The 142,087-nt window shown below is 34.2% G+C and overlaps 12 protein-coding genes and 1 pseudogene across 25 annotated transcripts in view; 9 read left to right on the top strand and 4 right to left on the bottom strand.

The window, feature by feature from the left end:
• LOC132175877 (DNAse I-like superfamily protein) overlaps positions 1-9,892 on the bottom strand; it is a 17,653-nt gene extending 7,761 nt beyond the window's left edge. Inside the window, exons 1-7 of the mRNA XM_059587958.2 lie at positions 9,755-9,892; positions 8,528-8,625; positions 5,618-5,658; positions 4,092-4,141; positions 2,067-2,136; positions 1,758-1,879; positions 951-1,084 (exon numbers count right to left, since the gene is read on the bottom strand). Coding sequence (XP_059443941.2) covers positions 951-1,084; positions 1,758-1,879; positions 2,067-2,136; positions 4,092-4,141; positions 5,618-5,658; positions 8,528-8,625; positions 9,755-9,810 — 571 coding nt within the window. The 5' untranslated portion in view covers positions 9,811-9,892. The remainder of the gene's footprint in view (positions 1-950; positions 1,085-1,757; positions 1,880-2,066; positions 2,137-4,091; positions 4,142-5,617; positions 5,659-8,527; positions 8,626-9,754) is intronic.
• Positions 9,893-21,077: 11,185 nt separating this feature from the next.
• On the top strand, positions 21,078-31,081 carry LOC132173905 (pectin acetylesterase 8). 2 transcript variants are annotated; one of them, XM_059585574.2, is made up of 13 exons: positions 21,078-21,312; positions 22,438-22,559; positions 22,707-22,789; positions 23,680-23,809; positions 23,920-23,999; positions 24,118-24,204; positions 24,281-24,405; positions 24,505-24,565; positions 24,870-24,923; positions 25,008-25,085; positions 25,923-26,028; positions 26,654-26,799; positions 26,955-27,352. In XM_059585574.2, the coding sequence occupies exons 2-13, from the start codon at positions 22,439-22,441 to the stop codon at positions 27,081-27,083; spliced, it is 1,200 nt and encodes a 399-aa protein (XP_059441557.2). In that variant the 5' UTR covers positions 21,078-21,312; position 22,438; the 3' UTR covers positions 27,084-27,352. The 2 variants fall into 2 exon arrangements, with proteins under 2 accessions (XP_059441557.2, XP_088370302.1); XM_088514176.1 differs by lacking the exons at positions 21,078-21,312; positions 25,923-26,028; positions 26,654-26,799; positions 26,955-27,352 and adding exons at positions 22,009-22,190; positions 29,823-29,928; positions 30,556-30,701; positions 30,857-31,081.
• Positions 31,082-32,817: 1,736 nt separating this feature from the next.
• LOC148587039 (protein FAR1-RELATED SEQUENCE 5-like) lies at positions 32,818-34,512 on the top strand (annotated as a pseudogene).
• A 7,483-nt stretch (positions 34,513-41,995) lies between these two features.
• LOC132175210 (pectin acetylesterase 8-like) lies at positions 41,996-47,371 on the top strand. Its single transcript, XM_059587081.2, has 12 exons — positions 41,996-42,116; positions 42,266-42,348; positions 43,256-43,385; positions 43,496-43,575; positions 43,694-43,780; positions 43,857-43,981; positions 44,081-44,141; positions 45,114-45,167; positions 45,252-45,329; positions 46,018-46,123; positions 46,751-46,896; positions 47,049-47,371. Exons 1-12 carry the CDS (start codon positions 41,996-41,998, stop codon positions 47,175-47,177), a joined length of 1,200 nt encoding a protein of 399 aa, XP_059443064.2. The 3' UTR covers positions 47,178-47,371.
• A 1,740-nt stretch (positions 47,372-49,111) lies between these two features.
• Positions 49,112-61,383, top strand: LOC132175494 (pectin acetylesterase 8). 2 transcript variants are annotated; one of them, XM_059587459.2, is made up of 18 exons: positions 49,112-49,197; positions 50,120-50,241; positions 50,402-50,484; positions 50,880-51,009; positions 51,119-51,198; positions 51,273-51,359; positions 51,436-51,560; positions 51,660-51,720; positions 52,050-52,103; positions 52,188-52,265; positions 52,917-53,022; positions 53,728-53,873; positions 54,030-54,069; positions 57,540-57,608; positions 57,721-57,790; positions 59,895-60,004; positions 60,774-60,888; positions 61,030-61,383. In XM_059587459.2, the coding sequence occupies exons 2-18, from the start codon at positions 50,121-50,123 to the stop codon at positions 61,112-61,114; spliced, it is 1,560 nt and encodes a 519-aa protein (XP_059443442.2). In that variant the 5' UTR covers positions 49,112-49,197; position 50,120; the 3' UTR covers positions 61,115-61,383. The 2 variants fall into 2 exon arrangements, with proteins under 2 accessions (XP_059443442.2, XP_088371162.1); XM_088515036.1 differs by lacking the exons at positions 49,112-49,197; positions 50,120-50,241; positions 50,402-50,484; ... (8 more) ...; positions 53,728-53,873; positions 54,030-54,069 and adding an exon at positions 56,873-57,009 and having other exon boundaries at positions 57,529-57,608; positions 61,030-61,355.
• Positions 61,384-67,378: 5,995 nt separating this feature from the next.
• LOC132174919 (RING/U-box superfamily protein) lies at positions 67,379-74,009 on the top strand. Of its 2 annotated transcripts, none has more exons than XM_059586672.2 (6): positions 67,379-67,904; positions 68,365-69,432; positions 69,787-69,981; positions 70,089-70,222; positions 72,431-72,541; positions 73,616-74,009. In XM_059586672.2, exons 1-6 carry the CDS (start codon positions 67,737-67,739, stop codon positions 73,674-73,676), a joined length of 1,737 nt encoding a protein of 578 aa, XP_059442655.2. In that variant the 5' UTR covers positions 67,379-67,736; the 3' UTR covers positions 73,677-74,009. The 2 variants fall into 2 exon arrangements, with proteins under 2 accessions (XP_059442655.2, XP_059442654.2); XM_059586671.2 differs by having other exon boundaries at positions 67,380-67,904; positions 70,068-70,222.
• A 2,773-nt stretch (positions 74,010-76,782) lies between these two features.
• Positions 76,783-79,212, top strand: LOC132174061 (pectinesterase 2-like). The gene is made up of 3 exons (XM_088514461.1): positions 76,783-77,200; positions 77,389-77,826; positions 78,518-79,212. Exons 1-3 carry the CDS (start codon positions 76,783-76,785, stop codon positions 79,210-79,212), a joined length of 1,551 nt encoding a protein of 516 aa, XP_088370587.1.
• A 4,256-nt stretch (positions 79,213-83,468) lies between these two features.
• LOC132174063 (pectinesterase 2-like) lies at positions 83,469-85,429 on the top strand. The gene is made up of 3 exons (XM_088514460.1): positions 83,469-83,886; positions 84,111-84,548; positions 84,735-85,429. Exons 1-3 carry the CDS (start codon positions 83,469-83,471, stop codon positions 85,427-85,429), a joined length of 1,551 nt encoding a protein of 516 aa, XP_088370586.1.
• A 1,843-nt stretch (positions 85,430-87,272) lies between these two features.
• Positions 87,273-99,266, top strand: BMY2 (beta-amylase 2). Its single transcript, XM_059586321.2, has 10 exons — positions 87,273-87,825; positions 88,900-89,124; positions 90,336-90,416; positions 90,621-90,824; positions 92,454-92,648; positions 92,930-93,094; positions 93,766-94,026; positions 97,326-97,538; positions 97,756-97,975; positions 98,762-99,266. The coding sequence occupies exons 1-10, from the start codon at positions 87,394-87,396 to the stop codon at positions 98,788-98,790; spliced, it is 2,025 nt and encodes a 674-aa protein (XP_059442304.2). The 5' UTR covers positions 87,273-87,393; the 3' UTR covers positions 98,791-99,266.
• A 394-nt stretch (positions 99,267-99,660) lies between these two features.
• LOC132174954 (RNA-binding (RRM/RBD/RNP motifs) family protein) lies at positions 99,661-108,053 on the bottom strand. Of its 4 annotated transcripts, none has more exons than XM_059586723.2 (8): positions 107,898-108,053; positions 106,835-107,157; positions 106,183-106,284; positions 105,950-106,036; positions 104,575-104,700; positions 104,081-104,368; positions 103,163-103,223; positions 99,661-100,083 (listed from the first exon to the last, which is right to left on the bottom strand). In XM_059586723.2, the coding sequence occupies exons 2-8, from the start codon at positions 107,135-107,137 to the stop codon at positions 100,079-100,081; spliced, it is 972 nt and encodes a 323-aa protein (XP_059442706.1). In that variant the 5' UTR covers positions 107,138-107,157; positions 107,898-108,053; the 3' UTR covers positions 99,661-100,078. The 4 variants fall into 4 exon arrangements, with proteins under 4 accessions (XP_059442706.1, XP_059442704.1, XP_059442705.1 ...); XM_059586721.2 differs by having other exon boundaries at positions 99,663-100,083; positions 103,158-103,223; XM_059586722.2 differs by having other exon boundaries at positions 99,663-100,083; positions 103,158-103,223; positions 107,947-108,053.
• Positions 108,054-116,955: 8,902 nt separating this feature from the next.
• Positions 116,956-120,122, top strand: LOC148587038 (uncharacterized). 2 transcript variants are annotated; one of them, XM_088514959.1, is made up of 3 exons: positions 117,283-117,307; positions 118,105-118,392; positions 118,537-120,122. In XM_088514959.1, the coding sequence occupies exons 1-3, from the start codon at positions 117,283-117,285 to the stop codon at positions 120,120-120,122; spliced, it is 1,899 nt and encodes a 632-aa protein (XP_088371085.1). The 2 variants fall into 2 exon arrangements, with proteins under 2 accessions (XP_088371084.1, XP_088371085.1); XM_088514958.1 differs by having other exon boundaries at positions 116,956-117,307; positions 118,105-120,122.
• A 154-nt stretch (positions 120,123-120,276) lies between these two features.
• Positions 120,277-126,675, bottom strand: LOC148587037 (rop guanine nucleotide exchange factor 14-like). The gene is made up of 7 exons (XM_088514213.1): positions 126,592-126,675; positions 123,341-123,730; positions 122,388-122,542; positions 122,228-122,302; positions 121,865-122,134; positions 121,183-121,530; positions 120,277-120,772 (listed from the first exon to the last, which is right to left on the bottom strand). Exons 1-7 carry the CDS (start codon positions 126,665-126,667, stop codon positions 120,395-120,397), a joined length of 1,692 nt encoding a protein of 563 aa, XP_088370339.1. The 5' UTR covers positions 126,668-126,675; the 3' UTR covers positions 120,277-120,394.
• On the bottom strand, positions 126,619-134,403 carry LOC132174067 (alkylated DNA repair protein ALKBH8 homolog). 7 transcript variants are annotated; one of them, XM_088514208.1, is made up of 7 exons: positions 133,223-134,403; positions 132,571-132,672; positions 132,299-132,385; positions 130,749-130,874; positions 130,260-130,547; positions 129,431-129,496; positions 126,619-126,707 (listed from the first exon to the last, which is right to left on the bottom strand). In XM_088514208.1, the coding sequence occupies exons 1-7, from the start codon at positions 133,523-133,525 to the stop codon at positions 126,669-126,671; spliced, it is 1,011 nt and encodes a 336-aa protein (XP_088370334.1). In that variant the 5' UTR covers positions 133,526-134,403; the 3' UTR covers positions 126,619-126,668. The 7 variants fall into 7 exon arrangements, with proteins under 7 accessions (XP_088370334.1, XP_088370335.1, XP_088370336.1 ...); XM_088514209.1 differs by having other exon boundaries at positions 126,621-126,707; positions 129,436-129,496; XM_088514210.1 differs by having other exon boundaries at positions 126,628-126,703.
• Between the last annotated feature and the right edge of the window lie 7,684 nt (positions 134,404-142,087).

Here is a 142,087-nt window from a genome sequence, read left to right as displayed (position 1 = left end):
TCCACATAAGATAAAAGACTACTCATTCCAGATCAAGCTACTCTTGTGCTGCCCAAACGTACATTTCCAGCAAAAGCACAAGTGGCAACCAACTCCCCACTTGATTACCCATGCAACGTTAATTCACTAATGTAATTTTTTTTTTTTTTTGGATGAATTCACTAATGTAATTTTCGTTTTAAATGAGATCATCCAACATTAAGATTCTAGACTAAGCATTTGTCCAAAAAAAAAAAAAAACCCTCCATGGGACTCTACTGTGCCATATACAAGATGGAAACTCTACATGACCAGATCCTCTCCCTCATTTATTTTTGTAAGTAATTGACAAATATCATTAAAAGCGTAAATGCACCCCTAGGTACACCGGACATTTGACTTCCCATTTTGATTAGGCTTGCAAAACAGCCAATCAGCCTCTTCACCCTTTGGGATATTAAAGTACAACGGGCCCCAAGGAGGGTACTGATTCTAATCCCCAGTCTTGGAATGCACAAACAAACCTAGGATTCTAAGATTGTTTCCCTCCATCTTTCAGTGACTCCAAATAGGAGCATCCTTATTCTGTGATATTTACAATAAATCAGAAACAATATCTTCTCACACAACTTCTGCAAACCACACATGATTTCAAGATTTGTTTGGCATTTGAGCTCATTTCCCTAGAGCTTCTTGTAGCTTCCTGTTAAGTTTGCATATAGTTTATGTATGGTTTGAACTAAAGCGTTGAAAGTACCACACGTTTTCTTTCGTATACAAGCCTTTTAAAATTTATATATAGTTTGAACTAAAGAAAATAGTATAATGCCTATTATTGCTCTATGATATTGATCATTGAACTTTTTTTAGGAAAAAAAAAAAACCATCAAAAAACAGAAACAGTTCTTACAATACCACAAAATAGTAACAAAAAGAAAAGAAACATATGTAACAGGACGAAAACAAATTACCATTTTTTGGTTCAGCTCCTTTGTTTCCATTGGTATGCACACTGTCATGTTTGTCATCAACTAAAAGTTGTCCATCTTGAATTGAATTTACAAGATCATTATATTCTATTTTCTCCTCTAAAACCAACTCTGCACTGAATCAACAGCACAAATATAGTTTAAGAAGATTTACAATTACGATAAATTGATACTAGTATTATGAGGAGATGATAAGTCATAAATGTTTGGTACGTCAAAGCAAAGTTGTGGTATCATATCATTGTTGGATTGAGGTCCCAGGTCATTTGGCCAAGAAAATGTTGAACTTGCTAGCAGAAATCACCTTTGTTATGTGCAGGGTTTTCCAAGACAGTGTATATAATTTCAAATGAGTTCAAAGTATCAAACAAATTTAAGAATCTTCTTTAACTCCCAGATGACGGTTGAAGCTTCTTTGTTCAAAGAGTAGATCCCTTGTCACTAATATCAAGTGACGGACATAAGGCATTGGGTAATTTTTAGGAAGCTTCCTAATCAATTTATTATTATTGATTCAGGTTGAAGGCAGCAAAAGGACAAAAGAAAGCGAAAAAAAGAGACTGCATAAAAGACATGATAAATGTGATAAATGGTCAGGGAAGAAATGTAGCAAATCATTTGCAGGGGTTACAGCATCCTTCAGTTCGTTAAAGTCAATTATAATACCAGTGGATCATTCTTGTTAAAAAAATTCATATATATGACTCTTTGAAGCATGAGTTTGGTGCATAAATCCAAAATCACTGCTGCTCATCCATTTTAAATCAGGAAAGAGGAAGTTTAATATACCTGTCTTGCTTATAAAAAATTCCACATCCATCACGCTTCTGCCCATTTCTCTGGACATAAATACTAGAATATCCATGACTCTCCATATTTCCTTTGTAAAAGCTATCATACTCATCAACTTCCTGATAAGATTGATTGTATATAAATCAAAACAATTAGATATATGTATTTATATGATCACTGATGATAAATATTAAGGAAACTCAACTTACAAGCTAGCAAGTATCAACCAAAACTTGTAGATTTTTCTCATTATATGTGAAGACATCAAACACTCGGAGAAAAGGGAAACAACAACTAATACAAAACCTGTAGACAAAGAAAATCAGCCCCAAGGTTCTTGAGAATAGATAAAATTGCCTGCGAACGAGCTTTCCACCTGTAATGAGCACAGAATACATATATAAACTTATTTATTTACTACCATGTCAAAAATTCTACAGCAGCTGAAAAATCAACATCTACAAGAAAGCGAAAAAAAGTAGGCTTCTAATTATTGAACTTTCAAACATTCCATGCCTCTTCTTGTGATATTGGCCACCAGCTGACCTTCCCATCATTGAAATGTCAAAATGGAAAGGTAACATTAAAATGGTATACTTAAAAGTAAGATGCAAATCCATGAACTGTCTGAGAATAATCACATCTGCTTCTTAACACAACAAACCAACAACTTAATGACATCTAAAACAATTAAAAGTAGAAAAATCCCTTAAACATTTGCGTTTTCAAAAACTTATCACATCAGAAACAAAAGAGTAGAACACTGTACTTCATGTTAGACTTATAGAGTACTGTTAAGAATCAAATAAAGAAAAGAAAGCTAAAAAGGAAATAAGACAGTTGTGTTTTATACCATGAGCAGAACCATAAGATGAAAACGTACCACTAAAATAATCATTATGTACAACTTCTAAAGGCTTCAAAAGGCTTCTGAAGTAGAGACAGACAGGTGTAGAAAAAGTTCCAAAATATAGTAAAAAAACCACTAAAGAACAGAAGAAAAGAGAAGGAGAAAGTAGGCCAAAGTAAAATGATGGTGACTAGAAATATGATCAGACTTCATGACAAAGAGCATGTTTAATTTGGCTAGGTTGCACACGAGTTGCTAAGAAATCAGAAAAACATAGCCTGAGACAACATGGAGATTAAAAGGACATAAAATTGAAAGGTATTTTGGGACATATTCTAGGAGGCAATTTATTTTTCAGAGGACGGGAAGAGTAAAGAGAATAGAGTTTTAAGGAGGAAGAATGATAATCACAACGTTGCAGAGGTCTTCCTCGACAGAGTAATAAACGCCTAACTTATCAATGTAAGGTTTGTCATTCTAGATCTCAGCCATCATTGCAGGCAGAAAAATTTTTAATTCCTTCAACGACAAAGGTTTTAGTTAAAACAACTGCTAGTTGATATCGTACCAGTTTTAGAAAAATTGAGCTTCAGTAAGTACCATTTCTATTAGCTTAGGAAAAAAATAAGAAACAAAAAGCGAAATGTAGATCTTTCGTTAAAATTTAATGGTAGGCTAGAAATTCTCAATTTAAACATTAGCAGTTATATCTGATATGATTTTATTGTAGTTTTTTTTTTTTTTTAGTTTTATGGGAATAATTTACATAAGTCAAGGCTATAGCCATCTTGATTTAGAATGTATATAATCTCTCTTGTATATGGTGGCACAATATGACAATAACAATAAAAAGAGTGGTCTTTAAACAATAAATTTGAATTTCTCCTATAGTCTGGCTGGGAATCATGCACTCTAACCCTCAACTTAGCACAGCCTACAGAATCTAAATGCGAAAGACTTTCCACAACACATGGATATTGCGAGAAACACACTTCTTAAAAATTGGGAATGTTGGCAGAAAACAAAGTGAATATTCTCTGGGTTGTATTAAATGATTGACCATAAAAGGCAGTCAGATTCAAATCAATCTGTACTTTACCAAATTGTATGAAAATACTCAACATTTATGCAATGGGAACAAGGTGAGGCAATTTAAGGGGCAAAATAACATGCCAGTAGCCATATCTAAAGTACAGACTTACCACATTCCCATGTGCAACAAATGCATTTTTGTTATGTATGTTCATATATAAACAAACACAGCTCTTCGTATTTTACAAATGCATATATGCCACTGATCATTTTCTTCCACTTTCATTGTCAGCTATGCATACGATGACATTCAAAGGCAATGACAATTATAATTTATACCATACCTGATTGGATGCAACCACAAAGAATTGAAATTATGAACAAGAATAAAAGAAAACATTGACCCAACTTATGTAGGAAAGAAGAAAGATTGAACTTACAGAATTTACCTGAGACAGGGAGATGGAGAGTGTGGAAACAGAGAACTCTTCACATAAGCCTACAATAAATAGGGAGAAAATATAAATCTAGTGCTCCTAGAGTACTAAGAGTGATATTGTACGGCGTGGTACCAATCAGTGCTAACAATGAAGATTCTCGTTAAAAAAATCAGCACACTGGAGAATAGTTTACATTTGAAGTTACTCTACATCAGAACCTCTACTGTAACATAACCCCTACAAACTTTCTAGCACAGGATTCATTAGGGTCACATATCACCTTCTTACTTTTCCAGTAAGTTGTTGATGTGCTACATTTATTTTAATATTATTATTGCATTGGAGGCATATATGTATTTTTGTATGATTAAACACTAACAAAAATAAAACGTTAGCTGAATAGGAACCCTTATTCTGGGTCCTCTCCTTTGGACAGCCTCTCTCTCTTCCTCTCTTCTTCATCTCTTCTTTGTTTTTTTCTTTTTTTTACCTATATTCTTCAAGTTGGTATCAGAGAAAGGTCCTAAGTGAGTTCAAACCTTAACTCCACAATTTGTCCCTCATTTCAATTAAAATAATCCATGTGTTGGGTTTTACTTATTGAGGGGAGTTTAAACCCACACATGATGGGGGATAAATTGAATAATAAATTAAATAATTGAACTCATTAATTCTTATCCGTTTAAGGTTTTGGGACAATAGGTATTTTTTTTTAATGATGAGGAACCCCTCGTGTACCCACCCCTGTCAGGTAAACTTTGGACCCGTGTAAAGTGACTCCTCCACACGGATCGAGTAATTCTTCGGCTTCGCCGGTGGGCTGGCCCCAAAGAAATGTTTGCACCCAAAGGGATTCCAACCTTAGACCTGATGGAATACCACCAAGACCAATGCCCATACCACTTGAGCCAACCACTTGAGGCAATTTAAAATGGATGGAAAAGTGATCTCATGTTCTTCCTAAAAAGCCCATTTTTTTCTTACAAACCAAAATTTAAAAATAAATCAAATAACAAAAAGAAAAAAAACTAAGGGCCACCCCCACAATTTGTAGGGGTGGTTCGGCCACCCCAAAAGCAAAACTTGTGGAGGTAGTTAGACCACTCCCCAAAAGCAAAAATGAAGGTGGCCGAATCACCCCCACAGACTATGGGGATGGTTCGGCCAAGGGTATTTTGGGAAGAATTTTGTCAAAGCAGTCATGTGCAACACAAGTAACCACTTTTCCATCCATTTTAACATTTGACGCTAACAGATGGACTTTTTGTCAAACGATGGTAGTTTGACGTATCTAAGTGTTTGGAGGCGCAAATAAAAAAAAAAAAAAAAAGGTGGCATTTCGGGGGGCTTAAGTATATTTTCCCTGAATTAATATGGTATTATACTGTTAAATACATCCACAAGGAGTCTATTTATATATTGACAAGATTCTATATACTAATGATGACCTAATTGAGACCATGAGTAAACCTTGCGAATGCAATGAAAGAAGAAAGATAGTATAAGAAAGTGCATTGGATAATTGGTTTTCATACCTGAGCCAAAATATTATATGAGACCAAACGGAATCTTATGCCTGTAATATAACATTCGGGACGTCATGCTACAATTGTGAATAAAATCTTTTTTTATAAGTAATTGAGATATTATTAAAAGCCTAAGGTACCCCTATGGACACAAGAAATATACAAAAGAAGCCACCTAGCTGGAAGAGGCAAAAAGAACAAGAAAATCAAAATAGCTAATCAATAAAAGAGAAACAAAAGCAGTTGACCAAAGATACAATGTGTTGCAAATAAAGACTTAATCTCTTCTAAAGTCCTCTCGCGGCCTTCAAAATTTCTATCATTACTTTCCCTCCAAAGACACCACAAAAGGCACAAAAGCATCACGTTTCACACAACAGCACTTCGAGTGCTACCAGCAGTCCACCAACAAGCATACAAATCAACTACTCGTCTAGGCATAACCCCACCCCTAAAAATATAAAACAAAAAGTAGAGGATATATTACACTTTAATTTCCCAAGCTATCACCCCATTCTCAAATATGCCACCAAACTTTAACAGTTTAACTCAATAGAACTCAGATCCTTATTAGAAATTTCAGCTCTAAGTTACACCCTCCATCTGAAATAGTCTATTAAAATAGAGGAAAATGCATGTAAAAAGATAAAAACACCCTTAATGTTAAAGGGTGCATTTGATTGAAATTGGCATAACTGATACAAAAAGGTAAATTTTGAATCTATATGAGAAAAAAGATTTAAAAAAATCCACCACTCTCTCTCTCTCTCTCTCTCTCTCTCCATAGCACCCTCAATTCAAGGGCAGGAGACAAAGTGGAATAAGATGTTTTCAAGGCAGGAGTGTTGGAGGACATGGAGAGTGGCAATCGTTGAGCCATAGAGGTAGGCGGTGTTTACCACATCAACCACTAATCCTAGCCCCTCGCTGAACCTCACTACACTTCAACCCAACCACTCCCCACAAACCCAATGACTATACCGAAGTTCATGATTTTCAATCTTAATTTTGTTAAATTAAAAATTCACCCTATGAGATGGTTATGACTCAGATCTAGAAGGGACAACTGAACTAACTTGCCCATTTGAGTTGGAAATCCACTGCTGAACTCTTTGAGTTGGAAATCCACTATTGAACTCTTTGTGGCTCAAATTCATGTAGGGCAGTTATGTGAAGTTCCCTATACATCCTGAAATTGACTTGCTCAATTTGTTAATGGACAGGGCAAGATACTCAAGGTTCATCAAGGACCCATGCTCTGAAGGTATACCACCTAGAAGTTGATTGTTTACCGAACGTAAGCTTCACCAAAGAAATCAGCCTTCCAAATTCCTTGGGGATCTCCCCAACTAAGTGATTTGAAGAAAGATCAAGAACATGTAATTGAGTTGAGTTTCCAATCTTAGGTGGGATGCTACCAATAATATTATTCCCCCCCAGATGTCTAGACTTGTTAGTCGTGAACTCCTTCCCTAGTTACATAAGAGTTCACCATAAAAGCAATTCTTTATGATGTTTATGCAATCCAAGTCCGGATTTTATATATATATATATATAAAAGTAATCGAAATATCATTAAAAGTGCAAAGCGCTACTTAAGTACACAGAAGGTATACAAGAGAAACGTTTATCTAGAAGGAGAAAAAAGAACAAGAAAATCGTTAAAACTAATCACCAAAAGGGGCTAAATACGCAGCTGTCCAAGTATAAAGAGTATAAAAAATTAAAAGTTCAAAAAAAAAAAAAAAAAAAAAAAAAACTTAAGCTCCTCCAACGTCCTTTCTCAGTCCTCAAAATTTCAATCGTTTCTTTCCCTCCAAGTCTGGATATTTCCCAAACACTTTGAATATATTCAGTCAATTAGTTATCGTCCAGATGAATTCGAAATACACTTTTGCAGTTTCTCAAGCTTTGAGGAACCAGACCCATTAGGTGATCACTATTTACAGTAAGGTTTGAAGCAGTGCTGCCTTGACACATAATTGTGGAGAATAACCAGTAAATTGGTTTAAACTTCAATTGCTCGAAAACACAAGCAGCTTCGTTACACTGCCATACTTACAGAACAAGCTGATGAGCTTCGAGTGGAATAAGTGCACACTTTAGAGGCCATTCTTGATACTGAGAGGCAGGATTTGTTGGAGTTCTTTCATGGAAGTGCAAAGCTCAAGGAGCACAGCTGCAGGATGCTTCTGGACATAAGGAGTGCAGTTTCTTTGTGATTGTGTGAAAGACAGGAGGCAAAGAAAAAGGGCTTGTTATAGAGGGAAAAGTTTGGAATTTGATGCATAGTTGGATTTTGTTACTACATTGTTGCTATAAATTTGAGAATTAAGGGGCGGGCCATACATCAACCAAAGTTTATCTTCCCTCCTTGGCGAGTCCATCTGGTCAACACCTCAGGCAGCAAAGGCAAATTGACCACCATCTTTTCCGGCGAAATCCTTGGCTTAGTTTTACCATCAGGGGCATTTTTATCTTTCACATTTTTTCTGTCAGACTTAACACTGTTTTGGAAGGAGGGGGCCACTAAGAACAGAAAATTTGAATTACGGTCTTGAGTTATATTAAGTTAAAGTTTGGTGGCATATTTGAGAATTGGGTGGTAGTTTGATGGGTAAAGTGTCATCAACCCAAAAAATAAAAGTACACATTCACTTTCCTTTGTGCTTCAGATCGACAAACATAACAACCATATTAATGTCAAAAAAATAAATATTATTTAGACTCTTCAACATCAAAATGTTTTAAAGAAGATAATTGATATTTACTTAACTAAACTCTTAGATATGGACCAAGAATTTTAGGGAGCAACCACAATCAGTGACCAAAAATAAGGACAGAAAACCTGAAATGCTCCAAACATAGGATATTAAATAAATGTGAAAGTTAAATAAGGGCAGAAAAATATAGTTATACCATCAGGTCTACTTCTTGAATAAATATCACTTCCTTCCACAGAAATGAATTCCCGACATATTGGTGATGGTTTTGTGCTCATTTTGCTCAAGACTATTCTGCAACAGATTTAAACACAAATATCTCAATCTTAAAGGATATCCATGATTTCAGACCTTTAGAAGTTCAAGTATAATAGCTGGCATCATGTACCACTTATTGTGAATTAATTTAGTAAAAATAAATTGGTCAACCTTGTTTTATTTGAACAATATTTCTGCAATGGTGAAAAGAACTTAGAACCAAACAGCCAGTACTGCAAGTCTTAGTTTCCACCTCTAATCATATGCTTCCATAGAGCATAAGTGCAATATTTATAATGCATTGGTATTATTATTTCAGAACCCATTAACCATTAAGGAAGCATCATACATATCCATTGGCAGAAGCAAACAGTGAAGTCTGTAAAATAAATCATCTTTAGTTTTTAACAATAGATAATTACTGAAGCTAAACTTCATCAGTTAAACCAAAATTGAGATACCAAAATCTCCAAATTCTAGAATATACAACAATTTGAATAGAAAATAGTTCATTTTATTACATGACTCTGAAATCCACCATGCCATTTGCTTGACCAATCGATGAATCCGGAACCGTTCAAAGATACATAAAACTTAATGAATCATAAACAACAGAAAAATATCCTTCTCTACTTGAATTGAAAAACTGATAATTTTTCTCAGTTGAACTTCTTAGTTATCAGAAAAATGCTCATAAATTCAATTCAATTTCCTTTCTTTTCCTTTACAAGACTCTAACTTACAAAAAAAAAAAAAAAACACTTAATTAACGTTCATGAAAGCATTGTGGTTATGGGGAATTCATTTTTCAGTCGAACAAAGTGAAAACACCATAGTTAGATACGTTTCAATTGGCGATGCCATCAGTGAAGTTTGCACCACAAATTATACATTTTTTTCTACCAAAGATATCCGATTTTTATTGCAACTACGAAAGCAGCATTCACCGTTTTCAAAAACAATTTCCTTCCCCAATTCCCACTCAAAAATAAATCACTAAAAACTGAATCGAAACCCAACTCATTTCAGAAATCGCCTTACTTTTTTCTATTGGTTAACAATCTAAAAAAAAAGGAATTTGATGGCCAAAAAAAAAAACAGATATCTATAATAATGAGAAGAAGAATAGCAGTAACGCAGAAGTGTTTGAAGAATGGCGGCGTACCTTGTAAAGGAGGGAACAAGGGGTAGGCGGGGAAGCGCATACAAGGCCTTTACCATTGATTCAAACCACCGACTCTTAACACTCTTTTGACTCTGCTCTACAAATACGCAAGTTTTTTTATATTTCGATGAGCCAAAATGGTATCTGACCAGAATGACCCTTGCCTAGCGGTAGCGGGTTCCTTTTAGGACAAAGTTTTTATTCAAAATAATTTAGAGGAATTTCCTTTTTTAACTTAAAAATTTCCTCCAATTCTGAAGAAAATTTCTTCGACCCAATTTCGATGAAAATTTTTTACTTCTTTTTATTTTAAATGATAAGCTATGATTTTAAACATTAGACTACGATTTAATTATACTTGTTTAAAAAAATACATTTTTAAAATGCACGTTTTAAAATTTCTTGAATCTAAATAGGCCTAATTCACTGACTACCTCATCTTATGGAACAGAAATTTCTTCCAAATTAGTTTAGATGAAATTTCTTTCAACCTAGTTCAATAAGTGACAAGTTATCATCTCTCGCATTTTTAAAAAAATATTTTTAAGAGTCATTTATTGCCATTATACTAAACCTATGAACCTAAACATTAATTTTTGAGAAGATAAGTGTTAGAGAGCTAAATAAATGAACCCAGAAAATTTTTCAAACTGACATGACAAGGGTTTTTAAATTAAAAAAAATGCAATTTTCTCTCCCTTATCTGTCACTTACTGTCTGTCATGTCAGTTTAAAAAATTTTATGGATTCATTTGTTTGGCTCCCTAGCTCTGAGAAATCCAAAGATGTTGAATGACACTTGTTACTTATTGAAATAAGTTGGAGAAAATTTTCTCCAAATTGATTTAGAGGAAATTTGTGTCCCATCCTATGCTACTCACCCAGATCTTAGGCCTTGTTTGTTAAACCCCCTCACACTTCCCCACATTCCACCACACTATTCACCATTTTTTCAAAAAAAAACATTCTTACTTTTATATCAAATCATTCACTTTTTATATTATATCATTTACTTTTTATTATTTTTCAAATAAAAAAAATTACTACAAAACAGATTTTTTTACATTTTAATACCATTTTTTCATTTTTCCATATCAATCATTATTTTTTTTCTTTTTTTTTTTTATCCATAAACAGTGCGGTGTGGTGGAGTGGGGTGTTGTTTAACAAACACCCCCTTATACCTTCCACTTCCACAGCTTGTGGGTTAGTAAGTAGGTCCAAACGGCATGGCATTGAGCATGGGCTTTTAGACTGAGCGGTCCAATGGACCCAACCAAGCCTTTTCATTTCATGGCAATCCAATTTAGACGATATGGCATGGGCCGGATGAGCTGTATGCAAGCCTTTGGGTCAAATCTCGAAAAAAAAAAAAACAAAAAACAAAAAAAACTTTACAATAATCGCTTGATAAATCTCTTGTAGATGCCCTAAAATATAAAATATATATATATATATATATATATATATATATATTTTATGTGTATAGAGAGACTGTTACTCTTGACCCTAATATTCGCATATTGACCAAATAAAGTCTAATGGGTCAACTTCACTTATATTTAAGGTGAGAGTAAAATGCTTTCTCATGTGTCCACACAAATTGATTTATTCCATTGTGGACCTAAAACTAAACAAATAACTATTCTAATTCACCCAAAATGAATAATTTAGCGATGGAGCCAACTTTGAATTTGAGGGATCTAAGGTCAAACAAATTTTGGGGAGGGACCAATTGGCAAAAAAATACTTTAAATTATTATTTTTTTACGTTAAATTTTTATTTTTTCTTGTAATTTGTGGGGACCAGGGCCACTTCCGGTCTCCCATAAATCCGTCTTAGCAGAATAAATGAAGTTGACCTTAATTTTTATGGTTCAATCGAATTTGAAAAAACGCATGCGGTTTTCGCTATCTAGTTTTTTCATCTACGATTTCCAACAAATATATAATACTACGATCACGCCCAGGTAAAATAAGTACAATTATTCTCCCACCCTGGCGGCCAGCCTTTTTAAATGGATCCTTCAAAAAGTCCAACGATCACGATGAATTTGGTCTTTTATGTATATATTCTTAGCACCCGACGCAAAGGTCTTTTTCTTCCTTTCATGGCCTTGAAATTTTTTTCGTCTTTGGAGATGCAATTATTTTATTGCAATTGTCCCGGCAATGGGTCACGTTGGCTTTGATGTTAACGTTGATTTTATTCATGGATTGGTTTCGAATCGGTAGGTGGTTTTAATTATTGCTTACTAATAATTCAACAAAAGATAAGATAACCATGTATCTATGGCTCACCAATTCTCTAATTTTTTGTAAGATTTTTTTGGTTTCTTATTTGCTAAGGAAAGTACTTTCGAGGGTATAACATATCCTCTCTTTTTTTTTTTTTCTTCTTTTTTTTTTCTATTTAAAAATGTAAGCGGTAGAAATTAAATTTGATTATTTTATTTGGACGTGATCATAGTAGCATTTACATACTGGGAGGTACACAATATGCACAAGAAAAGCTTAAATGGTAAGAACCGCAAGCGCTACCTCAAGTTAAACTGAGTCATAGCTTGACACAATAGAAACATACTTGAATTGTGTTAAAAAGTATTTTTATTACATAAAAAATAAAAATTAAATTAAATTAAAAAAATTTTAAAAAAAAAAAAAGTAATGACAAACAAAAACTTTGATTGGTCTAGTAAAAAAACTCAAATTTTTTTTTCTACTTTTTTATTATTAAAACAAAAATCAAAACACACTTTTGAAAAAAAATTTATTTTAAAACTTTTGCCGACCATAAATCATGGACAAAGATGCTTTTCGTTTCATTGAAATGGAATGGATACTTGGATAATATTTATTTTAGAATAGAAATTTCCTCCAAACCAGTATAAAGGAAATATCTTTTAACCTATTTAAAATAATGTTAAGTGTCTATAAATATTTAAAAGACATATTAAATTTAATCTAAGTTAGTAAACTGCTATTAATAACGTTAAGAATTTAATGTGTCATTTAAATATTTATAGACACTTGACACTATTTTAAATTAATTGAAAAATATTTTTTGTAGACTGATTTAAAGAAAATTTGTGCTCTTTATTTTACAATGTTGTAATCGGTGTATATAATTTTATATTATTTATAAATTTAAAAAAGTAAATTAATATTAACATTATATATATTATTAAATGTATTAATTTTAAATTTGAGCCATATAAACTACAAATCAGTCTGTACTTAATATTTGTCTATATTTAAATATTTAAAAATCTAATTTCATAAATGCACATTCATTAAAGTTGATGTAAAAGAAGAAAAAGACAGAATCTAAGTAAATGCACATTCAATTGGGAGGTTATACAACATTGAATAGACAAATTATAAAAAGACAAGTAAAAATGAGAGAGGTTACACAACACATGGAAAGATTCGAGCTGTCATGGCAGCTTTTCCCATTTCCCATCATCCATCTGTCTTAGACTAGTTATGGGCATCTACTGATAAAGAGAATCTGATATCCAATTCATTATTCATAGACTGTGACAATTCTTGACAGTTTGGATTCACCAATTGATTTATAATTAGTTTTAGTTGAATTTTGTTCAGCCCTAGTACAAATAATAATTATAAATAAGTAGAATAAAAGAGTTGAAGTCAAAAGGATCTGAAAAGAAAAAAAAAAAAAAAAAAAAAAAAAAAGACATGTACCTACGAGGCCACAAAGGCACAAACCCATGTAAGGGAGCTTTTCATTTTGAATTTGGCGAAGGTATTGTAAAATAATAATAATAATAATAAAAGGAATGTTTTTTTATTATGAAGGTTTATATTTAATTTAATTTTATTTTTTTTATAAAAAGAATTAAATTTGAACCATTGCAAAAACTAAAAATAAATAAATAAAAATTATACTTTACTTTCCTAAAGTTTTACCCGATTTGCAATTTAACCTCTAATATTTAAAAATTTGAAATGTACTCCAACGAAGTATCAAAATTTTGCAATGTAGCTACCCTATTAACCATTTTCATCCAATTTGACAAAAAATTGTGCACGTGCATTTTTTTGTCTAAAATTTTCAAAATCGCCTCATGTGTTTTAAGAAATTTCAAAAATGCTCTTCAATTAACCAAAATTTTTTTTTAAAAAAAAAAAAGAAAAAGAAAAAAGGAAAGGTTGTGTTGGCTATAGCCACCCCTATTGGCTGGCCACCCCATGGGTCGTGGGGGTGGTAAGCCATCCCCAATCCGATTAGATGAGAGTGGTTTCGACCACCCCCATTTTGGTCCGTTGGGATGGCCGACATTCCGGCTAGCCAAATGTGTAGCCGTTCCCAATTTTTTTTTTAAATATATATATAAAGGCAATTAAGTATTTTTCATCATTTCCATAATAGAAAACAAAAATTATTAATGGATGGGTTAAATTGTAAATTCTTGATACTTTATTGGATACAATGTAAATTTTTAAACATTTCATGTCAAATTACAAATTATGTGAAACTTTAAGGCAATAAAGTGTAATGCTTTTTTTTTTTTAAAAAAAAAAAAATCTCTTTTTTAAAACAGTTAAACTAAATACAGTCTTTGTCAAACAAGAAGTTGACAAGATGAGGTCCTGTTCCCTTGTCAACTTCTCCGAAGAAGATACAAATATCATTTTTTTTATTTTTTATTTTAAAAGAGAAAGGAGGTGCTCTTATTCAAGCTGTCGGTGGTTCATTCCCTTTCTGTCTTTTTGACTTTTTGTTCTCTTAAATATAATTAATAACATTTTATCCTAACACGTCTCTTAGGAATTCAAGGCTGATCATATGTATCCATAAAAAATAAAAAGGAAAAATCATACGTGCATTTCTCATACATTTTAAATTCGACTTAACAATTAATAAATATATGACATTTACAAAACATGTACAAACACCTTATCCATATCTGACAAAAATCTCAATAATATTATCTACATTAATTATAAAAGCTTACTGGATACATTAATTCGCTATTTAGGTTCGAAAAGAACCCAAGCATGATTCTCTCTGAATATATATATATATATATATATATATATATATATATAGGAAATGCTAGACATCTTAAGACTTTCTTGCCAAAAGTTAGTTTTCAAATGATGTGTGATCATCTCATGAATTGGTGACACACTTCCCAAAATAATAAATCTCATAAAATTGTGACACATCATTTAAGAACTAACTTTTATGAGAAAAATTTGGGATGTGTAGCATTCTCTTTATATATTACTACTATTACTAAAAATGGGCTTTTACTGACGCAAATTGTTTTGTTGTTCAAAATAAGTGTCGATACATATGGCATTTTCCAATGCTTTTATGAACGCCAGTAATCTCATAATTAGCGTTGAGCATTCCCAATGGATGAGGCAAATAGTACTTTTATCTAAAATGACTAATCAAATTTGTAAAAAAACCACACATTGGATTAGAAGAAAAAAAAATGCAAAATAGATATTTGATTTGATTAAGAGTATTAGCAGCAGCTTCCCAACCGTTTTCTCTCAATTTAGGGAATAAAACTACTTTTTGATTCCCTATAAAAAAACACTTCACAATAGATTCCCTTATTTTTTCCTATATGAATTACATACTATTTTTTTTTTTTTCATTGCAACCAATAAGAGAGGAGAGATGAGAGAGAATTATTGGGACATGTGAAAGAGATGAGAGATAATCAATTTTTTATAATTTAATAATGCATTGTGCATCTACAGTGTTTCTCAATGCATTGGGAAACACTGTAGATGTCATTTGATAATTTTGATGTTGGTTATATTTAGGGCTTCTGATGTGTGTGGTTTTTTGTGTTTTTTTTTTTAATATTTTTCCTAAACATATGGAAGAGAATTGGCTATAGGGAGTCTGCTACTAATGCTCTAATAATAATAATAAAAAATAATAATAAAAAAAAAGCTACATGTAGCAGTACTTTTCAAGGGCGCCATTTTATTTTTTGTTGTTTTTCTCACATGTTTTTTATTTTTCCTAAAACTTTTCCCGCTTTTCAATGGATCATTATGAGAATATTCTTTCACAATTTTTAATAAAAATATATTTTATAAATATGATTGACATTACTATGAGATTATGGTTTTCATTTTTAACGTTGGCAAATACGACATTTGAAAAATATAATTATTATAAAATACAACTGTTTCAAAAATATTATAGTTACAAAAATGATTATTTGAAAAATAATAATCATTGAAAAATTATTGTGTTAAACGAATTACTATTGAAAAAATAAAGAGTGAAATACAAATTTTAGAAAAGAAATAAAGATAGTATCAATAAAGAGTAAAAAAAAATATATATTTAAATGATATAGATAAAAATATAGCTAATCGGATGTAGGAGTCCAAAACTTACCCTATAGACTAAGCAAACCTCAAAATGGAAGCATACTTCTCTAGCACTACATGCACCGTTTACTTTTATAGCTGCATAACTGATTCTTTGTGTGTTTCTTATTGGGGATTCTCTTATGGTGCACAATACTTTTATGGGATAATTTTATTCTTTTTTTGGATGAATTGGCAATAAGGGTTACAATATTATTTAAAATGAAAAAAAAATTCTAACACTCCAATCTACCATTATAGGCAAGTCTGCTCTTAAATAGTTTTAGATGTTACATCATCACTTATTCCAAAAATTTATGCTTATAAAAAAATATGAGATTAATTATTTGATTTATATTCTACCACTCATAATCACGTGTCAAAACAAACTTTTTCTTAATATGAGATTAATTATTTGATTTATATTCTAACATTCATAATCACATGTCAAAAAAAACTTTTTCTTAACATGTGAGGCCCAACACTTAAAATATTCAATTAATATTGGGGTAAATTGTGGAGTATAAGGCCAAATGCCACCATCTTCCATGATAATTTTATGTGAATATATTTGTTGTAATCTTTTCACTCTTTTGTGACACAAGTACATCTCAGCATCTGGTTTGAGCATTTTCTTTTTCTTTTCTTTTCTTTTTTTCCTTACAAAAAAATTATTATTTTTGGGTTGGGGTGGGGGACTGAATTTGACATATTTTGATAATGTTGTCATGTTCTTTCTTTTCACTAAATATAGGCAAAGTGGTTGACACGATTGCATTGTCATGGCATGCCTAGAAGTAGTCAATAATTTTTTGGAACAGGATTCATGGCAATGCTGCCAAAATTGCCCATCAATTTTTTTCTCAAATCCTTACCATTCAACGGTCACTAATTGGTCACATGCCCCACTAAAGATAACTAATAACATATTATTTAAAAAATATATATAAAAGAAAATATTAAAATTAAAAATTAAAAAAATTGGGCTGGGGTGGCCGGCCAACCCAACTGAGCCATGGGGTGGGCTTCCGCCACCCCCAAGGGCTGGTTAAGGGTGGTCGAAGCCACCCCCATGTCCCTAGGGGGTGGTTCGGTCACCCCCAACCGGCTCCTGGGGGTGGCGGAAACCCCCATGGCTCAGTTGGGGTGGACGGCCACCTCGATTTTTTTAATTTTTAATTTTAATATTTTGTTTTATATTTTCTTTTTAAAAAATAAATAATATTTTATAATTCATCTTTATTAGGATACGTGACGAATTGGTGACTGCTAGATGACATTGGATGGCCAGGTATTAAATGACATTGGATAGTTAGGTTTTGAGAAAAAACTAATGAACAATTTTGGCAGTATTGCGGTGCATCCTGGTCCTACTTTTTTTGGTTTGATCCCTTTTACAGAATTTGATAGGAAAGGTCAATTGATAATTTGATGTTTGATAAGTCTCTTTTCAGAAATAGTTTCATTGTAGGGTTCTATTGGTTTAGTGGTGGTCTTTTCTTCTATCATGTTGTGAATAGCATTTATGAAGTTTGGAGAACTATAACACATAATCCATAGAAAATGTTACAGTATAAAATTAGAATGATTTATTTACACTTTATCATTTACATTTTGAGAATAACTTCAATCATTTAATAGGAAGCAAACGCAATTCAACTTGGAATACTAAAAAAAAAATATAATCTTCTTTACACCAAATAATTTATCTTTTATATTGACAAAATATATTATAGACAGAATATTCATTGACAAAACCACCGACTAAATCATCGGAATCATCGTCTTGGTTTATTTTAATGACTTCGATTTTGATAGCTGGTAGGTGGGTGGTGGATTATAATAAATAGAAAAATCTACGAAATTAATTTGAGATAAAGATACAATATTTCATTTTCATTGTATTTAATATTCTTACTTAATATGTTAAATTTAGATTTAAGGCTGTAAAATACACTACATCTAAATAGAATTGACTCACTTAAATTATTGTGATTGTATAGGATATCAGACAAACCGTATTAAATACATTATGATGGGACAGGTAACAATCATGACAACAACAAAACCAAGAGTGAGTTAAGCTTCTCTTTGATAAATCACCAAAAAGTTAAAAAGTTTCTTTACCTCAAATCCCATTCTCGCAACCCCCAACCCTAACTCTTAACACATTTAAGAATAAAAAATAAAAATAAAAAAACTTATTATCTATGGGATGGTTAAATTTTTTAAAATAAATTGTTTTGTATAAGAAAAATCACATTGTTGTATAAATTTTTCATATAATTTTTATCCAGTCCAACGGGTCGGATATTGGGTTTTTTAAACATCTCTAATCTATCTATAGACTATAGTTGTGCAACATTGCCCAAAAAATTGGACCGTCGTTTTGTGACTTAAAACTAATTAATGTTATTTTTCGTACTAAAAACTGTATGAAATTTTAAGGAGAAATTCAATTCATGATCAGATAGGCATTATGCCTAATAAAACAAAAATTACTGTTAAAATCAATTTTCGAACATGTAAAATTAGAAAGAAAAATAAATAAATAAATAAATAAATGTATGAATTCCCGATCTTTTGAGGAGTAAATCTAAGCCGTTAAACAATTAAAGCTGATTGGATGACAGCTTAGAAGCAACCCAAGTGGAACTGCACCTAACAAGTGGTTGGTGTGCATATATGCTGACAACTTTACTGGCCCACACTCACACTCATCACCGTCAATCACGTGGTCCAGTTCGTAGGTGGACTACCGTCACCAATCGCACTTGGGGGAGTCGCCATCTGCCACGTAGTCAACATCAGCCGGGGACCCAACAAACCCATCGCCTTCACACATCCCATGCAGTGACAATTTGTGCTGTATATTGGTTTGGTTTGGCTCAATTTGTCACTTGTTAAGTTTGAATACCGTGAAAACATCAGTATAAGATTATATATAAAAATTATAATTTTACTCATTAATCCTAATCATCTTAACTAGAAAAAGTGATTGAATTTAATTAAGTTTTGTGTTAATTATTTATTATTTAAATTATATGTGTATATTGCATAAATATAATATTTATTAATGTGGATCGAGTGAATTTATCAATTATATATGTACCTTATTCTCTAATTATTTGTTTAGTCCCTCTATTCAATAAATTTGTTCATTCCACAAATGTTCATCTTAGCATGTCAGCAAACCTAATTAAAATTTGGATTGATTGCCCTTTTTCCCCTCCTCGCTTCAATTGTTAAAAAAGTTATCAAAATAATAACATGGTGGCTATCATTTTTTGGGGTAATGGGGAAGACGTTTTCGTTTGACGGATAAAATTAAAGAGTAATGCTATACATATTATTACTCGCTCATTTATATTCTTATACATCATTTAGTGGCATCCAGTCTCACCATTGGATTTTTGATAAATTATTATTGAATTTTGATTCAATAGTAAGAATGAGAGCCACCTAAAAGTGTGTGAGAGTGAGAGTAAAACAATTGACGTGTGTGTATAGCATTGCTCAAACTTGAATACTTGCATTGCTTTCAGCTAAGTACTAGTATATTATAAAATATTTAATAGAATAAGGTAAAATAAGAGGTAAATGACAAAAATAAGGTTTCATTGTCTCTACTATAATACCATGTTAGATTACCAGTTGTCTTAAAAACTTAAGTTAATAGAAAATTATTGTTTTAATCATTTAACCAATATTCTAACATTTTCACTAATAATTTTAGGAGTATACCCATTAATGTCTAAAGCTATACAAAAAAATACATGTGGCATACTTCTCAATTTCATTTAAAACTGGTAGTATATATTTAATGGTTAAGATTTAAAGTTGAAACATTTAACGACGTACATGATGTCAATGTTAACATGTTTTTTAAAAAGTTTAAATAATATGACACTGTACATCATTCCATGCACAAACTTTAAAATCATAACCATCAAATAAATACAATGCTTTTTATTTTATTTTATTCAATACAAGAAAGTGGATTCTATCCATTCCATTTAAAATTGAGAAGATCTTATTTCATATTATATATGCTAAAAGCTAGGGATGTACATGTGCAAATAGTTATTAGCTACAACTAGCCACCAAGGGCTACCAACCGATCTTTGTAATTTGTATGTTTGTATTTTTTGGATTAACCCAATAATTGTTGTTTGTATTTTCTTTACTATTTTTAAGTTAGAATGTAGAATTAAGGTATAGATTTTATCTAAAAAGTAAAGTAGGCTAAAAACACTAAAAGCAGGCTTGAAATGTCAATTACCTGATATATAGGTAGCATTTAATAACTACAATAACCACACGAGTAACTATTAAGGGTTTATTTGGGTGTGCGTTTGAGTGGTTTAAAAGTGTGTGTTAACGTTCAAAAAATTTGTTTAAAGAAAAAAAAAAAAAATACATGTTTGGTTAACAAAATTGAAAGTGTTTTTAAGGATAAAAAAAAGCATAAAGAAAAAAAGAAAAAAAAAAAGACCAAAATGTACTTTTGACAAAAACTTCATTTTTAAGTTTTTGTAAAAAATAAAAATAAAATTTTTTTTTTTTTTTTGAACTTAAAAGCTTTATTTCTCAAACATGCTCAAGTCCTGACAAACACTAATGAATTTAATGGAAGAGTGTATGATAAGGTAGTGTAAGGGACCTAAGCGTTTAGGAGAACAAATTTGTCTAAATTTTTTTTTCATAAGAATATAAATACAATATTACCATCATAAATGTACTAAATGGATCTCCTTCAAACCTAAGCTCAAAATACCTGTCACTCGTTTATGTAAGAACGCGTAAAACGATAAGATTCCTGTTGATGTCTCTCACGTTACGGATTGCATGCTATTTGGGTCGGGTCTACCCACAAACCCGCTACATACCCACGAAAATAAACTAATCTTTTTGGGGTGATTTGTGCGAAGCGAATGTGTGTCGGCCCTTTGGCTCTCTGTAAATAGTTTGAGCGCTTTCGTGTGCGTGCCAGTGCTTATATTATATAAAGCACTTTCTCCTTGAAGAAGCCACCGCCCATTCTTTCCCTTCATAGGCTTCATTGTTTGAATTGGTTTTTGCATTCTTTTGGGAGCTCTAGAGAGCAGAGCAATGCTCTGAACTGGGTTCCTCTCACATTCTTTTAAAACAAGCTGGTTAAGATTTCCTCCCGTTTTCTAGTTCAGGTACTGGGTGCGGTTCTCATAATAAATTACTATTTTTTTGATCGTTGGGTTCTTAAATTTGGATTCTTTTTCTGTTTCTAAGTTGATATCAGAAGTATGGTCTTTCAATATGGTATTTTGGATTTTTTTTTTTTTTTTTTTTTTTGGATGGTAAATGAAGTTGCTAATCTGCATTTTGTGGTTATGTATGTGTATAATGGGGAAATGCTGGATGTTGTATTAATTTATCTTCAGATGTATGGGATAATGGGAATGTTTATTTTGGATATTTCCACTGAAGGAAGCAACAGTACTGGTGTTGTTTGTAAGCATTATTGAAGTTGTTGTTCAAGATGCATTTGGTCTTTTTTCTTTTTATCAGAGAAACTTATCAAGTGGCTTTAGCTGATTGAAGTTATTGATTTCTGAATTATAATTATGAAATATGATACATCGCTAATTGCAAATATTAGGCTGCAGCATGCAATTGGTTTTCTATCCTTGGTTTGAATTGCATGTGTTATTGTTAGAGATAACAATGGCATGCTATCTTCTACTTTCCCTTTTTCTTTTTTTCTTTTTTCTTTTTTTTTGTACATATAATTTGTTTATTAGATTTTTTTTCTGTCTTTTTATTTATTTTTTATTTTATTTTTTATTGATATAAGTGTGGGAAAAGGTGAAGAAAACCCTCTCTGCTCATTGATCTGGGAGAGTTTCAGTCCTTCATCCCAAACTCATCTATCCCAACTTTGCTATATTTTGTCGGTGCACTATGATATAACTAGCATCTAGAAGGAAAGTTTGAATATAAAATACAAAACGCTAGATTTGGTTAGTTGAGGTAAATTGTAAACCTTTTTGTTAGATTTGATGAAATTGGATTTTGCTTTTGTCAGGTAACTCAAGTAAGAATATTACACTAATCTATTTCATTTTTGAAGAGTTGAAGATGATTGATCTATGGTTAGTCATATTATAGGATCCTCGTTATTTCAAACTAGGAGGGGGTGGCTCATGAAGCTTAGCTACTTGTTTATCAGTTTTCTTCAATATCTTTTGTCTTTTGATATGTTTTCCTCTGTTTTATCTCAATTTTGTTCAATATTTTTTGTCTTTTGTATCACTAAAATTTTATACTTGCAGAATGGCCAGTGCAATATTAATCCAATCGTTAAATCTTCTATTATGTACACTGCTATTGCTCAAAACAGAAGGCTTTAACGTAGGAATTACTTATGTCCAGAATGCGGTAGCAAAAGGAGCTGGTGAGAAACTTCTTCCAGAAAAAAAAAAAAAAAAAGATTAAAATAGAGCCTTTCATATTTTCCTTTCAGATTTCAGTTCTTCCCATAAATAATAAACTCTATCAAATATTTGTTTCATTGTGTTCTGAAATTTGACGTATTCTGCAGTTTGTTTGGATGGAAGTCCGCCAGCTTACCACTGGGATAAGGGAGTTGGTGCAGGAATTAACAATTGGTTGGTTCATATAGAGGTTTGTCCTTTTGTCAAACCCTATTTAGCTATTTCTTGTTGGGTGGTTTTGGCCTATCTCAACCTTCAAAGCTAGCTCAAGAGGTGATACTTTTCCTCACACTTATAAACTGACTACCTGCCCCTTCTACAACCTATGTGGGATAACCCCAACAATTTCCCCCTCACGTATCGGGCCCTGGGTCGGAACAACGACAACCCGTTTCTCCCATGAACTGTTGGGCCGAGACTTGTTGGTAAACCTGGGCTTTGATACCAGTGTTGGGTGGTCTTGGGTCTTTTTCAACCTCAAAAGCTAGCTCAACCCCAACAATCTCCCCTCACACATCGGGCCCTGTGTTGGAGCAACGATAATTCGTTTCTCTTGTGAACTGTTGGGCCGAGACTTGTTGGTAAATTTAGGCTTTGATACCAGTGTTGAGTGGTCTTGGGTCTCTCTCAACCCCAAAAGCTAGCTCAAGAGGTGAGACTTTCCCTCACACTTATAAAGTGACTACCAGCTCCTTCCATAACCGATGTGGGATAACCCCAACATTTCCTTACTAACTAAAGAACAAATGGCATAATGCTTGGACAGATTGCCAAAAGAAAGAAGAAAACAAGATAAATGCTGATACTGAAGCAACTTTTCTAATGCCAAATTGTAAATTTCATTCCATTTCTCCTATTCTTATTATGAATAAAGGGAGTAGAGAAAGCTCACCATTGAATTTTGATAAAATATTTTGTGATTTGAATCTTACAAATTTCTAGCTCTCAAAGGCTTTAATAGTTTTGGTTAGTTAAACACTTGCATTCTTAGAAAATGGATAAAATTTTAATGCTCTAAGATCTATCTATTTATCTATATATTTCTTCTGTCACCGTCTGATCTTTAGCTCTGGTCCATAGGGAGGTGGATGGTGCAACAATGTTACCACTTGCCTTTCTCGCAAGAACACTCGCTTGGGTTCATCTAAGCTAATGGACACGGAGATTGCCTTCTCTGGCATTTTGAGTAAATACCAAAAGTTTAATCCTGGTATGACTTGATAGTTATTAATTTAGTTATCTTTTTCCAGCATGTATCATCCCCCATGCTCCCGAGCTTCACCTTTTAACGATATTAATAGAATCTCTTTTAATATCCAGATTTCTACAACTGGAACAGAATCAAGGTTAGGTACTGTGATGGGGCATCATTTACAGGCGATGTGGAAGCAGTAAATCCAGTAAGTTATTTGAATTTCTCTCAGAATTTCAAGTTTTAGTTTTTCGGCAGAACCTGGCTCCATTGTATTCTTTGTTTATTGTTTTGGTTGGTTTTTAATTAGATTATAATTTGATCAGGCTACTAATCTTCACTTCAGAGGAGCAAGGGTTTGGCTTGCTGTCATTGATGATCTATTATCAAAAGGAATGAGAAGTGCTGAAAATGTATATCCTATAATCATTTGTCAGCTTTAATGCTCTGCTACCCGTTCCTCTAACTTGTTAAGACTTTTGCCTACAGGCTATTCTCTCTGGTTGTTCGGCTGGTGGATTGACTTCTATTTTGCATTGTGATAGCTTCCGAGCTCTCGTACCTATTGGTGCTAAGGTTAAATGCCTGTCAGATGCTGGTTACTTTATTAACTCGTAAGCTCATATACCCTCCCTTCTATCTCTACTTTATATTCTAAACTCTATGAAAAGTTGCACATTCATGTAATTTGACTCTGAAACATTGCATAACAGGAGGGATGTTTCTGGAGCACAACACATTGAAGGAATCTATAGTGAAGTGGTTGCAACACATGTATTGATGCTCTCACTTCTATGTTGCAATTTTTTGATTTGAGCTTTGAATAGGAAATTTACCTTTCAGTTCTTTCTAAAATTGCTACTTATATTAAAAAAAAAGGTTCTTTTAACAGTTGCTCAATTATTCAAGTGTTTCCCTTTTTTATATGTCTAGCTAGAAAATGTTACCTATTCTTACTTTATGTCTCTCTTTCAACAAAAGGAGAGCTTCCTTTAATTTTTTTTTTGTTCAAGCTTTTGTCCAATCCAAAAAGCAATACCTGATTCTTAAATGTAAATCTCTCTCTCTCTCTCTGTAGAATTCAGCAAAGAATTTGCCTCTATCTTGCACTTCAAAACTAAGACCGGGGTTGGTAAGTGCGTCTATTCTAGTATTATAGTTTCACATCTCACCATTTCTTCTTCAATGTCACTAATACTTTTCAACTATATTGCAGTGTTTCTTTCCCCAATACGTTGCACCGCAAATCCGAACACCGATTTTTTTGGTAAATGCAGCCTATGATTCATGGCAGGTAATCTCATTCTAATCATGATAAAGATAACTATTTATAGAAAGAAAAAAAATTGATTTCATGTGTTGCACATGCCCTTCTTCCCCTGGTTCTAGTTTCTTGCTAGAAATTTTTTGAAATGAAATTGATACACGTGATAGATCCATTGCCTTGGTGATGAACTTAAGGAGTACACTGAAAATTAGAAAACCTGCCACATTAGCTCGTTATAGGATGTATGAACATCTTCTAGACTTAGTGTCTCACTTATTATTGGATTATGTACAATAAGGCCAGTCCATTTCTCATCCTCCAATATTTAAAAGTGGGGATGATATTGGTGTGACTGTCCATTTTAGAGGGTGTAGACTTCTGGAGCAACATTGCTGATATAATTTAAACTTTAAGGAAGCCAATTTCTATGCCATCTGAGCCGAGGCTTGGAGCCTATAGTAATTTATCCTCTTTCGCTAGAAATGTTTATCTTTGTTGTGCATTGTGATTTTGATCTGGTTAGACCTTTAGTGGTGGAGAATTTTTGCATCATGATGTCAACTTTGCGTTCTGTTATGGAATGGGGCCAAGGCAGGTAGTTTAATGTTGCCAGATCTAATTGTTTAAAATTTGGAAGAGTATATTTCTTTTTTAACATCTTAAAAACAGGATCAACTGAGCTATGAAGATGGGTTGCCTACCTCAATTGCCTGATTTGAATGTGTTTTAGCATTATCTGTCACCTTAAATACTGATGATATATAGTAACACATATTATAAATGATTTTGTTTATGGTTTTTAGTATTCATTTAGAGTAATTCACTTTCATTCTTCTAATACCTGAACTCATTATTTTCTTCCAGATAAAAAACATTTTGGCACCTGGTGTTGCTGATCCCCATGGCCACTGGCATAGCTGCAAACTTGATATAAACAACTGCTCGCCCGGTCAAATCGAAACCATGCAAGGTGAATACCAGTAGCCTCTTTTCTATCCTTAAGCAACTCTTCAAGGAGGCAAGCATAGTATCCCTCAGGAATATATAGTACCGTTTCTTAATAACATTTTTATAGCTTTTAAGGTCTTGTGAAACAATCTCTAAACCCTCAATCTAAGGAATTCAATTCTTCTTTTCTGGTTAGTGTAGGGAATCTAGTCATCATCTGAGAATTTGGTCAAATTATAAGCAAGAAAAATAGCCGAATTGGATTTAAGCTTATTTAGGCACCGACTCAGAATAGCCTTTCTACATGGTAAGGTACAGCATTGACAAGACAAACCAGCTTCCGGAAATTTTTACTTATTCTCTTGATGTTCATTTCCAGATTTTAGGGCTGCAATTCTTGAGTGCATTGAATAGCAGAATTTTTTTTTTTTTTTAATATCCTTTGAGAACAGTATCTCGTCTTAATCACATTTTATCAGCAAGAAGAATATCCGAACTGGGTTTCTTTCTGGCTGGTCCTGTCTGCCATTTATACAAAAGCTTTCAGGGAGCAACCTAGAATAGCATTTCTTCATCATAACGTAGAGCATTGATGATAAGAATTGGGTTCCAAAAATTTTACTTGTTATCTTCATGTTTGTTTTCAGATTTCAGGCTGCAATTCTTAAGTGCAGTGAATGGACTAGGCGCCTCTTCATCTAGAGGATTATTCATAGACTCTTGCTATGCCCACTGCCAAACCGAAACGCAGGAGACATGGTTAAGGACTGATTCTCCATTGCTGGGTAGAACAGTAAGATGCAGCACCTTTCTCTTCTCGATCTGTTCTTCATTTCTTTTTTGTCATTTACATTTTTCATAATCTTCTTAATTTGTTTCGCTGTTCTTCCCTTGTCGACGATCTGCAGAAACTAATTCCATTTTTATGTGAAAAAAACTATTCTGCAGACAATTGCAAAGGCAGTTGGAGACTGGTTTTATGATCGGAGTTCCTTCCAAAAGATAGATTGCCCTTACCCTTGCAACCCGACTTGCCATAACCGTGTTTTCGATCCACAAGAACACCCAGAAATATAGATTTATTATGTCAAGATATATGTTTTTATGAATGATAGTTATATGTAAAATGAGCTTAAATAAGTAAAAAGAAAAAAAAAAAAATGATGATCGATCAAGTCTTTGAAATAAGCAAAGGCTCCACTTCACCAAACTTGTGTGCTGGGAGTCTTCCATCATTGTTTATGTATTAACTTATTACTCTCAATCTAATGCTGGGAGTCTTCCATCATTGTTTATGTATTAACTTATTACTCTCAATCTAATAGAGGCATTCGCTGTTGATCTTACTCTGAGCATCTATATGGTCAACACAATGTTTTTGGATGATCTTTATATTATCTGAATGTTAATTTCTTAGCATTCTCTTCGTTATTTATTTATTAAAAAAAAAAAAAAAACGAGTACATAGTAAACAAAATGCTAAGAGATTGACACTTAAAAATGTTATATACTATATTTTTATTCCTAGTCTTGATAAGAATCCTAATTAAATTAGGGGTTTCATTAAGAGTCCTTATATAACTATGATTAGGAGTCAAATCATATTAGGATTTGACGACAAAAAACTAATTATCTATGAGATGGTTAAAATTTTGAAAAGAAATTGTTTTGTAGTAGAAAAATCACATTGTCGTATAAATTTTTCATATAATTTTTATGTGGTCCAACGGGTCTGATCTTGGGTTGTTTTTTTAACAGTTCTAATCTATAGACTATAGTTGTTCAACATTGCCCAAAAAGTTGGACCCTGTTTCGTGACTCGAAAGCTAACTAATGTTATTTTTCCCACTAAAAAGTGTATGAATTTTCCTAGGAGAAGTTTAATCAGGTGAAAGATTACGTCTTCTATTTCTATTGAGTTAAAAAAAAAAAAAAATAGTCTATGAATTCCCATCTTTTGAGAAGTAAATCTAAGCCGTTAAACAATTAAAGCTGATTGGGTGACAGCTTAGAAGCAACCCAGGTGAAACTGCACCTAACAAGTGGCTGGCGTGCATATATGCTGACAACTTTATTGGGCCCCACTCACACTCATCACCGTCAATCACGTGGTCCGACCGTCAGCAATCCCACTTCCGGGACCGGCGAGTCACCATCTGCCACGTAGTCAACCTCAGGCGGGGACCCAACAAATCCATCGCCTTCACACTCACCATGCAGATGCAGTGACAATTTGTGTTGTATAGGTCAAATTAAAATTTTGCGTTCAATTTATATTGAATTTATGGGTTATATCAAAAATTATAAATTTTTATGTTACTTGTCAAGTTCGGATGGTGTTGAAATATAAATATAAGACTATATATTAAAACCATAATTTAATGCATTTAATTAAATAAGTTAAAAGATGGAGCCAACTTTGAGAGGCTAAGCCCCTATCTAGCCTTTCTCTAATATTGCCACAACCCTGATGATGATTGCTCCAAGTAAAATGATTACCCTTAGAACCTAAATCAACCAGGGCATTTGAATGGACGAAATCAGCAAAGTCGTTATGAGAAGAGGACACGTACAAATGATTTACCCCCACTTTTCTTAGATTGGGAGAGGATGGAGTTAAAATCACCCAACAACAGCCACGGAAGGGGACGCTCTCACGGTGATAACTGCCATTAATAACCCCTTGGTGTTTAAAGATTGGAAGTTTTCTAGTGTTGTGGAGGATATTTCTCTTATTTTTTCTTCATTTTAAAGTTGTAAGGCTTTGAAAGTGTTTCGTTGTGCCAATTTTATGGCACATTGGTTTGCTAAGTGGGCCACTTCTAATCTTGTGTTTTGAAAACATTCTCATAGGATCTCCCATTCTTTCTTTTCATTCGGATCAAGAGTGGGAATGATCCTCCCTTGTAGCATTTTCCTGCATTTGATTAGAAATAAAAAAAATAAAAATTAAATAAGTTAGATTTCACAACTTTAATCCGATAATTTCATGTTAAATTCATATTGAATTCACAAATCATGCAAAAAATTACTGGCTATAACCAACGATGAATGCTATCTCTTCGTCTCTCAAGATTATAAGAGCATCTTATAATCATAATTTTAGCAAAGATATATAGATGTGTGAGACTAAATTGGTCAATGAAGATTAAAAGCTAGTTTTAAACCTTTCTTTTCCAACGTTTTTGCTGAATTTGATCATTAATCCTAATCATCTTAACTAGAAAATGTGATTGAATTTAATTAAGTTTTGTGTTAATTATTTATTATTTAAATTATACGTGTATATTCCATAAATATAATTAAGAAAAAAAATATAATTTAGCTTCCCAAACTATCAACCATTTTCATTTTAGCCCCATAATGTTCAAAAGGTGATAAAGTAGCCTCCCAAATTACTAAACAGTTGCAATTTGGCCACTCCATTAGTCATTACGTACAGTTGCAATTTATCCTCTTTCGCTAGAATCGTTTGTCTTTGTTGTGCATTGTGATTTTGATCTGGTTAGACCTTTAGTGGTGGAGAATTTTTGCATCATGATGTCAACTTTGCGTTCTGTTATGGAATGGGGCCAGATCTAATTGTTTAAAATTTGGAAGAGTATATTTCCTTTTTAACATCTTCAAAACAGGATCAACTGAGCTATGAAGATGGGTTGCCTACCTTCAATTGCCTGATTTGAATGTGTTTTAGCATTTAAATACTGATGATAAATATTAATACATATTATAAATGAATTTTTTATGGTTTTTAGTATTCATTTAGAGTAATTCACTTTCATTCTTCTAATACCTGAACTCATTATTTTCTTCCAGATAAATAACATTTTGGCACCAGGTGTTGCTGATCCCCATGGCCACTGGCATAGCTGCAAACTTGATATAAACAACTGCTCGCCCGGTCAAATCAAAACCATACAAGGTGAATACCAGTAGCCTCTTTTCTATCCTTAAGCAACTCTTCTTGGAGACAAGCATAGTATCCCTCAGGAATATATTATATATAGTACTGTTTCTTATTAACATTTTTATAGTTTTTAAGGTCTTGTGAAACAATCTCTAAACCCTCAATCTAAGGAATTCAATTCTTCTTTTTTGGTTAGTGTAAGGAATCTAGTCATCATCTGAGAATTTGGTCAAATTATAAGCAAGAAAAATAGCCGAATTGGATTTAAGCTTATAGGCACCGACTCAGAATAGCATTTCTACATGGTAAGGTACAGCATTGACAAAACAAACCAGCTTCCGGAAATTTTTACTTATTCTCTTGATGTTCATTTCCAGATTTCAGGGCTGCAATTCTTGAGTGCATTGAATACCAGATTTTTTTTTTTTTAATATCCTTTGAGAACAGTATCTCGTCTTAATCACATTTTATCAGCAAGAAGAATATCCGAACTGGGTTTCTTTCTGGCTGGTCCTGTCTGCCATTTATACAAAAGCTTTCAGGGAGCAACCTAGAATAGCATTTCTGCATCATAAGGTAGAGCATTGATGATAAGAATTGGGTTCCAAAAATTTTACTTGTTATCTTCATGTTTGTTTTCAGATTTCAGGCTGCAATTCTTAAGTGCAGTGAATGGACTAGGCGCCTCTTCATCTAGAGGATTATTCATAGACTCTTGCTATGCCCACTGCCAAACCGAAACGCAGGAGACATGGTTAAGGACTGATTCTCCATTGCTGGGTAGAACAGTAAGATGCAGCACCTTTCTCTTCTCCATCTGTTCTTCATTTCTTTTTTGTCATTTACATTTTTCATAATCTTCTTAATTTGTTTCGCTGTTCTTCCCTTGTCGACGATCTGCAGAAACTAATTCCATTTTTATGTGAAAAAAACTATTCTGCAGACAATTGCAAAGGCAGTTGGAGACTGGTTTTATGATCGGAGTTCCTTCCAAAAGATAGATTGCCCTTACCCTTGCAACCCGACTTGCCATAACCGTGTTTTCGATCCACAAGAACACCCAGAAATATAGATTTATTATGTCAAGATATATATTTTTATGAATGATAGTTATATCTAAAATGAGCTTAAATAAGTAAAAAGAAAAAAAAAAAAATGATGATTGATCAAGTCTTTGAAATAAGCAAAGGCTCTACTTCACCAAGCTTGTGTGCTGGGAGTCTTCCATCATTGTTTATGTATTAACTTATTACTCTCAATCGAATAAAGCCATTCGCTGTTGATCTTACTCTCAGACGATGTTTTAGGATGATATTTATATTATCTGAATGTTAATTTCTTAGCATTCTCTTCTTTATTTTGTTTTGTTTTTTTGTTATTTTGTTATTTTTTTATTTTTAAATCCAAGTACATAGACAAAAATGTTAAGAGATTGACACTTAAGAATGCTATATATTACATTTTTATTCTTAGTCCAAATAAGAAACCTAATTAAATTAGGGGTTCTATTCAGAGTTGTACTATGGAATCCTAATCCCATTAGGAGTCCTTATCTAACTAGGATTAGGAGTCAAATCATATTAGGATTTGACGACAAATCACCTGCGAAAAAAAAAAAAAAAAAGAAGAAAAATACTAAGTGCTCTCTTAGTGTTCTCCATTGTGTCATCCTAGTCCTAGTGGCCTAGCTTGAGGCTAGTGGGGTGATATATGTGAGAAATGCTAGAGATTTAGACATTTTTCCCGAATGTAGTTTTCAAAATGATGTGGAGCCACGTGGTTGGTGCCACGTCTGTTAAATTCAAACAAGTCCAAAAAAAAAAGAAAAAAAAGATGGCCCACAGAGACTATTGCCTTTCGGTTTGGCAATGGAGAAATGGTGCATATTGTGTCAGGAATGATGGGGACAGAGACTATTGATGCGTAAGATGACAAAAATTCAATAAATTTTTTTTTCCCTCCGACGTTCCCACCAAAGAGCACCTCCCTCCCTCCATAACATTCTTGTGACCCACCAGCCACTCCACCACCGGACACCATCACATGCAATCCATCGTCTTTAAAGGTAAATTTTTTTTTTTTTTTTTTTAGAGATATTTTAGGAGTTGTTGATGACATCCGGTTGTTTGATTGCTTTCTTACTAGGACTCTCCTACAAAAATTTAGACATTTTTTTGTATTTGACTTACTTGATTTTGTTTTAATGATAATATTATATCTCTCTTTTTTTGTTTGTTGTTGTTGTTGTTTTTTTTTTTTTTTTTTTTAATCATATATTGAATGGAAGTGTTTTTTTTTTTTTGGTTAATCTTGGATTTTTGAATGGAAGAACAGTTATTTAGCTTTCTTGTATAGGGCAATCGTTTCAATGTATAATTTTTTTTTTTTTTGGCGGTAGCGTGGAAGATGATCCCTCTTTGTCTTATGTGGTGTATATGGAACGAAAGAAATGTTAGATGTTTTGAGAATTCCACTAGAACTGTAGAGAAACTTATTCATCTTTTCTTCTTTACTCTTTACTCTTGGACGGCCGCTTAGCTTACTCCTTTAGTGATTAGTTTTTCTAACTTCCTCTTTCATTTCTCTCCCTCTTAGGCCATCTCTTTTTATACTTTCCGTGTATATAGGTTACGCCCCTCTGCGCTTTTGCTTTATATCATTATTACTTATAATTTTTATTTTTTATTTTTTATTTTTTTATTATTATTTTTTTTAATGTTGATTGTGGATTGACTGGATTGAAAAATGTTAAAGGGTTAACAACCTTGGTGCTTAGAACTAATGAACATTGTTTGACTTTTGTTTCTTTGATAGAGAGGTTCTTTTAGCACAAAAGTTAAAGAGTTAATTTCTCTCCATCAAGTTAGGATCTCCTTTACTTTGACATTGATACCGAGTTCAATAATGAATGTGAGCAACAATGAAGCTCTTGACCGTCCTCTTGGCCCTCAAATTGGTTAGTTAAAAAAACAATTTGCTTGTATTGTATGATTTGTTAAACTTATGTTAATTGTTTCCTTTTAACTTTATTTAGATATAACCATTCTTGAAAATCAAATAGTTGAAGAACCAACCATTGGTATGATGTTTGATTCTGAAGAAGATATTTTTTCATATTATAAGTAATATGCCAAGCAAGTAGGTTTTGGTGTGACAAAAAAGATCTCGTAGACTTGGAGATGATGGGAATGTAAGATACTTCACCATTGCATGTCTTCATGAAGGCAAGTCAAAAAGTAAAGCATCTAATATCGTTAGGCCAAAACCAATGGAGAGAATGGGGTGCAAGGCAAAGATCAATGCAAAAGTAAGTATAGATGGAAGATTTACATTGTCTAGTGTCGTGCTTGAACACACTAATGTAGTAAGCCCAAGCAAGACAAAATATTTTAAATGCCATAAGAGGTTAAATTCTCGTGTGAAAAGAAAGCTTGAGCAACTAGATGATGTTGGAGTCCGTCAGAGTAAAAATTACAAAGCTCTTGCTATTGAAGCGGGTGGGTATGAGAATCTTCCATTTGGAGAGAAAGATTGTCGAAATTACATTAACAAAGTAAGGAATGAGTTACTTTGAGAAGGAGATGCCGAAGCATTGTGTAACTATTTAATGAGAATGCAACAAAAAAATGACCGCTTCTTCTATGTCATAGACCTTGATGAAGAAAGTCGTTTGAAAAATGTGTTTTGAGCAGATGCACGAAGTAGGGCAGCATATGAATCTTTTGGAGATGCCATAACATTTGACACTACATACTTGACTAATAAATACAAGATGCCGTTTGCACCTTTTGTTGGAGTGAATCACCATGGTTAATCCATACTTTTTGGGTGTGGGTTACTATCAAATGAGAATACCGATAATTTTGTGTGGTTGTTTGAAACATTGTTGAAATGCATGTCAGACCGAGCTCCAAATGCAATTATAACTGATCAAAATAGAGCTATGCAAGTTGCAATTAGGAGAGCATTTCCAAGAGCTAAACATAGATTTTGTTTATGGCATATAATGAGCAAAGTTCCGCATGAGCTTGGATATATGGTGAGCAGCATCAATGGGTACCGGGATATGTGAAAGGTACATTTTGGGCCGGAATGTCCACTACACAACGAAGTGAGAGTATAAAGGCCTTTTTTGATGGTTATGTGGGGCCAAAGACTCCGTTGAAGAAATTTGTTGGAGATTATGACAATGCTTTGATGAGAATGGTGGAGAACGAGCGTCTATCTGATTTTGGTTCGTACAATAAAATGTTTCCACTGATAACTCTTCGTTCTATTGAGCATCAACTTCAAGCTATTTACACAAATGAAAAGTTCAAAGAAGTTCAAGAGGAGTTTAGGGTATTCATGATGTGTTTGCCATCCTTACTAAAATGCGAAGGTGCGATTTCTAAATATGAAGTTATTGATTGTGTAAGAGTTAATGGTGACTTCACAAAAGAAGTAAAATATTGTGTTTACTTTAATGACACTGAATGTGAGGCAAAATGCACTTGTAGATTGTTTGAATTCAGAGGAATCATGTGTAGACATGCCCTTATTGTTCTTACCTTGGTGAAAGATGTGAAAGACTTGCCATCCAAATATATTCTTGACTGACGGAGGAAGGACTTGAAACAAAAATATACTTTCGTTAAAAGTAGTTCTGACGATTTGAGTGGCAATCCTAAAGCACAAAAATATGATGATTATGCAATGATTTTTCTGAAGTAGCATCTCTCGCGTCATATTACAATGAAACCTATATGACAATGAAGGCTTGTGTACGTAAGTTAAAGGAGGAATTGCTTTGTAATGGGTTAAGGAGTGTAAACAGTTTGAGTAGTGCACCTTCTCTTCACATTCTGGGTGGATATTCGATTTGTAATGAAGCAACTGATGGGAGGCATAAAAAACGTAATAAGTTGCGGAGTCCTATAATTACAAAAAGTAAAGGAAAGCCCTCGTCAACACGAAAGCAATCCATTGTATGATGTATTCAATAGCCAAAAATCTGATTTCTAGCAATTTTTTTTTTTGGATGACACTATAAACAAATAGACAAATATTAATAGTTTCATTGCAAATGACAGACTTTTTAACCAACTTTACAAAAACAATGATCAAAATATGAATGCATAGTGTCAAAACTTCAAGGTCTTCATGTGACGTCTCACATCACCTGGGTATGGAGATGGGGATGTGCTTAAATGTATACTATACCCTTAATGACAACAACGCGTTTTAAAGCCATGATAGTCATGATCCCATTAGAACTTCGCAGTTAAGCGTGCTTTTGCTGGAGTAGTACTAGGATGGGTGACCTTCTGAGAAGTCTGGTTCGAGAGGAGCCAAAAACGGACAATATTGTGTGTCATTGGGGTGAGATGTTACATATGGTATCAGAGCCATTGCCCAGCCTGAGATGGGGGGAGTGTGCACAAGCCCATGAAGGTCGCTAGCGGGCGCTCGCTGAGGCGGACGCCAAGAATGGGCTAATCCCATGAGGGTCGCCAGCGAGGACACTGGGTCCTAAGAAGGGGTGATTGTGACGTCCCACATCGCCTGGGTATGGAGATGGGGATGTGCTTAAATGTATTCTACACCCTTAATGACAACAACACGTTTTAAAGCTGTGATGGTCATGATCCCATCAGAACTCCGCAGTTAAGCGTGCTTTTGCTGGAGTAGTACCAGGATGGGTGACCTCCTGGGAAGTCTGGTTCGAGGGGAGCCAAAAGCAGACAATGTTGTGTGTTATTGGGGTGGGATGTTACACTTCAATCCTTCCACGACTGCAACCTCCCAAGTACCAATAGACTACTGCAAAACCAGCTTTTTAATCGGACATACTCCAACTTTATCCATTACTTCAAGCTTTCTTTCCACACAAGCATTTATCCAACCAATTGGAGAGCCAAAATGAAGGTCAAGAGCTTCATCATTGTTCATATTCACCATTGGTCCTACTTCACAAATTACAATAGATCCTGACAAATATACCAAGAAAAAATATCAAGATTGGTAATTTTTTTTAAAATGTATGCCCAATAACATTGCAGATACAATTAATTAGCATACACAAACAAAAAACTAATTAACATCAAGCATCTCATTTGTTTTTTCAATTATTCTTAGTCGTCCAAACAACAACCCACTTTACACAGATAAATCTCACAAAACAATCAACATTCAAAAGAGAACTGCCACAACCTGTAACACCCACAAGGGCCACAACCCCATTTGGTTTGGATTCCAAAAACAGGAAAAACTGCCCAAAATTTCTCAAAACAGGAAAGCTGTAGAAAAAAAAAAACTAACAAACCCAAACCACCATCTGTAGAAAAAAAAACTAGAAACCCAAAAGCAAAAAATATACAAGCAAATCCTCAAACAAAGCAGCTACACATGTAAAACTACCACAAATCTAAAAGCCCAACGGAGCAAACAATAGCCAAACAGAAAGTCGAAAAACATAAATTTTCTCCCAGTTGGAATCAAAATTAAAAAACGAAAAGAACAGAGAAAATTCTCATACCCATTCTGTCGGTGGGAGTTTTGGTGGTACGCCAAAACGAAAAGAATAGAGAAAATTACTTCTTTTGGTGGCCTGGCTCGTCGGTGGTGGTACGCCTCGGGTCGTCGGTCAGCGGTGGAGGTGTGTTGAAAGGAGGGATTTGACCAAAACCCATTCTTCGCCGGTGGCCAGAACGCTTTCTCGGGTGTGAGAAAGAGACAGGAGTGACAGAGGGAGAGCAAGGCCCGTTCTTCTTCGCCGTGGCCAGAACCCTTGGGCCGGAGTGAGAGATACGGTAAGCAGCAGAGGTGGCCGTTGGTTGTAGTGAGAGAGATGGTGAACGAGGGATGGAGAGCGGGAGAGGGTTTCTTGTGATTTTTGATTTAGAGAGATAGAGAGGGAGAGAGAACGAGTTTCTGATAGAGGTCCAGAGGGAGAAAGAGCAAGAGGGAGAAAAGGGAGAGGGAGAGAGGGTGGGGAACATCTGCCAACAGAGGAGAGAGAGATGGCTTTGCTTTTTTTGTTCATTTTGAAATGAGTGTGCTGCAAGTAGGGCTGGCAAAACGGGTTCGCGGGTCGACCCGTTTACGACCTGCGGGTACCCGTGACCCGTTTAAGCTATACCCAAACACGACCCATTTAATAAACGGGTTGGACCCTCCAACATGACACGACACGGGAGTTTTCACAGGTCACCCGACACGACCTGTGAGACCCGTTTAAAATAATGGGTCGTGCCTGGTCGACACGACCCGACACGACCCGTTTACCATGTCTTCTTTATTTGGTTCCTTTCTACAAAAAGAAATCCTTTTCTTGAGGGGAAGTGTATCTGCCTTAGCCGAAGAATTGTCTGCTTCTTCATCAAGCACCCTGGCAATATGGAAGGGACGCATAGGGCAGCTTCTTTACTAGAACCTTCTCTTGCGAAGCAGCAGTCTGTGGGCTCATCGCCAAGTTTCTTTCAGTCGAAGCTTCCCTAGCAGAAGATGGTAGAGGAGTCGTCACCCTTGTTTTGCCGTTGTCTTCTTGGAGATTCAGAGCATCTAATTCCTTCGACAGTGACGTTGGCGACTCGGCAGCGAGTAGAGAGCAGAGAGAGAGAGAGAGTGGCGAGAGAGAGAAAGAAAGAGGGGCGGCGAGAGAGAGAACGGTAGTGGAGAACTAAGGAAGAATGAGGGGCAGCGGTGGACTAGGAGAGGCGGAGAGGGTCTGGATCTAGACTCTGGCTAGAGAGTGGAGACTGCAACAAATGGGTCTGGAGAGTGGAAACGTAGGCCGAGAGGGTCTGCGTTTTTCACGTTTTCCTTTAGGTTAAAAAAAAAAAGAAAAAAGAAAAGAGTAAATGGGTCTGGCGGGTCACCCACGGGTGACCCGTGACACGACCCGCCAGACACTCATAAACGGGTCATAAATGGGTCGACCCGTTTATGACCCAAACCCGTTTAATGTAAACCCAATCCCGCTAATTTCGTGTCGTATTCGTGTCGGGTTGTCGGGTCGTGTCAAAATTGCCGGCCCTAGCTGCAAGAGTACTGCTATGCAGCTGCCAAACTAGCGTAGGACAAATATTAAAAAAATAATAATAAATTTTTTGGTTTGTTAAATTTTTATGAGTTAATATTTAGTTTTCAATGCCTCAAAATTTATTTTTGGATTTAAAACTAAAACTTAGGAGTGGAAGGTTAATCCTTTACGAATGATATCACCTAAAAGGAATTCGATCATCCTAAATTTGGTGCTAATACCTCAAATTTAGTACTAATACCTCAAATTTAATTTCTCTTTAATATCTCTCTTCTTCAATTTAAAAAACAAATTAAAGGAAAAAAAGTCAAATGTTTGTCGCTTGGAAACCTCTATAGGCTCTATTCGTGTTGCAAAGAAAAAAAGACAAGAAAAATAATATGATGCACATAGGACTCGAGACAACGTGGCTGATGCCACGTTCGTTCCACATCAGTCCAGAAATAACATTTTGGAAATGTTCGGGACGAGTAGCAGCTTTCGTGGAGTAAATCTAAGCCGTTAAACAGTTAAAGCTGATTGGATGACAGCTTAGAAGCAACCCAAGTGGAACTGCACCTAACAAGTGGTTGGCGTGCATATATGCTGACAACTTTACTTGGCCCCAACAAGTGATTGGTGTGCATATATGCTGACAACTTTATTGGGCGCCACTCACACTCATCACTGTCAATTACGTGGTCCAGTTCGTGATGGACTACCATCACCGATCCCACCTCCGGGACCGGCGAGTCACCATCTGCCATGTAGTCAACCTCAGGCGGTGACCCAACAAATCCATCGCCTTCACGCTCCCCATGCAGATGCAGTAACAATTTGTGTTGTATATTGGATTGGGTAAATTTTAATTTGTTAATTTTGCATTGAATTTATATTGAGATTATGGGTTATATCAAAAATTATATACTTTTATGTTATTTGTCAAGTTCGAATGATGTCGAAACATGAGTATAAGATTATATATAAAAACTATAATTTAATGCATTTAATTAAATAAGTTAGATTTCACAACTTTAATCCGTTAATTTCATATTAAATTCATAAATCATGTAAAAAATTACCGGCCATAACCGACTATAATGCACTCTCTTCGTCTCTCAAGATTATAAGAGCATCTTATAATCATAATTTTAGCAAAAATATATGGTTGTGTGAGACAAAATTCGTCAAGGAAGATTAAAAGCTAGTTTTAAACCTTTCTTTTCCAACGTTTTTTTTGCTGAATTTGATCATTAATCCTAATCATCTTAACTAGAAAATGTGATTGAATTTAATCAAGTTGTGTTAGTTATTTATTATTTAAATTATATGTGTATATTGCATAAATATAATATTTATTAATGTGGATCGAGTGAATTTATCAATTATATCTGTACCTTATTTTCTAATTATTTGTTTAGTCCCTATTCAATAAATTAGTTCATAAAGTTCCACAAATATTCATCTTAGCATGTCAGCAAACCTAATTAAAATTTGGACTGATTGCCCTTTTTCCCCTTCTCGCTTCAATTGTTAAAAAAGTTATCAAATCCTATCCGTTTTCGTTGGACCGATAAAATTAAATATTAATGTTATACATACTCTCACTCTCTCATTTATATTCTTATACATCATTTAGTGGCATCCATTCACACCATTGGAATTTTGATAGATTATTATTGAATTTTGATCCAACGATGAAAATGAGAGCCTCCTAAAAGTGTGTGAGAGTGAGAGTAAAACAATTGACGTGTGTGTATAGCATTGCTCAAACTCGAATACTTGCATTGCTTTCAGCTAAGTACTTATATATACTTATATAAAATATTTAATTGAATAAGGTAAAATAAGAGGTAATTGACAAAAATAAGGTTTCAATGTCTTTACTCTAATACCATGTTAGATTACCGGTTGTCTTAAAAACTTAAGTTAATAGAAAATTATTGTTTTAATCATTTAACCAGTATTCTAACATTTTCACTAATAATTTTAAGAGTATACCCATTAATGTCTAAAGCTATCCAAAAAAAATACATGTGGCATACCTCTCAATTTCATTTGAAACTGGTAGTATATATTTCATGGTCAAGATTTAAAGTTGAAACATTTAATGACTTACATGATGTCAATGTTAGCATGTCTTTTAAAAAGTTTAAATAATATGACACTATATATGTACACCATTCAATCCACAAACTTTAAAATCATAACCATCAAATAAATACAATGCGTTTTTTTTATTTATTTTTATTCAATACAAGAAAATGGATTCTATCCATTCCATTTAAAATTGAGAGGATTTTATTTCATATTATATATGCTAAAAACTAGGGATGTACATGTAAATAGTTATTAGCTGCAACTAGCCGCCAACAGCTACCAACCAATCCTGTAATTTGTATGTTCGTAATTTTTGGATGAACCCAATAATTGTTGTTTGTATTTTCTTTATTATTTTTAAGTTAGAATGTAGAATTAAGGTATAGATTTCATCTAAAAAGTAAAGTAGGCTAAAAACACTAAAAACAGGCTTAAAATGTCAATTACCTGATATATATAGGTAGCGGTTAATAACTACAATAACCATACGAGTAACTATTAAGGGTTTGTTTGGGTGTGCATTTGAGAGGCTTAAAAGTGTGTGTTAACGCTCAAAAAGTCCATTAAAGAAAAAAAATACACATGTTTGGTTAAAAAAATTGAAAGTGTTTTTAAGGGTAAAAAAAAAAAAAAAAAAAAACCAAAACGTACTTTTGACAAAAACTTCATTTTTAAGCTTTTGTCAAAATTTTTTTTTTTTTTTTTTTAACTTAAAAGCTCTATTTTTCAAACACAATCTCAAACATGCTCAAGTCCCTACAAACACTAATGAATTTAAAGGAATGGTTTATGATAAGGTAGCTAGTGTAAGGGACCTGAGCGTTTAGGAAGACAAATTTGTCCAAAATTTTTTTCCATAAAAAAATAAATACAATATAACCCTCCTAAATGTACTAAATAGATCGTCCTCCTAACCTAAGCTCAAAATACCTTTCACTCATTTATCTAAGAACGCGTAAAACGATAAGATTCCTGTTGTTGTCTCTCACGTTACGGATTGCATGCTATTTGGGTCGGGTCTAAGGTCTTGTCTTCGAAAAAGTCGTTAAAAAAACAAAAGAATTAATATGAAAGAAGACGTTGCATGTTGCTGACCTTACATATCAAAATTGTTGCGCGGCAATTTCTTAAAAATTGCCGTGGATCCTGATCCCTAACCACAAACCCGCTACATACCCACGTAAATAAACTAATCTTTTTGGGGTGATTTGTGCGAAGCGCATGTGTTTGACTCTCTGTAAATAGTTTGAGCGCTTTCGTGTGCGTGTCAGTGCTTATATAAAGCACCTTCTCCTTGAAGAAGCCACCACCCATTCTTTCCCTTCATTGTTTGAATTGGTTTTTGCATTCTTTTGGGAGCTCTAGAGAGCAGAGCATTGCTCTGAACTGGGTTCCTCTCACATTCTTTCAAAACAAGCTGGTTAAGATTTCCTCCCGTTTTCTAGTTCAGGTACTGGGGGTGCGGTTCTCATTATAAATTACTATTTTTTTGATCATTGGGTTCTTAAATTTGGATTCTTTTTCTGTTTCTAAGTTGATATCAGAAGTATGGTCTTTCAATATGGTATTTTGGATTTCTTTTTTTTTTTTTTTTTTTGGGTTTTGGATGGTAAATGAAGTTGGTAATCTGCATTTTGTGGTTATGTATGTGTATAATGGGGAAATGCTAGATGTTGCATTAATTTATCTTCAGATGTATGGGATAATGGGAATGTTTATTTTGGATATTTCCACTGAAGGAAGCAACAGTGGTGTTGTTTGTAAGCATTATTGAAGTTGCTGTTCAAGATGCATCTAGAAGTAAAGTTTGAATATAAAATACAAAAGGCTAGATTTTGTTAGTTGGCTCATGAAGCTTAGCTACTTGTTTATCAGTTTTCTTCAATATCTTTTGTCTTTTGATATGTTTTTCTTCTGTTTTATCTCAATTTTGTTCAATATTTTTTGTCTTTTGTATCACAAAAATTTTATACTTGCAGAATGATCAGTGCAATATTAATCCAATCGTTAAATCTTCTATTATGTACACTGCTATTGCTCAAAACAGAAGGCTTTAGCGTAGGAATTACTTATGTCCAGAATGCAGTAGCAAAAGGAGCTGGTGAGAAACTTCTTCCAGAAAAAAAAAAAAAAAATGATTAAAATAGAGCCTTTCATATTTTCCTTTCAGATTTCAGTTCTTCCCATAAATAATAAACTCTTTTAAAAATATTTGTTTCATTGTGTTCTGAAATTTGACCTATTCTGCAGTTTGTTTGGATGGAAGTCCGCCAGCTTACCACTGGGATAAGGGAGTTGGTGCAGGAATTAACAATTGGTTGGTTCATATAGAGGTTTGTCCTTTTGTCAAACCCTATTTAACTATTTCTTGTTGGGTGGTTTTAGGCCTATCTCAACCTCCAAAGTTAGTTCAAAATGTGATGCTTTCCCTCACACTTATAAAGTGACTACTAGCCCATTCCACAACCGATTTGGGATAACCCCAACAATCTCTCCCTCACACATCAGGCCCTGGATTGGAACAGCGACAACCTGTTTCTCATGTGGACTATTGGGCCGAGACTTGTTGGTAAACCTAGGCTTTGATACCAGTGTTAGGTGGTCTTAAGCCTTTCTCAACCCCAAAAGCTAGCTCAACCCCTACAATCTCCCCTCACACATCGGGCCATGTGTTGGAGCAGCAATAATTCGTTTCTCCTGTGAACTGTTGGGCCGAGACTTGTTGGTAAACCTGGGCTCTGATACCAGTGTTGGGTGGTCTTAGGCATCTCTCAACCCCTAAAGCTAGTTTAAGAGGTGAGGCTTTCCCTCACACTTATAAAGTGACTAACAGCCCATTCCACAACCGATGTGGGATAACTCCAACATTTCCTTACTAACTAAAGAACAAATGGCATAATGCTTGGACAGATTGCCAAAAGAAAGAAGAAAACAAAAAAAATTCTGATACCAAAGCGACTTTTCTAATGCCAAATTGTAAATTTCATTCCATTTCTCCTGTTCTTATTATGAATAAAAGGAGTAGAGAAAGCTCGATCACTATTGAATTTTGATAAAATATTTTGTGATCGATTTGAATGTTACAAATTTCTTTCAAATCTAGCTCTCAAAGGCTTTAATAGTTTTGGTTAGTTAAACCCTTGCATTCTTAAAAAATGAATAAAAATTTAATGCTCTAATATCTATCTATTATCTATATATTTCTTCTGTCATCGTCTGATCTTTAGCTCTGGTACATAGGGAGGTGCATGGTGCAACAATGTCACCACTTGCCTTTCTCGCAAGAACACTCGCTTGGGTTCATCTAAGCTAATGGAGACGGAGATTGCTTTCTCTGGCATTTTGAGTAAATACCAAAAGTTTAATCCTGGTATGACTTGATAGTTATTAATTTAGTTATCTTTTTCCAGCTTGTATCACCCCCCATGCTCCTGAGCTTCAACTTTTAACGATATTAATAGAATCTCTTTTAATATCCAGACTTCTACAACTGGAACAGAATCAGGGTTAGGTACTGTGATGGGGCATCATTTACAGGCGATGTGGAAGCAGTAAATCCAGTAAGTTATTTGAATTTCTCCCAGAATTTCAAGTTTTAGTTTTTCGGCAGAACCTGGCTCCATTGTATTCTTTGTTTATTGTTTTGGTTGGTTTTTAATTAGATTATAATTTGATCAGGCTACTAATCTTCACTTCAGAGGAGCAAGGGTTTGGCATGCTGTCATGGAGGATCTATTATTAAAAGGAATGAGAAGTGCTGAAAATGTATATCCTATAATCATTTGTCGGCTTTAATGCTCTGCTACTCGTTCCGCTAACTCGTTAAGACTTTTGCCTACAGGCTATTCTCTCTGGTTGTTCGGCTGGTGGATTGACTTCTATTTTGCATTGTGATAGCTTCCGAGCTCTCGTACCTACTGGTGCTAAGGTTAAATGCCTGTCAGATGCTGGTTACTTTATTAACTTGTAAGCTCATATACCCTAACTTCTATCTCTACTTTATATTCTAAACTCTCTGAAAAGTTACACGTTCATGTAATTTGACTCTAAAACATTGCATAACAGGAGGGATGTTTCTGGAGCACATCACTTTGAAGGATTCTATAGTGAAGTGGTTGCAACACATGTATTGATGCTCTCTCTCTCTCTCTTTATAACTTCTATGTTGCAATTTTTTTATTTGAGTTTTGAATAGGAAATTTACCTTTCAGTTCTTTCTAAAATTGCTGCTTATATTAAAAGGAAAAAGTCCACATAACCCTCTCAAACTACCACCCAATTGACAATGTCCCCCCCAAACTTTCAATTGTGACAATGTCCCCCTTAAACTACCAAAAATTGTCAATATTCCCCCCAATGACGAAACTACCCTTAATAAAATAAAAACAAAAAATAATAAAACTTCTAGAAAAAACCTAAAACTAATTAAAAAAAAAAATCCAAAGGGTAGAAAATTAAAAATTAAAAATTAAAAAAAATACTTTTTATAAGAAAAAAATTAATAAATTTCGATTTTTTTTGTTATAAAAATTTCGTTTTTTATTTTGTTTTATAAATTTTTTTAAATAAAAATTTCGGTTTTAAAAAAACTATATTCTTTTTTTTTTTTTAAAAAAAAAAAAAATTCTTATAAAAAAATTAAAAAATTTCGTTTAAAAACTATTTTTTTTATAAAAAAAAAATTGTTCTTTTGAAATTAAATTTTTTTGTTTTTTTTAAAAATTTTAATTTTTTTAATTTATAAGGGTATTTTTGTCTTATTAAAAAATATATAAGGGCATTTTGATCTTTTTGTTAATCTCGAGGGGAACATTGACAATGTTTTGGTAGTTTAAGGAAGACATTGTCACAATTGAAAGTTTGGGGGTGGGACATTGTCAATTGAGTGGTAGTTTGAGGGAGTTATGTGGACTTTACCCTATTAAAAAAAAAAGTTTCTTTTAACAGTTGCTCAATTATTCAAGTGTTTCTCTTTTTTATATGTCTAGCAAGAAAATGTTACCTCCCTTTTTTTTTTTTTTTTTTTGGTTCAAGCTTTTGTCCAATCCAAAAAGCAATACCTGATTCTTAATGGAAATCTCTCTCTCTCCCTCTGTAGAATTCAGCAAAGAATTTGCCTCTATCTTGCACTTCAAAACTAAGACCGGGGTTGGTAAGTGCGTCTATTCTAGTATTAGAGTTTCACATCTCACCATTTCTTCTTCAATGTCACCAATACTTTTCAACTATATTGCAGTGTTTCTTTCCCCAACACGTTGCACCGCAAATCCGAACACCGATTTTTTTGGTAAATGCAGCCTATGATTCATGGCAGGTAATCTCATTCTAATCATGATAAAGATAACTATTTATAGAAAAAAAAAATTGATTTCATGTGTTGCATATGCCCTTCTTCCCCTGGTTCTAGTTCCCTGCTTGAAATTTTTTGAAATGAAATTGATACACGTGATAGATCCATTGCCTTGGTGATGAAATTAAGGAGTAGACTGAAAATTAGAAAACCTGCCACGTTAGCTCGTTATAGGATGTATGAACATCTTCTACACTCAGCGTCTCACTTATTATTGGATTATGTACATTAAGGCCTGTCCATTTCTCATCCTCCAATATTTAAAAGTGGGGATAATATTGGTGTGACTGTCCATTTTAGAAACGTTTGTCTTTGTTGTGCATTGTGATTTTGATCTGGTTAGACCTTTAGTGGTGGAGAATTTTTGCATCATGATGTCAACTTTGCGTTCTGTTATGGAATGGGGCCAGATCTAATTGTTTAAAATTTGGAAGAGTATATTTCCTTTTTAACATCTTCAAAACAGGATCAACTGAGCTATGAAGATGGGTTGCCTACCTTCAATTGCCTGATTTGAATGTGTTTTAGCATTTAAATACTGATGATAAATATTAATACATATTATAAATGAATTTTTTTTATGGTTTTTAGTATTCATTTAGAGTAATTCACTTTCATTCTTCTAATACCTGAACTCATTATTTTCTTCCAGATAAATAACATTTTGGCACCAGGTGTTGCTGATCCCCATGGCCACTGGCATAGCTGCAAACTTGATATAAACAACTGCTCGCCCGGTCAAATCAAAACCATACAAGGTGAATACCAGTAGCCTCTTTTCTATCCTTAAGCAACTCTTCTTGGAGACAAGCATAGTATCCCTCAGGAATATATTATATATAGTACTGTTTCTTATTAACATTTTTATAGTTTTTAAGGTCTTGTGAAACAATCTCTAAACCCTCAATCTAAGGAATTCAATTCTTCTTTTTTGGTTAGTGTAAGGAATCTAGTCATCATCCGAGAATTTGGTCAAATTATAAGCTAGAAAAATAGCCGAATTGGATTTAAGCTTATAGGCACCGACTCAGAATAGCATTTCTACATGGTAAGGTACAGCATTGACAAAACAAACCAGCTTCCGGAAATTTTTACTTATTCTCTTGATGTTCATTTCCAGATTTCAGGGCTGCAATTCTTGAGTGCATTGAATACCCGATTTTTTTTTTTTTAGTATCCTTTGAGAACAGTATCTCGTCTTAATCACATTTTATCAGCAAGAAGAATATCCGAACTGGGTTTCTTTCTGGCTGGTCCTGTCTGCCATTTATACAAAAGCTTTCAGGGAGCAACCTAGAATAGCATTTCTACATCATAAGGTAGAGCACTGATGATAAGAATTGGGTTCCAAAAATTTTACTTGTTATCTTCATGTTTGTTTTCAGATTTCAGGCTGCAATTCTTAAGTGCAGTGAATGGACTAGGCGCCTCTTCATCTAGAGGATTATTCATAAACTCTTGCTATGCCCACTGCCAAACCGAAACGCAGGAGACATGGTTAAGGACTGATTCTCCATTGCTGGGTAGAACAGTAAGATGCACCTTTCTCTTCTCCATCTGTTCTTCATTTCTTTTTTGTCATTTACATTTTTCATAATCTTCTTAATTTGTTTCGCTGTTCTTCCCTTGTCGACGAATCTGCAGAAACTAATTCCATTTTTATGTGAAAAAACTATTCTGCAGACAATTGCAAAGGCAGTTGGAGACTGGTTTTATGATCGGAGTTCCTTCCAAAAGAAAGATTGCCCTTACCCTTGCAACCCGACTTGCCATAACCGTGTTTTCGATCCACAAGAACACCCAGAAATATAGATTTGTTATGTCAAGATATATATTTTTATGAATGGTAGTTATATGTAAAATGAGCTTAAATAAGTAAAAAGAAAAAAGAAAAAAAAATGATGATCGATCAAGTCTTTGAAATAAGCGAAGGCTCCACTTCACCAAACTTGTGTGCTGGGAGTCTTCCATCATTGTTTATGTATTAACTTATTACTCTCAATCTAATAAAGCCATTCGCTATTAATCTTACTCTGAGCATCTATCTGGTCAACACAATGTTTTAGGATGATCTTTATATTATCTGAATGTTGTAGGATGATCTTTATATTATCTAAATGTTAATTTCTTACCTTGCGGGTGTTTGGGTAAGGTTGAACCCCTTGTCTGTTTATTCCATCTCAGTGTTTAAATCGCCTGGTGCGGCCCTTATTGAGAGGACCAGGTCATTTTATGACCCATTTCCTATTGTTTCCTTGTATTGTTTGTTGCACTATATTTTTTATTTTGGGTCTAATGTAGGGGAGTCCATCCTTTTTTCGGTGTTTTAATCATGTAATCCTTGTCTTATTTGATTAAGAAAAAAAACTCGCGAATCTTTACTCCTAAAATATGGGTTTATTTGATAAAGAGTTTTGTTACTGATTTTTTTGTTTGGATATTAATAAGAAGTGATTGATGTAAATCATGTGATAAAAATTGAAGGGAAAAATATAATTTAGCCCTTCAAACTACCAGTCATTTTCATTTTAGCCCTAAACTCCCAAAATGACATTTTAGTAACATAACCTTACTTAAATGACGTAGTTTTGAATTTTCCATCCTATTTGACGGTAATGACTAACGGAGTGGCCAAATTACAACTGTTTGGTAGTTTGAGGACTACTTTATCACTTTTTAAACATTAAGGGGCTAAAATGAAAATGACTGGTAGTTTGTGGGGCTGAATTATATTTTTTCCTTTAATTAAAGTTGATGCATTTAATAGTGTGCATAATGTTAATGTTGGCACGTCTTTTAAAAAATTTAAACAATATGACAACATCTATATCGTTACATGCACTAACTTTAAATCATATCCATCAAATAAATACTATATATTTTATTCTATTTTATTCAATACAAGAAAATGGATTCTTTCCATTCCATTTAAAATTGAGAAGATCTTATTTCATATTATATATGCTAAAAACTGGGGATGTACATGCAAACAGTTATTAGCCGAACTTTGTAATTTGTATGTTTGTATTTTCTGGATGAACCCAATAATTGATGTTTGTATTTTTTTTCTTTACTATTTTTAAGTTAGAATGTAGAATTTAGATATAGATTTCATCTAAAGCGTAAAATAAGCTCAAAACACTAAAAATAGGCTTAAAATAGACCTAATAGAGACAAAGAAAAAAATAAAAAACAACAACAACAACAAACTCTTTTTTTTTTTTTTTTTTTATGACATGTCCACGCAAAAAAACCCAACAAACTTAAATAAGCTTAAAATGTCAATTACCTGATATATATAGGCAGCGGTTGATTAAAATTTGAGGAGCAAAATTGTAATTTCACTTTTGGTGAAAATTTTTCACCTACAATAATCAAGTCAACCGGTTGCTAATGAAATGGAGATGATCCGTTTGCCGTAACCTAAACTCAAAATACTTGTCACTCATTTATGTAAGAACGAGTAAAACGATAAGATTCCTGTTGATGTCCCTTACGTTACGGATTGCATGCTATTTGGGTCGGGTCTAACCACAAACCCGCTACATAGCCACGTAAATAAACTAATCTTTTTTTGGCGATTTGGGCGAAGCGAATGTGTGTCGGTCCTTTGGCTCTCTCTAAATAGTTTGAGCGCTTTCGTGTGCGTGTCAGTGCTTATATAAAGCACCTTCTCCTTGAAGAGGCCACCACCCATCTTTCCCTTCATTGTTTGAATTGGTTTTTGCATTCTTTTGGGAGCTCTAGAGAGCAGAGCAATGCTCTGAACTGGGTTCCTCTCACATTCTTTCAAAACAAGCTGGTTAAGATTTCCTTCCGTTTTCTAGTTCAGGTACTGGGGGTGCGGTTCTCATAATAAATTACTATTTTTTTGATCGTTGGGTTCTTAAATTTGGATTCTTTTTTCTGTTTCTATGTTGATATCAGAAGTATGGTCTTTCAATATGGTATTTTGGATTTTTTTTTTTCTTTTTGTTTTGGATGGTAAATGAAGTTGGTAATCTGCATTTTGTGGTTATGTATGTGTATAATGGGGAAATGCTGGATGTTGTATTAATTTATCTTCAGATGTATGGGATAATGGGAATGTTTGTTTTGGATATTTCCATTGAAGGAAGCAACAGTGTTGTTTGTAAGCATTATTGAAGTTGCTGTTCAAGATGCATTTGGTCTTTTTTCTTTTTATCAGAGAAACTTATCAAGTGGCTTTAGCTGATTGAAGTAATTGATTTCTGAATTATAATTATGAAATATGATACATCGCTAATTGCAAATATTAGGCTGCAGCATGCAATTGGTTTTCTATCCTTGGTTTGAATTGCATGTGTTACGTTAGAGATAACAATGGCATGCTATCTTCTGCTTTCCTTTTTCTTTTTCTTTTTTTTTCTTTTTTTTTTTTTTTTTTTTGTCTTTTTAATTTTTTATTGATATAAGTGTGGGAAAAGCCGAAAAGGTGAAGAAAACCCTCTCTGCTCATTGATCTGGGAGAGTTTCAGTCCTTCATCCCAAACTCATCTATCCCAACTTTGCTATATTTTGTCCGTGCACTGTGATATGACTAGCATCTAGAAGTAAAGTTTGAATATAAAATACAAAAGGCTAGATTTTGTTAGTTGGCTCATGAAGCTTAGCTACTTGTTTATCAGTTTTTTTCAATATCTTTTGTCTTTTGATATGTTTTTCCTCTGTTTTATCTCAATTTTGTTCAATATTTTTTTGTCTTCTGTATCACTAAAATTTTATACTTGCAGAATGGCCAGTGCAAGATTAATGCAATCGTTAAATCTTCTATTATGTACACTGCTATTGCTCAAAACAGAAGGCTTTAAAGTAGGAATTATTTATGTCCATAATGCAGTAGCAAAAGGAGCTGGTGAGAAACTTCTTCAAGAAAAAAAAAAAACTGGGGATGTACATAAACTCAAAATAGAGCCTTTCAAATTTTCCTTTCAGATTTCAGTTCTTCCCAAAAATAATAAACTCTTTCAAAAATATTTGTTTCATTGTGTTCTGAAATTTGACCTATTCTGCAGTTTGTTTGGATGGAAGTCCGCCAGCTTACCACTGGGATAAGGGAGTTGGTGCAGGAATTAACAATTGGTTGGTTCATATGGAGGTTTGTCCTTTTGTCAAACCCTATTTAACTATTTCTTTACTAACTAAAGAACAAATGGCATAATGCTTGGACAGATTGCCAAAAGAAAGAAGAAAACAAGAAAAATGCTGATACTGAAGCAACTTTTCTAATGCCAAATTGTAAATTTAATTCCATTTCTTCTGTTCTTATTATGAATAAAAGGAGTAGAGAAAGCTCAGTATTGAATTTTGATAAAATATTTTGAGATTTGAATCTTACAAATTTCTTTCAAATCTAGCTCTCAAAGGCTTTAATAGTTTTGTTTAGTTAAACTCTTGCATTATTAAAAATGGATAAAATTTTAATGCTCTAATATCTGTCTATTATCTATATATTTCTTCTGTCATCGTCTGATCTTTAGCTCTGGTACTTAGGGAGGTGGATGGTGCAACAATGTCACCACTTGCCTTTCTCGCAAGAAAACTCGCTTGGGTTCATCTAAGCTAATGGACACGGAGCTTGCTTTCACTGGCATTTTGAGTAAAAATCAAAAGTATAATCCTGGTATGACTTGATAGTTATTAATTTAGTTATCTTTTTCCAGCTTGTATCACCCCCATGCTCCTGAGCTTCACCTTTTAACGATATTAATAGAATCTCTTTTAAAATCCAGACTTCTACAACTGGAACAAAGTCAAGGTTGGGTACTGTGATGGGGCATCGTTTACAGGCGATGCGGAAGCAGTAAATCCAGTAAGTTATTTTGGCAGATTGTATTCTTTGTTTATTGTTTTGGTTGGTTTTTAATTAGATTATAATTTGATCAGGCTACTAATCTTCACTTCAGAGGAGCAAGGGTTTGGCATGCTGTCATGGAGGATCTATTATCAAAAGGAATGAGAAGTGCTGAAAATGTATATCCTATAATCATTTGTCGGCTTTAATCCTCTGCTACTCGTTCCTCTAACTCGTTAAGACTTTTGCCTACAGGCTATTCTCTCTGGTTGTTCGTCTGGTGGATTGACTTCTATTTTGCATTGTGATAGCTTCCAAGCTCTCCTACCTAGTGGTGCTAAGGTTAAATGCCTGTCAGATGCTGGTTACTTTATTAACTTGTAAGCTCATATACCCTAACTTCTATCTCTACTTTATATTCTAAACTCTCTGAAAAGTTACACATTCATGTAATTTGACTCTGAAACATTGCATAACAGGAAGGATGTTTCTGGAGCACAACACATTGAAGGATACTATAGTGAAGTGGTTGCAACACATGTATTGATGCTCTCTCTCTCTCTCTCTCTCTCTAACTTCTATGTTGCAATTTTTTGATTTGAGCTTTGAATAGGAAATTTTCCTTTCAGTTCTTTCTAAAATTGCTACTTATATTAAAAAAAAAAAAAAGGTTCTTTTAACAGTTGCTCAATTATTCAAGTGTTTCTCTTTTTTATATGTCTAGCAAGAAAATGTTACCTATTCTTTCTTTATGTCTCTCTTTCAACAAAAGGAGAGCTCCTTTTTTTTTTTTTTTTTGTTCAAGCTTTTGTCCAATCCAAAAAGCAAGACCTGATTCTTAATGTAAATCTCTCTCTCTCCCTCTGTAGAATTCAGCAAAGAATTTGCCTCAATCTTGCACTTCAAAACTAAGTCCGGGGTTGGTAAGTGCGTCTATTCTGGTATTAGAGTTTCACATCTCACCATTTCTTCTTCATTGTCAACAATACTTTTCAACTATATTGCAGTGTTTCTTTCCCCAATACGTTGCACCGCAAATCCGAACACCGATTTTTTTGGTAAATGCAGCCTATGATTCATGGCAGGTAACCTCATTCTAATCGTGATAAAGATAACTATTTATAGAAAAAAAAAATTGATTTCATGTGTTGCATATGCCCTGCTTCCCCTGGTTTCAGTTTCTTGCTTGAAATTTTTTGAAATGAAATTGATACACATGATAGATCCATTGCCTTGGTGATGAAATTAAGGAGTAAACTGAAAATTATAAAACCTGCCACATTAGCTCGTTATAGGATGTATGAACATCTTCTACACTTAGTGTCTCACTTATTATTGAATTATGTACATTAAAGCCAGTCTATTTCTCATCCCCCAATATTTAAAAGTGGGGATAATATTGGTGTGAGTGTTCATTTTAGAGGATGTAAACATCTCGAGTAACATTGCTGATATAATTTAAACTTTAAGGAAGCCAACTTCTATGCCACGTGAGCCAAGGCTTGGAAGAGTATATTTCTTTTTTAACATCTTCAAAACAGGATCAACTGAGCTATGAAGATGGGTTGCCTACCTTCAGTTGCTTGATTTGAATGTGTTTTAGCATTATCTGTCACCTTAAATACTGATGATAAATAGTAACACATATTATAAATGAAGTTTTTACATTTTTTAGTATTCATTTAGAGTAATTCACTTTCATTCTTCTAATACCTGAACTCATTATTTTCTTCCAGATAAAAAACATTTTGGCACCAGGTGTTGCTGATCCCGATGGCGAATGGTATAGCTGCAAACTTGATATAAACAACTGCTTGCCTGGTCAAATCCAAACCATGCAAGGTGAATACCAGTTGCCTCTTTTCTATCCTTAAACAATTCTTCAAGGAGGCAAGCATAGAATCCTTCAGGAATATGTAGTATATTTTCTTATTCACTTTTTATAGTTTTTAGGGTCTTGTGAAACAATCTCTAAACCCTCAATCTAAGGAATTCATTTCTTTTTTTTTAGTTAGTGTAAGGAATCTAGTCATCATCTGAGAATTTGGTCAAATTATAAGCAAGAAAAATAGCCAAATTGGATTTAAGCATAGGGACCGACACAGAATAGCATTTCTACATGGTAAGGTACAGCATTGACAAAACAAACCCGCTTCCGGAAATTTTTACTTATTCTCTTGATGTTCATTTACAGATTTCAGGCTGCAATTCTTGAGTGCATTGAATACCAGAAGTTTTTAGTTTTTTTATATCCTTAAACAATTCTTCAAAGAGGCAAGACAATCCTTTAATAACAGTATCTCATCTTAATCACATTTTATAGTTTATAGGGTCTGGTGAAACACTCTCTAAATCCTTAAGGAGTTTAGTTTTTCATCATCTGAGAATTGGGTCCAATTATCATTCTTTCTGGCTGGCCCTGTCTGCCATTTATACAAAAGCTTTCAGGGAGCAACCTAGAATAGCTTTTCTGCATCATAAGTACAGCATTGATGATAAGAACTGGGTTCCAAAAAATTTACTTGTTATCTTTATGTTTGTTTTCAGATTTCAGGCAGCAATTCTTAAGTGCAGTGAATAAACTAGGCAACTCTTCATCTAGAGGATTATTCATAGACTCTTGCTATGCCCACTGCCAAACCGAAACGCAGGAGACATGGTTATGGGCTGATTCTCCATTGCTGGGTAAAACAGTAAGATGCAGCACCTTTCTCTTCTCCATCTGTTCTTCATTTCTTTTTTGTCATTTACATTTTTCATAATTTTCTTAATTTGTTTGGCTGTTCTTCCCTTGTCGACGATCTGCAGAAACTAATTCCATTTTTATATGAAAAAAAAAAATTCCGCAGACAATTGCAAAGGCAGTTGGAGACTGGTTTTATGATCGGAGTTCCTTCCAAAGGATAGATTGCCCTTACCCTTGCAACCCCACTTGCCATAACCGTGTTTTCAATACACAAGAACACCCAGAAATATAGATTTATTATGTCAAGATATAGATTTTTATGAATGATAGTTATATGTAAAATGAGCTTAAATAAGTAAAAAGAAAGAAAAAGAAAAAATGATGATTGATCAAGTCTTTGAAATAAGCGAAGGCTCCACTTCACCAAATTTGTGTGTTGGGAGTCTTCCATCATTGTTTATGTATTAACTTATTACTCTCAATCTAATAAAGGCATTCGCTGTTAATCTTACTCTCAGACGATGTTTTAGGATGATCTTTATATTATCTGAATGTTAATTTAATGCTATATACGACATTTTTATTCCTAATCCGGATGAGAATCCAAATTGAATTAGGAGTTCGATTTAGAGTTGGACTTTGGAATCCTAATCAGTAATGCCATTAGGAGTCCTTATCTAACAATGATTAGGAGTCAAATCATATTTTAGGATTTCTAACCCTAAGTTGTTTACCAATCCTAATTGGAATCTAAGTTCGATCATTAAATTAGAGTCATAATCTAAATAGGAAAATTAATTCAACTAAGTTTAGAAATCCTAATCATATTAGGTTTTCAATTCTAATCACATTAGAATTCTTAATTGTTTTAAGTTTAGGAGTTTAAAGGAATCAAACTCCCAATCCCACCAAGAGGAAAAAGGGTAGTTTCCTAATTATTAAAGGAGCAGTATTCATACAATCAAAAACACCTTTTTGATTTGAAAAGCACAACCACAAAGATCAATGGAAAATAATTCCAACAATAACATCGTATACAATCAAACATTGTATGTGATTTAATAAAACATTCAAGAACAAAACTCTGTTCATGCAACCACGTTTGAATCAACAAAACCATATCATAAACATGTTATAAACTGAATCTATCATGCTGCAAATAAACTAAACATAACCCAAAAACATGTTAATCAATCAAAAAACCAAGATTTCAATGATTTAACATCAACTAAAGTGATTAAAGATGAAATAAACTTAATTGCTGGAAAAAGTATAACAAGCTGTCCATGCAAAGATCGCATGGTATGATGTATGAATCGGTTTTCCAACAAACTTCCAATTATCAAACCAACATCTTAACATGTTTCTAAGCAAAAATCAAAGCCAAACAACGTGCTCACACACGATTGCTGGAAAAAATTTCAGCAAGAACAACACAAGAGCAAGCCGATTTTTCATGTTAATGCTTAATGAAAAAAACCATGTAATCCATGCAAACTATGAAGTCCAGCCCTGATACCAATTGTTAGAAACCGATATGTAACTCGTGCACATCCCATGAAATGGAAGAAACGATTTTTCTAGTTAAACATGAATTGCAGTTTTCAAAAATAATAAATCACGTACCTTTTTTGTTGGCAAATTCAAAATTTGATTTTGTTGCTCTTGAAACACCACAAGTCTTCTCTGTATTGCTTATCGTTTTGGTAATAGTGTGGGATCTCATCTGGAAATAGAAGTGCAAAACAGCCCTTATAGTGTAAAACTTAGATACAAATTCTCTGTACCTAATAAAATATGAGATAAATACCCCAAAACCCAAAACCTAATAAAATGACTCCTAAAACCCTAGCTCAAGTAAAATAATAACATAAAGTCGGTTAGAGAATAAAACAAACCGACGGCGCCTGTTCAAACGGGATATATGTCTGGACGGCCACGACACTTAAACAACAAAAACATGAAATAATATATGGGATCGAAATACACTCTGATCCACATCAATGTGTTGGCCTCACGAGCACCGTACAAGAGACAATCCTAGTGCAATTATGTTATGTCTATCCCAAAAGGAAAATAATAACTTGGAAAAATTAAAACTGTCTCCAATAAATAATATTTGAATGGTATGTTTGGAAAATGATTTAAATAATCGGATGTAACATTTAAAAATAATTAGCTTAAAAAAAGGAAAAAAAAAAAAAAAGAAGCTTTTAATAAGCTCTTTCATATTGAAAGGTGGAGAATATATTCTGATATTCTAATTGTTTTTTTTTTTTAGTCTAACAAAATTTATAAAAATATCTATTTAATAAGCTTCAATTTTTATTTTATTTTTAATTGTTAGATATACTCCCTACGTACCGTACGCCAAAAACCAAAAAGCTAAAAAAAAACATTTTTTTAGGACAGTTTTTCTTTAAATTGAGTTGAAGAAATTTCCTTTAACTTAATATATAAAAGTGACATGTGTCCATTGAATATGTGAGATACACATATTTTGTTTTTAATAATATGGACAAAATTGGAATAATTTTTATTAAAAATTCATGTATATCTCACATTTTATTTAAAAAAATGAACATGTGTCACTTTTATAGACTAGGTTAAAGGAAATTCTTCCAACCCAGTTTCGAGAAAAACTTTGTCCATTTTTTTAAGCTTATTTTTTTGGACAAAAACTTCAAAACTAGGATGGAGAAAGTTCTTTCAACCTAATTTATAAAAATGACATATGTCTATATTTTTAATAATATGTGAGATGCACATGAATTTTTAATAAAATTTATTTAAACTTTGTTCATGCTGTTAAAAAGACATGTATATCTCTCATATTTAAGGGACACATGTCATTAGAAAAAAAAAAAGAACACATGTCATTTTTATAGATTAAGTTGAAGAAGCTTTCACAGACTCAGTTCGGAGGAAATCTTTCTCCTCTATTTCTTTTTTAATTTTTTTTAATTTTTTAATTTTTATTTTAAGAGACTTTCCCTATTTCGTTTCCAGCAAAACCCACACCCCCTTGCTTTGTTCGTCTTCCACACCGAAAGAGAGAGAGGGAGAGAGAGAGAGAGACAGAAAGAGAGAAGATCGAACTCCTTTACATTCTCTCTCTTGGATCGATTGGCGATTTCAGTTTGGTTAGTATTGAATCGTTTTCTCTGTTTATCTGTCTCAGTGTTTGCTTCTTCCTCGAATGCGTCTGTCTCAGCAATCTCATAATTTCTTTAGCTGTTTAATTTATTCATCATTTCCAACATGTATGATCGCTCCTTTTGTCCCTCGTGCATTTTCTTTGTATGTTAGCTTTTGTTATTTTCTCTGGGTTCGCTAGTGGATCGCCAAATAATTAATCTATGGAAGCTTACATGTAATCATAAGCATCATTGATGTAATAGTTGTTGTTAGCTCTTTTTAATGTTGGGGTTTTTTTTCGTTCTTATGAAAATTTTTTATTTTTCATTTTTACTGTGACAAATATGATAAAGACCATCAAATATTGAAATCAATATTTTGTTGATTTTCTTTCCCTTCGTTTTATATTGCATCCAAATAGAGCTATGTGTGTGTGTGTGTGTGTGTATTACATATCTTTCATGAAAAAATAGCATTAGGGTTTTAACCAAGGAGTTGAAATGAAATGTCTCATGTCTTTGCAGTTGCTGATTAGGTGTAATGGATTGGGCTTTTGTACATAAAGTTTGGGATAAGTGGGCTTCTAACAGTGTTGGGTCTTCGGGTGAGTACTGTCAAACTATTTTAAAGTCACATGCACACACAAATGCAAATATACATTTGCTCGTTCCATGTAAGGAAGTTAGTGCTAAAGATTTGATAAATTATTTTTGCAGGTGTGCCATTGAAAGCTGCTTTGCTAATTAACTATGACCCAACAGGACCATCTCGCTTGTTGTCTACCATGTAAGAGAGACAAAAACTTCTTATCCAGTTGGAATAAGATTTGATTATCTGAAAATTTAATTGTATGCATTTATAGACAACACTTTGTGCCTGTTTATTATTAAATAACCCTTTTTGAAGAAAGCAATTGTAGTCTATCCGAGGATTTTGTGAGAATGTAAGCCATATAGTAGAGGTTTTGATGAAGAAATGAGTTGGTTTTGTGGGATCAAATCCATTTCATCCCATTAAATCCACTAACCAAATAATACATTGGTGCTTATCTAGAATGTTTAAGTTGTGTAATAATTTATTCTCTAGCCTTGTGCATTTAGCTTGGTTATTGTTATGTTAAAACACTTATCTCTTTGTGCTTGCTTTTATTGGCTGCTATAAGAATTTCAGTCTGATGTTTGAGAGTTCTCTCCTGTGTGATCTAGCTTTATATAGGGATAGAAAGATATGAGATTCACTCATGCAAATAAGCAAGAGGGAAGGTGATGTGCAAATTGAAATGCGTACTTTGCAATTGGGCACTGCTAATTCACTTTTCCTAGTGATTAGGCCTAGGAAGGATGGACACTTCGAAAGGCCCTTTGTATTGGTGTATATGATATGCATTGGACATGGCTAGGTACTTTTCACTGAATTGGAAAAATATTTTTAAAATCAGATACATTTGGGACATGGGTGGAACAAATTTCAAGAGAGAGAGTTGTTCCTTCTCATCTTATCTGGACTACATAATTTGGTATCAGAGCCCTAGGTTTGGGCTGATTGTGAGTCCTGCGATCAAGATTAGAATGTTGCTCCTTCTAATCTTAACCAGACTGCTTTAGTTGATATCAGAGCCTTATGGTTGAGCTGATCATGAGTTCTGCGATCAAGATGGTACGAGGACGGTGACGGGGAGCAAGGAAGCCCTAGAACTGAAGTTCAACAAGATCCGCACAATGAGAAAATAGAAGCTTTACGCAAACAAGTAGAAGTATTGCCTCAACGACTAGAATGTCAAGAAACCCTAGAGAATCCTGAGGGTAGTGATTCTCAGGATGAGGATTATAATCTGTTTTTAGGTCTCTTGCCCATGAAAACCAACAGAAAACGAAGGAAAAAAAAAGAAAAAAAAAAGAAGCTGACACGGGGCAGAAGATCAGTGAGGTAGATGCATGCACAGTTGAAGGGCTGGATTTTGTAGTATGATAGATGTTGTGTGGTGCTATAAAGATCAGCATATGGAAATTTTGTAGTGTTATAGATGTGTGCATAGTTTTTGAATTGTGTTCCTCTTTTTCTCCCTAATAGGTGGTCTCTCTTGCATACTTTCTATATACTAGGGTTGTGCCCCTCAGTGCTTTTAATGAAAGTATTACTTATCAAAAAATGATTAGCAAATGGAGAAGGAAATATTGCTTTGTGTGGTGTGACAGGTGCTGTAGCGTGGGGCTGGATTTATGGGCATTATTTTTTTTTAAGTGGGAAGCTACTATGAGGAGGCCCATTACCTCATGGTATAAACATTTGACAGTCACAGTTTTGGATAAGGATCTATACTAATTGAAGCACTGTTGCCATAGGGAATTAAACTATATATACAATTCATATCACAGCCATTGAAAAGAAAATGGATTTTTAAACTCAATTGAATAATCCTCTTAAGCTCACAAGTCACAAGTAATTCTTAACATTTAATCTTGCAGCCAATGGTCCTTTGACCTGAAGTCATTGCCCCTCATAAGGATTTTTGGAGGTCAAGCAAGGTCACTAATTCAATTCTGTGTGGGTGTGTGAGTTGCGTCTGTATTTATATAAAAAAAGATTTAACTATTGGGATGAGCCTTTTGATGTTTTGCATGTATTTATGCTTACATGACTTGTAGACAAAGAATTTCATCAAATTGATTGTCAGAACTTGGAATTATATTTTGCACTTCTAAATCTATTATGAAGTGTGCTTGTCTGTGTTTTGCATTTAATCTTTGTTTTCATTTGATTAACACAAGGCGTTTATTTTTTTATGTATTGACCTACATGATAACTAGATGGAAATATCAAATTTTCTTTTCATATTGCCTTGTGAATGTTTTATATAAGTCGCAGAAATATGTTGACTAGGTGCTTGCAGTGCAGAACAAGAAGGGATAAAAACCAACCCCATTGAATTGAGCCAGTTTGTGGATTTCATCAAGCGTAACAAATTCCAAACAGAGACCTTCATTATTGGGGCAAATCAGTGTAAGTTATCCTTTGGTTGCAACCTTGAATCATTTTGCTTAAGAAAAAGAAGTTATTTTCAATACTTTTTGCGTACAAGTAATGGTTTATCAAAATTTTTCATTACTAAATTTTAGCGTTATAGTTAGAAAGTGCACTATGTTCTGGAGTAGTTAGGCAGCTGCGAATTGCTAGTGTACTGCACTAGCATTTTATGGTAAACCTTGTGGACTTACCTGGCGAATGGATCATGTAAATTTATGCCTAAAAAGTTTTACATGTCACCTGTGAGTAATGTTATACATCACCCCCCTTATCCCCTCCCATCCAAATGCTATCCCTCCAAAGCCTGTGGCGTGGTCCCACAAATGTTATCCCTCCAAAGCCTGTGGCATGGTCCCACATAGCATTTTGGGGGAACGTGCCACATATGCTTTGAGGGGATGGGAGGGGGATAGAGGGTGATGAATAGAATTACTCCATCACCTGCATGGTTGGGAAAGTTCTTAAATTCTAATTATTGATATGTTGAAGTTTTAATTTAAAACTTGTTAACATTATAGAGTAGACATGCACTATGTTATGGAACGATAAGCAACTATTGATTGCTAGGGTACTAGCATTTTATGGTATATGGTGAAATTGCTTGGCAAATGCATCATGTCAATCCACATCTAATATTTCTAGACATTTGACCTTTTGTGTATCATAAAGTTCTTTACAGTTTACATCTTAATTGCAATGATTGGTTTATTGTTTTAAAGTTTGTTGGCTGGGATTTTGATGACAGACGTGGTCACGTCAATCCATGAGACTTGGTTTTGTGCAAGGTGCATGAACACGTCAAAACCTGCTGGTGAAGGAGCTATTGTGATGCAAACAACAGCATTCCTCTTGGTTGCATTGTAAGTATGTGCAGATTTCTGTTAGCATGTTCATTTATGCTTCCAGCATATCTAGGCATTAGGATGGAAATGAAACTCAAGGATATAACTTTTTCAGAAGTATTAACTTTTTTTCCTTACTTTTTCACCCCTGTTTGGAAGGTATGATGGTTCGATCGGCTCGGCATCTCGTGCTATGGTGGCTGTTGATCAGTTTGCTTGGCAATTAGGTCGAAAAAATCTTTAACCTTGGTTCCAACAATAGTTGTTAGATTTGAAGAGGTCCATGTAGGGTTTGGGAGAGAGACGAGAAATAGAGAAGAGAAGAGAAGAGAAGAGAGCAGAACAAATTAAACTCTTACCTGTCTCATGATTCTGGATATGTATTTATAAGGGTTTACAATAAAAAGACATAAATGCCCTTATTGGGTAATAATAAGTCCTAACCACTCCAACTTAGTAAAAGCTTTGTTTTTTGGTTTTGTTTTGTTTTTTTTTTTTTTGGGCGTAAAAGTTAGTAAAAACATTGTCTCTCATTAGAGACTTTTTGTAAAAAATATCAGCGAGTTGTTCTGTTGGGCATGTAATGATATAGTCACAATAAAAAAATAAAATAAAAAATGATGTAATGATATCGTTAGAATTATTATTATTATTATTATTATTATTTTAATTTTTTAATTTTTCTACTCAAAAACTGATATGGAATAACAGGATTATGTTTTTTAAAATTTAAATTTATCTTATATTCAATTATGTTATGTCACATCAGTTTGTAAAAGTTTTTTTATAAAATTTGTTTGTTAGCTTAGAATTCTTCAAGAGAATATCGTTAGAATTAATATTTGAAAAAATAAGCGTTGTTACCCTAAGTTTTTGTCCATTTTTAAAAGGGCCACAGGTTTCCAATTTTTTCAATAATAATATTGAATTTTAGCCTTGGTTAGGGTATATTGCTAATTTTTTTAACATTAGAGGTAAGACTGAAAAATAGGTGAAACTTCATAGGAGTAAAATGTAATTTTTTCTAGTTATTATCAAAGAATAACAAAAAAAATGTATAATTATTGCCAAAGGTGGCACACAAAGTGTATTTTCCGTGCATTGTTATTGTCATTGACATATTGTAATTGGATTTTATTTTATTATTCATTCTTTCCTAAATACTTCCAATCAAAAGGTGAAGATGTAACAAACATTCAAAAAAAAAAAAAAAAACATTGACAAGACAAGAACTCAAGTAGTCCTTTCTACTTCCATTCATTATCTCTTCACTAAGACATGATACTAATGTTTGTTTTATAAAATGATGCTATGTTTCATTTATTGAGGAGTGAAAAGTGAAAACAATGGTATCTCTATCTGTTACAGATATAGACATAAAGGCAGAAACACATATTCTCAAGGATGTTGATGCAAGTTGTCCATTACTAACACAACTGTCACATGGGATCATACCCAATAGATATGATCCCATGCTCCGAATAGCTCTTTGTGGCTGAAAATCCATTTTGATATTGGGTTCCTGAAGCGCCATATGCTCTGAAAGTTCTATATATATTCTCTATTTCGATAAATTAGGGTTTATAGGGCTTATTAATTGTTAGTGTCATTTCTGAAATTTATATTACTTTAAAAAGAAGAAGAGAGAGATTCGTATAAAATTATGGTAGGTAGGTCTAATTTCAAATCTATGATCTATGTAGTTATTGTCAGAAAGGTTGTTTGGCATCTTGTATCTGTTAGCCTCTTCTTCTATTTAGTTTTGAATCTTAGCTTCTTCCCTTTCTATCATGTAGGAAAACAGTTTACAAAGCAAGAGTGGTATTTATGCATGCACATGGATTGTCTAGTGTGACCAGTTTTATGGCTAGGTATGTTGACAATTCAATGACAAGAAAAAGACAATATTATTTATTTTGAAATGAACTAATATTACCCTCCTAAATGCAATATTAGGAGGATCCGTTTCCCTCTTAAATGCACTAAATGGATACTCTTCATTTCATTTGAAATGAAGAGGATCCGTTTCCCTCTCGTCCTATGATTATTTATTTTGTTATTATTAGTCTTGTTTAGCTGGGTCAGTATTAGTTTCAACATTCCTAATACTTGGAGGCCCATTATATTGTTTATTTATGTGATTGAAAATATGTCCACAATAGTGTGGCAATTTAAAAGTGTTAAGTGAAGTTTCTTCTAATTATTATTCAAAATATAAATTTTACTTGAGTGTCTACCATTCCCTTTGCTTTGACCTTAGTCTTATCAAAATTTTTTTACTTACAATAGCATGTACTTGGGTTTTGCAATATTTTTGATTTAGCAAAGCCCACAACTTAATGAGTATAAATACACATAACATAAATGTTATCATATGGTGAACTAAGATGTTTATAAATCACATGTAAGAATGTAAAGTTACTGTTTATAAATTTAACAAGATTATCATGAATGCAATATATATATGTTGTAAGAAGATAATCATGTCATAGTTCAACTCTATATGATTTATTCAAACCTTTAACCTCTTTTTGGTATGATTGACGCTATCTTGATGGACCTGTAATGCAATACCGGTGCCTTTGATATTCCTATATACCATCATATACTAGCAACCTGATCAAGTCTGATCTGTCAACGCTACTATCAAAACTGTACTAGTGACCCACCCATACATGGTGCGCCTGTTACAAACAACTATTGGATTTAAGACCAAACGCTAAAAGTAAATCTTTTTTATCATATGGATAACCCTTATAATAATAAACATATGGTCGTTATCCCACATGTACCGATGTACCATGTCATATGATGAAATTTAATATTTACTATTTTTTACATGCATTGCATGCATTTACAAATTTGTCATTTTCATCATTTGTTATTCATCAATAATTTTCACAAAATATAGTTCACATTGATATAAATGTATTTCATGTAAGTTGTAAACTTAAGGCAAATTAGGGGTGAAACAGTAGTTACGATTAATAGTTTTAGCTAGCGGTTAATAAAATCTGCTAACCGCCTCCGCTAACAGCCCATGCGGTTAATCGGCAATTATAGGTTAATAACTCTAATAACCGCTAACCGTTTTTTAAAATTAAAAATTAAAAAAAGATAAATAAAAACAAAACAATGTTCATGTATTTTTTTATATACATATTACGATTAGCAGTTTTATGTAAAACTGCTAATCTTAACCGTTTAGGTAGTAAGCAATTTTTCCTAACCGGCTTCAAAAGTGATTAGCAGTTAATACAGTTAATAGTTAGTGGTTAGCGGTTAATGTAGTTAGCGGACGATTAATAACCACTCGCCTTTTCACCCCTAAGACAAATGAGTCTATTGAAATGTATAAAGCAAGATTAGTTACTATAGGATATACTCAATTTGAGGGTCTATACTACCATGATACCTTCTCCCCTTTTGCCAAAGTTACAACTGTGAGATGTCTTCTTGCTCTTCACCAACTTGACTTCAACAATGCATATTAACATGGTGAGCTCAATGAAGAAGTATACATGAAGATAGTGGGTTACTTGCTATCAACTCTCAAAGTTTCCTACGGAATCTAAGACGATGCTAAGCCATTCCTTCATTCCCTACTCTCCAATCATGTCATTCTCAAATTCCCCACTACAATTCCTTCATCTATCTCTTTTGATCTGCTTCAGCTTGTGTTTTGTGCTTCTTAACTTTGCAAAGTCTTTAGCCACACTCCCTCTTTAATATACTCCATCCTTTTCGGTCGCTATATATACAAGTCTTAACATATATATACATTGGCTGCATTCCAGTTATGCCTTTTGTCGGATTGATTTGTTGAAACTTGTTCCCAACATGTGGTGGAAGAAGAACTTGGTCAACAACTTCCTTTTTGTCATCCTTCAAATTTGAAAAGCTTAAACAACTTGCAACATTTTTAATTTCTTCCAATATTTTAATTAAAAAATTAAATAACTTGAAAACAATCATAATAATGGTTGCTAAAATAGGTAGAGGTTGAGCTCTTAATTTCCTCATTGAGATTGTTGTTTTTAAAGTTTTTATCACATTAAAAGAGTGACTAAAAGTAGGCCTTTTTTGTGTGTTAAATATATTTAGATGAAATTCATAGTAAATATATGTGTGCAAAATAGGTTGATTTTGTGTGTGCAAAGGAAATTTTCATTTTTCATTTATGAAAATAACATTGTGATAGAATTATGACAAACCAAGAATTTACCAACCCCCAAGTTTACTTGAGAGTCATTATATCTAAGAATTACATAAAATTAGGTAATCATTCAATTCTTAAACTCCAATTCTTTTGGGTGGACGAAATTGATCTTGCATAATTCATTGAAGGTCCTAGTTGTTTACATGAGGCTTCGACGCAAAATGTTTTCTATTTGAAAATGGTTTCAGATAAATTATTTTTCAAGAAAATGTTTTATTCGCTAAAAATATTTTTTTTGCATTTGGCGTGTACGAAAAATTACAATTGTTTTAATATATATTTTCATTCTATCGTAGTAACTTATTTTTTATTAACACACACACACACACATATATATAAAATTAACCTAGAATTTAACCTTCGTCGGGACCCCATTGGGACTTGCTAGGATTGCCCGATGTCCACTGGGACCCCTGGGACTTGGCGTAGTCCTTGCGGAGGCCTAGTGGGGTCATGACAAGACCTGATGGGGTCTCGACGAAGGCCTGACAGTGTCCTAGTGGTAGTTCAATGGGGTTTTGAGCGGTTGTCCAACAACTTGAGAATGAGAAGCTAGAACTGGAAAATGATATACGGTTAAAAAAAAAAAAAAAAACATTTTACGAAAATTAAAGAGGGTTTTTTGGTCAAACCAAAAATGTTTTCCGTTGACTGTTATTTTTTGTCGTACTACACACTGAAAAATAGAAAAAAAAAAAATTTCCAAAAATTATTTTAAGCCGAAACAAATGGAGCCATAATACAATCAAAAAAGGGAGAAAAATCAATTAGCATACAAACCTTTAGTCCATACTAAACTGATAAATTGTTTGATTCATGTAGTAGATATCGAAGTCTTTTTTATATTCTTTACATTGGATCTTGGTTCACAAAAAGGAATAACAATCCATATCAATGATAACTCTATTATTAAGATTTTTAAGTAGTAACTATTGCCATTCCGTGTTTAACAACTTTATTTTTTGTGATATGAAGCATTGTTTCTTCCACTATAGCTTCAAATTCATTAAGAATTATAAAGTCTAAGAGTGTAAATTATTATTATTTAAACATTCATGGATTTGAAGCTATTCGGATTTCCAACAATTTTAGCCACCCAAAACCTCCGGAGTAATCCGGCAACATCCCAATGGGGTTTTGAGGTGGGTGCAACTTTTTGCCTCCCTTAGCTAGGATTCGGATCCTCTGAAATTTCATATCTAACTCATTCATTTTCATGTAAGAGCCATTATCCTGCTACGTGTCCCACTACTAATAAAATAATGATGATTATTAATATCATTAAAAATTTATTATTATTTTATTAGTAGTGGGACACGTGGCATGATAATGACTCTTGGATGAAAATGGATAGCCTGGATCTGAAATTTCAGAAACTAGAATTCCCCTAGGAATTCCAAAGGATTCGGATTTGCTTAGCTAAGGGGTGGGTGAGCTGAGCGGATTGAGATCCCCTTAAATTTTTTAAAATATGAGATTCTTCGAATTTCAAATCTGAGCTCTCCATTATATCTAACAGTCCAAATAAATACAGACGTTTGTGTGTTACCGAGTCAAGTAATTATAATTTTCAACATGCGAAATCACTTACTTCTGCATTTGTTTGAACTATTAGATGTAATAGAGGGTTTTGATTTTAAAATCTGAAAATCTCATATTTTAAAAACTTTGATGGGATTCAAATCCGAGATGAGCACTCTTCATACCCCTATCGAAAAGGTGGCGAGCTACTCCTTGTCACCTCCCATTAAATTTTCTAAGGTGACTAGGGCTCTAGGGTGGTTAGGCCCATCCCCTACTTTGGATGGTGGTTGGGCTGACTTTATTTTCTTTATGTTTTATATTTGCAATTTGTTATTCTTCTATGAATATAATAAAAAGTTAATTTTTATTTTATTTTCACATTTGAGACTTAGACAACACCTATGATGTGGCAAAATTGACTACATGACATTACCCCTTTTAAAAAAGCATGGATTACATGAGATTAGACATAATTTTTTCAATTTTTTTTTTTAAAAAACGTTAAAAAGGTATATGACTATGTCCCTTGGTTTTTGTAGTTGTATTGGGATAATATTTGAAAATAAAAAGCAGACAATATTTTAAAAACAAAGTCTTAGTGTTATTCTGAAAATAGAAATTAAAAAAGAAAATGATATTTGATATTTATGGCATCTAGGGAGTAGAGGAATGAGACACCCCCTCATGCAAAGCCTTTACGCAAAATAAAGTTAACTTTATTAAAAAAAAAAAAAAAGAAATTTAGAAGCACATCCCTTTCAGCACGCGAATTCTGAATCACCCCAACCCCACACTTTTCGCTCTTTCCATTTGAATCCTCCCAAAACCGAGGCAGAGAAAGCGCCCATGTCTTCCTTCTTTTCCTTCGGTTAAAAGCTCTCTCTCTCTCTCTCGCTGTCTGTGCAAGTTACTTTGTCTCATTCCCCAGCTAATGCCATCATCATCACCTAAATCTCCCCCTTTTACTCAAATCAACTCTCTCTCTCTCTCTCTCTCTCTCTCTCATCATACATCATCACTCATTTCTCACAATGCAGTTAGATCTGGGATGTTTTCTTGTGGTCTGTGGTGATGTAGTTGGAGAAACAACAGAGGGTTGAAGATTTGGAGAGGGAGGGGGGAAATGGGGTCGAGCGGAAGCAAGGCGTCGTCCGGTGGTGCAGCGACGTCGTCGTCGTCGTCCTCCGGTAGCGGTCGGACGGGTCGGTTCAGAGGGCACCGAGTCTTCCAGTCGTCTTGTCTCGGAACCACATCACGATCCCGCGACTGTGACAATGACGACCACCACAAGGTCCGTCGTTTTTATCATCCCCTTCCCTTCTCTCGTACTTAGATATGAAGCATTGTGTTGTTTTCAAAGCATTTTTTTTTTTTCAAATGTAATGGAATTTAGGTCTGAGGGAAGGAAGACTTATAGAGGCTGGTTAGGCTCCATTGAATAACTAGTGAATATTAAGAAGTTCTGTTAAGAGGACCAAATGTGCAAAATGATGATTCAGATTTTAGATCAGATGTTAAAACTCGCTTAATTAGGTTGATTTAAGATATGGGTGTTGGCCTTCTACTTGTCATGAATGTGGTGGTTACTTTAAATGTGATTTGATGAACTTGGTCTTTGGAATCCAGTGCATTAGTACTTATGATACAAGTTTGATTATTATCGGCTTTTTTTATTTTTATTTTTTTTTAATTTTATTTATTTATTTATTTTTTAGTTAATGCATATACGTTACACGTAAATCATGCTTCAGGTTTGTCATTTTGAGAAGAAAGAAAATGGTGATGGTATAGCTCCATGTACAAATCGGACTGAAACGGAGCCGGATGAGTTGAAAACTGAGTCTTACAGAAAGGTTAAAGTTGAAGAATCTGATGAACTGCCTTGTTTATCCTCTAATGATGATCTTGATGAATGGGGTCAAGTAAGGGCGACTAATACAACTTCCAGAACTGGTAGCAGCTCTGTCCGTGATTCTTCAACTCATTCCTTGAACCCTTCTGGTCGTTTCCTTTCCCGCTTTAGTTTAATTCCTGGTAATGTAAGCTTCAGACTCAGCAGAGCAACCAGTTTAGGGTCATCAAGGCCGTATCCTGTTACTTCTACAAGTCTCGCAATATTGAATGATGAAGATGAGATACATCTACAAGCAGGACCTGCCAGCAGCTTTGTTCATAGAAATGAAACTCAACAAGGCAGTGACTTGCTTCCTGCATCATTGATTAACGGAACATCCACACAATGTTATCAAGATACTAGTGCTACTTTGAGGTTAAATGCTCCAGCACCGGATTTTTCTGACAATTTGCAAGACAATGAGACAATCCAAAGTGTGGCCAGAGATAGTGAAAGTACAAGAAATGGGGTTGAGGTTAATTTGTATTCGCCGAGAATTCATACTGAAAATGATAGTGTTGAGACTAGACAACCTGATAGGCGGATTGGAGCTCGCGAACCTGTTGAACGGAATGTTCGTTTTAGTAGAACCCTAAGTGTTGGAAGACTTCGTGACAGAGTTCTTCGTCGGTCGTCGTTGTCTGATTTAACATTTTGTCCTTTGCAACAAGAGAGAGAAGCAAGAGATGCTAGTCAGCATAATGGTAGACAAGCCTGGGAGAGTGAGACAAGGGAACCCGTATCTGAATATAATGCTGTAACAACTCCAGCTACCTCTGGTTATCCTCCATCAAGTACATCTAGCTCCTTATTCAGTATCCAAGATTACGAGGTGGAAACTTCACGGTCAAGAGAAGGCAGGTATCACGATCTGCTGGAACATAGATCAAATTTCCTTGAACGGAGAAGAAGAATACGATCTCAGGTTTGTAAAGTTTCTGCACTAACTATTTGTGGTCTGATGACACTATTAAGTGAGCAAGATGTTGCTAGATCTTGACTCTCAAGCCTGTAATTTATGAAGTTTTGTGATTCTATATTATTGCAAATAGGAAATATGCCATACATGTTGGTTTAGAGGTGTCTACCATTTGGCAGCCTCATTTGGGACATAACCAAGCCCAATGTTGATCTCAATGGTCAATCTAAGTATGCACTTGTGCTGGACTCCGCTTAGTTGCCACCTATACTGTTTTCTGTCGTAGTGAAATTTTAATAAATGGTTATCCATGATTATGTGTGTTTGATTCCAAGCAGTGACTCTCATCTTACAATGTAGGTTCGTGCTCTTCAGCGGATGGGAAGTCGTTTTGAGAACCTGTCTGGACATGAGAGGTCTTGTATCTTATCTGGTCAACATAGAACAGGTCGTTGTACCTGTCGTATTAATAGCCGGGATGCCAATTTAAATGACGACACTAGTGCTAGGGCTAGCATATCAAGAATTGTTATGTTAGCTGAAGCTTTATTTGAGGTAATGCTGATATGTAGTTACCTTTTATGATGGCCATTTTGTGTATTATTTATACAAGTTGAATCTTCTTTACATATTTTAATTAGGTTCTGGATGAAATTCACCAGCAATCTGTGGTTTTATCCTCCCGACCTTCTGTATCTTCAATTGGGTCTGTCCCTGCACCTAATGAAGTTGTAGAGTCATTGCCTGTCAAATTATACACCAAGTTGCAAAAACATCAGAATGAGGAGGCTGCACAGTAAGTCTCAAGTTTCTCTACTGTTTGGCTTTCAGATTAGTTCAGTAAATGTCTTCGATAGAGGTGGTTGAATGTTGAACTGCTTGTATCATCTACACCTATTGCAATCATAGACAAATCTATGGCTTCTCTTCCTGAATGCTATGGATAGTAAGTTTTTGCATATTCCTGGCCAAAAGAGAAAAAAAGGGGGAAGAAACATTAGTACTATGTTTGCGAACCATTGATTGCAATACCTGCAATACCAGGTATTGCAGGTATTGCAATACCATTGACTACAATACCTGCAATACCTGCAACCATTGGCTTCTCTTCCTGAATGCTATGGATAGTAAGTTTTTGCATATTCCTGGCCAAAAGAGAAAAAAGGGGGAAGAAACATTAGTACTATGTTTGCCAACCATTGACTGCAATACCTGCCCACTGGAGAATGAATCATGAACTCAAAAGAAGGGACCTTAGGTTATAGAAGATTTTGCTATTAAAAGAACCCATTCCTTGAACAATAGTCGTAGAAATTTTGCAAATTGAACTAAATGTCAGTCTTGATGTCTAACATGGGATTATTTTTAAGATTTTGGAAATAGGTTCACAAATTTTAGTCTAAATTTTTTTTGATAAGTAAAGCAAATTTATTAAAGGGCGCAAGGGGCGCAATCCAACTGCACAGAACATAGACAAGAGAAAAACACCTAGCAAGATCATAAACAAGGAAAGATAGTACAAAAATATATAGAGCTAGAGACACCAAGAAAGGCATTAACAGAGATCTACTCATAGAGGGATTTAAGGAAATAAGTTTTTAGATTTGAGCTCGTCTTCTCACAGTCATCGAAACTTCGTGCATTTCTTTCTTGTCAAATGCACTACATTAGACAAGAAGGGATTACATTCCAAATAATCTCTCTGACTAAACCTTCTTTTCAAACATGCTAGGAGCTCCACCACCTGATTGGGTATAATCCACTCGACTCTAAACATCTTGAAAACCAAAACCCACAAGCCTCTCGCAATGTCACAACGAAGGAGGAGGTGATGAGGAGTTTTCTTTCTTTTTTTCACATACAACTATGATGTGACACTTGCGAAGATTATCCTTAGTGAGAATTTTTCTTAACAATGCTGTTCACGTGAAGAATGCCACCCTCAAAGGGGCCTTAGACCTCCATATGCTCTTCCAAGGAAAATAGTTGTCAACATTGGGAAGGAAAGCTTTGTAAAATGTTTTGACCTCAAAATATTGTCTTTTGGAGGGAACCCAACAACACTTATCTTCCACTCCCAGACTCCTAACATAGTATAGACCATTGAAAAAAGAAGTAACAAACACCAACTCCCAATCATGAACCAATCGGATAAAATTCTTACCTTTTGTGGTGTCTATGGAGGGAAATGAACGATAGAAGTTTTGAGAACTGTGAGAGGACTTTGGAGGAGATGAAGACTTTATTCTTCAATTCTTTATCTTTGAAAAACTGCTTTTGTTTCTCCTTTAGTGATTAGTTATCATGATTCGCCTGTTCTTTTTGCTCCTACAATAGTGATTTATTTATGCTCTCTTTGTTGCTTGAGGGTGAAGGATTGAGGTGGAGGCTCAAGCTCTTTTCATTGGTCTTTTATATGCTATCAGCCATGTTCTTGGTGAATTACTTGTAGAAGGGAGCTCTTACCTCTCGAACAAAAGAGAAGGTCAAGAGAAGGCAACTTATGAGAGAAAATTTTGATAGAGTGAGAATATTGGGTGTATTTGTTTGCCTTTGAGGAGTGGGAGTGGGTCTACAAATTAATGTAACTTCTCTGTGGCATTTTACCTCACCTAATTTTCAAGTGAAAACCACTATTACTGTTAGTGTGATGGTGAGTTTTGGTAATGGAATAAGGGTTTAAGTGAATTTTGCTTTAGGTTTTGATATGGTTCTACAAAAGTAGAGTTGTTTTGATGAGAAAGGACCAAAAGAGAAAAATAGGGAGGGGGGGGGGGGGGGGGGGTATTTCCTTAGGAACTTTATTACTTTCATTACTTTCTGGTATTTTTACCTTTCCCATTCTTTTACTTGTACACTTCTGTGAATTTGATATATTCTTGACAACCAATTTATTCTTTTTTCTTTGTTTGTATCAATTTATTTAGTTTGATTGGAAAATCTATATCATTTGGCATCTCATTTATACTAGACTATCTTACGTCATCTTTCGGTAATCTTTTAGATGTTATATATGCCTTGTGGAATATGAGGAAGGAGACAGCTTGCGGATATTGCCTTGTCATCATGAATTTCATAGAACATGTGTTGACAAATGGCTGAAGGAGATCCACAGGTATGAGATCGTTCCAGTCTTTTAGCATTTTAAGATATATGACTATCAATATATGAACACATATGCGTACATGTATGAGTTTTTTTTACAACTGCATTGTAGAGTGACTGCCAATGTATCATATTTGTTTCTTGGGACTTTGAAACTCAAAAAGTTGGTTTTACTTGAGTGAAAATTTACATAAGAGGTTCTAGGAGTTGCTCGTGTAGTTTGAGACTGACATGGTGGAGAATAATTTATAGATAATGATGTTGGAAAAACAAATTTGGGGTTGAACCGCGCGGACTGAATGACCAGCAAGCAGACTTGTTTACATGTAAAGTGGAAGGCGTCCCATGGCATAGGAGAGAATTTAATTTTCAATTACAATAGGTTTCTGGTAAGGTTCATCTTTGAACTTATGAACTTATCAGGTATATGCAATAAGTTGTCTCATGGTGTATGTTTGGTGTGCAAACTAGAGTTGGAATTATTCCCAAGAAAAATGATAAGGAGGTACTTCTGAATTTAAGGTCAAGTATAATGGGAGACATAAATAAAACATAGTAGATATATCATGGGAGATAGGACAAAGTTCCCTTTTGTTTGCAGCAAAATGAGACTTAAATGAGGAAACACTTTCTGGTAGCTCCATTTTTTGTCCAGTCAAGTAATTATTTTGATCCAGAAATGATTCATAGTTTGGGATGCTTTGACTCTTTGATTTCTTTGTCTTTTCTTTAGCCACCTTGAGTCGTTTTGTTGTGATACTAGACTCCACCATCCCTGTTTTGTTTTAAGAATGAAATTCATTTGCTTGCAAGATTAGAAGACTACCCAAACTTATAAAGTGGGCTGACAAGAAAATCTAAGAAGAGATTATTGATAAGTTTGAGCTTATATATACGTCTTTCAATTCCTCCGGCAATGCCCCTATAAAATCATTGAAATTCTATGAAGAAAGATATCCTGATTATTTACCTTTTTCGATTGAATGCATGTCCACTTTCCCAAACCTTACCTGCAGTGTAAACAAGTGTTCTCTTGGTGCTACTAACGCTGAGACAATATGCTTACTTTGTATATGGTGTGCAGGGTATGCCCACTTTGTCGGGGGGATATCTGTAGATCGGACTCATCGCCTGAAGAGAACTAAAATGTCCAGTTTTGCAATATTCTTCTTAAAGATACCCTGAACTCTTGAGAAGTTCTCCCCCACATAGACAAGATTCAAAGATAATAGTCAAGTATGATGCTTGAGGAAGTTGTGGTCATTTTCTGCTGAAATTATCTTTCTTGGCTGTGGTTAATTGTTCTAATTGCACATTGAAGCATGGTGCCCTGGCGGAAATGAAATGAACTGCTTGTAATTGGCCAAAGAATTGGAGAGAGAGAGAGAGAGAGAATTGGTTCTTTTTTCCAATGATTACTGTGAATATGTTAAAGCAGTTGTTATTGTTATATCCTAAATTCCTTGCATCTTGCTTTATTTGTGCCAGTTTGTTAGTTTTTCTTAGCATGCATGCTCTGGATTAGATTTGTGTAGTGATGTTGTCATGTTGTAGTAGAGATGGTAAGGTCTAACTTGGACCCAACTGATTATGGTTAGCAAATTGTATGTAGTTATTTAAAAGTGCTTAAAATGCACCGTACTATTATATATTAGAAGGGGATTCCTCAAATTTGCACTCACCACCTATATTAGTATTTTGTTCAGGACTTGGATTTAAATACGATTCATAAAAGAGTAATGTTATATTAATACGATTAGAATGATGTGGTGCAGTTGTACAAAAGTTTCTTAAATAGCATTACTCATAAATGGTTGCATTATGATAGCCCTTGATTTAAAGGGTAGCTTTTACACAATATTCAGACAAGTTTGTGGCCATTCATAAATTCAAAATTTTTTCTCTTCACCTTTTTTTGTGTTTTTTTTTTTTACCCCTTCACAAGGTGTTCGTGTTGATGTGTCAAGATGAGGTAATGTTTTGTATGCCATTACTGAGAAATGATTGGTGTAAATATATATTTTTAATATTTCTTTCTATTTTAACTTTCAAATTAACTATTAGATTTATGAACTTATGTGGACTTCACGTAAGTCAATGGTGAACTCCACAAATCTAATGGGTAAATCTATTGAATTTGTAAGAGAATATGAGCAAATTATTAACACTAATAATTTTTCTATTTTACTGGGCCTGATGTGATCAATAGTACTCCCTGAGATGGAGGTAGGGGAGGATCCGGGTAGGCCATGGTCCTCCCCCCAAAATAAGGAAAATATATAAATATATATATATATATATATATATATATATATATAAGTTAAAAAAAAAAAAGTATAGTAAAGTTTTAAGTTTAGTCATTTAATTAATTTGGGCGCTCTCCAAAAAAGAATTTAGCCCTATTTTTAATTTTTTTTTGGCCATATCTAATAAAAACTTTTGGCCCTATTCTTAATTTTTTTGGGCTATACCCATTAAGTTTTTTTATTTTTGGTCCTTACTTTCAAATGTCTATTTTTTGGCAATTCGTCCATTAAATTAATGAATTTGTATCACAAAATAATACAAATTCTGTATCACAAAATAATTTAATGGAATGTAGTTCCCAAGAGGTAGCTCAGTTGGCTGGGACCACGCCTAATGAAGCGGTAGGGGTGTCAAAAATAACCGGGAAACCGGAACCTGGACCGGAAAACCGGGAAACTGGGAAACCGGGGACCGGTTCCGGTTCCGGTTGCCAAAAAAAAAAAAATCGGGACCCCGGTTCCGGTTCCGGTTTTTGGCACCCGGTAAAAATCGGGAAAACCGGAACCGGGTCTTATTTTATATATATATATATATATATATATATATATATATTGTCTTTGTAATATGTTTGTGAACTATTTTTATTGTGAGTGTATTTCTTTTGATTGGTAGATTATTTAAATACTTGTTTTATTTTTTATTTTTTTGGGTTTTCAATTGTTCTAGTAAGGGGTATTTATTTCTTGTGCATGTTGGTTTGTTTACGTACTTGTTTTTACTTTTTATTGTTTTAATTTTTTTTTATGTATCTAATTTAAAATGATTTTTAGGGTATTTTAAAAAATTTGATTTTTTATTTCTAAGACTCATATAGGCAAAAACATTGATTTTTTAGGATTTTTAGGCTTTTTTAGGTTTATTTTTTAATTATTTGGAACAATCACAATAAAGCCTCTTTAATTTAGACAAAAAGATTAATAGTTTTTTTTTAAAAAATAAGCTAACATATGAAAAAAATAATGGGCTTATTTTAGGCCCAATACCTAAAATAAGCCCCAAACACTAATTTTTTTTCAAAAACCGGTTACCGGACCGGGTAAAACCGGAACTGGCCTAGAACCGGGACCCCGGTTAACCGGGGTCCCGGTTCCGGTTCCGGTTTCCCAAAACCGAGAACCGGGGTACCCCGGTTCCGGTTCCGGTTTTGGCCAAAAACCGGGAAACCGGACCGGGTTGACATCCCTATGAAGCGGAAGTCATTAATTCGAATCCCTCTCTCCCCTTTTGTGAACATGTCAAAAAAAAAAATAATAATAATAATAATAATAATAATAATAATGGAATGTAAATAGATGAGTCTATTCGATAAAAAGCACAAGGAATAATAGGAAAACATTTGAAGCACACCAACGATTTGATAAGGCCAAAGGGGTTTGTTTCTGAACAACGAGTTTGTCATATGCGATAATGCTTAGGAGTTAGGATTAATCCGAAGAATTCACAAGGTAGAATGTAATATAGAAACTCTAGAGAATTCTAATTTGATGTGAATTATAATTTGTCCTCTAAAGAAAATATTAACCAAGGCATGACATGTGGTTAATTAGTGTGGAATAAATAATAAATTATTTTCGTTAACATAATAGAAAATATATTATGGAGAAATATTATTTTGTGATACAGAATAATTAAAACAACTTTGTGATAATTTATTATTTAAATTGTATCCAAGAGACAATAAACATCTTTTAAACTAAGAGGGAGATAGAGTTTCATTAGGATTTAAACATAGTTTAACTATTCTACTTGAATTATATATACTTGTCCGAGTAGTCTTAGTTTTTCTCTCTGTCTAATCCCCGTTGGATTACAATAAGTAAACGCCTATAAAAACACTCACTTAAGAATTATATTTCACTGAAGAATTATATTTCCGATTTTTTTTTTCTTCCGATAATTTGCTTTGTTTCGCTTCTTGCGCTTCCCATCTTCAAGCTCTTAGCAATGAGGATTCATGTTGGTTTTACAATTTTATCACTATTTTTCCTGTCATTTATGCTGCCGGAATGCAGCCCGAGCACTATACAAGGATGGTGCAGTCAGACACCACATCCACAGCCATGTCAACACTTCATCATGATGAAGAATCACAGCAACCATCATAATTCTTTTGCAGTTTTTCAGCAGATGACAAAGCAGATTGCTCTCGACCAAGCTCTCAAAACCCAAAGACAGACAATATGGCTTCGACCCAATTCCCAAAACATTCGAGAGAGAGCAGCTTGGGCTGATTGCATTCACCTCTTTGGCAATACCATTCACCGCCTCAAGCAAACCATCGGAAATCACGGCCAACACACCGATGAGGATGTTCAAACTTGGCTCAGCTCCGCCCTAACAAATCTCGACACGTGTCGAACAGGTTTTTGTTAAATCCCGTTACCTTCTACTTATGTCCTACGTCTACCTGCTACATTTTTTCTTTTTATATTTTTTATTGTGTATAATACTTTATCATTTGTAACTATTGTCTCTTGATTTTGTTTCAATAATCTCAAAAGCAAGTAATGAATTTAATGAATATAGTCAATTTAATTTATATTCTGACAGGTTTTACAGAACTCGGGGTTTCGAGCAATATCCTCCCGCTCCTCTCCAATGTCTCCAAGCTTGTTACCAACGCATTGGCAACCAACAAATACACGTTAAGCCAGAAAAACAAGGAACACAAGATTCCCACATGGCGCCCTTTGGATGAGAAAAAGGTTTTGCAGGATTTGAATATTCCTGATATCGTGGTTGCAAAAGATGGATCAGGGAACTTTACGAACGTGCAAGAAGCTGTGGATTATGCGAGCAAGATGCAGAGGAAGAGGAAGGATAGTAGGTTTGTGATGTATGTTAAGGTTGGGATTTACGAAGAGAACGTTGAGATCGGGTGGGCAGGGAAGAATATTACGATGGTCGGTGACGGCATCGGAAAGACAATCATCACGGCAAGTAGGAGCGTTAAAAAACACTCCACCACTTACACATCAGCGACAGTCGGTACGTAACTACGACCACCGCTTATTAGAAAGGATAGAAATTTTCTTTAAGTTATTTTAATAAGCATCCAGTGTCATCTCTTGCATATTTTATTTAATATTTTTAACCATTATTTATTGCAATTATACTAACTTAGGAACCTAAACATTAATTTTTGAGAAATCCAAAAAAGTTGAATGACACTTGTCGCTTATTGAAATAGGTCGGAAGCAATTTCATTCAAATTAATTTGGAGAAAATTTGTGTCATTCATAAAAACTTCACAAAGAATTCTTGAATTACCAAGCAAACCCCCTAAATTCAAAAAACTATCAATTTGATCCATTGAACTTTTAATTTGATGTAATCTACAATTTCCGTCAATTTTTTATGGGCTCTTTATATTTAGATTTTCTCTAAAAATATAGTAAGACTCATGAAAACAGCTCTACTCTCTACTTTATATTTAATTATTGTCATAAATGCTCCTTACATTTCAAGAGCCAAAAAGCTAAAGTTATATAATTTTTTAAGCTTATTTTTTTACGCTCCTCTTTCTTGATTGGTTTAAAACTAATAAAATAATAATATTTAACTAAAATAAAAAAATATATAGAGAGTTCCATGTTTGGTTCATTTTAATTTGATGTTTGGCGAACTTTAGTTTTCCTCAAATCTCTTACATCTTCTCAAATTTTTGAGCAACATGCAGCTGTTGATGGTGACGGATTTATGGCTCGTGACATGACATTCCGCAACTCTGCCGGACCCTCAAACGGACAAGCAGTTGCTCTCCGATCAGGATCCGACCTCTCTGCATTCTACCGATGCAGCTTCGAAGGTTACCAAGACACTCTCTACGTTCATTCAAACAAGCAATTCTTCAGGGAATGCGATATCTACGGAACCGTGGACTTCATCTTCGGAAACGCCGCCGCCGTCTTTCAGAACTGCAATATATATTCCGACACCGTCCACACGCCTAACGCCGTCACAGCTCAAGGCCGTACAGATTCCAACCAAACTACCGGAATAGTGATTCAAAGTTGCAGGGTGAGAGCTTTTACGGCCGCAGGAAGAAGTTCATTGCCGCGTAAGGCAATGAAAACGTACCTTGGAAGGCCATGGAAGAAATATTCGAGGACCATTTTCATCAAAACATATTTTGATGGGTCTGTTGATCCAGCAGGTTGGATGAAGTGGGATAAAGATTTTGCTCTGAATACCCTCTACTATGGAGAGTACAAGAACAGAGGCTCTGGCTCTTCAACTGCAAAGAGAGTTAAATGGGGTGGTTTTCATCTCATTACAAACTCTCTGGAGGCATCAAACTACACCGTTTCAAGCTTCATTTCTGGGGGTTCTTGGTTGCCATCCTTGGGGGTCCCATTCACTCCAGGGCTTTGATTTTCAGTCCTTGTTATTTTATTTTAGTTTTATTTAATTTTTAGGAATTTGTTATTTTGTAATTCTTTGCCCAAAGCTAGAGTTAGGTTTAGTCAATGAGTTTATTTTTAAGTGAATGTTGTAGTAAAATAAAGAATTTTGATAAATAATTAAATAGATTTTGTTTAATATTCTTCTTTATCTTCTCCCTTCTTCGTGGCGGTGTTTTTAGATTGTGTGATTCAATCCCTTTTTTATTTCCTACTTCTTCTATTCTTCTTTTTTTCAAATTATTATTAATGAAAAATGATTGGTGTTAATATTGTTATCATATTTCCTTCCTATTATTATGCCAATACTAAATGGGATGCTCATGACGATCAGGTTTTGGCGATTGGAGGAGCTTTGTGTGTGTAAGAGAGAGAGAGCAAAGAAGCGGCTCATGGCAAAATGTGTAATGTTATGATAATTGGGATCATAACATTACAATTATGATATAATGTGTAATTGGGATCATAATTTTTATCCCAATTATGATATAATGTATCATAATTTAAAAGAATCAATATTAGTATTGTGAGATAAAAATGTGATTTATATCATTACTCATAGGGGTGAATAACTGCCTGTTAACCACTAACCGCCTAGGCCGTTATGGTTAGTGATTTTTTCAAAACTGGCTAACCGTCTATATATATATATATATATATATATATAAAACGTATGTAGTATGATTAATGATATTATCGTATTACTATAGAAACAACATCGTTTTGTTTTTGTTTTTAGAAAGTGGTTAGCAGTTAGTAGTGTTAGGCAGTTTTAGCTAATAATTTTGCATTATCCAATTTATATAACAGTTACATAATAATCTACTACATAATATTATTTTACCATTATTTCACTAATATTTCACCTTTGCCCCAGTAAATTTCGGTACTCTCATCTCCAATATTTAAGAAAATAGTCAAGTATGATGCTTGAGGAAGTTGTGGTCATTTTCTGCTAAAATTATCTTTCTTGGCTGTGGTTAATTGTTCTAATTGCACATTGAAGCATGGTACCCTGGTGGAAATGAAATGAACTGCTTGTAATTGGCCAAAGAGTTGGAGAGAGAGAGAGAGAGAGAATTGGTTCTTTTTTCCAATGATTACTGTGAATATGTTAAAGCGGTTGTTATTGTTTATATCCTAAATTCCTTCCATCTTGCTTTATTTGTGCCAGTTTGTCAGTGTTTCTTAGCATGCTCTGGATTAGATTTGTGTAGTGATGTAGTAGTAGAGATGGTAAGGTCTAACTTGACCACCTGATTATCGTTAGCAAATTGTATGTAGTTATTAGTTAAAAGTGCTTAAAATGCAGCCCTAATTCAGCTCAATGTTTTTTTGGGGCTTTATACGAAACTTTTAAATGCGGTCTTATTTTTTTTTAATATTTAAATATTAATTAAATAATATTTATTTTAATATTATTATTATATTTAGAGTTTTTATTTTTATTAATCCTTACAAAAATAAACACAACAATAAAAAAATTAATTTTTTTTTGATCAATTAATCCAAGAACCGCACAACTGAAGCATACAAAAGCAAACTAACAAAAAAAAAAACCCACCAGAAAATTATCAAGAACCCATACAAAATTATATATATATATATACCATGACAGTAACTTGCTCACTTAATTCTTTGATACTCCTCTGTTTCAAACAAAACCCACCAAAAAATTTGTCAAAAACCCCATACAAAACCCACCAGAAAAATCAAGCACATAAATAAACATTACAAAAAAAAAAAAAAAAAAATCAATTTTTATTTTTTATGAATCCTTACCTCTTTGGTACAGCTGTTTCAAACAAAACCCACAAAAAAAATTGACAAAAACCTATACAAAACCCACAAGAAAAATCAAGCACAGAAATAAACATTACCAAAAAAAAATCAATTTTTTTTTTTTTTTTTTTTTGATGACTCCTTACCTCATTGATACACCTGTTTCAAACAAAACCCACAAAAAAAATTGTCAAAAACCCATACAAAACCCACAAGAAAAATCAAGCACAAAAATAAACATTACTAAAAAAAAAAAAAATCAATTTTTTTATATGAATCCTTACCTCAATGATACACATGTTTCAAACAAAACCCACAAAAAAATTATCAAAAATCCATACAAAACCCACCAAGAAAACCATCAAGCACATAAATAAACAATACAAAAAAAGATATCAATTTTGTTTGATGAATCCTTATCCAAACTGCCACTTCTCTTTGTCTTTCTTTCACTGTGTGAAATAGAAGCCATGAAAAAATCTTAAGGTTTCATTTAGGACCCATTTAATCACCTTAATATCAAATACCTAAAGGTTAAAGGAAAAAGAAATTTACCTTTGAAGAACTCAATCAATCCATTCAGCCAAAGTCCTAAGGAAAGAGAAAAAAGAAGATAAGAGGGGAGGCTGTTGGCAGTGGAGAAGAAAAGATAGAAAGAAAAAGAAAGGAAAGAAAGTGCGTGGTTAGGTAGAGTTAAAATGGTTTTTCAATATCAAATAATTTTAGATGCATAGGTAGATAGACTCTTTTTTTTTTTTTTTTTTTGACATGTTTGCACAAGAGGAGGGAGGGAGATATGCTCTTTTTAAGTATAAGGATATTTGCTTTTCTGGGTTAATTGACCTTATTTTACTATGAACTTATTATATTGGGACCTTATTAAATTGAAGCATTTTTTAAATTACTTACTTATCATGATTAGATGTTTTAAGTTTTTATGAAAAAAAAATTTAGGCCTTATTTTTTTTTAAAAAAAGGCTCTTAAATTAAAAACAAAAATGATTAAAAAAACATTTTTGGGCCAATTTTTTTTTTTGGGCCTTATTAATCCGGGGGTCCTAGGCAAGTGCCTCACTCGCCTAGTGGTCTAGCCGGCCCGGTACTATTATATATTAGAACCCTTAATTCCTCAAATTTGCACTCACCACCTATATTAGTATTTTGTTAAGGACCTAGATATATGTAAATACTATTCATAAAAGAGTAGTGTTATATAAAAAACTGCAATACGATTGAGATAATGCATGTGGCGGTGAAAATCAGTTTTTTTTTTTTAAAAAAAAATAATTTTTACGAGTGTTATTCAAGTGTATGTAAGTTGTACAATAATTTTCTAAATAACATGACTTATAACTAGTCGCATTATGATAGCCCATGATTTAAACGGTAACTTTTACACACTATTATGACAAGCTTGTGTCCATTCATAACTTCAATTTTTTTTTTGTTTTCACCTTTTTTGTGTTTTTTTTTGTGTTTTTCCTTCACATGGTGTTGATGTGTCAAGATGAGGTAATGTTTTGTATACGTGAACATTATTGAAAAATAATTGGTGTATATATATATTTCTTATATTTTCTTACAAATTAATTATTAGATTTATGGATTTCATATAAGTCAATAGTGGACCCCACAAATCTAATGATTAATCTATTGAATTTGTATGAGAATGTGAGAGAATATGAATAAATTATTAATACCAATAATTTCTCTATTTTATTAGGTCCGATGTGGATCAGCAATACTCTCATCAAATAATTTAATGGAATGTAAATAGAAGAGTCGATTTGATAATGATAAATAGGAAAACATTTGAAACACACCAACGATTTGATAAGGCCAAAGGGGTTTGTTTCTGAACAACGAGTTTGTCATATGTGATATGCTTAGGATTAATCTGAAAAATTCACAAAGTAAATAGTAATATATACATATATATATATACTAATCTGAAAAATTCACAAGTAAAAAGTAATATATATAGAAAATCTGGAGAATTCTAATTTGATGTGAATTATAATTTGTCCTCTAAAGAAAATATTAACCAAGGCATGACATGTGGTTAATTTGTGTGGAATAAATAATAAATTATTTTCGTTAACATAATAAAAAATATATTATGGAGAAATTTTATTTTGTGATACAGAATAATTAAAACAACTTTGTGATAATTTATTATTTAAATTGTATCCAAGAGACAATAAACATCTTTTAGATAAAGAGGGAGATAGAATTTCATTAGGATTTAAACATAGTTTAATTAATCTACTAGAATTATATATACTTGTCCAAGTAATTCTAGTTTTTCTATCTGTCTAATCCCTGTTGGATTACAATAAGTAGACGCCTACAAAAACACTCACAGAAGAATTATATTTCACTGGAGAATTATATTTCTGATTATTTGCTTCACTTCTTGCGCTTCCCATCTTCAAGCTCTTAGCAATGAGGATTCATGTTGGTTTTACAATTTTATCACTATTTTTCCTGTCATTTATGCTACCGGAATGCAGCCCGAGCACTATACAAGGATGGTGCAGCCGGACACCACATCCACAGCCATGTCAACACTTCATCATGATGAAGAATCACAGCAACCATCATAATTCTTTTGCAATTTTTCAGCAGATGACAAAGCAAATTGCTCTCGACCAAGCTCTCAAAACCCAGAGACAGACAATATGGCTTCGACCCAATTCTCAAAACATTCGAGAGAAAGCAGCTTGGGTTGATTGCATTCACCTCTTTGGCAATACCATTCACCGCCTCAAGCAAACCATCGGAAATCATGGCCAACACACCGATGAAGATGTTCAAACTTGGCTCAGCTCCGCCCTAACAAATCTTGACACATGTCGAACAGGTTTTTGTTAAATTCCCGTTATCTCTATTAGAACTTATAATAGTGGTTCGACTTATGGCCTTAGGCCACACATCCTGGCTACATTTTTTCTTTTATATTTTTGATTGTGTACAATACTTTTATTAAATAGAAATTTTTTATCATTTGTAATTATTGTCTCTTGATTTTGTTTCAATAATGTCAAAAGCAAGTAATGAATTGAATCAATTTAATTTATATGACAGGTTTTACAGAACTCGGGGTTTCGAGCAATATCCTCCCGCTCCTCTCCAATGTCTCCAAGCTTGTTACCAATGCTCTGGCAACCAACAAATACATTTTAAGCCAGAAAAACAAGGAAGACAAGATTCCCACATGGCGCCCTTTGGATGAGGAAAAGGTTTTGCAGGATTTGAATATTCCTGATATCGTGGTTGCAAAAGATGGATCAGGGAACTTTACGAAAGTGCAAGAAGCTGTGGATTATGCGAGCAAGACGCAGAGGAAGAGGAAGGATAGTAGGTTTGTGATGTATGTTAAGGCTGGGATTTACGAAGAGAACGTTGAGATTGGGTGGGCGGGGAAGAAGATTACGATGGTCGGTGACGGCATCGGAAAGACAATCGTCACGGCAAGTAGGAGCGTTAAAAAGAACTCCACCACTTACAAATCAGCAACCGTTGGTACGTACCTACGACCACCGCTTATTAGAAAGGATAAAAATTTCCAGTGTCATCTCTTATATTTTATTTTATATTTTTAACAGTTTTCCTCAAATCTCTTACATCTTCTCAAATTGAGAGTTCGGCTACAAACTTTAGTTTTCCTCAAATCTCTTACATCTTCTCAAATTTTTGAGCAACATGCAGCTGTTGATGGTGACGGATTTATGGCTCGTGACATGACATTCCGCAACTCTGCCGGACCCTCAAACGGACAAGCAGTTGCTCTCCGATCAGGATCCGACCTCTCTGCATTCTACCGATGCAGCTTCGAAGGTTACCAAGACACTCTCTACGTTCATTCAAACAAGCAATTCTTCAGGGAATGCGATATCTACGGAACCGTGGACTTCATCTTCGGAAACGCCGCCGCCGTCTTTCAGAACTGCAATATATATTCCGACACCGTCCACACGCCTAACGCCGTCACAGCTCAAGGCCGTACAGATTCCAACCAAACTACCGGAATAGTGATTCAAAGTTGCAGGGTGAGAGCTTTTACGGCCGCAGGAAGAAGTTCATTGCCGCGTAAGGCAACGAAAACGTACCTTGGAAGGCCATGGAAGGAATATTCGAGGACCATTTTCATCAAAACATATTTTGATGGGTCTGTTGATCCAGCAGGTTGGATGAAGTGGGATAAAGATTTTGCTCTGAATACCCTCTACTATGGAGAGTACAGGAACAGAGGCTCTGGCTCTTCAACTGCAAAGAGAGTTAAATGGGGTGGTTTTCATCTCATTACAAGCTCTCTGGAGGCATCAAACTACACCGTTTCAAGCTTCATTTCTGGGGGTTCTTGGTTGCCATCCTTGGGGGTCCCATTCACTCCAGGGCTTTGATTTTCAGTCCTTGTTATTTTATTTTAGTTTTATTTAATTTTTTGGAATTTGTTATTTTGTAATTCAATATATAATGGGCTTTGCCCAAAGCTTGAGTTATGGTTTAGTCAATGAGTTTATTTTTAAGTGAATATTGTAGCAAAAGAAGAATTTTGATAAATAATTAAATAGATGTTGTTTAAGGTGTGACCGCGGTGTTTTTGGATTGTGTGATTTAATCCCTTTTTTTGTTTCCTACTTCCTCTATTTTTCTTTCTTTGTTAAATTATTATTAATGAGAAATGATTGGTGTTAATATTGTTCTTATATTTCCTTCCCATCATGCCAATGCTAAACGATTGGTGTTAAATAGATTTTGTTTAGGTTTATATATATATATATATATGAAATGATGTTGATATGGTATGTAGTATGATATCCTACAATCCCGATTGACCGCCCAAGCGGTTAGTAAATTTTACTAACTGCTTAGGTGATTATGGTTAGCAATTTTTAGCAGTATTAGTTAATAACTACTAACTGCAACGGGCCTTTTACCCCTAAAATTTACTCATGCTGTATATCTTACTAAAACGAGAAATGATACTTAGTAATCATACAGTCGAAATAAAGTGATAGTAAAAATCAATAATTTTACATCATTCCATTTATATAACAGTTACATAATAATCTACTAAATAATATTATTTTACTAATACTCTTACCATTATTTCACTAATATTTCACCATTGCCCCTAGGGGTGGGCAAATTAACCGTTACCGTTTAACCGGCTGTCTACCGGCTTCGACCGAACCGATATAAACCGTAGCCGATATGCCGATATCCTTATCGGTTAAAAAAAGTATACCGGAATTCGGTCCGGTCCGGTCCGGTCCGGTTAAGCGGTTCTTATCGGTTAACCGGTTAACCGATAAGAAACCGGATTTTTTTTTTTTTTTTTTTTTTTTTTTTAAGTCCTAGTCCCAAAACAGCGCCGTTTAGTCTTTTAGAGAGGTTTCCAAATTCCCACAAGTGACACAGGTTTTCGAATTTGTGTAATGGTGTTGCCCATGACCTATTTTCCTTTTGCTAAGTGACTTTAATTAGTTAATACTTTGTTTATTATTCATTAATGAATTTTATTTTAATTTGGGTTTGGGTAGGTTTGATGTTTTTTTTTTAAGTGATGGCATTTGATGAGATTTCTTTGCCTTTGGTAAAAACATTTTTCATTAACTAGTTTTGCTAGTCTAATTAGCATTCATTATGTTAATTAGTCCATTTGCTTTGGAAAAATGTATTTTATAATATTAAAAAAAAAAAAAAAAAGTTGAAGTGGATCAATATAAAAAAGCTTCAATTTTTAGCCCAAAAAACAAATATTTGGGTCCCAACAAAAAGTTTTTGGTCCCTAAAACAACTCATTTTTAATAAATTATTTTAGCCCAACAAAAAGTATTTGGGCTCTCAAAAGTAAAAAAAAAACTCATTTTTTTGTTTTTGGCCCAACAAAATAAATCAATATAAAGCTCTCAGTTAAATCGGTTAACCGGTTTAACCGTGTACCGTTTTAACCGAAATTATCGGTTAAAATTCTTATTGGTTCGGTATCGATTAATAAACCGTTTAACCGAAAATTATCGGTTAATAACCGATAAGGTCCTTAACCGGACCGTTTTGACCGATACCCAGGCCTAATTGCCCCAGTCAATTTACCTTCATTAAGAAAAGAAAAAAATTTTGAACGGTAAATTAGCATAGGAGGATATTAACATGATATATAACATTACTCAATTTAAAAACCATATATATATATATATATATATATATATATATAGAGAGAGAGAGAGAGAGAGAGAGCCACCTTACGGAAACGATGAAATTATGAAACGCTTTCTATTGGTGGTAGCAAAGTAAACAAAGCGGCAGTATATCTCTCCGGCTCCAATGCAAATGTAAATGTAACAATCCGCAGAGCAGCAAGATGAGCAGCATCAACAACAACAGCGTCGACGACGACCACCACATCAACAACATCGCCGACAATGCCCTCAGACGACAACACCCCCGAGATCTCGACCACACCTCCGACTACCTCCCTTCCCCGCAGCCTCAGCCTCAGGCGCGCCGGCCCCGCGGCTTTGCGGCCACGGCGGCGGCGGCCACTACGGGGCCCAGCGCAGGGGCAAAGGGGAAGAAGGAGAGGGAGAAGGAGAAGGAGCGGACGAAGCTGAGGGAGCGCCACCGCCGAGCCATCACCAGCCGGATGCTCGCCGGGCTCAGGCAATACGGTAATTTCCCTCTTCCCGCGCGTGCGGATATGAACGATGTACTTGCCGCCCTCGCGCGTGAGGCGGGCTGGGTCGTCGAGACTGACGGGACCACCTACAGACAGTCGCCCCCTCCTTCACATTTGGTTTGTGTCACAAATTTCAGACTTCTATTCTAAATTTTCCTCTCAAGCTTTTTCTTTCGCTGTGCTTCACTTTTGGTATGTTTGGTTGCTGAGAGAATGGAAGAAAGTTTGAAGTTTTTGAATTCCTATTGCTATGGAAAAATGTTAAGTGGTCCAAGTTATTAGCAAAAGCCATGAGGATTTTCTGTTCTCAGCTCTAAAATATGTTGTAATCATTTTCTTGTTATCAGTAACCGATGATTCGGAAAAGAAAATGCAAATTAAATGAAAATGGTGCTGAGAGTATCTCTAAAATCAAGTTGCTGGCTTGAGTCGGTTGATTCTGGGTGTGAACACTTGATCATTGCTAAACAAATTTCTGTGAGAACGTTTAAAGGGAAGATTATCAGGCAGCTAGCTGATTATATTTTCGTTTTGAAGGACTGTGTTGCTTTTTCTTTGTGAGAGTTTGGTAACTGTTGTCATAATTCTGGTTTCTTGTTATTTTTCAAATACCAGTTAGTTGAATGATTTCCGAACGAGACTATGTCAAACATGGGACATAAATTTGCTAGTTTGCAGCTAATTCATACAAACTCATCTAATAAACTCACATGTGTCCTATAGCTATTAAAAAAACATGTGCTTATCACATGTTAAGGGACACATGTTACTTTATTAGATGAGTTTGTATGAATTAGCTACAAACCAGTTTGTAGCAAATTTTTGTCTGTCAAACATGGACGACATGTATTGTTTTCTGTCTTGAAGTCTCTCACTTTCTGAGTTAGCCAGAAAAGTGAAGTTGTGTTGTCTTAGACAATCCCTGTTTTTGATTTTTCTGGAGAACCTTTTGTGCCTGACACATATTGTTGATGTTGAAATGAGTTTGAGACACTTGAAGACATTTTTTTTTCTTTGTTTTGTAGGAAGTGAATTTGAAACTGACAGCCGGAGGAAGTTTCAGATTCACTATGTTTTTGAGTAATTAATATTGTCAAGTGCATTCATAATAATTATTATTTCTGTATCTATAAGTTCGATACATAGTTTTGCACATGATTTCATCATAAGTGAGTTTGTTTGCATTGACAGGCGGCATTTCCTGTGAGGTCGGTTGAAAGCCCACTATCTGCTAGTTCTTTGAGAAATTGCTCTGTCAAAGCAACGATGGACTGTCAGCCATCAGTTCTCAGAATTGATGAGAGCTTGTCACCAGCGTCTCTTGATTCTGTTGTAATTGCAGAGAGGGACACTAAGAGTGAGAAATATACTAGTGTCAGCCCCATCAATTCAGTTGAATGCCTGGAGGCTGATCAGGTTAACTTATTTCCTAATTCATGTGGCTACACACTGTTTAAGTAAAGTCCACCTTATTTAATAACGTGGTCTGAAACCTAATACTTGTATTTGCACTTGAGTAATTGCTTAGAGTATTTGCCTGAGTAAGCATCCTTAGTCCTATTCTTGAATGTCATCTCTTTTTGGTTTCACAGTGACTTGTCACAGCTCTCTTTCCATTTTTTTTAGTCTCATCTTTGCTTTTTTTTTTAAGTCCATGGAAATGGAGTAGAACCCCATAGCAATGTTGCAACCTTTTCCTCATCTTTTGCACTTGAATGAATTAGGTGGATACAAATGTGTATATATCATGTAATTGATATGGAACTAATTATATGGGCCTCTAATGTATCTGGTAGAGCTCAAAACTATTTCATTGTCATTTGTATTTCCTTTTGCAATGAAAATGATAGAAATAGAGACGACTCTGCTAATCCTCTTCTTTTTCTACATTGCTTCCACTGGAAGTTAAGGAATTGCCTGACTTAGATGGGCTTCCTTTTATTTTGTCAATTACACCTAATGTAATTACAAGTCACGCACATGCACAGGATTGAATTCTTGACCTTACCCTCCACCCGTTGTTTATGTGAGGGAGAAGATGCCACTTGGTCCAATAACTTTGGTGCCTGACTTAGCTGTACCTTCTGCTTTGTAATTAGATGTGATGGTAGCTAGGCAATGTTGAGTCAATGAAATTTAACGATCTAGAATCATATCAATATGCACATACATGCGCACACACATCCACACACCTGGAGTTTTATGGTGGCTGTAGACCTTGTCAACTACAGATGTAGAAAGTTAGCCTCTGGATCAAATTGATCAGATGATAATATGCCGTACAAGTGATATGAGGAAGTATTATATATTAGTAAATCATTGTCCTGCTCTTTATGCCAAATAAACTCATGCAAAAAATTGTTAGTAAATCATTATCCTTTTTATGCAAAATACAATTATCCAAAAATGGGGAAAATGCTAACCTTCAGCTGGAAGTGGGGAGTTCAATACTACCCTGGTGTATGTGTGCAGTTGTTTGTGTTTACATGTGCATGTGTCATGGTATTTTGGTTCATATTCTACTGATTTTCTCAGGACGGTTGTTAAGTTCCGTGGCATTACTTGGGGAGCTTCTTTGGTGTTTTAAGCTGTCAAGTATGGAAATTTATGATTGTCTGGTTTTGCAGCTTATGCAAGATATTCGTTCTGGGGAGCATGAGAGTGATTTTACTGGCACTCCAAAGATCCCTGTTTATGTAAAAATTTCAGTAAGTGTCTGCTGTTTGCTGCTATAATCTCTTGTATTGAGATTAATCTTCTGATAAGCAGTTAGTTTTCTGCTTTGCTTTCCTTCATCTTTTAATTATGTTTTATACATTTTCTTCTACAGTCACAAGTTATATTTTGAGTACTCTATTCATATTTTGTAATTATTTCTATGAATTGTAAAATACTTGAGACTTCTGTGGCAGACTGGTGTTATAAACAATTTCTGCCAGTTGATTGATCCTGAAGGTGTTAGACAAGAGGTTAATCATTTGAAGTCTCTAAACGTAGATGGCGTTGTAGTAGATTGTTGGTGGGGTATTATTGAAGGCTGGTCTCCACAGAAATACATGTGGTCTGGCTATAGGGAACTTTTTGGCATTGTTCGAGAATTCAAGCTGAAGTTGCAGGTAGCTTCTTTGGATTTTTTTGAGCTGTACATATTTTTTGTGTGTTTGCCATAAGTTTAAATGTTTTATACATATCAAAATATGTGATTATATTGTATAACATATGTGATGGCGAATTTTCGCGGTAGATTGATAGGATGTTACCCATGTTTACATAGTTAGTCCATTTGCAATATAGGGCTATGAGCACCTTGTATCAGAAATATCAAATTAAAAAGGTATAAATTTGTGACGTCCCACATTGCCTAGGTGTGAGAAAGGGGATGTGCTTATATAGAGCATGCTCTCTCTAAATGGTATGAGGCCTTTTGGGGGTTAAATCTAATAACAAAACTGTGCAGGCTGAGGCCTAAAGAGGGGGTGATTGTGACGTCATACATTGCCTGGTTGTGAGAAAGAGGATGTGCTTATATAGAACATGCTCTCTCTAAATTGTATGAGGCCTTTTGGGGGGTAAACCCATTAACAAAACCGTGCGGGTTGAGGCCCAAAACGGACAATATCATACCACTTGGAGTGGGGTGTTACAAAATCTGATCATTATTTTCATAAAATGCCAACCACACTTCTTTGGTTCATTATTGGAATGCCATTTTTCATTTAAATATGAGAAAGATATGAGCCATTTTGCTCTACCAATTCTGTCTAAATATAGAATATGTCCAACTTTGCTTTTTGTAGTTTAAGTTGAATGGTTTGGATCTATAAAATATTGAACTATTGTATGTGAAATGGGTGAGACCTCATCCATATTTATCCCTATATATATATATAATAGTCATTACTAGAACCTTTTGTCAGAATGATGCCTTAGATCATATGAAGCAAAATGATATATATCTTTCTTGTTAACTCATTCTTTTTTTTATTTTGGGTGAAACTGTGAGCATCTTTAATGAGATAGAGCTATCAAAAGTCTAAAATATTTTTAAAATGTCTAGATAGCATACACTCTAATGTTGTCTATCAATTTGGTGGATGGAATTATGTGATCTGGAACTCATTCTACATACTACATTTATTTGTTCATGATGTCTCCTTCATAGAGTGTCAAGTGTTGATGCTACATCAATCAACAAGATTAAGTGTACATTTTGCTTAATATGTTGTATTACATCAATCAAGATTTTATGAAAGAAATTTTAGTCACTATTTAGAAGAGTTTTAGGTTATGGAATTTTCTTCCCATCTTGTTCAACATTTGAGTCTTCTTTTATGGCCAAGTGTATAGGGCTCTTCATTGTTTCTTTATCATCTACTGTATTTATATTTGTATGAATTTGCTTTCATTGTTTTCGAACATTTCCATGTTTTCCGAGTTTTTTACATTTTCTTTTTACTTATAAAAAAAAAAAAATTTGTGCTCGTCGCTGTATTGTGCCTTTCTTTGCTCTCGGAGTTTTTGAGTGATTTCTTGAATCAGACTGAGCAAAGAAGCTCAAAATGCATTAATACCAAAAATTTTCTTCTCATAAATTGTAATCCGTGATTCATTTCTTGTAAGTAAGAATGTAGGGTTATTTTGAGAAACATATGTATGACTGCTTTTTATGAGGGTTTCACTAAATGATTTTTTGTTATAATTTTGTATTTCTCACACTTTTTGATATATCTTTTAAAACTGTGAAGGTTGTAATGGCATTTCACGAGTATGGAGGAAATGACTCTAGGGACACATTGATTACCCTCCCACAATGGGTTATGGAAATTGGAAAAGAAAATGGAGATATATTCTTCACAGATCGTGAAGGAAGGAGAAATACTGAATGTCTATCTTGGGGTATTGATAAAGAACGAGTTCTAAAAGGAAGAACTGGCATTGAGGTATGAGTCTATAAGTTGTATCGATACTTCTCTATCTTGTCTTTGTTATGGAAAATGAAGCTGTAACAAAGTTATGCACAGTTTTTTAATCAAACTTTTACTGAGACTTTGTTGCTTGCCCTGTTGTATCAAATCTTTGTCGGTGTTCATTTCTTCTAGTTAGTTAATCACAAAAAGGTTGTTCATTGCATAGTCTTCTATGCAGAGGACCTATTGTTTAAACTCATTTATGCTTTGTCTATTAGATTTTTGTGGCTCATTAGCAGTCCAAATATGTGCAGGTCTATTTTGATTTCATGAGAAGCTTCCGGACCGAGTTTGATGACTTGTTTGCAGAGGGTCTCATTTCTGCTGTAGAAATTGGACTTGGAGCATCTGGGGAACTGAAGTATCCATCCTTTTCGGAAAGGATGGGCTGGAGGTATCCTGGTATCGGTGAGTTTCAGGTATCTATTAAACCTAATTGCCCCCTAGATGCATACACACATACATGCTTATGTGCATGCGTCTATTCCCTCACTTTTATGTACTTTTCCTCCATGGTAGACCTTTTATTCTGTATATTGTAGATTTCTATATTTAATGAGAAAGGAATGCATTCCAATCTTCCCATTGCTTTGCTATCCTAGTTCTTTTTATGTGTGGGAAAGGAATGCACCCTGGTCTCCCTGCTATTCATTGGATCCTCAGTTATAATGATTATTTTAAGGTCAGAAAATATTGAACATATATACACAAACAGAAATTATTATGATGTATACATTACAAATGTAAAAGTAATGCATGCATACCTCACTAAAGCACACAAAATAACATGCTAATAATATATGCATGGAATATAGGCTGTTGTTCGGAGAACTCTTCTTATGGCTTGAAATTTTTTGCTTTACCTGTCATATACCAGTTATTGAGGTCATGATATGCACATTCAGCCGCCCCCCCCCAATTTTTTTTGTTTTTTGGCTCTCTCAAACTCCAAATGCTAGTTCCGCCCCTGTACACATTATAGTTCCATACATGTTTTTATACCAAAGCTATCATGTCTTATTGTTATTTTAAAATTAAAATTATGCTCAGTATAACTCCATTTAACTTATACTGATCACATTTATGGCAGTGCTATGATAAATATTTACAACAAAGTCTGTGCAGAGCAGCTAAATTGCGAGGGCACTCATTTTGGGGTAAGGGTCCTGATAATGCCGGTGAATACAATTCTAGGCCAAATGAAACTGGGTTCTTTTGTGAACGAGGTGATTACGATAGCTACTATGGCCGCTTTTTCCTCCATTGGTATGCGCAGTCACTAATAGATCATGCAGATAATGTTTTGTCTCTTGCAACCCTTGCATTTGAGGAAACTAAAATAATTGTTAAGGTATGTATTGGTTCATCTCAAGTCATCTATACAAAATTTAGTATGCTAAGCTGTATTTTCTTCTCTGTGTATGACTAGCACCAGTCACTAGATTCTGTTGGTGTTGCTTATTGATTATAGTAAATAACCATTTAGATATGCCATTGAAATCCTCAAGTGAAACCTGTGATATATTACTGTTATTTGAGGCACTGCCTGTCTTTTCACCCGAAGCTCCTCTACAAATTATGACTTGTCCCCGAAGTGACCTCCATTTCAATGATCACTATCATCACCTCCAGAACAAATCTAAGTGTGCTTGGGTTTTGGCTTAGCTGGTGAACTTAATATGGGGAGTTCTATTTTGATTTTAAATTTGATCCAGGTCGATGAATTGCATCATCAGTCATACAGTTGGACTCGTTTTATGATTTGGCTATGTCCTTGCTTCTCACTGATTTAATATTCAAACTTGCATGCAGATGCTGTACCTGCGCTGATTGTTTAAAAGCATATTCTTCCTTTAAGAATGGTGAACATATTTTTTGGGTGTCCCAAAATTTGTCTAACGTGAAAAATAAAATAATAATATTTGTAAATTTCACATTAGAGTCTCCATGATATTCATTACATGCCACGGGATGTACTTTTTCACTTTTAATGTAAAAGTGTAGTATTTGGTAACATAGGAGAAGTATGTGTTTAAGTATGGAAGGGTTGGATTATCTTACAACCTGTCTCCACCAATCTCTACCTCTTTCATTGTCAAAAAAATGATTCAAACAACCACCAAAAAGCCTTTGCAATCATTATGCAAAAAATTTAAAAATTATAATTTACTAAATATTTCTTTACGTTGAAATTTAGAATGTGTGAAGCGGAACATGTTGTGAGAATGGGTTGAGCCAATCTCGCGGTCCTTCATATTGCTTAATATGAATGATGTGGTGGAAATGGCTGAGTGGTTCTTCGATGGAAAAGTATGTTGGAGGCAAGGGTGGAGAAAATTTTAGAGAGAAAAAGATGGCAATCTGTTTCATTTACCATTTTTTTTTTAATTATTATTATTATTTTTTATTTTTATTTTTTTCAGGATGGAAAGTAAAAGGGACTAGAATAGAGCAAGTGAGCTTACCTTCTGTTGGCATGTTAGTTTGGTTCTTCTACTTGAGCAGCATAATGGGTTATGTAATATTTCCTCTCTTCTAGTCTAGTTGCGCGCAAGCACCATAAGTCACATAAATTTGGCCACCAAAACCTTCCCGCTAATTATTGAAACTCACTTGGCTCTCTCAGCTTCTCTACCTCTCCAATCACCATAGCAATTGTTTAGTGGTTTCTTCTCTAGCTTCATCCATCTTTATTCCTAAGATCTTTTTTTTTTTTTTTTTTTTGATAAGTAATAAACAAGTTTTATTAAAAGCGTAAGATGGATGACCCTGGATTCCTTAAAAAAAAAAAAAGATCTTAGGAATAAAGATGGATGAAGGGTAAGAGAGAGCTGTTAAATTCCTAAGATCATGAAACTGGTATTCACCAAATATTTATTTATTTTTCCTTTTTGTTCAAGTTCTTAAATTTGTTGACAAGTTTTGCAATGCTTATAAAAAAAAAATTATGGAAATTCAAGTGTATTATTGTAAATTTGATGCGTAATTGGAAATTGATTGGATTGATACATGATAGTTAAATTAAACTTTTGGTTTTTGCTTTGATTGAGAGAATGAAAAGGCTTTTTAGCTTTGGAGTGGAGAAGGAGTAGGAGGATGCTTGAGAAGTCTGTTCTTTTAGAATGGAATTGTAAAAAAAGAGTAGTCACTATGGGTTTGCAGCTTTCTTTTCTTTTCAAACCATTTTATGAGTGCAGTTGATCAAATTTTAAACCTTTCTTAGTGAGCATAGCAGACAATAAGATGTGGGATGTAGGGAAATAAAATAATTTCTCGATGTTCTGTTTGAATGCTTGACTGAGGGAATTTTAGAAGCGTAGGAAAAACAAAAAATGTCAACGTCAATCAAGGGTGTGAAACTAGGAGTTTTACACATTGATACTCTTCACATGCACACTGATATCGGACACTTGGGGGTCAATTTGGACCAAGTTTGTGCACTAGAATAAAGGAAAAAAATCCTGTGATTTGAGAGATTGAAAACCCGGTTGACCAACCCTTTGAGTGGTGATACAAAAACCTGAGAGAATTGGTTGAAGATTTGTTGAAGATAGGCTATCTAAGTGCACCGGTCGATAGATAGGGCGGTCGGTCACCACTTTGACCAGCGCACTAGAGTATGAATACTATGGTTTTTCATGTGTAGTTTATATGTTTTTGCTTGTTTATAGATGTTATAGTAATAATAAGTCATTAGGGTGTTTTATGCTTGTGGTCTATAAAAAGGCCTGTTGTGAACTTGTTTCATAATTATATGTTATTGAATAAATTTCTTTTTGAGAGTTTTTTTCTTATTTTCCTGGTGGATTCCACTTTACAATTGATGTGATTAATTATTGAGCCCACTACCTTCTCATTGCATCGTGCACACACACAACACATAACTTGCGTAATTGACTGGATGGGGTTTGATTCTTCCTGACCTGCAATTTATGGCTCGTTCAAATCCAGTCAAATCCTGGTTTGGATGAGGTCAAACTAGGTATCTGACTTGATGGGACCAAATTCCTTGTTATCTTCACGGTTCTTCAAAAAAGTGGTTATTTATTTATTTACCTTTTTATCCCTGGTCCTATGGATGAATTACTTTTGTATCGAACTGCCCAATATTCTCCTTAACCACTACATTTGGAAGTAAATGTACATAAAGGGCTCTAAACAGCTCTCGACCAAGTTATGTAACAAATCGCAGCTTTTACTTCTCCCACTCCCACTCCCACTCATGCCCTGACTCTGTTGGTGAATTAGTGTGCTTGTCTTTGTCCCTGGAATAACTCTAAAAGAAAAAAGACACAAAACGATGACCCTGGATTCCTTCAAACATTGCACATTACACCTACCAATGTATAGGCTCTGCCTATATACCAATGTGATATTATGATAGTGTTTAATTATGGATGGAACTCATGCTTGGATGGGTTGAGATGTGCAATCTTTGAGTGCTTAGGGACTAGGACATAGCCACATCTACAACCAGAACCAACTCAATGTTGTGAGGTTGTACCTGATTATTTTGGTCATTTAGTCTTGGAAGTTGGAACTGAACACTAGTATATGCTTCGCGGTAGCGTTTTCAAAATGAATATCTTATTATGGAGTTCTTGGACATTAAATAAATAAAATGAAATAAATGAAAATGCTGATGTGCAGGTTCCTGCAGTTCATTGGTGGTATAAGACTACTAGTCATGCAGCAGAGTTAACGGCGGGTTTCTATAACCCTACGAATCAAGATGGATACTCCCCAGTTTTTGAGGTTCTGAGAAAGCATTCAGTGATGTTGAAGTTTGTTTGCTTGAGATTTCACGTTTCTGGTCAGGAATATGATGAAGCATTGGCTGACCCAGAAGGTTTGAGTTGGCAGGTGATTGTTATTTCTAATGTCTTTCAACTCCCCGTACTCTCTATAGGCTACACTGGGTTTTCTCCTGCTGGGAAATACTAGCAGCCTTTGGTGCACAATCTTGTATTGTATGTTGATACAATGCTGGTTAAATAAAAAATGTTTTATATCACTTATATCTATGGATGGAATAATCTCTTCAGTATAGGTGATAGACAATCCTCATTTATTCTTATAGGTTTTAAACTCTGCCTGGGATCGAGGATTGACTGTGGCTGGTGAGAATGCACTTCCATGTTATGATAGAGAAGGGTACATGAGCATGGTTGAGATGGCCAAGCCCAGAAATGATCCTGATCGCCGCCACTTTTCATTCTTTGTGTATCAACAGCTAATCCCTTTGGGTCAGGGAACAATTTGCTTCCCAGAGTTGGATTACTTCATCAAATCCATGCGTGGTAAGGAGTCATATAGCTCAATTGTATTTGTTTGGAAATATTTTGTGGGTTTTTTTGGACAAATCATGAAACAAGTTGTTCCAATATATGCTTTGTCTCATTATTTTTCGTTTTAAATTTGGAATTACAATAAAAATTTAATGTTTTCTTTCTTGAAGCTTTTAGTTGTGCAATTTATTATTCTGAAAAGGGTAACTTAAATTGTTCTCATTAACTCATTTGAATTGTTTGTAATGCAATTTTAGATGTAATGTAGTCTTTACAATCTCCTTTGTTTATAGAATATTATTGAAGATATCAAGATGACAGCTCCAGAGCAGTTGTCATCCATGGACCCAAAAAAAATAACAAAATGAGTACTCTCACGTAGTGATCTCTTGGACTTATTAGACCAAATTACAGAACGTTAGTGTGGTGACATCAAAGCATAATTATGTTCCTCTTATGGTCTGTTATTTTTTGTTTTTTCCTTTGGGGGGTATTGATGCATTACCGTGCATGAAATGTATCCAACAAGTAAGTCTGGTGAAGTTTCCAGAAAACAAACGTTAAAATAAGGTTAGTCCCTTGCATTCTTTGTGCCTGAATTTACTTGACAGGTATGATCAGATGAAATGAGAATGTTAGTAAAACCTTCTAGCCACTGTGATCTCATTTCACAATTTTTCCAACACCCAATATGTGTAATGCTAAGAGCCGCCTTCTCGTCATGTTAATTCTCATGAAAATATTCTTGGTTTACCATTTTTTTCCAATTAAAAGTTTATTGTTAATTATTTTTTGCAGGTGAGATAGCATGTGATCTGGTACCCTGATAAGGTGTGTATCTTGTTCTTTTATGAAGGATATTAAGAAAACATGTGCTGGTTTCAACTGAAGGCCATTTAAGCAAGTGACATGAAAGCTAGGGATTTTATGGGGGCTAAAAGCACCTATGCAGCTTAATAAGCTAATTACTTCAACGTCTTAGGTTAAGTTATTTTGTTGACTTGTGGTTACTGTATTCCATATTGTAATTTAATCGATGTTATGTCTGCTTGGTGAAGCTAGGGCAGAGGTAAATAGGTGTTTCAAAAGTCTAAATGTTCAGTAATTGGGGAGATTGTATATTGTGTTAATTAGCATGGGTAGTTTTATGTAGACATGAGGAGCCACAATGAGGAAGGCATAGGTTGAATAATTCCTAGTTGATGATGTATTAGCTCTTGAAGAAGCAAACTAATGATTTATGTGTAAGGTGTAATTTCTATGTTCTTTGGGCGTAAGGAATGCATCCACCAACTCTTCTTTATTCATGTGTACTTGAAAGAAAAAAAAGAAAAGAAAAAGATGGTACTACCACATTCCCACATTCTTAATAACGCACTACGACATTACTTGTATTCCGAATAAAGATCTACAACAATTATTTGCCCGAATTGCTAGTAATGTGAGAGAAGTAATTTAGCCATCCCCAATCACGCTTAAAAGTGGCAACTTGCCACTTCCAAAGGTGGCTCACCCACCCCAATAATCTCTTTTTGGTTTTTGGTTCCAGCTACCTCAGCCCAAAAAAAAAGAAAGAAAGCTACATTGAGCTTACCACTGGGAAAGAAAAATAACATTACACATGTGAACAAAATTCTGGAGAAAATGAGCTTGCAGCAGGTGCAACATCAAGCTAACATTTGGGCACAGTTCCTTGAAATCACTCTATTGTCCAATCACGGGCCAAGAATGTAATTTGAGAAACGAATATTAGATTATAAAAGAAAATCACTGAATTCCATGATTTCATGTCGCAACAAATACAATAACAAAAGCTTTGTTTCTAACTTTCCTTTACCACTACTCCTTCCATTGCAAGACCAGCAGCCAACACAAGTTGGCATCAAGGATTTCCTGTTTGGAGATCCAGGGAAAAGAAGAGAAGGAATCATCTTGGAAAATAAGTCCAACTCATGATTGTAATGTTCTATACTAACCGTCTCCTACAAACAATTATAATGGGTGTTATAACGGAGCGTTGAATAGTCAGCTTGTATCTTCAATCAGAACGAAAACTTGTCTTCTTATCTCTAAGAATCACAATATTGGGGATATTCACATTGGCAAGGATCTGTTTTAACCTGAAAAAAAGTTTAAAAAGTAATTATTAGTTCATACAGGAGAAATGGGGAAAAAGAAAGAAAAAATTGTGAAAACACCGAACTTGCATCACAAATTAGTAAAGCACTTAACTATAAACACTATTCAAGCATGGGCCAAGAACAAACTGAAGATATTCTATCATTAGTGTAAAAGTAACAAGCAAACCATAACTCCACACTATTTCAAAAATCAAGTGTCAACTTAGGTTGTATATGCTGTTTATTAAGGAAAAAAGAAAAAAAAAAAAAAGAAAAAAAAAAGATAAAAGGTAAAAGAAAAAAGAAAAAAGAGGATCATTATAGCTCAGTGTGAGGATCAGTGCATGCAAAAGTCTCAGTAGAGATCCATAGAACAGTCTTAAGACTTAACAAAGCACAAAGCTAAATTGAATTATGTGGCATGTTATTCTATATAGAGATGTTGCTTCTGTTTTAGCAAGGAAGTTACATCCCTGGTTGGTTAATATAGCGAAGAAAGTCGCACTCAAAACTCAATTTCTCAAAACATTTTTTTTTTTTTTAAAAAAAAGGTGGCCAGAATATATAAAAAATCTTAATTACTTGAAACTTTTTTGTTTTAAAGAGACCAAAAAAATGAAAAGTATGAGTAATTTAATCTTATTGAAAATGGCAGAGGGGTGCAATCCTCTATTTAGTAGAAAAAGAACAACAAAGGTTCAAAAAGTTAGAAAAACTAGAAAAAAAGCAAACTATTATGTGTTGCTATCGATGTGTAAAAGGAGTTGAATATAATTTTTTCAGCTCTATCACTGAAGTTTCTCTATCTTCAAAGTTCCTTTCATTCTGCTCTCTCCAAATACACCATATTAAACATAAAGGAGTTAACCTCCAAACTTCCAAAATGTTACAACACCCCACCAACCCTCCCCAACTCATTAATAACTCTCTCACCCTTCTAAGCATAACCCAATCCACACCAAAGAAATTAAATAGCGAGCTTCATAAATCCCTAGCTACTTCACAATGAAGAAGGTGATCGATAGATTTCCCACCCTTCTTGTACATACAATACCAATCTACTACAATGATGTTCCGCTTCCTTAGGTTATCCAATGTCAATATTTTTCCTAATGCTACCATCCACACAAAGAACACTACTCTCGAAAGAGCTTTAACTTTCCAAATATTCTTCCAAGGAAACAGGAAACTCGTAGATATGATTAACACATGATAATACGACTTCACTTCAAACTTGTGCCTCTTGGAAGGGATCCAACATATTCTATCCACATATCGCCTTATTTTGAGAGAATGCAACATCACACATCATGCCAAAAACTGATCTATGACCCATAACCCACCTTAAATCTGACAAATTTTGAAAAAGTTTCCCACCCCCTCATATATTTCCACACACCCACTCCAAATGGCCCTATTACCTCCTTGGAACATCAACATCCCCTTATTTTGTCATATTTAGTTTCTATCACCAATATTCACAAAGCCTCATTCTTCATAGCATAATGTTATAACCATTTACTCAATAGGGCTCTATTAAACTAAATTAGGTTTCTAACCCCCAACCTACCTGGTTTCATTGAAGTACAAATTTTTGACTAGTTCACTAAATGGAACTTAAACTCATCATCAATTCCACCACATAAAGTCTCTTTGAATTTTTTTAAGCCTATTAGCCACACTCATTGGAATAGGGTAAAGAGACAAGTTAGTAAGTAGGCAAATTGAAAAGAGTGCCTTTTTTTTTTTTTTTTTTTTTTTTAATTATTTTATTTATCAAACCCAATGGCAAACCCAAGTACTTCATCGGCAAAGACAATAGTCTACAACCAAGAATACGAGCCAGACCTTCTACATCTCCCATATCACAACAAGAACTATCTCTAATTTCACCAAATTAATCTTCAATCTCGATACAGCTTCAAAAAATAAGGAAAACATCACAAATGTTGGATTTGTTCAAAAATTTGCCTAAAAAAACAACGTATCATCTGCAAACAATAGGTGGGACACTAATATCTATTCATTATTCCTCGACCTCACTGAAAAACCAGACAAAAGTCCCCTATCCTTTGTCGGGCTCATCATCCCTTTGCACCTCCATGATAGCTACAAACAACAATGGCAATGACATGTCCCCCTGTCTCATTCCATGAGAACGACAAAATAATTCAGATCGTGAACCATTGATAAGAAAGGAAAACTGCACTGTAGAAATGCAATGTGCTACCCAATCCCTCCATTTCTCCCCAAATCCACACCTCTTTAGCAAATCTAACAATAACTCCCAATGAACATCATCATACACCTTCTCCAAGTCCAATTTACACAACACTCCTTGTTTCCTAGATCTAATCCGACTATCCAAACATTCATTAACAACTAGAACTAAATCCAAGTAACTATGCACGTCTTTGGTAAACTAATAGCATTGACCAAACATAAGCATTTGTAATTCAATAAGTCACTAGATTTTACAATATGTTGCATGACTGGGCCATTGGCCACACCTTCCATCTGAAATTCAATAATATTCTATATCTCAAATAATTTTAAGGATGATTACCATGGCATGGTATCTTATTCTAAACACATCTATATTCATTGGTGAGCAATGTTTATGTTAATTGTCGATGCAATTAAACAGGACTCACTTTTACCAAAAAAAAAAAAAAAACTTTTACAGCACTTCTATTGCATTTGAAATGTTTCCCAAACTGTTTTTTATTTTTACCTAAAAAATGTAAGAGCATATAGAACTATATGGTTGAAGAAGATACACAATCTATATATTCTGCTATGACACCATATAAGTAGTTATTTAGGTCATCTGTCATATCATTCTCAGGCAGTCAACAAAGATGGCATAGATAATCACACAATTGAAATCTAAAGTGGACAGGAGAAAGTGCAATTACTGACTTCTCTGAATGTGTACCATGAGCAACCAACTTAATTGATCCATACTATTGAGTACATACAGCAATGCATTCAAATATAGAATTTATTACTGCTAGAATGTGAAGGTCAATGCATCTGGCAGTCAACAAATTTAAAACTGAACTCCTAACCACCTTACGAAAAGTGAAGGACACCCTCCTTGGACCCCTTCTGACAATGCTGTCCTTCACTAAATCAATCTGTAAAACAAGAATCATTGACATATGCCTTCAGGAATGAAAATAACAATGCTAAAGCATACTTACACACTTATTCAGTAAGTCAACTTTTGATAAGCATACTTACTTATCAAAAAAAAAAACAAAGAGAGAGAGAGAATTTTTATTCTCTTTGCCGTAATGTCAATATGTTAAGAGTAATGCTATATACCATCTTACAACTACCATAATGTTGATGTGGTAGTCCCAATCAATCCTTGATTTTTATTTTTTATTTTTTGACAAGGACTGATCCAATGGTTAGTTGAAATAATCACTTCAGCATTTGGAGATATTTGTGAGATAAAAATGTGGTTTCCTACGTTACTCATATGTTAATCATTATAAAAGCAATTTCATATAAATTTAATTGAAATCGAAAACATATATCATGTCGTTAACTAACGAAAAAAATCATTGTTTCATTAGAAACAATTAAGAAGACTCCACTTGGAAAGCAACTCATCCGAGCTGATTAAACATTATAATAACAATTATAAAATAAAGTATTCCATTAATATAACTAAACAAATACATAATAGAAGGTTAGGAAATTCGTGTACTCAATCTACCCTCGAACCACTAACCCTCTGGATAAGAGAAATGGAATGCTATGATTGGAAGGTTTCTCCAGATGAAACACTTTCGCATGTTTTTCTGGCCTTCCAACATAGTCTTAGAATGTGTGCATGCATATGACCACTTATCACTATATTTCACATTATTGCAGCTTGCAAATATTTTCAAATTACAATTTACAAAATCTTTCAGAAGAATTCGTCAATTTGAACAAATTTCAGTATAGAAACAGTTGATGACCCAAGGATAGTATGATATACCTTGTGGTGTGGAATGTAATGATGCCAAGCATAACGAGCTTCCCCAGATAATAGGAGCATGGACCGTGGGGGAAGATAGATAGCCCTCCTTAAGAAATTTGGGCCATTTTCAGGAGTTTGCACCTTTGTACTAGTACTTGAGGTATTCGGAAGCCAAGTACCTTCTGTGTATCTCCTGAACTCCATTATGCAAGGCCCAGCTAACGAAAGGCTGAAAATAAATCCCTCAAATGCAGAATGGGTGTCTATATGGGGAGACAATCCCACGCCAAGTGGGTACTCATTAACCTGTAACATAATCATTGATCTTCAGTCCTAATTATGAAACATGAATACAAGTACCAATCATCTTAAAAAAAAAAAAAACTAGAGCCATTATATGGTGACAAGCATCAATGCATAACAGCTTGAAAGAAATACAAAAAAGATATTAATTTTCAATTTAGAGAATACAATCACAAACATTTTACGTACAGAATAACATTACCACATACCGTCAGTTGGTCCAAAACTATGTTTGCATGATTATCAAGGTTTGGAAACAATGAGATCCTTTCAAGAATGGGAGAAACGAATGACGGAAGTTCACCTAAGTGCTGTCTCGTATTAACATTCCTTGTCTGTACCACCAAAAGAGAGAAGGAATCAGGAAAAAGCAAAAAAAGAAAAAAAAGGAAAAGAGAGAACACTGAGTGAGTATTTGATATTCCTACAACTATTTTTTTTTTAAAAAAAAACGATAAGTATCTAACCCTGATTTAGAAAAGATCTAATAGTTAATAGTTCTAAGGGTGTAGAGGCCAAGAAATGATTATAAGCAACAATTTCCATTAGAAGAAGGGGGCGAGAAAAAGAACGACAGAATACTATTCTGAATAAACAACAATATTGTACAACATTTACAGTTGCTTCTATCCCATTTAAAACCAACTTTACAATCTAGCTCCAGCAATGACTTCGCTAATTCAATGTTTAACGTGATTGCCTTACTTTATAATCTCTTACAACAATATAAAATCCTAAAGTCCTTAGTGGCCATTATGTAAATTCTGCCACAATCTTGCTTATAAAATATATTCAAAACAATACAGAAGAGCTATAATGCATACGCAACCACTACGTTGCACCACCACATATTGGCTAGAGAAGTTCTTGTTGGTCATTTAGACTTTGTGAAGACTAGATTGTTTTCCAATGTATTTGGATTTGGGAAAATAATACATGCATACAAGTATATCCATCTACTTTGACAAAGCCCAGACCATACGAGGTTTGTTAAACACATATTATAAGTCCTTAATCTTAGGTGGAAAAATATGGAAAAGTATTTTTCATATTTTTCCAGAATGGATAGAGGCAGCATTTGCAGTAAGGTCATCATATTTAATCAGAAGATCAATGTTTTTCTTTTGGATAAGTATTTCAATGTTATTAGAAAGTGCAAAAAGGCGTAACCCAAGTACATAAGGAGTATACAAAAGAAACACCTACGTAGGGGGAAGAAAAAGAACACAAATCTAAAGATTCTAGAAAATAAGAGAAGCGAAACCTACAGGTAGCAACCATCTACCTATAAAGGGTTTTGAACAAAATATCTTTTAACTCACATAAGATTAACAATGTAGAACTAAAATCATTCCTCTAATGACTTAAGTTGATACCTTTTGGTAGCTACATTATCAGCAAAGGAAATTGATTACTATTTTTACAATACAGAATCCCAGAAAGTCTAGCTTATGATATATGCTGACTTGCATACATATCATCTCTTATATATGTGTGTACACATACATACATATATAAATACACACATACATACATAAGTATCAAAGTGGCAGAATGAGGCTAGTTCTTTATCATGTGGCATACTTCGTAGCAAAATTCATAGCCATAATGCTGAACCCTTCTTTTGGCAAGACTTTTCCAAGGCTTATCATCAACTGCTGCAAGCAATTCCTGAAAAACCAGGAAAAGTCACATATAGTATATAGTGAGGGTCAAAAATTACAAGTGTCATTTAGTCAGAAAGGACTCAAAAGTTAAATGCAAATGCCGGAATAACGCAAGGACAAAGTACTGCTACAGATGACAAATGACCTAACCTCCTCTTCTTTGGGGCTGACAAAGTCATGCAATAAGTAAAGGCCTGGAATGTTCAAATCCAAAGCCACCAAAGACACTGGAACCGAGTCATTAACCTTACCCTGAAGTAATTACCAAAGTATAAGATATACATGAACTGGATAATGCAGCAAATGTATGATAAAAGGTCATGAATCTTGTTGAGTCATTAACACATCTACTTTACTTTATTCTGAAACTCTGAATTTTGGCAACAATGGAATAAAACTTGATTTATAAAAATTCACAAGGAACTCAAAAATCCGTTAATATGCACGGTACAAATTATGTGGGAAGATCTACAAACTACATTTGAACTGAGACGCAAGAATCAAAACATTCATGGAATCCATTGAAATCTGAATATCTATTAGGCACAAATAAAGGAGTCTGCTGAGAATAATCAAGCAATCGCCAACCAAATCATGCGGAATCTGTGTTGAGAAAATAGCAGTTATCACATCTACCACTGTAAATTAGTTTTAGTATGAATTCACCCATTACATTAGTAATTCATTACAAGAAGCCAAAGTAAACAATGCAAACCTTACAGAAAGTGAACCAGGAAATAGCATGATAAAGTCTGAGCTCAAGCATTTAACACTCTTGAGCAAGTAAGGAGACGTCTTATACCTGCAAAGTAGGTTGAAGTACTGAATACCGAATATGCAAAGAACGGCCTCCAAGGTCAGGACAAGGTTGTCCATCTAATGCTTCCAAGGCAGCTTTGGCAGAACTCTCATCACCATAAGAAACAATGACACGGGCACCGCTCTCATCGGCAGAACAGACTCCTTTCACTTCCCCAAAAGCACTGAACACTGAAGCAATGGTGTCATGAGAAAGCCCCACTGCTGGCCCACAGTTGGCCACAAAAAGGTTGGGACTCGACTTGCTTTCCACACCCTTTGGACGCCCAAATCTTTGCAATCCCATTGCAGATATTATTCCGAGTTCTAGTCCAATTACAAAGTCACCTTGTTAAAACCTTCGTATAACTTACAGCACAAGTGTTTATATATATAGTAATTGGCCCAAGAGGAGGGCAAGAGAAAAGTCGAACTAGTAACTTCCGCTTTATAAGGCGTGGCCCTAACCAATTAAGTTACCCCATAGGGTTAACTTACAGCACAAACAACCATCTAAGAAAATCTGTAAACCAAAAAATATATATATATTAACAGAAATGAGCCAAAATCAGCAAAATCCAAACTATAACTGTGTTTGGACGATCCCTGAAGAAGGATTATCATGTTTTTCTTTAACAATAAGTACATAGTAATGCGACTAATGCCAAATGTAACTACAAACTATACTACAATTTTGTTACAATTGGTGCAAGTGTAAAGAATGGTATCCATCGGTTAACGACCAAATTCATGGTGGGTGAGATCCTGTGGTATACATGGCATGAAAATGTAGCAGCAATATAAATTTGTGAAGTCCATTGAGCAAAAACACCAAATACTAACTCTAAATGAAATCTTGAAACTTGGGATTTATTGGGCTCTAATGGGTTCATTGAAGAAATTCAACATATTGAATAGACTCTCTTTTCTCATTTTGCCATCCATGCTTCAGCGGAAGGCACAAAAGTTGCAAACTTCGCGGAAATTACAGAGAACGATTAATCTAAACACGCCCTGAACTACACCCTTTTGAGCATAAAATCCATCATACGAGAGAGAGAGCTTACTTGTAGGAAGCCGTGTATTCGATGCTAAAAGAATTTGGGAGGAGCTTACCCGAAGGGAGTATTGATCTTAGCGTGCTCCCGGTCCCAGGTTCTAGATTGAGAATCGAAAGGTCCGAAATCAACCTGCCAGGGCTGGGTTCTTCAATGATGACTGAGGGCGGCAATTCTTTATCAAGTTTATGATTATATAAGTTTTGACTTATTTAATTAGGTCGACCGGTTAAATCTCTAAATAGTTAGAGACAAATTTTATGTTGAGTTTGTATCAAATTTACCAGTTGTGTAAAAAAATGATAGTCCTAAATATCGCATGTCGACTTCAAGTAATGTCAATACATATATAGATGTAAGATTATATACATTAATTTTAACTTGACCAATTTAATTAAATGAATCAAATCCTTTAACCCTAACCTATAAATTTTATATTGAGTAACAGTTCTAAAATTTTGAGAGGTTGAACCAAAGTGGTCAGTAGAGGCTGGTGCTCAATGTACTCGATATAAATTTTATATCGAGTAACCGTTCTAAATTTTCAAGAGGCTGAACCTAAGTGGTCGATTGAGGCTGGTGCTCAATGTACTCTTCAAAGTTTCCATATTGGCATGTTTAATTGCAAATGTTGGGAAAATATTGTATATGTTGGCCCTTTGTATTTTAGGATTTTGATTTCTTATGTGAATGCACTTATGTTCCTATGAAAAGGAAAAGGTGAAAAGCTTTTAAATGCTAAAGCAAATATTTATATTAATTTTGTTCAAGGTAAAACCATGTATATGAGGGTTTGAAATTATATTTCTTGTTTAACAAATTGATACCAATATAAATAATCAAGGCTTACTCAGCTAAAAAATTGTAAAACTTAGGATCACCTGCCCCTCAAATAGCTATTGTACAACTATAAGTCCATCATGTAGAAAATAATCAAAAAAAAAAAAAAAAAAAAAAAAAAAAATCCCACAAAAGACCACTTTCAAAGAATTTTGCATAAGAAGGTAACAAACCCCAAAAAAAAAGTACGGCTTTTATGGCTCCACTTTAGCCCAAAAACTTAAGATAATGGGCTTGGGTATATGTATATTTAGTACCCTTTTTCTTTATACTTTTTCAATGTGGGACTCAACACTCACAACAATCTCCCTCTCACACATTGGGCTCTGGGTCAGAGCAAAGACCCGTTTCTCCCATAGGCTATTCTGCTGAGACTCGTTGATTGAATTTGGGCTCTAATATCATTGTTGGACTTGCTTTGACCCAGGGCCAGACGTATTCGGTGGTCTTGGGCCTCTCTCAACCCCAAAAATTAGCTCAAAATATGAGGTTTTCCTTCACATTTATAAACTGACCGCCAGACCCTTCGACAACTAATGTTTGATAACCTCAACAATCTCACCCTCATACATCAGGCCCGAGGTCGAAGTAGAGATAACCCGTTTCTCCCGTGGACTGTCGAGTCGAGACTTACTGGTTGAATCTGGACTCTAATATCAGTGTTGGGTAGTGTTAAGCCTTTTTCAACTCAAAAGCTAACTCAAAATGTGAGGCTTTCATTTATACTTATAAACCGACCACCAACCTCTTCCACAACCAATGTGGGATAATCTCAATATTATGTTACTCAAATGATGCAAGTAGTTAGGTAATTTATCGATAGGAAGAAGGTCAACCCATAATATAGGAATTGGAAGGTTAGCAAAGAATAATCTTGCTTCATCCATTAGCAAGTGGCTGGGGTTTCTACCAGTGGGGTAGTTATCTTCGTTATTAATTAAAATATTATTAACCATATAGGGTGGTGGATTGACAGTTCAATGACCCAAGAAAATCTTCAAAGTGGTTAAGTATATACTAGGGCATGAGTTCAAGTCCCACAATGGAAATCTTCCTGTCTGATTAGCGTAAACTACCTTAGTTCCTATTAATGCCTTGGTGAGATTGAGTCAGACTATAACTCAATCGGACTTGAGGGAGCGCCTACGATTTTCACTGTCTATACCCCTATTTTACGGCTCTCAACGGATAGGTATTACTATATATAATTATGCCTAAGTAAAATAGCCACAATTAGTCTTCTTTGCCCGTCCTTTTGCTTAGAAAAAAAATAAAATAAAACATTATTAATTACTAGCCCAAAAGAAATAAAAATACAAAACTCAAATTCAATTCAAATAAGTCTTAATCCAAATTGAAGTGGAGATGACACAGATTAATTATCTCTAGCTGACCAAACTACGTTATTAAGGCAGAGTACTAGAATTAGGCCCGAATCCAATGCAAGGTGATGGTATACACCTAATTTATCTCCACTTTCATTTGACCACTCACAAGCAAAGTCTCCATTTGAAGCACTCCCAAGCCAAAAGTAGTTCATATATATATTTATTTATTTGAATGCCCAGGTGCCGGAAGCACTAAGACTCACCAAAAATTCAGTTAGAAATTTGTCAGATGTTTAAGACATGTAATTTCCAAGCTATTTCCAATACACACCGCTAGCTCTCCAGAAATTTCAAGACTTCAATTCCCAACATTGAATTTCCACATTTTATATATAACTTTATAAAATGTCTAGCATACATCATTTGGTTTCAAAAGTGAATTCTGATACATTTTTTGTTTATTTGGGGCATAGTTTATCTGAATTTCAAATTATTGAAAAAGAATTCATAAGAAACACTTGATTATTAATTCTCATAATTCTGAAATTCAACTGCATGACATAAATTCTCATTAACCTATACAACAAGATGTAACTAAAAGTGCAAAAATTCATTATTTTCGTGTATGTACCTATGTTTGCTTCTTAAAGTATAATGATACTCTCTTTACACTAGATTTTCATACTAGCTATATATCGACAGATATGACATGTTTTAACTAGCTTCCAGGCCAAGTTAATCACTTTTAAAAAAATGTTACCTACTTAAAGCAAGTCACATTGGTGTGAAAATCTAGTGTGAAAACTAGCATATATTACTCTTACTTCTTATACGTGGGCAATTAAAACTAGTTAGACTAAATTGTGTTGAAGAAATATTTACTTGCTCCTACCATTTTTATTTCTATTTTAATTCTGTGCCTTCTAGGCATATACACACCCACATTGGAACTCATTTCTCAAACTCATTTTGTTGCAGCCTTTTGCCAATTAAATAAAGCGATTAAAACATCTACGGTTGTTGGATCTTCATAATAATACATTGGAAGGCATTATAATTGCAATGGAAAATTTGTCAATTATGGAAAGCTTGCAAGTTTTTGACATCTCTGATAATATTATTTCAGGAGGCATTTCTTCATGCCTTGATAACATTACATTCTGGAAGAAGAGTTCTCCAAGCCCTCCTGACTCAAACTTTCAAATGGGAGAATTGTCACGGTTTCGGTCCTTGAACTTGTCAAATAATTTCCTAACAGGCCCCATTCCGAATTCTTTTCAGATCTTGAAAAATGTCGAGCTTGGATCTTTCCTACAACAAGTTGTATCTCATTAAAAAAGAACTCTTGAACATCACACATTTTTTATTAAGGTGAATTCTTAGGAGATACATTTACAGAAGTCATTCCGTTGATGCACCACACTCTATTCCAACTTGGTGTTACGAGTATGCCAACACTTAGAGCATCTCCAGCAGAGTGGTTAAAATGCTCATAATAGCTATATTTAGCTATTATGAGGATTTTTTTGCGTCCAGCAGATTAACTCCAGATTAGCTAAACTACATATTTTGGTACAGTGAATAGCAAAACGTAGCTATTCACTGTAGCACAATGTTCAAGTTTTTTAATGTTTTTCTCTCTCTTATCTCTCTTTCTCTCGCCCAACACTCTCGAGATAAATGGGGATCTTTCTCTTCATCATTCTCAGCATCCTCTCAGCCAAAAGACCACCACCATCAAAATCGTAACATTGAATCAAACCAAATGTGGTGCAGAGTTGAAACCCCATCTTTCAACATCGATTTTTAGGGTTTCACTTTCTAGATTTACAACGCTGACATCGTTTTGGTTTAGAATTTTTTGTTGAAACCCCCATCTCTCTTTTCTGCAAAATTGTCTTCTCCACTCGGTTGAACCTCCCTCTCTCTTCCCTGAGAAGAGAGGATAGAGAGAGAGGCAGAGTGTTTAAGAAAACAATTAAAAAAATATATATGAATTCTTTGTTCGGCTAAAACCCCATCTCAATCTCTTCTATGAGAATTGTGGCGAAGAATCGTGAGAGAGAGAGAGAGTTTAAGAAAAGAATAAAAAAATTCGAAAAAATAATATTTTAATCAAATAGAGAATAAAATAGATAATCAGTTGGAGTGTATACGAAAAAATGAGCAGTTAAAATAGAGAATTGTACTTTTTCATTAGCTACTTTACTTAATACTACTGGAGATGCTTTAAAAAGACTTCTAGAGGGGAAGAAAGTCTTCTAACTCAAGGAGAGGTCAACTTGCGTGACTTACATGGAGAGAAATTGATATAGCTATTTCAAATTAGTGATCTACTGTTCAGCTTACGTTTATATATATAAAATAAGAGTTTGTGGTTTCAAAAGAGAAGAAGAGGAAAAGAAACGATAAGCTATTTTCCCTTTCAGGTAAAGTAATAGCGCCACGTGGAATATTATAGAATTCACCTTCTAGGAATTAGGAAATTCGCTATTTCAAATTAGTGATCTAGTGTTCAGCTTACGTTTATATATAAAAAATAAGAGTTTGTGGTTTCAAAAGAGAAGAAGAGGAAAAGAAACGATAAGCTATTTTCCCTTTCAGGTAAAGTAATAGCGCCACGTGGAATATAGAATTCACCTTCTAGGAATTAGGAAATATATAACTCCAATTGTTATTTGTCTTTCTCATGTCTATTTATATATATATATATATATAATTGTTTTAAAAATCAGCTATTGAATTAAGATGACACACATCTTTACAACTGAGTTTTTAAAAAATTTGTATGAAAAAAGAACAAGAGAAAGATGTTTAGACTTTTTCTATCCCTTCCTCATCGGTCTCCGTGAATCATCAAAACTTGCATGGCGCGTATTCTCATGGATACCATAAAGATCTCAATTACCCAATGTTCTCCAAGATCTGTTTTGAAGGAATATCATCTAAAATTCAGGCCCTTATTAAAAGGGAGAAAATCCCGTTATACAACAACATGAACCCTAAAACTCGTTCCTCTTTGACATGGTCTATTTGAAACAAAACTTAACGCTAGAGTTGGGGAAGGAGAGAAAGAAGTGGATGAAGAGCAAGAGGGTCAGCTATGGCGTCAATGATATTGCTGATATGTGCCGGTGGGGAGAGCTGGACAGGGATTTATTAACGTTAATATTCTTACGAGTCCCAGAATATGACATTTCCAGAGTTCGACTCGTCTGCAAGTCTTGGCTGGCCGTCATGGAAGATCCATTCTTTAAGATCATGATTGTTATGGATATTGTGGAGAAAATTCGAGGGGAATACGAAGATATGTAGTTCTTCGGCTAGCCATATTGCAAGAAAAAGTTATCCTTTTTTTTCTTTATTATTTTTAGCACGTTTATTTACCGACATGCATGCATGCATGCATCTTAGTTTGTGATCATGCTTTTTCATTGCTGTTTTATTATGATTACAAACCAATACATAATTAGGCTTCAATTGTTTCCACTTAAACTGTTTTTTCGTTGAAAAATGATTTTCTGGAAAACATTTTTTATTGTTTAACGTGTACGAAAAATCACAAATTTTTTTAATATATTTTTTTATTCAATCATATTAAACTTTAAATTACGAAAATGTCCCGATCAAGTCCTGACGGTGATGTGGTAGCTAATTTATATTTTATGAAAATGAGTATCACTTAACCGTTTACACATTCTAATTGCTGACATGGTAAATGTTTCATGAATTGCAATGTCTATTTGTAAACATGATAAGTATAATGTGAACTACTATGTGACTTTGTGGTTAATATGGTAAGTATAACGTACGTGGGCTGTTACATTAGTTTGTAAAGAATTTATAATAAAAGATATAGTTCTCTAATAGCATTCCTGAGACTATGATTTCTTCTCGAAATTGACTTATGTTTCATATGGTCACATATCCTTAATTAGTATTTCATAAGTACAGGTGCTCTCATTTACAATTAAAGAAAAAGAAAAAAGACGGAAACTATCAATCAATTTATTTAAAAAGTAAAATTGATGCCCCCATATACTACTATTGCGTGTCAAATTACAGTTTTGGCATTTTTTTTCTTTCCAAATACCATTGAAATTAATAATAAATAAAAAAATATGAAATAACCATTTGAAAAAAAAAAATAAATAAAAATTAAGAGGGTTAATATGAAAAGAGCCACCCCTTTTTATTGTTTTTAGTTTTTTTTTTTTTAATAATTTTAATTTTTTGAAATGATTATTTTTAAACAAATTAATGGGTAGTTTGGAAGAAAGATGTAAAAATGTATATTTTGACACATGATTGAAGTTTTTTTTTTTTTTTTTTTGTTGAATAGCACATTGTGGTAGCATGGAATGCCCTAAAAATGTATATAATGACATTTTCTACGGTTTGGAGCCGTAAGTGCAAAAAAAAAAAACGCATTGCACGCCAATTGCAATAAGCTGGTTAGGCTTCTCCAAGGCTAGCCATATATAGACCTTTATAAAACAGAAACTACGTACTCGCAAAGCTAGCTGTATAGTATTCTATTCTTTAGGCTTTTTGAAGCAAACAAGGGTTAGTTTTAAAAGCAGCTGCAATTTTCAAAAAGATTAAAGAAAAAAAAAGAAAAAAAAAAAGAAAAAGAAAAGGAAAATGCTTTTACAAGGCTCAAATTATCTCTAGCTGACCAAAGTTTAGGCAGAGTTAGGATTGGGCCTGAATCCAATGCAATTAGGTGATGGTATGTACACTTTAATTTGACCACTCACAAGCAGGTCTTTTTTTTTTTTTTTTTTTTTTTTTTTTTTTTTTTTTCAAACATGTGGTTTATCTAATTTACAATTACTTATACGTAGTATCAAAATAAACTTAGAAGTCACTAAAGTATGAGAAAAAAAAATAATTTACTTCCTATAGACAAATTTAATTTCGTTTACGGACTTAATAGATTCCATTAGTATGACACTAACATAAGTAGTATACATGTCATACTTTTATTGGCTCTGATGTGTCACATTATCAGAATCTGTTAAGTCAGTAAACGAAATTTGTCTATAGAGATCGAGTAAATTATTATTATTATTATTTTGACATATCTCATGCATGGATCTTTAAATTCATTTTGATATATATCATAGAGAACTAATTACAAATTAGGTAAACTATAGGGATTAATTTACGTTTTCTCCTATATTTAAATGTCTTGTGATTAGTTAAGCCACTAAGACTCACCAAAAATTCAGATAGAAACTCCACAAATGGTTTAGCCTTCGCGGGTTGGGATGGAATAGGGTTATCTTCAAGCATCTTATCATGATTTCTTTTCCAAGGCCTATTGGCTATTGCTTATAACTTATAAGACAGCTTTTAGGTTTCTTTTCAAACACCATGATTAATTATTTCTTGGCTCTTTTAGAGTCAAAAGTTTTTTTTTATGTTACTCTGGAATTTGGCACCAACTCCACCACCCAACAACTAACCATGCAATTCCACCTGTCTAGCACTCGATCTTATCCCCCATAACTTCACAGAAGGTTCGTTGAGAGCAGGAAAAACTTTTTATAACATTCAAAGTCGTCTACGTGATCAAAGCGGCAATGTTATACTTCAATAAAATTCATACGAGAATGTTTTTTCTCGTCAACACGGAATGCGCAATAATGTATATATAATGATGTTTCTTGGAGCTTATAATTGCTTGCACAGAAAACAGAAACCTTAATTTCTTGCCACAAAGAAAAAGGCAACAAAATGTCCACATTAATAGACTTTGAGATAGTTGGCGTTCCATTCGCGGCCTTGAGGTTCACACTCATCAATTACCACGTACGTCATCGCTTCCATTTCCGATTTGCTCTCTTCGGGTCATGTTATAGTAGTGAGCCTATAATATATTCTCCAATAAACAAATCAAATCGTTTAAGATCTCGGCAGAATCAATGCACACTCAGAAGGAAGTCATGGTTATTATTCTTCTTCAATATGTGTTCCTGGATTTTGGGAAGAACCATTTGGGTTTTGCTTGGTTGCCCAGGAGATCGTGGGAAAGAAAATGTATATTAATTACTAAGAATAAATGACAAAAAATGAGTGGTCATGGGAATTGGTTAAATCTGAACCCTTGTTTTTATTTATTTTTTTAAGGAGATATGTTGTAGTTTAACTACCGTGCATCAGCCGGATCCTTTGCCAAATGGGGGTGGCCGTGGCTTCCAATGGCTTTTTCCAATGAACTATTTTGGTGTGGCGAAATGGGGTTTTTTTGTTATTAGTGGGAAATTGACTTAACTAATAGTTGGGAGTTAAGGACATTGACAATAAAATGATAATTTAAGGGGAACATATTCCACTCGAAAGCTTAACATAAATCAATAGGAATCAATTATGAATATCTTAGAACACCTTTATGAAATCTAATTAAATGAATATATAACGCATGATCATTAAAAAAATTTGATGACTGAAAATGGATATCCGAGCTACAGAGCATGCATTTCCCGGGACTCGTTGTTGATGATTTTATCGGATTAAATAAATATAACAATTTTTGTAATTAGGAACAAAACCCATCGTTATTGCTAGGCAGTGGGTCTCCTCTTCTCCCATTTTCCACAACTCAAGTGTGAACTGCTTTTGTGCAAAGCTTGGCGTGCTTCTTGGTTTGGAGAAAACACAGATTGATTAGACATATTATTCCTTCATCTTCCATTGAATTTCCATTGCTTTTAAAGCATGCCTCTAATTTCCAAGCTATTTCCAATACAGACAGACCACTCTCCGGCCTGAAAACGTGTGGATTATTCAAGACTTCCGGGCCACGTTTTAGCACATTATATATATATATATATATATATAAAGGCATGAGTATGATGATAAAGATGCACGTATATACGTACAACCTTTCGAAAATGAAGAATTGTTTTGCTGAAAATGTATTTTTGCTGTGGGTTACTGCTATCGCTTTTTCTCCTTTGGCTTGTGGCGATGGATGCAGCAAAGAACAGACGAGAGCTCTCTTGGAGATCAGAAACTCCACAAATGGTTTAGCCTTTGCTGGCTGGGACGGAAGAGACTGTTGTGAAGCAGACGAAATTGGTTGTTGGGGTACAAATGGGGGAGTTAGCGAAATGTATTTGGGCGGCTACGACAGGGCACCATCAAGTAGTACTACATGGTATCCAAATGTAACCTTGTTCACCTTATTTGATGAACTCGAAGAACTAGGTCTTGTTAACATGCAAATTGGAGGAGGGCTTCAACGTGAGAACTCTTACTTACTTCATTTAATTTTATTTGCTCTCTCACTTCCGCCTCAATTCATATTGGCTAATTTCTGAAATTCCAAATGAAATGTTATAATTTTATACATCACATATGGTCAATATATAATTGTAACTCTTACACCATACATGACATCTTTCAGAGAATCCTACTTTTAGAGTTCCAACTGGTAAGCCTAATAATACATCGATCGTTTGCTTTCAAATACTAGCTAGCGAATTATCACACACTTAATTTTTTTTGTTTATTTGGTACATATATAGTTTATCTGAATTTCCTTATTCCTCAATATTCACATTAAACACACAAGTTCACATAATTTCTCAAATTTTTTAATTGCATGCCATAAAATTTCATTAACCTATGCTGCAAAGATGTAACATGAAGTGCAAAATTTCATTATTTTTGTGTTGTTGTATTTGCTTCTTAGAGTAATGCTACTCGTCTGCACTAAATATTTTTACACCAGCTTTACACCAACCGATGTAACATGTTATAAATGGCTTTTCATGTTAGCCAATTTAATAACAAAAGTGTTAGCCACTTAAAACATGCCACATATCAACCCGTGTAAAGTTAGTGTCAAAATCTAGTGCGAAGACAAGCATTACTCTTGCTAGCTTCTTATACTTTACAAATTAAAACTAGTTAGACTAAATTTCTTTTAGAGAAATATTTACTTGCTAGTCACTCCTACCATTTTTAATTCTATGCCTTCTAAGCATATATGTACCCACATAGGAACTCATTTCTCAAACTCACTTAATTTGTTGCAGCTTTTTGCCAACTAAAGCGATCAAAACATCTATTACTGCTGGATCTTGATTATAATAGATTGGAAGGCATTATTCCCTCCTGTCTTGGGATGATTGAAAACATTGAAGAAATTTATATATCAAATAATCGCCTTCATGGCAATCTACCTCCATCAATATTCTCCAAACAAAGCAAGATTACGGATTTTGATGTTTCGAGCAATCAACTAGATGGGGTTTTATCATTTTCTACTTTTACCAATTCTTCAAGTCTGGAATACCTTGATCTTTCGAATAATCTCTTTCATGGTAATTTACCTCAATCAATATTCTCCGAAAAAAGCAAGATTGTGTTTTTATATGCTTCTAGCAATCAATTAGAAGGGGTAATCTCATTTTCTATTTTTGCCAATGCTTCAAGACTCAAGTCCCTCGTTCTTTCAAGAAACAAAGATTTGGAAATTGAAACCGAGTCTCCCTCATGGGTTCCAACCTTTCAGCTATTCTATCTGAACTTGGCAAACTGCATCCTCAACAAGAAGAATGGTCATGTTTTCCCAAGCTTCATCTCCACCCAACTTGATTTGACATGGCTAGACTTGTCTCACAACTTAATAGAGGGAAGCGTACCTTGTGAGCTACTATTCAACACGAGTATCCAAGTTTTATCCTTGAGAAGTAACCAAATTGATGGCTCTCTTTCTTTTGATTGCTTTGCTAATCAAACTCCATCACTTTATGCCCTCGACATATCAGAAAATAATGTCACAGGTTCTCTTCCTGAAAATATTGGACATCTTCTTCCAGGCTTATATCATGTTGACATGTCCTCAAATGCATTAGAGGGCATCATTCCTTCGTCTTTTGGTAATTTGTCTTTTGAGATATTAGACCTTTCTAATAACAAGCTCTCAGGTACAATACCTCGAGGTTTGACTAGAGATGGTACCCCACTGGTATATCTAAATCTATCAAACAATAAATTGAAAGGAGAAATGCTCCCAAGGGACTCCAGCATGACAAAGTTGAAAAGCTTACAACTCAACGGCAATCAATTTGAAGGAATGATCTCACCCACCATATCAAACAGTCCCAATTTGGTAATCCTAGATATTCGAAATAATCACTTGTCTGGTAATATTCCAAAGTGGTTGTATGATCATCCTCGCTTGGTGGCTGTTCTTTTAAGTGGAAATCGATTTGAAGGTCACCTACTCCGTAGAATGTGTGGAATGCAAAGTTTGCAAGTTTTCGATATCTCTAATAATCATATTTCAGGAGGTATTCCCTCATGCCTTGATAACATTACATTTTGGAAGAAGAGTTCTCCAAACTCTACTGACTCGAACTATTACACAGTACAGTACATTGAAGATTCAACTGGGCAAGACAAGAAATTGCAAATTCAAATGTCCTTGCGAATAAAATATGAGGTATATACTTTCCAAGGTATCCCACTCTCGTTGATGTCTTTAATTGACATGTCATCTAACCAATTGATAAGGAGCATTCCTTCTGAAATGGGAGAATTGTTACAGCTTCGATCCTTGAACTTGTCGAATAATTTTTTAACTGGCCCCATTCCAAACTCTTTCCGAAACTTGAAAAACATGGAGAACTTGGATCTTTCCCACAACAAGTTGACTGGGGGAATCCCTTATGAATTGGTTGGACTCACTTCTCTATCTACATTTAGTGTTGCAAGTAACAATCTTTCAGGAAGAATCCCATTTGAGCGGCAGTTCTCAACTTTCGGGACGCAATCCTATGACAACAACCCAAATCTCTGTGGAGTCCCTCTGCCAAAAAATTGTTCAACCACAAACAAGCTTGAACCTGAACATGAGGATGAAAGGGAAGAGACTAGAATAATTGATAGTCCTTTATTCTTCTACGCATTTGTTGCTGTCTCTTATGCATTTGGATTTTGGGTTTTCTTTGGGATCCTAATCATTAAAAAGAATTGGAGGCAAATCTATTTTAGAGCTGTGGACAAATACATTGAGACATGTTTCGAAATGCTCTCCAAGTATTGGTGATTCACACAGATAACTTTATAGTGGAAGTAGAAACATATTTGTACTTCAGAGTAATGTCTTCAATAAATATGTTATATGTCCTTTGATACATATCGCATTTTAAAGCATTTGAAATCATATTAGCTTAGTTTAGATTTTGGTAGGACCATATGCGTAGTTAATACTTTGCTATATATTTCCAAGCAGTACATTCAAAGTTTGCCATGATCTTTACAAAAAGAAGCTATTGAAGACCATGCTTCCTTTTTTTCTTTTTTTTCTTTTTATTTTTATCAAGGTGAATTTTTAGGAGACACACTTACACAAGCCTCTCTATCGATGCACCATAGTCTATTCCAACTTGGTGTTGTAGCTACCGAACTTGCTTTGGCATCACTGTATGAAGATTCCAAATCACAAGTACTGCTTGAATTAGAGTCACAATAGTTTCCATGCACCTGGTTCATCTGATCAATCAACGAGTGCCTTACATCTATATCAACAGCTGAAGTTTCACAATGATTTATACCAGAGAAGTAAGGCATTGCCACCGGTGAATTTGAATTGCTCAAACCATCTTCTTCCAAAATATCTCTTATCCTAGACAATATGCTATAGGCCAAGTTTCCAAGAACACGGGAATATGCTTCCAGAATTGAATGTCCAACATCCTACAAGAATTGATAAGGAAAATTACTGCCAAATCTCTACAAAAATATATTTGTATAGGTCACTTCTGATTAAGACAGTTTATCCATGTCAAAAGAATTTTCTAGGGTAAACATGGATATAAAAGATAAAAAAATGCAACTACTTTTCCTTTTGTTCTTTGCCCTCTTTTTTGTAGATAGAAGTAGATGTCCACTACTGCTAGACTATGAACTAGATAACCCAGGTGAAGGTCAATGTAAATATGAGTACCAGTATAATGACAACCAATACATAAGATAGCAGAGAAATCAATCTGGTATGGCGGAAACAAAAATATCTCAATGAAGAACAAAGAAAGCCAAAAAATTGGGGATGAAGAGTGATGTTTTGAGAAAATTGGCAGAATGGACATGAATACGTGATAACTCACCTTGCCATACTGAATTTTTGTAACATTAAGAAATGTATGGGGAAGGTTTGGATATCTGATCTTGAGGTGATGTAAAAAGGCTTCTGCCCGGTCCAACAATAACTCCATCTTATCCATCTCAGACATTGAATCCTTTATGAAGGACCATGATGTTCGAACTGGGGATTTACCACCAACATGTTCTGTAACTTTCACTTTCCAAGCAAATATAGCAGCTTCCAACCTATTAATGACCTCGAGAGCACGATGTTCAAATTTCAAATTAAGAGAATTGAGTATCTCGTCAGATGAGCTTGATTCTGCAAACAACAACTTGTAGAGTTCCTCACCAAGGCTTGCCTTCCCAGACTGCAAGTACATAAATACAAATGCCGTTATAAGTTATAGCACCACAATGAGGATTACAATTTTGAAATTTCATGTGTAAGTTTAATCATAAGCAGTGATGATCAGATGATGTAGACAGTTTTCAAGTCAGAAGCATGCATACTAAGTCCCACTTCAGTTTGATGTGTCAAGGTTAGCTAGCTCAATCTAAAAGCTTCAGTCTACTTTAGCTTTGCATGTGAACCCACTTTTGGCAAGGATCAAAGATGAGGATTTCCCCAGCTCTCTCATCATAGCTTAATATCAGAAAGGCAGATTAATTATGAATGTTTTAAATGGGAGAGAGTTTAATTACCTTAGGAAGAGCATCTTTAATAATGGCCGGCACAGGCATCTCAAGCAAAACATTTTCATTGATTGATTTGGCAGCCTTGAATACTTGATGTACCACTCTTCCTTGATGAAGCAATTTCTTCCTCTCAGTGTCAGAGAGCCCCGTCTTTGGTACTTGAGGTGATGGGAGCCACCATCTCTTACTTTGCCGGCCGCTATTATTCCTTCCTTCTGCCCGGCTACCTCCTTCTGCATACCAAAACTCAGTATTCACCATTGAATCTAACGTCTCCTGTAACATGAAAAGCCATTAAGATTAATTTGAGTAATACATTGATGCATAAAAACTTCTCTAGATTATAATGGGAATGAAGAGATCACCTACAATAAGCATAGAGTCCAATTTTTGAAGTGCCGGTAAATTCATGTGAATGTCAACACGGGCTTGTGGTGTCATTATCTACAAAATAAATGTCGAATCCAAATCACACCATAAGTAAAATCCGTACTGCTTTATTCTTCTGTCCAATTGAAATAGAAAATACCTCCAGGGTTCGGCCATTTGCACCATTTTGCTTCGCAGGAACTAACTCAACCATATAGTTGGTAGGGGAGAGTAACCAGTCCATTTCTTTTCGCCATTTGCTCTTACTTTCTTCAGGGAGTGGTTCTAATTTCCACAACTCTCCAAAAACCGTCGCTGAAAATCCAATTATTATATTATTCTAAATAGTTAAGAGAAAAGGTAATTATTCTCATAGGTTACATTATAAAAACAGAAGAAGTTTTCTAAGGAATAGCTAGGGCCCCAAGTTAGTGATAGAAGGAAAATGGTCCGGCATTATATGCTACCCACAAGAAGGAAAAAGTAAATAGATAAAGAAATATTGATGACAACATATAAAAAATAAAAAAAAATTAATTAATTAAAAAAATAAAAAATAAAAAAATAAAAAATAAAAAAACTGCTTTGAACAGTCTGAGTTTGATAGGAAAGATTATATGTATTTAGCATAATAAATTTCTGTTCAATCAAAGGCTTGTTATTGTATTCTCACAATCATTTATTTAGGAAAAACTTGAATATTGTTTTTACTTACTGATACAATCACTTCGAAAACATATGAACATCAAAGATTAATTACATTGTTCGCAAATGTTGAAAATAATATGCTATTAGCTACCCTAGTACATTTAGAATTTTTTTTTTTTTTTTTTTGACATGTTCACACTAGAGGGGGAAGGGGGATTCGAACTAGTAACTTCCACTTCATGAGGCGTGGTTTCCAGCCAATTAAGCTACTCCTTGGGTACTAGTACATTTAGAATTCTAATCTCATGAGTTTGACACCTCCATATGACACAGAGATATGTAATGCAGTACAAGTATCCCACACTTGTAAATATAAAAATACTTGAAGCAAATCCAGAAACTATAGTAAGGGAAAAAGCATATCCAACTAATTATTTCTATTAAGCAAACGGAACCTTTTCATACCTGCTAGATTTGTGATGCCATTAGACAAAGCTAAAGCAGTGGTTTGGCCCTTGCATCCTCCTGTAACATCTTCACCTAACAACAGGTTTGCAAATTTTTCTTTCATTGCCTCCACATCTGAAAACTGAATGGCATAAGCAGGTTTCTCTTTCACATAAAAATGTTGGGGGCTTTCTGAGAGCTCCCATTCATCATAACTCTGTTCATCCCTCTTCATTGTTAACCACTTTGAAGAAAATGATCCAAAAGCATCTTTGCTGGAAGAGCAGCTTGAGCCACCATCGTCCAAGGAGTCGGTTACACATTCATCCCCTCTGCTTGTTCTGCTTTCATTTTCATAAGATTGATTATTGAGAATGCAACTCTCAAGGCCATTGTATGTCATTATTCCTGAAAGATTCCATTATAGTTTTTGTTGTGTCAGAGCTCATATGGAAGGTGAAGAAGTTGTTTTAGTTTACCAAACAATAAAGACCAAAAACATAAAGAACAAATTTAATATAACACGGTTGACAGCTTTGGAACAGGACATACAAATGCTCATTGGTTCTCAACATATAAATGATGCGCTTGCAACTAAACAAGGCATACTCCAAAAAAATAAAATGCTAAACTATAAACATGGCAATAAAAACACTTGAATATAAAAATTTTAATTCTTCTAGAGACTTTTTGCTGAAGATTCTATCAGTAAGCATTGTTTGGCATCACAAAGTAAATTATTTGCTTCTGGTCTGGCTATTTATTCCAAAATTGATAAAATTTTCTCATTGTCTGCCTCTTTCACTGTTTTGGCTCTCTCTTAGTCATCATAGCATATTTAATAGTCACAGGCCCTCAAAAGAAGTTTACATCTTAAAACACAATGCTGCCTTTTATTTACATGTTTATGCTCTCATTATCTCAAGGCACATCTGCATATTTGGAGGAAAAAATTGTTAATAAAAATTCATGTTTTGAACAAGAAAGAGGATAAAATATATAATTGTTTAATAAATACTGTCTATAAACCATTACAGATATTGCTGCAACAGTCCAACAAGGTTCATACCAGAATGTGACGTAGGTTATCACTCAAAATAAAGTACATGACATATATAAGGACACATAGTTCATAATTACATCATTTCAGATGATAGCTGTTGGTTCAACAACGATTATGAAGTGATAATCTCAATTCCAATAATATCTAAGTTAGTTTTCCTTTTCCTCATTTTTACAATAAGGCATCGAACTATAAAACCATCGACTTCCATCTAGTAACACTTGGATTATGTGTTAATAATCCCAATATTTGGACCAAATTTTTTTTTTTTTTTAATACATGTCGAGAGGATCGAAAGTTTGCGACCTGGATAATAGCTCCAAAATTAAGGATGTTTTCGCAAAAAAAAACCTTTGGTTTCCTTTCTTTTTTTCTTTTTTCTCTCTATTTTGGTAGAAGCACATGACAATTTAATTAGAATAAAGAGGTGAATAGAAAGCATATGCTTCCATGGCCATGCAGATTGGACCAGAGCAAGAAGGAACTTTCCAAGAAACTACAGAAAAAGGTCTTGAAGCTTCATCTTTAGAACGTGGTTGCACTTCCATTACAAATATAGAAAAGCACAAGACAACAAGTCACAACACATAGACATAGGAACGACACTAAATGGAAAGGAATGAACCTTAGGAGGGAATCCACACAGTGGAGCTGAAAAAATAATAAGTTAAATTAACTTTCCAAGAAGAAAAAAAAAACAAGAAGTTGAATTAAACACTGACTTTGTGTCCCCACCCAGTTACTTCAATGTCTCATTTAGTGGGGAATAAGGGCCCACAAATGTCAATTAAAATAAATTGTGCGAGCTACGCAATTTATGCGGGCTCTGTCCCATACACTTTGAAAAATCAAACACAATCACATGTGGCGGATGGAGTTAAAAAGGGCTTAGAATTTTTGTTGAAGCAGAACATTACAATGTTCTTACAGGAGAGCTAGGTTTTTCAAATTTTTTTTCAAAAATTAAAATTTAGTTTTTAAATGATGTGTCACCATCTCATATAATTTATTGTTTTAGTCAATATGGTCAAGTTATGGAATGGAATAACCCCATCTAATGGGTTGCACATAGCGAGATACAAAAGAGTAATGCTACACTTAATATTTATTTATCACATTCATTTTAAATTGTTTGATGTGACAAATTTTAAGTAATTTTTTTAAATGACTATCATAAAAAATCACTTAAACACATTATGTCCGTCAATATAAAATAAGTGTAATAAATAAATGTAATGAGTAGTATTATTCCATACAAAATAAATCGCAAAGGATTACTTGTTAAAAAAAAAATAGGCCATAAAGAATTAGGCTGAAGCGAAAAAAGAAAAAGACCAATGATGGATTAGATAACTCATAAATCCACAATTTCCAAAACTGCATACTTTTCTATTTTGGTTTACATTTTAAAATTGTGTCCTTATCGCTTAATTTTTTACCCAATGTTATTGATTTACTCTAATGTTCTGTGTTTAGATAGGAAACATAAAATGAGTTTTTAAAGAACACATTTAAAATTTCTGGTGCTTTACACATACTAAATTTCAAAATATGTTAAAATTAAATTTTGAAGTGGCTTGGGGGACTAGGCCTTTTATATTGAATGTTTTGGTGTTTAACTCGAAGATGATTTTCAGGAAAATTTTTGAGATCTATTGTAATGGTACACCACCATTAATATTCTGCCCAGAAATTGAACAGAGGCACCATAGATGCATGGCAGTCATGGGGCCATGGCTGTCACGCTAAGAAGGATTGATGGGCTCTCTTACACATCTCCCAATCCCCACTTTTATGAGCCTCAAACTCAGCCCTTCAATTCACCAAATCCATCTTTGTTCTTTATTCAAAAGAACAAACAAATTGAAATGGGAAATGATATTTCAACTTTTATATTTGAGCAGCACCACCACCCATCTGACAAAGTCTAAAGCCCCTGTATTTATATTTCTTTTCCAACAGTCACCCCATGTGGTAGGTTCGTTATCCAACTAAAAGCACCGGATGGTCAAGATAAGACTGCTAAATTAGTTTATCAGCTATGACTCACGTGAGACTAATAAGCATAAATCACGGAAGATTCAATTTAATTAATATTTGTTAACACTAACAAACTATTTCTTCTTGTTTTAACATTACCAAGAAATTATAAGAGTGAGGAAGAGAGGGGGCCAAGTGAGTAGGAAAAAAATGAGAGATGCCTTACTCTCTTGCTCATCAAAGTCGATGCTAATCTCTCTGTCTCGGGTGCAGCAAGCAAGCCTTCTCCTCATCCCCATCATCTTAGCTCTTATTTTTTAACACCTTTTTGTCTTTGTCTGTCTTTTGGATTGGAAAAATAACACTTAACTTTTAGAACATGATTTGGCAAACAAAAGTCTCAGTAGAGATCCATAGAACAGTCTTAAGACTAAACAAAACACAAAGCTAAATTGAATTATGTGGCATGTTATAATATACAGAGATGTTTGCTCCTGTTTTAGCAAGGAAGTTACACAAAACTTTTTTTTTTTTTTTACCAAAAAAAAAAAAGTGGCCAGAATATATAAAAAATCCCAATTACTTGAAACTTTTTTGTTTTAAAGAGACCATAAAAATAAAAAGTATGAGTAATTTAATCTTATTGAAAATGGCAGAGGGGATGCAATCCTCTATTTAGTAGAAAAGGAAGAACAAAGGTTCAAAAAGCTAGAAAAAAGCAAGCTATTATGCATTGCTATCGATGTGTAAAAGGAGTTGAATATAATTTTTTCAGCCCTATCGCTGAAGTTTCTCTATCTTCAAAGCTTTGTGCATTCTGCTCTCTCCAAATACACCATATTAAACATAAAGGAGTTGACCTCCAAACTTCCAAAATGTTACAACACCCCCACCTACCCTCCCCAACTCATTAATAACTCTCTCACCCTTCTAGGCATAACCCAATCCACACCAAAGAAATTAAATAGCGAGCTTCATAAATCCCTAGCTACTTCACAATGAAGAAGTTGATCGATAGATTTCCCACCCTTCTTGTACATACAATACCAATCTACTACAATGATGTTCCGCTTCCATAGGTTATCCGATGCCAATATTTTTCCTAATGCTACCATCCACACAAAGAACACCACTCTCGAAAGAGCTTTAACTTTCCAAATATTCTTCCAAGAAAACAGGAAACTCGTAGATATGATTAACACATGATAATACGACTTCACTTCAAACTTGTGCCTCTTGGAAGGGATCCAACATATTCTATCCACATATCCTTGCCTTATTTTGAGAGAATACAACATCACACATTATGCCAAAAACTGATCTATGACCCATCACCCACCTTAAATCTGACAAATTTTGAAAAAGTTTCCCACTCTCTCCTTATATATTTCCACACGCCCACTCCAAATGGCCCTATTACCTCCTTAGAACATCAACATCCCCTTATTTTGTCATATTTAGTTTCTATCACCAATATTCACAAAGCCTCTTTCTTCATAGCATAATGTTATAACCATTTACTCAATAGGGCTCTATTAAACTAAATTAGGTTTCTAACCCCCAACCAACCTAGTTTCATTGAAGTACAAATTTTTGACTAGTTCACTAAATGGAACTTAAACTCATAATCAATTCCACCCCATAAAAAGTCTCTTTGAATTTTTTTAAGCCTATTAGCCACACTCATTGGAATAGGTTAAAGAGACAAGTTAATAAGTAGGCAAATTGAAAAGAGTGCTTTTTTGTCTTTTCTTTTTTGATTATTTTATTTATCAAACCCAATGGCAAACTCAAGTACTTCATCGGCAAAGACGATAGTCTACAACCAAGAATACAAGCCAGACCTTCTACATCTCCCATATCACAACAAGAGCTATCTCTAATTTCACCAAATTAATCTTCAATCTCGATACAGCTTCAAAAAATAAGAAAAGACATCACAAATGTTGGATTTGTTCAAAAAATTGCCTAAAAACACAACGTATCATCCACAAACAATAGGTGGGACACTAATATCTATTCATTATTCCTCGACCTCACAGAAAAACCAGACAAAAGTCCCCTATCCTTTGTCGGGGTCATCATCCCTTTGCACCTCCATGATAGCTACAAACAACAATGGCAATGACATGTCCCCCTGTCTCATTCCATGAGAACGACAAAATAATTCAGATTGTGAACCATTGATAAGAAAGGAAAACTGCAATGCAGAAATGCAATGTGCTTCCCAATCCCTCCATTTCTCCCCAAATCCACACCTCTTTATCAAATATAACAATAACTCCCAATGAACATCATCATACACCTTCTCCAAGTCCAATTTACCTAGATCTAATCCGACTACCCAAACATTCATTAACAACTAGAACTAAATCCAAGTAACTATGCACGTCTTCGGTAAACTAATAGCATTGACCAAACATAAGCATTTGTAATTCAATAAGTCACTAGATTTTACAATAAGTTGCACGACTGGGCCATAGGCCACACTTTCCATCTGAAATTCAATAATATTCTATATCTCAAATAATTTTAAGGGTGATTACCATGGCATGGTATCTTATTCTAAACACATCTATATTCATTGGTGAGCAATTTTTATGTTAGTTGTCGATGCAATTAAACAGGACTCACTTTTACCACAAAAAAAAAAAAAAAAAAAAAAAACATTTGCAGCACTTCTATTGCATTTGAAATGTTTCCCAAACTGTTTTTTATTTTTACCTAAAAAAATGTAAGAGCATATAGAACTATATGGTTGAAGAAGATACACAATCTATATATTCTGCTATGACACCATATAAGTAGTTATTTAGGACATCTGTCATATCATTCTCAGGCAGTCAACAAAGATGGCATAGATAATCACACAATTGAAATCTAAAGTGGACAGGAGAAAGTGCAGGTACTGACTTCTCTGAATGTGTACCATGAGCAACCAACTTCATTGATCCATACTATTGAGTACATACAGCAATGCATCCAAATATAGAATTTATTACTGCTAGAATGTGAAGGTCAATGCATCTGGCAGTCGACAAATTCAAAACTAAACTCCTAACCACCTTACGAAAAGTGAAAGACACCCTCCTTGGAGCCCTTCTGACAATGCTGTCGTTCACTAAATCAATCTGTAAAACAAGAATCATTGACATATGCCTTTAGGAATGAAAATAACAATGCTAAAGCATACTTGCACACACACAAAGAGAGAGCGAGAATTTTTATTCTCTTTGCCGTAATGTCAATATGTTAAGAGTAATGCTATATACCACATTTTTATCTTACAACTACCATAATGTTGATGTGGTAGTCTCAATCAATCCTTGATTTTTATTTTTTATTTTTTGACAAGGACTGATCCAATGGTTAGTTGAAATAATCACTTCAGCATTGTGAGATATTTGTAGGATAAAAATGTGGTTTCCTGCGTTACTCATATGTTAATCATTATAAAAGCAATTTCATATAAATTTAATTGAAATCGGAAACATATATCAAGTCGTTAACTAACGAAAAAAATCATTGTCGACTCATCAGAACTGATTAAAATTATAATAACAATTATAAAATAAAGTATTCCATTAATATAACTAAACAAATACATAATAGAAGGTTAGGAAATTCGTGTACTCAATCTACCCTCTGGATAAGAGAAATGGAATACTATGATTGGAAGGTTTCTCCAAATGAAATACTTTTGCATGTTTTTCTGGCCTTCCAACATAGTCTTAGAATGTGTGCATGGATACGACCACTTATCACTATATTTCACATTATTGCAGCTTGCTAATATTTTCAAATTACAATTTACAAAATCTTTCAGAAGAATTCGTCAATTTGAACAAATTTCAGTATAGAAACAGTTGATGACCCAAGGATAATATGATATACCTTGTGGTGTGGAATGTAATGATGCCAAGCATAATGAGCTTCCCCAGATAATAGGAGCATGGACCGTGGGGGAAGATAGATAGCCCTCCTTAGGAAATTTGGGCCATTTTCAGGAGTTTGCACCTTTGTACTAGTACCTGAGGTATTCGGAAGCCAAGTACCTTCTGTGTATCTCCTGAACTCCATTATGCAAGGCCCAGCTAACGAAAGGCTGAAAATAAATCCCTCAAATGCAGAATGGGTGTCTATATGGGGAGACAATCCCACCCCAAGTGGGTACTCATTAACCTGTAACATAACCATTGATCTTCAGTCCTAATTATGAAACATGAATACAAGTACCAATCATCTTAAAAAAAAACTAGAGCCATTATATAGTGACAAGCATCAATGCATAAAAGCTTGAAAGAAATACAAAAAAGAGATTAATTTTCAATTTAGAGAATACAATTACAAACATTTTATGTACAGAATAACATTACCACATACCGTCAGTTGGTCCAAAACTATGTTTGCATGATTATCAAGGTTTGGAAACAATGAGATCCTTTCAAGAATGGGAGAAATGAATGACGGAAGTTCACTTAAGTGCTGTCTTGTATTAACATTCCTCGTCTGTGCCACCAAAAGAGAGAAGGAATCAGGAAAAAGCAAAAAAAGAAAAAAAGGAAAAGAGAGAACACTGAGTGAGTATTTGATATTCCTACAATACTATTTTTTAAAAAAATAAAAAAATAAAAAATAAAAATAAATTAAAAAAAAGAAGATAATTATCTAACCCTGATTTAGAAAAGATCTAATAGTTAATAGTTCTAAGGGTGTAGAGGCCAAGAAATGATTATAAGCAACAATTTCCATCAGAAGAAGGGGACAAGAAAAAGAACAACTGAATACTATTTTGAAGAAACAACAATATTGTACAACATTTACAGTTGCTTCTATCCCATTTAAGACCAACTTTATAATCTAGCTCCAGCAATGACTTCGCTAATTCAATGTTTAACGTGATTGCCTTACTTTATAATCTCTTTCTACAACAATATAAAATCCTAAAGTCCTTAGTGGCCATTATGTAAATTCTGCTACAATCTGGCTTATAAAATATATTCAAAACAATACAGAAGAGATATAATGCATACGCAACCACTACCTTGCACCACCACATATTGGCTAGAGAAGTTCTTGTTGGTCATTTAGACTTTGTGAAGACTAGATTGTTTTCCAACGTATTTGGATTTGGGAAAATAATACATGCATACAAGTATATCCATCTACTTCGACAAAGCCCAGACCACACGAGTTTTGTTAAAACACATATTATAAGTCCTTAATCTCAGGTGGAAAAATATGGAAAAGCTAAAAGATACAAAGAATGAAGCTTAGGTCAAGGTGTCATACAGAATGGATAAAGGCAGCATTTGCAGTAAGGTCATCATATTTAATCATAAGATCAATGTTTTTGTTTTGGATAAGTATTTCAATGTTATTAGAAAGCGCAAAAAGGCGTAACCTAAGTACATAAGAAGTATACAAAAGAAACACCTATGTAGGGGGAAGAAAAAGAACACAAATCTAAAGATTCTAGAAAATAAGAAAAGCGAAACCTACAGGTAGCAACCATCGACCTATAAAGGGTTTAACTCACATAAGATTAACAATGTAGAACTAAAATCATTCCTCTAATGACTCAAGTTGATACCTTTTGGTAGCTACATTATCCACCAATTTCCACCAGTTCTTGCAGCCAAAGAAATAGTTTAAAGAAATTAAAGCAGAGGATGAAAGAAAAACAAAGAAAAAAAAAAAAAAAATTGCTGCCAAGAAATCTTCTAGAGCTACTATGACAGGGATAGCAAAGGAAATTGATTACTATTTTTACAATACAGAATCCCAGAAAGTCTAGCTTATGATATATGCTGACTTGCATACATATCATCTCTTATATATGTGTGTACACATACATACATATATAAATACACGCATACATACATAAGTATCAAAGTGGCAGAATGAGGCTAGTTCTTTATCATGTGGCATACTTCGTAGCAAAATTCATAGCCATAATGCTGAACCCCTCTTTTGGCAAGACTTTTCCAAGGCTTATCATCAACTGCTGCAAGCAATTCCTGAAAAACCAGGAAAAGTCACATATAGTATATAGTGAGGGTCAAAAATTTCAAGTAACATTTACTTAGCAAAACAAAAAAAAAAAAATTCAAGTAACATTTAGTCAGAAAGGACTCAAAAGTTAAATGCAAATGACGGAATAATGCAAGGACAAAGTACTGCTACAGATGACAACTGACCTAACCTCCTCTACTTGGGGGCTGACAAAGTCATGCAATAAGTAAAGGCCTGGAATGTTCAAATCCAAATCCACCAAAGACACTGGAACCGAGTCATTAACCTTACCCTGAAGTAATTACCAAAGTATAAGATATACATGAACTGGATAATGCAGCAAATGTATGATAAAAGGTCATGAATCTTGTTGAGTCATTAACACATCTACTTTACTTTATTCTGAAACTCTGAATTTTGACAACAATGGAATAAAACTTGATTTATAAAAATTTACAAGGAACTCAAAAATCCGTAAATATGCATGGTACAAATTATGTGGGAAGATCTACAAACTACATTTGAACTGAGACGCAAGAATCAAAACATTCATGGAATCCATTGAAATCTTAATATCTATTAGGCACAAATAAAGGAGTCTGCTGAGAATAATCAAGCAATCGCCAACCAAATCATGTGGAATCTGTGTTGAGAAAATAGCAGTTATCACATCTACCACTGTAAATTAGTTTTAGCATTAATTCACCCATTACATTAGTAATTCATTACAAGAAGCCAAAGTAAACAATGCAAACCTTACAGAAAGTGAACCAGGAAACAGCATGATAAAGTCTGAGCTCAAGCATTTAACACTCTTGAGCAAGTAAGGAGACGTCTTATACCTGCAGAGGAGGTTGAAGTACTGAATTCCGAATATGCAAAGAACGGCCTCCAAGGTCAGGACAAGGGTGTCCATCTAATGCTTCCAAGGCAGCTTTGGAGGAACTCTCATCACAATAAGAAACAATGACACGGGCACCGCTCTCATCGGCAGAGCAGACTCCTTTCAGTTCCCCAAAAGCACTGAACACTGAAGCAATGGTGTCATGAGAAAGCCCCACCGCCGGCCCACAGTTGGCCACAAAAAGGTTGGGACTCGACTTGCCTTCCACACCCTTTGGACGCCCAAATCTTTGCAATCCCATTGCAGATATTATCCCGAGTTCTAGTCCAATTACAAAGTCACCTTGTTAAAACCTTCATATAACTTGCAGCACAAGTGTTTATATATATATAGTAATTGGCCCAGGGGAGGGCAAGAGAAAAATCGAACTAGTAACCTCTGCTTCATGAGGCGTGACCCTAACCAATTAAGTTACCCCATGGGGTTAACTTACAGCACAAACAATCATCTAAGAAAATCTGTAAACCAAAAAATATATATATATTAACAGAAATGAGCCAAAATCAGCAAAATCCAAACTATAACTGTGTTTGGACGATCCCGGAAGAAGGATTATCATGTTTTTCTTTAACAATAAGTACATAGTAATGCCAAATGTAACTACAAAATATACTACAATTTTGTTACAATTGGTGCAAGTGTAAAGAATGGTATCCATCGATTGACGGCCAAATTCATGGTGGGTGAGATCCTGTGGTATACATGGCATGACAATGTAGCAGCAATATAAATTTGTGAAGCCCATTGAGCAAAAACACCAAATACTAACTGTAAATGAAATCTTGAAACTTGGGATTTATTGGGCTCTAATGGGTTCATTGAAGAAATTCAACATATTGAATAGACTCTCTTTTCTCATTTTGCCATCCATGCTTCAGCGGAAGGCACAAAAGTTGCAAACTTCGCGGAAATTACAGAGAACGATTAATCTAAACACGCCCTGAACTAAACCCTTTTGAGCATAAAATCTATCATACGAGAGAGAGAGAGAGAGAGAGAGAGAGAGAGCTTGCTTATAGGAAGCCGTGTATTCGATGCTAAAAGAATTTAGCGTGCTCCCGGTCCCGGGTTCTAGAATGAGAACCGAAAGGGTTCTTCAATGATGACTGCAGGCGGCAATTCTTTATCAAGTTTATGATTATGCAAGTGTTGACTTATTTAATTAGGTCGACCGGTTAAATCTCTAAATAATTATGGGCAAATTTTATGTTGGGTTTCTATCAAATTCACCAGTTGTGTAAAAAATAAATAGTCCTAAATATTGTGTGTCAACTTCAAATAATGCCGATACTTGTTGGTTGAATTTGGGCTCTGATATCATTGTTGGACTTGCTTCAACCTAGGGCCTGACGTATTGGGTAGTCTTGGGCCTCTCTCAACCCCAAAAGTTAGCTCAAGAGGTGGTATTTTCCTTTACATTTAGAAACTGACCGCCAGACCCTTCGACAACTGATGTTGGATAACCTCAACAATCTCACCCTCACACATTAGGCCCGAGGTCGAAGTAGAGATAACATGTTTCTATTGTGGACTATTGGGTCGAAACTTATTGGTTGAACCTGGACTCTAATATCAGTGTTGGGTAGTGTTAAGCCTTTCTCAACCCAAAAGCTAAATCAAAAGGTGAGGATTTCACTCATACATATCAACTGACCACCAACCTATTTCACAACCAATGTGGGATAATCTCAACATTATGTTACTCAAATGATGCAAGTAGTTAGGTAATTTATGGATAGGAAGAAGGTCAACCCATAATATAGTAATCGGAAGCTTAGCATAAAATCTTGCTTCATCCATTAGCAAGTGGCTGGGGTTTCTACCAGTGGGGTAGTTATCTTCGTTATTAATTAAAATATTATTAACCATATAGGGTGGTGGACTGATAGTTCAATGACCCAAGAAAATTTCCAAAGTAGTTAAGCATATACTAGGGCATGAGTTCGAATCCCACAATGAAAATTTTCATGTCTGATTAGTGTAAACTATCTTAGTTCCTATTAATGCCCTGGTAGGGTTGAGTCAGACTATAACTCAGTCGGACTTGAAGGAGCGCCTACGGTTCTCACCATCTATACCTCTCTTTTGCGGTTTCCAACAGGTAAGTACTACTATAATCACGCAAAAGTAAAATAGCGACAAATTGGTCTTCTTTGCCCGTCCTTTTGCTTAGAAAAAAAATTAAAAAAATTAAAACATTATTAATTACTAGCCCAAAAGAAATAAAAATACAAAACTCAAATTCAATTCAAATAAGTCTTAATCCAAATTGAAGTGGAGATGACACAGATTAATTATCTCTAGCTAGCTGACCAAAGTTATTAAGGCAGAGTAGAATTAGGCCGCAATCCAATGCAAGGTGATGGTATACACCTAATTTATCTCCACTTTCATTTGACCACTCACAAGCAAAGTCTCAATTTGAAGCACTCCCAAGCCAAAAGTAGTTCATATATATATTTATTTATTTGAATGCCCAGGTGCCGGAAGCACTAAGACTCACCAAAAATTCAGTTGGAAATTTGTCAGACGTTTAAGACATGTAATTTCCAAGCTATTTCCAATACACACCGCTAGCTCTCCAGAAATTTCAAGACTTCAATTCCCAACATTGAATTTCCACATTTTACATGTAACTTTATAAAATGTCTAGCATACATCATTTGGTTTCAAAAGTGAATTCTGATACATTTTTTTCTTTATTTGGGGAATAGTTTATCTGAATTTCAAATTATTGAAAAAGAATTCATAAGAAACACTTGATTATTAATTCTCATAATTCTGAAATTCAACTGCATGCATGACATAAATTCTCATTAACCTATACAACAAGATGTAACTAAAAGTGCAAAAATTCATTATTTTCGTGTACGTAACTATCTTTGCTTCTTAAAGTAATGATACTCTCTTTACACTAGATTTTCATACTAGCTTTATATCGACGGATATGACATGTTTTAGCTAGCTTCTAGGCCAAGTTAATCACTTTTAAAAAAATGTTTCCTACTTAAAGCAAGTCACATTGGTGTGAAAATCTAGTGTGAAGACTGCATTACTCTTACTTCTTATATTTGGGCAATTAAAACTAGTTAGACTAAATAGTGTTGAAGAAATATTTACTTGCTCCTACCATTTTTATTTCTATTTTAATTTTATGCCTTCTAGGCATATATGCACCCACATTGGAACTCAATTCTCAAACTCATTTTGTTGCAGCCTTCTGCCAAATAGAGCGATTAAAACGTCTACGGTTGTTGGATCTTCATAATAATACATTGGAAGGCATTATAATTTCAATGGAAAATTTGTCAAATGGAAAGCTTGCAAGTTTTTGACATCTTTGATAATATTATTTCAGGAGGCATTCCTTCATGCCTTGATAGCATTACATTCTGGAAGAAGAGCTCTCCAAGCCCTCCTGACTCAAACTTTCAAATGGGAGAATTGTCACGGTTTCGGTCCTAGCTTGAACTTGTCGAATAATTTCCTAACATGCCCCATTTTGAATTCTTTTCAGAACTTGACAAATGTCGAGAGCTTAGATATTTCCTACAACAAGTTGTATCTCATTAAAAAAGAACTACTGAAAATCACACATTTTTTATTAAGGTGAATTCTTAGGTGATACATTTACAGAAGTCATTCCGTTGATGCACCACATGCACTCTATTCCAACTTGGTGTTACGAGTATGCCAACACTTAGGAAAAAGACTTCTAGTGGGGGAGAAAGTCTTCTAACTCAAGGAGGGGTTACCTTGCATGACTTACATGGAGAGAAATTGATATAGCTATTTCAAATTAGTGATCTAGTGTTCAGCTTACGTTTATATATATAAAATAAGAGTTCGTGGTTTCAAAAGAGAAGAAGAGGAAAAGAAACGATAAGCTATTTTCCCTTTCAGGTAAAGTAATAGCGCCACGTGGAATATAGAATTCACCTTCTAGGAATTAGGAAATATAAAACTCCAATTGTTATTTTTCTTTCTTTCTCATATATATATATATATATATATATATATATATATACACACGTCTTTACAACTGAGTTTTTAAAAAATTTGTATGAAAAAAAAACAGGAGAAAGACGTTTAGACTTTTTCTATCCCTTCCTCATCGGTCTCCGTGAATCATCAAAACTTGCATGACGCGTATTCTCACGTAGAGGGATGATAGAGACCTAACTTTTTGCCTAACTTTGAGCCAACTTTTGCCTTATTTTTTTTTTAAAAAAATAAAATAAAATAAATAATGGAAAAAATGTCTGAAACAACCCTATCTATTTTTTTGTCTTTCTTTTATTTGGTATTTTAAAAATAAAAATAAAAAATGGTATTTTTTTTTCATAATAATGTCATTTTTTTTAAGAAAATGTCATTATTATGAAGAAAAATACTATTTTTCATTTTTTAAAAAATACCAAATAAAATAAAGATAAAAAATAGATAGGGTTGCTTCAGACATTTTTTCCATTTTTTATTTTTTTTTATTTTTTTTTTTAAAAAATAATAAGACAAAAGTTGGCCCAAAATTAAGCAAAAAAGTTGGACCTTTAGCATTTGCCTCTCACGTATACCACAAAGATCTCAATTACCCAATGTTCTCCAAGATCTGTTTTGAAGGAATATCATCTAAAATTCAGGCCCTTATTAATTAAAAGGGAGAAAATCCCGTTATACAACAACGACATGAACCCTAAAACTCGTTCCTCTTTGACATGGTCTATTTGAAACAAAACTTAACGCTAGAGTTGGGGAAGGAGAGAAAGAAGTGGATGAAGAGCAAGCGGGTCAGCTATGGCGTCAAGGATATTGCTGATATGTGCCGGTGGGGAGAGCTGGACAGGGATTTATTAACGTTAATATTCTTACGAGTCCCTGAATATGACATTTCCAGAGTTCGACTCGTCTGCAAGTCTTGGCTGGCCGTCGTGGAAGATCCATTCTTTAAGATCATGATTGTTATGGATATTGTGGAGAAAATTCGAGGGGAATACGATGATATGTAGTTCTTCAGCCATGCAAGAAAAAGTTATCCTTTTTTTCTTTATTATTTTTAGCACGTTTATTTACCGACATGCATGCATGCATGCATCTTAGTTTGTGATCATGCTTTTTCATTGTTGTTTTATTATGATTACAAACCGATACATAATTAGGCTTCCATTGTTTCCACGTAAACTGTTTTTTCGTTGGAAAATGATTTTTACTGAAAGTATTTTCTTAAAAAATATTTTTTGGAAAACATTTTTTGGTGTTTAGCGTGTACAAAAAATCACAAATTTTTTTAATATATTTTTTTATTCAATGATATTAAACTTTAAATTACGAAAATGTCACGATCAGGTCCCGACAATGACGTGGTAGCTAATTTATGTTTTATGAAAATGAGTATCACTTAACCGTTTACACATTCTAATTGCTGACATGGTAAATGTTTCATGAATTGCAACGTCGATTTGTAAACATGATAAGTATAATGTGAACTACCATGTGACTTTGTGGTTAATATGGCAAGTATCACGTGGGATGTTACCTTAGTTTGTAAGGAATTTATAGTAAACGATATAGTTCTCTAATAGCATTCCAAAGACTATGATTTCTTCTCGAAATTGACATATGTTTCATATGGTCGCTTATCCTTAATTAGTTTTTCATAAGTACAGGTGCTCTCATTTACAATTAAAGAAAAAGAAAAAGAAAAAGAAAAAGAAAAAAAAAAAAAAAAAAAAAAAAAAAAAACAGAGACGGAAACTATCAATCAATTTATTTAAAAAGTAAAATTGATGCCCCCACATACTACTATTGCGTGTCAAATTAGAGTTTTTGCATTTTTTTTTTCTTCCAAAATACCATTGAAGTTAATAATAAATAAATAAATAAATAAAATGAAATAACCATTCGAAAAAAAATAAAATTAAGAGGGTTAATATGAAAAGAGCTACCCTTTTTTCTTGTTTTTAGTTTTTTTATTAATAATTTCAATTTTTTGAAATGATTATTTTTAAATAAATTAATGGGTATTTTGGAAGAAAGATGTAAAAATGTATATTTTGACACATGATTGAAGGTTTTTTTTTTTTTTTTTTTTTTTTTGAATAGCACATTATGGTAGTATGGAAAGCCCTAATGACATTTTCTACGGTTTGGAGCCGTAAGTGCAAAAAAAAAAAAAAAGGCATTGCACGCCAATTGCAATAAGCTGGTTAGGCTTCTCCAAGGCTAGCCATATATATACCTTTATAAAGCAGCTGTATAGTATTCTATTCTTTAGACTTTTTGAAGCAAACAAGGGTTAGCTTTAAAAGCAGCTGCAATTTTCAAAAAGATTAAAGAAAAAAAAAAAAAAAGGAAAATGCTTTACAAGGCTCAAATTATCTCGAGCTGACCAAAGTTTAGGCAGAGTTAGGATTAGGCCTGAATCGAATGCAATTAGGTGATGGTATATATGTACACTTTAATTTGACCGCTCACAAGCAGGTCTCCTTTTTCTTTTTCTTTTTCTTTTTTAAACACGTGGTTTACCTAATTTACAATTACATATACGTAGTATCAAAATAAACTTAGAAGTCACAAAAGTATTAAAAAAAATAATAATTTACTTCCTATAGACAAATTTAATTTCATTCACTGACTTAATAGATTCCGTTAGTATGACACTAACATAAGTAGGATACATGTCATAATTTTATTGGCTCTGATGTGTCATACTATCGGAATCTGTTAAGTCAGTAAGCATAATTTGTCTGTAGAGATCGAGTAAATTATTATTATTTTTTTTTTGACATACCTCCTTTAAATTCATTTTGATATATATCATAGAGAACTAATTACAAATTAGGCAAACTATAGGGATTAATTTTACGTTTTCAAATGTCTTGTGATTAGTTAAGCCAAGGACTCACCAAAAATTCAGATAGAAACTCCACAATTGCTTTAGCTAGCTAGCCTTTTCGGGCTGGGATGGAATGGGCCGGGGTTATTTTCAAGCATCTTATCAGGATTTCTTTTCCAAGCTAGGCCTATTGGCTATTGCTTAGAAGACAGCTTTTAGGTTTCTTTTCAAACACCATGATTATTTCTTGGCTCTTTTAGAGTCAAAAGTTTTTTTTATGCTACTCTGGAATTTGGCCTTGAGGTTCACACTCATCAATTACCACGTCATTGCTTCCATTTCCGATTTGCGCTCTGCGGGTCATGTTAGAGTAGTGAGCCTATAATATATTCACCGATAAACAAATCAAATCGTTTCAGATCTTGGCGGAATCAATGCACACTTAGAAGGAAGTCATGGTTATTATTCTTCTTCAATATATGTGTTCCTGGATTTTGGGAAGAACCATCTGGGTTTCGCTTGGTTGCCCAGGAGATCGTGGGAAAGAAAATGTAGATTAATTACTAAGAATAAATGACAAAAAATGAGTGGTCATGGGAATTAGTTAAATCTAAGCCCTTGTTTTTATTTATATTTTTAAGGAGATATGTTGTAGTTTAACTACCGCACATCAGCCAAATCCTTTGCCAAATGGGGGTGACGGTGGCCTCCAATGGCTTTTTCAAATGAATTATTTTTGTGTGGTGAAGGGGTTTTTTTTAGCTATTAGTGGGAAATTGACTTAACTAATAGTTGAGAATCGAAGACATTGACAAGAAGATGATAATTTAATGAGAACATATTCCACTCGAAAGCTTAACTTAAATCAATAGGAATCAATTATGAATATCTTAGAACACCTTTATGAAATCTAATTACATGAATATATAACGCATGATCATTAAAACAATTTGATGACTGAAAATGGAGATCCGAGAGAGCATGCATTTCCCGGGACTCGTTGTTGATGATTTTATCGGATTAAATAAATATAACAGTTTTTGTAATTAGGAACAAAACCCATCGTTATTGCTAGGCAGTGGGTCTCCTCTTCTCCCATTTTCCACAACTCAAGTGTGAACTACTTTTGAGCAAAGCTTGGCGTGCTTCTTGGTTTGGAGTGAGCAAAGCTTGGCGTGCTTCTTGGTTTGGAGAAAACACAGATTGATTAGACATATTATTCCATCTTCCATTGAATTTCCATTGCTTTTAAAGCATGCCTCTAATTTCCAAGCTATTTCCAATACAGACAGACCACTCTCCTGAAAACGCGTGGATTATTCAAGACTTCCGGGCCTCGTTTGAGCACATTATATATATATATATATAAAGGCATGAGTATGATGATAAAGATGCACGTATATACGTACAACCTTTCGAAAATGAAGAATTGTTTTGCTAAAAATGTATTTTTGCTGTGGGTTACTGCCATCGCTTTTTCCCCTTTGGCTTGTGGTGATGATATGATGATATGATTCGTAAAATATCAAATTAAGTAATTGACATTGGATTAAACAATGACCAATGTGTTACTTATAAACACAATTTAAGTATTAATATATTATCATTATAATTTTAGTAATTTATATATTATCACTATAATTGATATGATTATATCACATGATGACTTGATCATTAAATCATATGATTATATAATAATAAATAATACATATATAATATGACATAACTCATAAGTCATAAGTCTACAAGTTAATCATATGATTCATGTATAATGATAATCACAATTGATTCAATTGAATTAAACAATATATAATTTATAACTACAAATCTACAATTTAATTAAAGCATTATTAGATATTTTAGGAATTTAGGATTTTAGAGTTTGAACATTACCATTTACCAATAGATATTAAGTTTAATTCAAAGAAAAAAGATTATAAGTAAATATGATAAGAATTTAAATAATTAATC

Source organism: Corylus avellana, chromosome 3 (assembly GCF_965113065.1).
Source record: "Corylus avellana chromosome 3, dhCorAvel1.hap1.2, whole genome shotgun sequence".
Lineage (NCBI taxonomy): Eukaryota > Viridiplantae > Streptophyta > Magnoliopsida > Fagales > Betulaceae > Corylus > Corylus avellana.
This window is presented reverse-complemented; position numbering and strand designations above follow the sequence as displayed.

What these genes read in the sequence shown, in the direction of transcription:
- LOC132173905 (XM_088514176.1), top strand. Translation starts at nt 22,165, where the DNA reads ATGAAATTGGATTTTGCTTTTGTCAG. An exon ending in GTGAAGTGGTTGCAACACAT is followed by an intron (nt 24,566 to 24,869) that starts GTATTGATGCTC and finishes CTCTCTCTGTAG; the next exon opens with AATTCAGCAAAGAATTTGCC. An exon ending in CAAAACTAAGACCGGGGTTG is followed by an intron (nt 24,924 to 25,007) that starts GTAAGTGCGTCT and finishes ACTATATTGCAG; the next exon opens with TGTTTCTTTCCCCAATACGT.
- LOC132175210 (XM_059587081.2), top strand. Translation starts at nt 41,996, where the DNA reads ATGATCAGTGCAATATTAATCCAATCGTTAAATCTTCTATTATGTACA. An exon ending in CAAAACTAAGACCGGGGTTG is followed by an intron (nt 45,168 to 45,251) that starts GTAAGTGCGTCT and finishes ACTATATTGCAG; the next exon opens with TGTTTCTTTCCCCAACACGT. An exon ending in TCAAATCAAAACCATACAAG is followed by an intron (nt 46,124 to 46,750) that starts GTGAATACCAGT and finishes GTTTGTTTTCAG; the next exon opens with ATTTCAGGCTGCAATTCTTA.
- LOC132175494 (XM_059587459.2), top strand. Translation starts at nt 50,121, where the DNA reads ATGGCCAGTGCAAGATTAATGCAATCGTTAAATCTTCTATTATGTACA. An exon ending in AAATCAAAAGTATAATCCTG is followed by an intron (nt 51,010 to 51,118) that starts GTATGACTTGAT and finishes TTTAAAATCCAG; the next exon opens with ACTTCTACAACTGGAACAAA. An exon ending in CAGCCTATGATTCATGGCAG is followed by an intron (nt 52,266 to 52,916) that starts GTAACCTCATTC and finishes ATTTTCTTCCAG; the next exon opens with ATAAAAAACATTTTGGCACC.
- LOC132174919 (XM_059586671.2), top strand. Translation starts at nt 67,737, where the DNA reads ATGGGGTCGAGCGGAAGCAAGGCGTCGTCCGGTGGTGCAGCGACGTCG. An exon ending in CAGAATGAGGAGGCTGCACA is followed by an intron (nt 70,223 to 72,430) that starts GTAAGTCTCAAG and finishes GTAATCTTTTAG; the next exon opens with ATGTTATATATGCCTTGTGG. An exon ending in TGGCTGAAGGAGATCCACAG is followed by an intron (nt 72,542 to 73,615) that starts GTATGAGATCGT and finishes TATGGTGTGCAG; the next exon opens with GGTATGCCCACTTTGTCGGG.
- LOC132174061 (XM_088514461.1), top strand. Translation starts at nt 76,783, where the DNA reads ATGAGGATTCATGTTGGTTTTACAATTTTATCACTATTTTTCCTGTCA. An exon ending in TCTCGACACGTGTCGAACAG is followed by an intron (nt 77,201 to 77,388) that starts GTTTTTGTTAAA and finishes ATATTCTGACAG; the next exon opens with GTTTTACAGAACTCGGGGTT. An exon ending in TTACACATCAGCGACAGTCG is followed by an intron (nt 77,827 to 78,517) that starts GTACGTAACTAC and finishes AGCAACATGCAG; the next exon opens with CTGTTGATGGTGACGGATTT.
- LOC132174063 (XM_088514460.1), top strand. Translation starts at nt 83,469, where the DNA reads ATGAGGATTCATGTTGGTTTTACAATTTTATCACTATTTTTCCTGTCA. An exon ending in TCTTGACACATGTCGAACAG is followed by an intron (nt 83,887 to 84,110) that starts GTTTTTGTTAAA and finishes TTTATATGACAG; the next exon opens with GTTTTACAGAACTCGGGGTT. An exon ending in TTACAAATCAGCAACCGTTG is followed by an intron (nt 84,549 to 84,734) that starts GTACGTACCTAC and finishes AGCAACATGCAG; the next exon opens with CTGTTGATGGTGACGGATTT.
- BMY2 (XM_059586321.2), top strand. Translation starts at nt 87,394, where the DNA reads ATGAGCAGCATCAACAACAACAGCGTCGACGACGACCACCACATCAAC. An exon ending in CGCCCCCTCCTTCACATTTG is followed by an intron (nt 87,826 to 88,899) that starts GTTTGTGTCACA and finishes TTGCATTGACAG; the next exon opens with GCGGCATTTCCTGTGAGGTC. An exon ending in AAGGAAGAACTGGCATTGAG is followed by an intron (nt 92,649 to 92,929) that starts GTATGAGTCTAT and finishes AAATATGTGCAG; the next exon opens with GTCTATTTTGATTTCATGAG.
- LOC132174954 (XM_059586721.2), bottom strand. Translation starts at nt 107,137, where the DNA reads ATGGGATTGCAAAGATTTGGGCGTCCAAAGGGTGTGGAAAGCAAGTCG. An exon ending in TACTTCAACCTACTTTGCAG is followed by an intron (nt 106,285 to 106,834) that starts GTATAAGACGTC and finishes TAATTACTTCAG; the next exon opens with GGTAAGGTTAATGACTCGGT. An exon ending in TAGTTTTGGACCAACTGACG is followed by an intron (nt 104,369 to 104,574) that starts GTATGTGGTAAT and finishes ATTATGTTACAG; the next exon opens with GTTAATGAGTACCCACTTGG.
- LOC148587038 (XM_088514958.1), top strand. Translation starts at nt 116,956, where the DNA reads ATGAAGAATTGTTTTGCTGAAAATGTATTTTTGCTGTGGGTTACTGCT. An exon ending in AATTGGAGGAGGGCTTCAAC is followed by an intron (nt 117,308 to 118,104) that starts GTGAGAACTCTT and finishes AATTTGTTGCAG; the next exon opens with CTTTTTGCCAACTAAAGCGA.
- LOC148587037 (XM_088514213.1), bottom strand. Translation starts at nt 126,667, where the DNA reads ATGATGGGGATGAGGAGAAGGCTTGCTTGCTGCACCCGAGACAGAGAG. An exon ending in AATTGGACTCTATGCTTATT is followed by an intron (nt 122,135 to 122,227) that starts GTAGGTGATCTC and finishes TTCATGTTACAG; the next exon opens with GAGACGTTAGATTCAATGGT. An exon ending in CAAAAATTCAGTATGGCAAG is followed by an intron (nt 120,773 to 121,182) that starts GTGAGTTATCAC and finishes CAATTCTTGTAG; the next exon opens with GATGTTGGACATTCAATTCT.
- LOC132174067 (XM_088514206.1), bottom strand. Translation starts at nt 133,525, where the DNA reads ATGGGATTGCAAAGATTTGGGCGTCCAAAGGGTGTGGAAGGCAAGTCG. An exon ending in TCAGCCCCCAAGTAGAGGAG is followed by an intron (nt 132,386 to 132,570) that starts GTTAGGTCAGTT and finishes CTGGTTTTTCAG; the next exon opens with GAATTGCTTGCAGCAGTTGA. An exon ending in GCTATGAATTTTGCTACGAA is followed by an intron (nt 130,875 to 132,298) that starts GTATGCCACATG and finishes TTGGTGGCACAG; the next exon opens with ACGAGGAATGTTAATACAAG.